Here is a 128428-nt window from a genome sequence, read left to right on the forward strand (position 1 = left end):
GTGTGCTCAATCAAAGAGATTTATAATTCTCAATTTTACTATTAACCAATGTTAAAGTAACCGAAAAGCTCTTAGAGCTCAGCAAGAGAGCTCTTTACACCTTTACTGGCCTAATAACCGGACACTGCCCGAGCAGATATCACTTGAAAAATATTGGCCAGATTCAGAATGATATCTGTCGTTTCTGTAACATGGAACGTGAAACCTCGGAACATCGGCTTTGCAGTTGTGATGCATTGTACAAGGGTAGATTTAAATTTCTAAATAGTGGCTTTATGCAATCAGGAGATATTTGGACTGCAAATCCTGGAAAGGTAGTGGGTTTTATTAACTCAATTATACCGGACTTGGAAAATACGAGTCTTAGGTTGTTTACTTGACAAATGGTGGAAGATGCGAAGATGCGAATAGTTAATAGTAATCAGGGATATACCACAAAAGTTCAACTCAATGGACGCAGTGGTTCTACGCCCCAACAAAAAAAAATCCTGGGCGGAAACCGAACCAACCATCGGTTTCTAATTTATCCCTTAGCCGACGATTCTCTAATCGCTCCATGACCTTAGAGGCATAAGAGGTCAGTGAAATTGGCCGGAACTTTGTGACATCCGAGGATGAAATGTTGTTCTTGAGGATGGGTACAAACAGGGGGCTCATAGCGTATCTCGGCTCGATAGCACATGAACGAGTGCAAAAGAAGGCCAAACTAAATCTTCTTCGTCCCGAGCTGCGATACCAATGACGTCAATTGTTTACTATGAAAATTGATGTTTACATACGTGGCGTGTGCAAGCCGAACAAAAAGGTGTAATTGAATAAATCATTCCCTACTGTCATATCGTACCTTGCAGACGTGTTCACTTCATTTTCTTAAGAGGTTATGCGACCAGAAGTTGCTCAGGAAATCGTTTGTTCCGTTTGATAGATTTTTATAGTTATAGTTAAGAATAATAAACCCTTTAGTAGCAAGCGGATCTCAAACTGAACCCAGAAACCAGGAAAATAGACCTCAAGATGCTTCCAGAGTTCAAGGCGGTGTTGGAGGACGTTTTTCAAGCATTTCAGTTTTCTGGCCGATAGGTCAAGTTTTACATGGATCAGAAAACTACAGCTCCTGGTCTTTCGCAGTCAAAATGATTCTGATCAAGAAACGAACGTGGTATGAAGTGAAGGACCGACAAAACGATGATCCGGAGGTGAGCAATGAAATATCCGAACAAGCGCTGGCCACGATTTGTTTGAGCGTTGATCCCAAAATCTATGGGCTAGTGTGAAGCGCCAAAACAGAAAAAAAAAGCTTGGAACAATCTGCGTAATACGTATGAGCACAGTGGTTCCACTAGGAAGATTGGTTTGTTGAGGAAGCTGACTGGGAACATCTTATAAAATCACTATGACTAACGCACTGTGTGTTCCAGATTTAGCGATGAATTTGCTATCAGTGAGCAAGATATGCAAGAGCGGGTATCAGGTCACATTCGACAAGGAATCATGTTAAGTAATAAGCCCGACCAAGAAGGTATGTAGTAGCTTATTGGCAACATATAGTTGGTCTTTATAAGCTGAAGTTGGTGAAAGATCATGCAATGCATGTTGCAGAAAAGCAAAGAGCAGTTTCCAACTGTGGCATCGACGTCTAGGCCACCTTTCGGCGAGCGTCATCAAGCATCTCAGTCTAGACTGAGACATATCGACTGGGTTGAAATTTGAGGGTCAACCAGATATCCTGAAATGTGTTCCGTGCAATCAAGGCAAGCACCATCGACAACCGTTCAAGACAAAGGGCCACCGGGCAGAACAATAACTCGAGCTGATTCATTATGACCTCTGTGGACCAATGGAGACAGCTTCGTTAGGAGGCAGTCGTCATACTCTAACGTTCATCGATGACGCCAGCAGGAAAGCATCCGTCTATTTCTTGAAATTTAAGACGGATGTGTTAGAAGCGTTAGAAGATTTCAAGTCGTATGCTGAGAATCAGACGAGACACGAATCAGAAAAGACAATCGCGTGATGCAACGGTACTTGGATCAAGCTGGAATCTACGAAACCTAAGCAAAATGGGCTGGCAGAGCGGATGAACAGAACATTGGTAGAGCATGCAAAGAGCATGTTGTTCGACGCCCGGCTGGATAAACGATTCTGGGCAGAGGCAGTAGCCACTGCTTCGTATGTCATCAACCGTTCTCCGACGAAGGGATTACTAGTTACTCCCGAAGAAACATTCACTTTCCATGAGGTGGTTACGTTTGAGAACAGTGATCAATAGAAGGACGCAATGATGCATGAATATGAAGCGCTGATAAAGAATCAGACCTGGGTGATCACCGATTTGCCTGTGGAAAGGAAAGCACTACGATGCAAGTGGATTTATAAGACGAAGTCGAATCACAATAGATACATCGAAAGGTACAACGCCCGTCTGGTGATCAAGGGCTATTCCCAAGTCGAAGGCATCAATTATGAAGAAACTTATTCCCTAGTGGTTCGCTATGCAACCATCCGCTACTTGATGTCGTTAGTTGCTGGCTGATAAAAGTGACTGCGTTCTTGCAGGGTGAGCTGGGCGAAGAAGTTATCTATATGGAGCAACCGGAAGGATTTGTCAACCCTGCCGACCCAAGGAAGGTCTGCAAATGGAAGAAAGCACTATATGGGTTTGCTTTGTTTACCCGATTTTTAATTTAACAAAAGTTCATCACGGGGCACTATATGGGCTGAAGCAAGCCAGCAGAGTGTGGAATCAAAAACTGACTGGCACGCTCGAAATTGGACACGTGCGTCTACCGTCTATCGTCTAAGGCATAGAAAACGGACAAATATTGATTGTGGCAGTATATGTCGATGATCTCCTGATATTTTCGAATTACCAGCACTGGGTGGACGATCTCAAAAGACAATTTACATCGAAGTTTCTGATGAAAGATCTCGGATTGGCTAATAAAGTTCATGGAATCCGGGTGACCCACAACACAAGCAAGATTCTGTTTGTTTGGACCAGGAACATTATATTCTTCTGGTGCTACTAGAGCAGTTCGACGTAGAAGGCTGCGACCAAATGGCAACCCTGACAGACCATAATCAAAAGTTAAGGTCACTCCTGACCGAATCCAAGATTGAAAGTGCTCGCGTTTTTGGGGCACACCACTCGATACGGAAGCAACGCAAAACTGTCATTTTTATTATTTCACGCATGCTGCGACGCAGCAAAGCTAAATCAACAAAAATGACAGTTGTGCGCCGCCTCTGAATCGAGTGGTGTGCCCCCGAAAACGCGAGCACTTTCAATCTTGGATTCCGTCAGGAGTGACCTTAACGAAGCAAATGAGTCTAGGCACTGACGAAGAAAGGAAAGAAATGCACATAGTTCTGTTTCGCGAGCTGGTCGGAGGACTCCAGTTCTTGGCGCAAGGATATTAGCTTTGCCGTCAATGCAGTTCAACTCTAACGTGAAATCTGTGCTGTTATACGCTACAACAGATGCCTGCGGTATATAATTCGGGCCTGGTTGCCTCACAACTGGATCCCTAACAACGAGCTCCATCGTCGTTGTCACCAGAGGCCGATAGCAACAGAGATTCGGGATCGGAAGTGGGGCTGGGTCGGCCACACTCTACGTAGGGGTGGAAACGAAATCTGTAAACAAGCATTAGACTGGAACCCAGCGGCGAAGCCTCAATAAACAACAGGTTAAAGCGATAGCCGGGCAACGCTCAGGATGGAGATCTTTCAAGTTGGCCCTTTGCGCCATCGGAGGTGTACAGGATCCATAAGTAAGTAAGTCAATGCAGTTAGCCAGTATTGTAGTGATCCGGGTAATCCGCACTGGACGACTGCGAAACGTATTTTGCGGTACCTAAAAAGGACGAAGGAGATGAATCTTATCTATAGCAAGCAGGCAGATAAACGTTTTATCGGCTTCAGTGATGCGGATTAGGGCAACGACATCGAAACACGGCGTTCTATCATTGGATATGTTTTATGAAATCAGGTGGACCGGTTTCGTGGAATTGTCGACGACAGTCTACTGTAGTCTGTAGCCCCAAGATGAATACACCACTAGGTGTTCCAATCTGCCAAATTCACGATTCAGCCATCTTGGATTTTAGTATGGCAGAGCCAGCCGGTTTGTTTTCGTTTTGCACTGAAAATGAATTTTTCACACCCGCCTTCTTCTCTTCCACAAACTTAAAAGATTGGAGCACATCTTGTGTAGCCCTGTCGACGATGGAAGCCGAATACATGGCGGTATCGGCTGCAGCACAAGAGGCAATCTGGTGGCGAGGAATACGATAGGAGCTTTCTGGAGTAGCCGACAACCAGAGCGCGATCCATCTTGCTCGAAAAGTTGGATATTCACCACGAATTAAGCACATAGACATCCGTCACCATTTTGTACGCGAAAAGATTGATGAAAACGTAATCAGTTTGTTGCATGTTGAAAGTTGTCATCAAGTTGCCGACTGACCTACAAATGCGGTAGCCATCCATAAGTTCAAAAACAATAGTCGTACACTTGAAATTGGAAGGATTCTCGGTTAAGGAGAGATATTGACACAGTAACCATCGAATTCCCGGTATAATATCATAATATTTATGCAAGCAGAATATATTACGCATTGCAAGAAAAAAATGGAATTCTGGAAAACTCAAAGCACCTCCAATGAATATTTTCCTGGCTAGTGATCAAAGACAGCTATGCTTAATTTGCGATGTTTTGTTTATGTTTATAATTTTGGCATGCAAGCAGAATATAAATATAATTGAATGAATTATTCCCTACTGTCATATCGAACTTTGCAGACTTCATTTCATTCTCTAAGACGAATAAATTTTAAACAAACGTTAATTCTGTTTTAATATTTTTAGATGAGAAACATTTTTTTGTGATCGAAAATGATCAATCGATCATAAAATGAAAGAAAAGCTTTTATATCATTACTAGCGAAAGAAACCCAGCTTTGCCCGGGTGTTGCAAATGTCACAATGTACTATTTGCAGCACCGCACTCTAGATCAATTTGCGTTTGTTTTGTTTTCCTCATAAGCTGACCCAAAACTGTATTCTAATGTTTTGCCTTTCTCGTATACTAAGTATACGGTAAAGGCTATATGATCGCTCCAAAAACAAACTTTTTATAGAAGGCCCGGAGACCCATAGTGTTATATACCAATCGACTCAGTTCGACGAATCGAGGTGATGTCTGTGTGTGTGTGTGTGTGTGTGTGTGTATGTGTGTGTGTGTGTGTGTGTGTGTGTGTGTGTGTGTGTGTGTGTGTGTGTGTGTGTGTGTGTGTGTGTGTGTGTGCGCAAAACTACTCAACGAAATGTCACTCATTTTTCGGGCACTTATCCTCAACCGATTTGCTGGCAACAAGTTGCATTCGACGCAGAATCCTGTCCCATTGTTTCCTATTTGAAATTGGCCAGATCGGACTATGGGATCGAGAGTTATGGCCAAAATACAAATTCATTTGAAAAAATCGCGTAAAAAATGTCACTCATTTTTCGGGCACTTATCCTCAACCGATTTGCTCGCAAACAAGTTGCATTCGACGCAGTATCCTGTCCCATTGTTTCCTGTTCAAAATGGACCAGATCGGACTATGGGATCGAAAGTTATGGCCAAAATACAAATTCATTTGAAAAATCGCGTAAAAATGTCACTCATTTTTCGGGCACTTATCGTTAACTGATTTGCTCGCGACAGGTTGCATTCGACGCATGATCCTGTTCCATTGTTTCCTATTTGAAATTGGCCAGATCGGACTATGGGATCGAAAGTTATGGCCAAAATACAAAATCATACGAAAAAATCGTGTAAAAAATGTCACTCATTTTTCGGGCACTTATCCTCAACCGATTTGCTCGCAACAAGTTGCATTCAACGCAGAATCCTGTCCCATTATTTCCTATTTGAAATTGGCCCGATCGGACTATGGGATCAAAATTTATGGCCAAAACACAAAATCATACGAAAAAATCGTGTAAAAATGTCACTCATTTTCGGGCACTTATCCTCAACTGATTTGCTCGCAACAAGTTGCATTCGACGCAGAATCCTGTCTCTTTGTTTCCTATTTGGAATTGGCCAGATCGGACTATGGGATCGAAAGTTATGGCCAAAATACAAATTCATACGAAAAATCGCGTAAAAATGTCACTCATTTTCGGACACTTATCCTCAACCGATTTGCTCGCAACAAATTGCATTCGACGCAAAATTCTTTCCTATTATTTCCTATTGAAAATTGGACAGGTCGGACTATGGGATTGGAAGTTATGACCAAAATACCTTTTTTCATAAAATCACAAAAATGTCACCTATTTTTCGGACACCTAACCATAATCGATTCACACGAAACAAGTTGCATTCGACGCAGAATCGTGTCCCATTGTTTCCTATTGAAAATTGGCCGGATCGGACTATGGGCTCAGAAGTTATGGCTGAAACACCATTTTTGCCTTTTTATACGAAAAGGCTGTATGTTCGCTCCAAAACCAAACTTTTACAGAAGGCCTGGAGACCCATAGTGTTATATACCAATCGATTCAGCTCGACGAACTGAGATGATGTCTCTGTCTCTCCCACTTCATACGGGAGTTTGGCAGAAAGACGGTCATGAGATTTATATCATAACAAATATTGCCCTCCGCTCGCGTGATGGGAATGACATTTTCGTTTTCTTTTTGTGTAGTCGGAGCTTCAGTTCAACTAACATCCAAAAGTGATATCCTTAAAATATATGACTGGGTGAAATAAAACAGGGTTATGTACGTCAAAAGGATTGGAAAAGGAAACAAAAATGTCGAAATTCTTATTAGCATATTGTAGATCAAGCTGAAAACCGAACCTAGGTCCCGCGAAATCGCATTTTCTCGCATTTCCGGATGTTGCAACTGCATCGCGAGTAGTGTGCAACTGTGCCATAGTCGGGCACCACTCGCGATGCAGTTGCGACATCCGGAAATGGGACAAAACATGATTTTCGGTTTTCAACTGGATCTACAATATCTTTGCCATAAATAATCTGATTTTCATAGAACGGACAAAGAAATTTGTCTTTTTTACTCCTAGCCACTAGCTCATCTTTCTTCAAGCACACACATTTTACGAAGGTCGAGAAAGGCACCATCACCGCTAGGTGGATTAATCTGGGTTTTTTTTTACATTTCACCATCAAATCTACCAACTTTTTGTATATACAAACCTTGCGGATCCCAAAACGAATCGATCAGGGAAAAAATCGATCAACCCGTTCGCGGGTTAAATTGTCAGGAAAGGAATCTCAACTCATTTTTATTATATAGAAGATATCGTGTTTTCGTCTCATACAATATGGAGACGCGTGGTACATCATTGACACAACGTTGTCAGATGTTTCATCCAAATCAGGAAAATTTAAGTTTTACTCCCCATTTGTTATTCCAACACATCCTTCTTGTATTTTGCACCCGTTGGCAATTAATTAAAAAGCATTTAGCAGTGATTAGAAAGAAAAATTCGCAATGGTTGATCAGATTTTGTATCCGTTATGCTCGCTGGCGGTGTATTAATTTAATGTGCAAACAATGTTTTTTAGCACGACTCGGTATTTATGTTTTCTTTTTTATTATAACAAACCCGAATGAATAAATCGGATGAGCTTCGATAAATGTAGATGCTCTTCAATGCCTGAAACGCAGAAACCCAAACCCTTCCTATAGCATGTTCATATATTCCAGCGATTTCAAATGAAGTCTATTGTTTTCTAATGTTACGCCTGCTTGCTGTATTACGTCACTATTATATTGCTGTATCAGTTAGCTACCTTTGTTTTTGTTCATTTTGCAATTTCTGTGGACGAGAGGAATGATGAAGAAATTATATAGAAATAGCAGTAAAATGATCAAAAGAAAAAAATTAAATTAATTAGAATTCGATTTCAAAAACAAAATTCAAGCGTAGATAAGCAAGCATAAAGTTTTTGAATTTTCAGCATCAGTTTTCGATACGCAAATAGTTAAAAATTAAACAAATCCGTATATTTTCGCCATTATTTTTAGCTTAAGACAAATATCAAATGATATTAGTTACTGGGAGCGTTTTTAGACCAGATACAAATCACGCCGCAGACGAATACATTTCCAAAATAACGCCATCTCGAGAAAAAAAAGAACGCAACTTTTCATACATATAGTTAAAAAGAAGGAAGATTAGTCTATTTAAGTTAAGTGATTATTACTGAAGCAACACGACTCAACTTTTATCTGTGCCAAATCAATAGGAATATGGTGAAAGCGAAAGATGAGGAACAATAGACGAAGCTGGAATACGTGCTTGGTTCGAGGATTCACTGCGGCGTGGTCGAATGCAACAAAACACTATTTTTTTTAAATCAAAAACCTCTCTACAGCACGAAAAGGCACGATGCGGGAGCGATAATATTTTCGGTAGGTTATGTTTAATCTTAGTAATCGACATTTAACCGTTTCACTCTGAAGAGCTCCAGCTGCGAAGAAATGCGTATAAATATAAATAAACAAAGCTTTAAATTTAAATTTAGGTACTGATATGCAAATGAATTATGACACAAACACAAAAATGAAGGGTGAAAGTCGCAGGAGATAATTCGTACGAATGATAAATTTTTGTATAGAATTGAAAAATTAAAACGTATGAGTGAAGTATGTAAACTCATCTCTTATAAGTAAGTCCATTTTTTGAATCATTTCCCGCAGTGATTCCATCGTTTTACTACAGAAAAACTGAAAATTAAGAGCTTGAAATTGAATCTTTCCGTTTGTAATTTGAAGTCATCAATAGAAAAAAAATAGAAACAAAGAGAGGAACGCTCTCACACGGTGAAAGTCCCGTCAGAACGCTCAATGAGTTGGTGAATCATTGTGCCGCTTCGAAGGCTTACGGCCGACCAATACGGTAAAGAATTGCAAGTATCGAACAGCTAAACTAACAATACTTTTACCTGATGTTAAGGTTTCGACTTTGAACAAGAAAGCCACGCTTATAATGCGCTTATGCTGCTGCACTTTGTTGAATTCCACTCGACGACCTGTAACCACCTCATCCAAGACATTAGGAAATACTGACCTGTATAGATCCCGTCATTCCACAGATCCTAAGTTTCTGAGCGCAGCTCTTGGTCTTGCTTTTCTTCGAACGAACATAAATACATATAACGGGTGAGGCACAATTATCTATTGTTATACAAAGGATCATATCTCGAGCTCCATTTCACAAACTTTGTTGAGATAAATCGCCTAGCTCACACTTTCTACTGTTGACTCTCTAACTAGCATAAATCTTAACTAGCGCATCTCCAAACATCTCTCTCACAGAATACACTCATACTCACGGGTCACAATACCACATTCACACATACACGCATTCAAGCGCAATCAATACATTATTTGAACTTGAATGAATGATTACCATAGAAAACATTACCACAAAAGAACTAATGGAAAACTTAAATTGTGATTACTTCTACTATTAAAAAAAAATATAAAAAGAAGGTAAATCTTAGAAAAAATATCCGGATCTGGCGAGAAGATAAACAAATTTGTAAAAAGTAAACTTAATACACGACGAGTATAAGAGGAAAACAGAATCATTGCTATACACAGGATTTTGTTTTTACACGATTTTTTTTCGCTCGTATTTTTGATCGTGTGACTTCAATTTGCCACCAAACTCTTCGCAACATGTATCAAAAAATCCAGAATAAATCAAAGAAAAATCACATGATAATTAATATGCGTTAAACATTTAGGATGAGTGGAAAATTGAGAAAATGTAAATCGCGTAAAAACAAAATCCAGTGTATACCAATTGCCTTGCACTGATATAAATTTACGAAAATTACTTAAAACATGAGATGAAAAATCCCAAAAAAAAATAACAAAGAGAAAAAAGAATGAACGAACGCAGCTGTATAAACCCATACACAGTAAAACACACATACACATACCAATAAACAAATCAACACTGTAAAATATGCATACATAAACACGCGACACAGTACTAAACTGCTACACGACAGTGTGTGTTATTGGGTGCGGACACAAAATAAAGGCAGAATATAGGATTTAAACGGGTTTTTTCCTTCAAATTTCTTGTCGGTAATGAGTTTTTTTTTTCGACACCGTCAGTAAATGCGTCATCAAGCACCTGCTACATCAATCATTGGATTCATAATCATAATCCACATCAACAACACAACACACCGCTCACGAACAGGGACGAATATTTTGATTTTTTTTAAAGAAGATTAGAAGATTAGAAGATTTTTTAATTGAAGATTGTTGGAACGAACAATGCAAGTCGAGAAAAGCCCGCTTGACGTGCACGGCCCGAGCGAGGTCATCATGCGTGCGTTTGATCAAAAGATGGCACAAAATTACAACTTGTGCAAAAAATATTCCCAAAATTCAAATTTGTGTTTCAATTTATCCACAAATAATTATTTTTTTACCTTCGTTAAAATCAAAATTTTGAATTAAGGGATCATCTAATAGTTACGTAACGCTTAGAGGGGGAGGGGTTGCCCGAAGTGTGACAATCCACACAATTTTTTTGGATGCTTCATACAAAAAGTGTCACACAGGGGGGAGGGGGTTGAAAATGACCAATTTTTGCGTTACGTAATTAGTGGATCCTCCCTAACGAGTAAAATTGAGCTTGAGCTTGAGCTTGATTGACTGCACGTAGTTGCTACTCCATTATGACCAGATCAGTTGTTCTTGCACAGGGAACCAACAGATGTTTGCTTGGGACTAGCACACATCTTCAATGTACAAGTACTGGTGATCTCATTTGTTAGGTCGTACTGGCGCCTGCCACGTCAGAATGCAAGTCAATGTAGGGAAGGGGGAGGAAATGATGATGCAATCACTCGCCCACTGCAAGCCGAATATACCTCTGCACTTGCCACGAGTTCATGCGGAATTTGTTGGAATTTCTGGGTTAGGTTGGAGAGGCAGAGGTCCGTCTTGGTTAACGAGCTGCCAATGTGATAGATAGGAGAAGGTAACTGATGGAATTTCTAAGTGGATGTAGAAAACGGGCTCTATTGTTCATTTTCAATTCTAACAGATTACTGTTAGAATACTCAAGTTGAAGGTATAGGAATAGTAATGGAAGCGGTATGGAAGTCCATTTCCAGTTCTAGCGATTGCTAGAACATGAGAAATAGAGATAAAGATACAAAGTAGGAGAATGGAACGACCCTGGGATTGAACCCACGACCTCCTGCGTATGAGGCAGAAGCAGTAGCCATATGACTACCAAGCCCGCTATCTTCCATAACGAGTAAAATTGAAAACAATTATTCGTAAAATTTTAATCTTGGGGTTTCGATCACAGATACGACAACATCCAGATGCGAATGCGTTTAAAATATTAGCTCCACCAAACAACTTTTTAAAAAGTGGTTGGATTCTTATATAGGGGGAACGACGGCTTTGGCAGGTTTTGTTCTATATTGGCAGGGGGTTTTTATGACTGATTATGCTCAAATTTGGCCTAAACATTCTTTGCATATTAAAGAATATTGTGGCCAAATTTCATAAAATTTGGTCGACAAAAACCCCCCCTGCCAATAATAGAACAAAACCAACCAAAGCCGTCTTTCCCCCTAGTAATATTTACCTAAGCATTCAATGCGGTTTCATAGCCACTCTTCTACAGCATTGCAAAAACAAAATTATAACTGGGGTAGTTTTCGCAGATTTTTCTAATACTTTGAGAAAAGACTGCCACTTCAAGCACATTTCTGCTCGTCTGGACAACTCGAATACCTAGTTGCTTCCTGTTGCTTGTCCGAGCACAGGCAGCCACGGTTTGGTCTTGTTTACATTACTGGTTAGTCGTGGTGCAGGTCAGGCTCACTCTTTCTAGCGGAACGGCAGGTTTGTTTTCCTAGGAGACGCCTCTGAAATGCATAGCTTCGCCGAAATGCATCAAGGAGCTAGACTTTACTAAGGTGGCGCAGATCAGCGCTGCGTGCAACTAGTTCTCTCTTTTACTCTCCCTTCGATCTAATGCAATGCAAATAGTGACGTGACTATTTGCGTTGCATAAGAACAGCGGGAGAGTGAAAGAGATAACTAGTGGCACGCAGCGCTGATCTGCGCCACCTTAGTAAAGTCTAGCTCATTGGAAATGCATAGCTTCGCAGACCCTGTCTGTCCTCGCCGACAAATACATTTAGCTAATTTTACCAGAACGGTGAGACTATTACACTTGTGAACAGAACTTTTATGAATGAAGCAATCGAAGTGAGAACAGATGATTCAGCATCAAACATTTCTCTGAAGAAGGTAGCTTCATGAGAAGACAGTTTCAAGGGCCTAAACTGAACACTCAAGAAAATCGACACATACTTTATGGCAAAAATCCATGTATTTTGAACTATGCATATCATGCGTCGGCACATATACATATACATACATACACATATTAATTGCATACAAATTCACACATGACCCACATGGATAGTATGTATGAACGCTCATGTAATGCATGCGGGCGCATGAAATATATGTGTTGAAAATATGGAATGCATTTGGCAACCCCCATTGCAAAAATCCATGTGTAAACTCATGAATATAATGCGGAGTTTTTTGTGAGTGAAGAATGCTTTCTTGCTCCATGTGCCACTATCGAATTAAATAGTTCGAGAGCGAAACTAACCACACGCTGATGCCGAGAATATTTAACTTGCTTCACGCATTATACGCATTTCTGTTATATAGGGACACGGCAGGTATTTTCGTCCTTCGTCGTATGGGTCAAAACCTATGAAAGCAACGTCCATTTGCTGGAACTACACTTTAGCATAATGTGACCAGATATATTTTGTGCCAGCGCGGGACAATTTTTTTTAAATCCTTGTTTTTATTCAAAAAGTCAAAACTTTAAAATTTGATAGGGTAAAATGCCCAATAGTGGACCCCCTAGTAGCGAAATTTTGCTCTTCCTGGCATAAGGAGTGGAAATTGTCAAAATATTAACTTTGCGTGATATCTAACATCAAGCTCTGCATCTCCTTTTCACGATACATACATAAAACACCCAAATACTCGACGTTATTCTTTGAAATTAACATTCTAAAGTTGGACTAAATTTTCCCTATAGTAGACCCCCCGGGGGTCCATAATAGGAAATTGCTTTCCTATAGTCGACACTTCATTTGATTTTCATGTTTCGTTTCGGGACGTTCTTCTTCCCTATTATAGACCCCCCAAAATATTCCTATAATGGACACTCTCGTGTTTATTTTTTATAGAATTGTAAAAAATCAACTAATTTTACTTTCCAGAGCATTTTCAATGCATGTAATCAAATCATAGGACTGTAAGGTAGGTTCTCCCGATGGAATTTCATAGCAAAATATTTCCATTGTGCTTTAATAATGAAAAAATGGCTGGAGGGTCCACTACTGGTTGGGGGTCCACTATTGGGCACTTTACCCTAAATCCCTCTGGGACTCGCTTGGCTCTGGATCAATCACACAATCCCATCTCTGTTGTGAATGAATATGTTCAACTTTTTACAACGGTGCGAGTTCCTGTTAATTAAACTTATTTGTATTGGTTACATGATTCATTCAACTAACATTCAAAGTGATCGTATTATTCGTTTTATGCAATTAGGCAGAGCAATCGAATTAGCTTAAAATGCCTACATTATACTCAGGTTTTTTTATTATTCCCCGCAAATTGACAGACGATTCATCATAAATTTTTCCATAAGCTTCAAACAAAAAAAAGATCCGAGCTACTTAAAATTCGTCGAACTTGCTCAGATTTCATGTGAAGTTTTTACTGAAATAATAACAACATACGAACAAGATGTGAGTTGATATTGTTGAGCTAGGGATCCTACATTCAGAGATCTTGAGCCAATCGAGCATTGAGAACTGTCAGAATATAAGTCAAAGGAGCATTGTTATTTTTGCCTTTCTCGTACAACGAGATTTTTCGCATAGCCTGATTTATTAGAACATATTTTTAAATTTTGTGAAGCGTTTCGTCATCGGGTTCGATGTTTTCTTCCAGGAGAAAAAAAAAATGATCGATTTTTGTTAAGTATGATAGGCGTTCCGTTACAAAGAGCAAACAATTTTCTTCCCTGGAGAAGACATCGAACCTGGTACCGAAACGTTGGACAAAATTTAAAATTTTTCTAGTACATGAGACTGTATAGCCGTTAAATCTCGAAAATTTATTATTTCTGTGAATTTTGAAATGATTTCAGTTCTTCACTTTAAAAGCAGTGTTATTGTTGCAGATTGAGTAAAATATTCCTCAATAGCACGTTCAAACCTTCCATTTTACTTATTACAGCTCTTTTAGTAGGTATTCAATTAAACATTCCAAACTTTCCTCGTTCTCGTGTCCATGAGGATTTGACTACAATCCCTAGAATACACCAAAGCAGGCTTGTCAAAATTCCTCAAACTCGCTAGAGTTTAGGACGAAATGTTTTAAGTGCGTGTTTTAAGTGAGTGCTTGTGCTGCCGCTCGGCGTTGCACTACCACATTTATAGTTTTGTGGGAGACGGAAAGATACAATTGACTTTGATGACAATATGAGAAACTCTTGGAGAAACCTCTTTTATGCTTCCAAATTATATTTCTTACATCTTAAATAAAATTAGCTAAACAAAGCCAAACAAATTTGTTTAAACCAAATGCGAGAGTGGCCGTGGCGTTGGGTGAAAGACCACTGGAGTCTTTGGCCTCTGGAGCGATGCTTGACGAAAATCGAAAACCATTAATCAATATAATAAATTTTCAAAATCTTATAAGTTCTTGAAGAACGTTTACTAAATTACTTCTATTTTAAAATATTTCTTTATTTCGCGGGACATTATTTTGAAAAAAGTGAAACGCGGGACATTTCGCGGGACTCATTTCAGCGCGGGACAAATGGCGAAAATGCGGGACTGTCCCGCGAAATGCGGGACGTCTGGTCACCTTACTTTAGCACAACGTTTCTCCTGAGCTTACGATTCGGTACGGATGAGTTCGGCAAAAAATGTCTCTTTTATTGGTTTTCGAGACTATGACGAAAAGACGAAAATGCCTGCCGTAACCCTACGCCTTTCCTTTTGTGTGTACGCGAATGAATGTGGGAAAATATGTAATACGGGCTCTTTCTTTCTCCTTTATGAGGGTTCGTATTTTGACGGCTTCGTGCGATACTGGCACAATTTAAAAAAAATCATTTATGACTTTTTGATAGCAAAGCCTGAAAAATGGTACAAAGTTGCACTTGACGAAGACCCAGGTTGAGATTCGAAAAATATCAAAACTTATGCTAATTTCGAAATTTGACGATTTTCAAAAAGTTTATATATATCTATGAACTTGCGGATTCTTTAAGGTTTTTCAGCTGAAAAATACCAAACTAATCCATTTGTTACAACACATGCAGAAAGATTTGTGAAATTCGAAGTAATCATCAAAATATGGTTAAGAAAACAATTTTGAAATATCGTCATTCCTGAATATTTGCATATTTCTAGTTGCAGGAAACTCACTCGCATCTGAAACAATTCCCATCTCAATCTCGACATACTGCCTTCCTGAACGGTGCCTCGACACTTCCTCGGCTTCCTCGGCCAAACTAAGAACATCTCACTCTCAATGTATAAATGAAAACGAATGATTAAATTTGTAGGTATTTGTTTTTTCTTTGTTCGTGTGCAACTAGCAGCGCGTCATCGAATAAACATCACTGCGGCAGAGTCTATTATATATAGAGTTACGCAAAGAGTGAAGCCAAATCTACCTATTGAACTGTCAAACCGTCTACCTATCGAGCAAAGTAAACAAATGCTTGTTGGTAAGACGGAAGTATTGTTATCGCCTAATGATTATTATGGCAAATTAAAACGCATGAATTGAAATGTATTAGATTTGTTCTAGAAACAGCTTCAAAAAACTTCAATACACCCCCCAATAAAGTAGCAACAAGAAACTCACGTGTTTGCACTCTGTGGGTGACTTGGTTATCGAATTAAAAAGCTTTAGCATTGACCACTCCCGTGAAGTCACTTTAAGGGTTGAACAAAAATGAAAGTTGTAAACAGAATAACAAGAAGATCATTCAGAATAAGTGTAAGAAGATCCTCTTTGCGCAACTCTATATAATAGACTCTGCACTGCGGGTTAGTTTTTGAAAGAATTTTCCAAGGCCTGCTTATGAAGGAAGCTTGTACCCTCAAACGCCTCAAACCATCATGCCAGAAGTTTTCGAAAAAATTTGTTGCGACTGAGGATCAGTGTTTCCACATGTACAGATTTATCTGGAAAGGTATTTTTTGACAAATTTTGGTACAGATTCTGTACGGTACAGATTACAGATTTTCTCCAATAAGTACAGATTGGTACAGATTTTCTACAAACCAAGCCTTACAAATGAATATTTTGTTTCAGATTTCTTCGAATAGTTGCTTTTGCTAAAATGCTAAAAAATTAATTTGCACGAAATAAAAAATTTATGAACACGGATTTCTTTAAAAAACATATATTTTTGAAATTTCCGGATAATTGAGTTTGATTTACATAATACTTAAGATGACTCGGAGAGGCACTACATAGGGATCCTATTATACACACCGTGTTATTATTCCTATCTTTCGTCTCTTTCTAGCATTGTCACCTCGTAATTTTGAAGCGGTTTATTTCGGTTTTTGATGTAACTGTAAATGTATCAGCATATAGATTGCGCTTAGACACACGTCAGTGATGCTTTTTCAAAATCATATTTGTTGTAGAAAAATATTAAGCCTTCAATTATGAAAATGATGACCATTTGATGATTGTTCATGCTTCCCGTATTACGTTAACTAATTTTAACCTTCCCCATTTCATGTAGAGGTATTTGCTCCAAATAATAATAATTATTATTTTCGTTATTAAGGAGACTTGCAGCCTTCAGCTGGCTCATCTCTGAAACAGTGCTCCAAATAAGAAAATAAACATATAAATCATCCATTGTTAAATGTTGTGAAAGAAAAACATTGAGAGCCAAGTTGACCAAAAATATTGTTATCTACGCGTTTATAGGAAATCAATTCAATAATAATTTGGGTTGCATTCAAGGTTGCATTGCATATTTGCCTTATAATTTTTCGATATTTAATCACAAATTTTCCATACTGTCTGAAACAGATTATGGTACAGATTTTTGAAGATTTCGGTACAGATGGAAAAGATTTTTGAGCCCCTGCTGCAGATAAGAATGTGGCAACACTGCTGAGGATGTCTTTGACTCCCTTCAGCAGGGTTGCCATTATGCCAGATATATCTGGCACTGCCAGACTTTTTGGCAGCAAAAAGAGAAAAAGAGAAACCATCCAAAATGCCAGACTTTTCAAATTTCAGACAGATTTTTTTAAAATTATGATCTGCATGAACATGTTCAAACATTTCTAACGAGTCATTCGGTTATTATTTTCATATTCATTCAATAACTGAAATCTGACTCGCTTCCAAAAACTCATTTTTGAATCAATTTTATCTTTTATAAATGAAGTGAAAGATCTGGATTGCAGTTTGGTCATGTTGGTTTCCAGAAATCGGTTTCGAAGTCTTTCAAGGCTAATTTTTGGCATAATTTCTTGAGCTTCGAGTTCTGGAAATGCTTAAAACATTCTGTAACAATGATCTCAATAAATGTAACCATTGTCTAATTCCATGACTTATCACATTTCCTGGTTATTCGTCAATTTGGCATCCTTCTGGAAGAACCGAAACATCATTAAACTTCTTTCGATGGACCTTATAGGGATTCGGGGCATACGTGTAAGTGAACAGTTCATAAAACTCATCCGTCTCTGAATAGCGAATGATTGACGTGGTCCATTCTCATTAATCTGAGTGGCCACCAAAATTCCTCCGGAAAATTCGGAACCTCCGTAAAAGTGGTCAATTCACGATACTCATAGCGCAATTTTGTTCAAATCTTTTCAATTTCATATTCTGAGTAACAAATGCTTGTCTTAACCCCTTTTCATGGACTTGTTACGCTCCGGAAAATCAAAATCCTCTGCTACATATTATGGACATTCTTAAAAATTATGATGGCACTTTTAAAAAATAATCAATTATTAACTATGCTTATCAAAATTCTTTTTGGAATACCAAATACGAGTACCATAGACCATTTTTCATTTGAGCTCCGTTTGTTTGTTAATCGATCAATTTAAAAATGGTTTGAGTGTTATTTAGTGTCATTTAGTGTTACTTAGAAAATCAAAATAAAAGCGAATCCCGTTATTTTGAATGAAGTCAAGTTTCACCAATAAGGAAACTGTTCCAATCTCCATCTCACTGAACATATATTAATCTCATCGCGAAACAAAGAATTACGGCACCAATTTTGTCGCTTCTTTCTATAAACATGCGTGGTAACTGCTGAAAAAAATCACAAATATGATAAACAAATCAAAGAATGGAAAGGCATTCTTTTGTTATTAATGGGATGAAGATCGAAGCCATGAGATGAAGTCCAGTAGACGTTCCCCTAATTATTTATATTCTTTTTATAATTTTCAGATAGCCAATCTAAAATCTAACAATCAATTCAATCTGAATTGTTTAAAATTGTATGATTTCTAAGAATCTCATTTTTACATGTATTGAATTGTTTAAACGAATACCTTAGGCGGAAAAAGATATTCTTTTTAAGAATAAATTTTGATGAACATAGAGCAAAAGCAAAAAGAAGGGCAAAACAGAACTTTCTAATATTGGTAAAAATAATTAGAATAGATCACATTTATAGTTAAAATTTCTTAATTGAAAAATAAATAAAAATTAATATCAGAAATTTAAAAAGCTTAAAAAAAGACTTAAAAAAATGATAAAGACGAATTTCTTCGCCAGATTTTGCCAGATTTTTAAATTGTAGCATGCCAGACTTTTCCCAAAAAGTAGTGGCAACCCTGCCCTTCAGTTGATAAGCGGTTGATCGAGTGCGTCGTCACAAACTGTTCTTTAATCAGATTCCAGTAGCTTGGGTTGCACCGGCGTCGTGACGAAGCTGCTGAATTATCAAATAAAATATTTTCTTCATATCTGCTGTCTGCTCAATTCTTCAGACAGAACTGGAACTTCTCAATTTCTACCCCCTTCACGTTCTTTATAGAGACACAAAAGATGAAAGCCAATTTGTATTGCATGACAGGAAATGAAAAGGTGCATCATCTGCTTTATTATTGTATCACTTACAAACCGGTGATTTAATAAATAAGACTATTTTATCCACTAGACATTGATCTTTACTCACATCTTTTTGAATATTTATAAATTTTGATGTCAAAACAAAGCACCAATTCCTTTCATGGGTACCTATTGGTGTCAAAGACAAGTTTAGTAATTTCCATTTAATTTCACTACGTTTCGTAGTGTAGAATTAAATGAAAAGTATTAAACTCGTCTTAGACAGTTGAAAACATTCCACTAAAAGAGCTTAAATTTGTTTTCTTAAAATTTCGCTGCTAAAAAGGATTTCAGCGGCACCAACAATGTGTGAACTACATAGTTCCGGTTTAGGAACAAAGTCATCCCGTTTTCTGTTAAGGACCCGCAACATCGAGAAGCGCAGTTTCATGGCATGCATGGTAAAAACTCTTACAGTCTCCACTTTTGTACGGATATATTCGGGAAACTGTTCGGGATTCATCCTTAATCCCATTTAATCCCGACTCTATCGTCCACGACTATGACCTAATCGCCTGGTTGCAGCGCCTCGAACCATTTCGTTCGCCGAGTTATTGTCGTGAAAAAGAGTGTTTGGGTGTAAGTTAGCGGGCGTGAATTCACGATTCCTTCAGCCTCCAATGTACATAACTGTCTCCATAACATCATAAATCGCTAAAAAGAAGTAAACTGCATCGCTACCTTGACGAAATGTACCATGCGTTCCCATGGGCCTCCCACATAGGGCCAGAACTGAGTGTGTGTGCTTTGATAAACGTGGATGTGCAGTTCTCGTTGATTTTCTAAATTAATTGGCAATTAGTTTCAACAAAATTGGTACCGTTGTCAAGCGTCTTCTTGTCGAGCAACACACCAGACATTACGCAGGAGATCGTCATTAGGCTATGTACCAACTCCAGGTGTTTTGCACGGATTGCGTGGCAGGTAAGGAGGAAAATGATGGGTACAGCCTTGATCAGAAAGGGCCCCAAATACTTATTTTTTTATCGGGATCTCAGCAACTTCAACTTTTATCGAGAGTTGCTTCAACTTTTAGCCGAGCCCCAGCAAATTAAGCTGTCAAAATAGCTAAAAATCAGCAAATAGTATATCGAAACCCAGCTAACAAACCTCATTTATGACGGGATATCAGTTTTTATTTTGCTGAACACACAGCTGTGCGGATTTTGCCGAGCTGCAGAAATAAAAACTGGGTGTGCATATAGTCAACGCCCACGATGGAAGATTGTCTGAAGAACGGTGTTAGGTGCTACCTAGGCCACTCTCCATACATGGTGGCGCCGGACTGGCATTCTTAGTTATGCGATGCAGACATTCTAGTCTAACCTTTCGTGTCAACACTCAAAGCTTACGTGTATGAAACGTCGTAGCTCGGCACAAACTTATTCACCATTTTCGTGTAGAAACTGTCAGTAACAAGGCTGTATAAGAAGATATGTTATACAGCTTTCTCTGTGAAGTATTTCTAGATTTTCTGCTTGCAAAAGAGACGTGTGCTGCGCCAATTCGGTCTTTCTGTTCATCTAGGACTGTCAACAATCGATCTCTCAAAGGTGGTCGAATACCACCGGAGACTTGAAATTGTGTAGCTCGCTATTGCTTATACTTTCAACGGTGAAAATATGCTGCCGCTTGACTGAATCTTCATTGGTGGAACTTTTCCCGTACACAAACATTCCTTATCTTTTTTGGCGGCTACTGGGTTGCTGCAATAGCCTGTCTTCAGACTTATAAGCATCCTGAAACATTCAATAACAATGATCTGCCACGTTCAGCGTTGGAGTAGCTCAGCGGTTCTCAACCTGGGGTACATGTACCCAGGTCCCAGGGGGTACCTCGAACAAAAGGGTATAATGGCGGATGTATCACAATTATTATTCAAAATTATTGACAAAGTTTTGACAATTGGGTCTTTTTTTATTTCGAAACTTTGTCTTGTACAGAGTATGTATGGCGATCAGTAAATTGAAGCCAATTGAATCCTGCCGTTCACAACCAGCACAGTGTATGAAGGGCTGCGGGAAAAGAGACCAACAGAATAAAACGTCGAATGAACAAATTTTCAACATCTTCTACTTGATCGAAACAAAATAATGAATGATATGTTAAAAATATGCTTCTGAACTAAAATATAGAGTCTGAAGGTTCTGAAGTCACAATTTGAAGGCATAAAGGCTTTTTTTCGAAAAAGTCAGTTGCTAGTACAACAACGAGGATTATTAGCCTCCTTCTACGCTTCTCAAAAGCCTCCCTGCAAGCTGCTCGGATACCTCCTTTTAAGAGACCTCTTCTCAAAAGGCTCGAAACTCTCCTTTTCAGAGACTTGGACGCCTATTTTCGAGGATCTCGCACCCCTTTTTTTTCAAGAGGCTCGGAATCCTCCTTTTAAGAGGCTTGGAAGCTTCCTTTCAAGTGTCTCGAAACTCTCTTTTCAAGAGGACCAGAAGCCTCCATTCAAAAGGTCCGGAAGCCTCCTTTCAAGGGACTAGGAAGCCTCCTTTCAAGAGGCCAGGAAGCCTCCTTTCAAGAAGCCAGGAAGCCTCCTTTCAAGAGACCCGGAAGCCTCATTTCAAGAGACCAGGAAGCCTCATTTCAAGAGACCCGGAAGCCTTCTTTCAAGAGGCCCGGAAGCCTCCCTTCAAGATGCCCGGAAGCCTCCTTTCAAGAGGCCCGGACTACCGTAATCTGAAAAAGTGACGTATGCGCCAAATTACAACATACTAGTTTTCCATTTTTCTGTTAAAGAGCACGATGAGTACTACTCGTTAACACCATTTTCGGAAAATGATTAAAACGTCACTTTTTCAGATTACGGCAGCGGAAGCCTCCTTTTAAGAGGCCCGGAAGCCTACTTTCAAGAGGCCCGGAAGCCTCCTTTCAAGAGGACTAGAAACCTCCTTTCAAGAGGCCCGGAAGTCTCCTTTCAAGAGGCCTGAAAGCATCCTTTCGAGAGACCCGGAAACCACCTTTCCAGAGGACCTTGTTCGACCAATTGAAACTTATTGTAGGGGCTTATAAAGATTTTTATGCAGTACATTGCTAACCTGAGGGCAGCAGGCCTTCACTCATAATGCCTAGAAAAAAAGAGGAAGAAACATTTCAATTATTTGCATATTGACATCAGACTTTACGTTTCTCTAATAGTTTATTCACCCCTATTCTCATTTACGATCGACCGAAAATTTCGAACAAATCGTTCTAAGCGTACCCCAATCCCCTTCAAACGAATGGCTAGCGTAAACCAAAATGCCGATCACATTTGAGAGTACTTTCGAACGTGATTAAGAATACGGGTGTTTACCTTTTCCGTTTTTCATATTGACCAAAATGCATACACATCAACACCTAAGAGTTTCATCCATAGGATTGATATTGAAAACTGCGCACATAGCAGTTTCAATCACATGCAACCTCATAACACATTACATCAGACTCATATACTCCAATTCATATATACATCGTTATTGATAGGTTCTAGTGAAATAAAACTTAAACCCAATCGTCTGATTGCCAACAGAGTGACGGACATGGTGGAGAGAGCGAACATTTCTAAACAAAAGTGATACAAACTCAAAAATATATTCACAAATTTCACTACACTCTCAGCGATCGTAAGCAAATCACACATACACACAAACGAATACAGACAACACGCGTAAACCAATTGCAAAACGAAACGAATCAACTATCAAATGCACGATTGCAGTTTATCTAGCGTTTTTTAATTAAAACATACCGAAACCAACAAACAACCAACTGGGAGCTGCATTCTTGCAGTTCCTTGAAATCAAATCTTAGTCTTCGTTAAACCTCGATTTAAAAGAAAAACACAGACAAGTAAACATGAGACAAAAGGTTACGTAGTTGTAATAAAAGAGAAGAATACATTTTTCAAAATACGTTTACGAATATAGCTATTTTTAATCTTTGCACTTTTGACGGGAGGAGCGTTACCAGAAATCGAAAGCGATGTTGTTACGGAACATTGCATTCACTTGTACAAAAGAAAAAGACCCTAACACACCCACACTCACATACACGATGCCGTGATTGCATGATTGAATGCTGTAGGTAAAAAATACATTCAATTCTTAGACCAACTAACCAGAAAATATTAAATTCATTTTTCTATCCATTAGATTAAACGAAAAAGGTGTGACCACTCAAAATCAAATATCTCTTGTTTCCTCATACGTTGAACGTTACTCCAATGTTATATTCCCATGGAACCAAAGAAGCGCAGATGAACAAGTTAAGGTTAAAAAAACATTTCAAAATAAAAAAAAACATCATAAATTCGAAATAATTAAAAAAAATCAAAACAATGTTTCGTAACATTATGTATTTAAAACAACCGAAACACATCCATATGAAATAGTAAAACAAAGAAGTCTCATTGAAAAAAAGAAACATTTTTTCTCCTTTCATTAAAAGTCGGTACGTGATGTGACATGAGTCTTATTTCGCGCAAACAGAAAAAAAAAGGAAACAAACTTCACATGTGGCCACCCGACATACACGCAATGGACACATCATAGTCGACCAGTGTTCGATTCGTGTCGTTCCCCATAAGTTGGGGCCACCTGTCGAAGCATGAAAACCGAAATGTGAGAGAACGATGCTATCATTAATAGAAGAAGAGAGGGGGAAGAGAGTCTAAAAATTGAATCACGCGATAACGAGAGAACGAATCAATGCCGCTGCTTATGAGATGATGAGATCCAAAACGAAACAGATGAAGAGAAAAATAGAAAATAATAAAAAAAATGATTATAATTAAAAAGGACAAAGAAATAAAATCTTTATTGTTGCCACATTTAAGCTAAATTTAAACATTAAAAGTAAATGAGAAAAAAAAACATTTGTAAATATAAAAAAATAATTTTTATCTAAAAAAAATTGTGGTTTAACTCAATCCGAAATTTACACTACAAAACCCGAAAAAAACATCTTCTTCTTCTTCTTCTTCATTGGCATTACATCCCCCACTGAGACATTGTCGCCTCGCAGCTTAGTGTTCATTAAGCATTTCCACAGTTACTAACTGCGAGGTTTCTAAGCCAAGTTTTTTGCATTTCCAATCCGAAAACAGTCTAGACCGGCACCGGGAATCGAACCCAGTCACCCTCAGCATGGTCTTTGTAGCCGCGCATCTTACCGCACGGTTAAGGAGGACCCCAAGATCACCTGATAGTATTGGTGCCTTATAAAAATATTTTGACCATAACCTAACCCACAGTCCAATTTTCAAGAGGATACAATGGAAAATGGTTTCCTAACGAATGCAACCTGCTGAGAGCGACTCACTCGGGCTTATTCTACGAGTGGAGTGACGTGAGATCGCTCGAATGACGTGAGTAGAGTCGTATATCCCCATTTGAATAACATGGTCACCTCACGTGAGAATCACTAAAATCGACTCACCTCACGTCACTCCACTCGTAGAATAAATTATACGAGTTATCAACATTACACGTAATACCCCCACAGAGTGAAGGACCGCCTCATTGCGTGGTGTCCTTGTCACCCTAACAATCGGCTATCAACGCGCTTTCCTTAGCAACCGACTTAGGAACTTGTGATAATTTGTTCGTAAAATTAAATCGGATACCAATCCATATAATATTCTTTTGAAGGGGGGGGGGGGTCCCGTGGCGTAGTTGGCTACACGTTCGCCTTACAAGCAAATGGTCATGGGTTCGATTGCCAGCCCCTCCACCAAAACCTCGTCAGTCATAGAATGCGCAGCCTATGCGGTGGCGTATTGGGGAGCGCCCTAACCGTTACGACTGTCTGATAATGACTGACAAACTGTTCATCTCGGAGGCATTCCTCCAAACGTACCCGAATAAATGGCAACCGAACAATGCAACGATCATTGGATTCACGTACACCTGGGTGGGAAGTTATCAAGCCGGCTTCGTTGACGGCCGCTCGACAACGGACCACTTCTTTACTGTACGGCAAATCATTCAAAAATGCCGTGAATACCAGGTCCCAACGCACCATCTGTTCGTTGATTTCAAGACGGCATACGACAGTATAGACCGCGTAGAGCTATGGAAAATTATGGACGAGAACTGCTTCCCTAGAAAGCTTACCAGACTGATCAAAGCAACGGTGGATGGTATGCAAAACTGTGTGAAGATTTCTGGCGAACATTCCAGTTCGTTTGAATCGCGCCGGGGACTAACCCAAATAACCAAAAGTTCCTTCAGAGTACGTTTTTCGCTTAATCAGCTTTACTGAGCTGCTTGAGCTGAAAACGTACTCCTAAAGGAACTTTTGATTACTTGGGAAGACAAGAAGGTAATGGACTTTCGTGCCTGTTGTTCAACGTACGCTCCCGGGACGCACTAATGCCGCAAGTTCTGAGGAAGCCCCTAATCCTTCAACTCAGTCGTGTCATTCCTGCCAGCGACCAGCAGACGTCCCGGTCCTGTGCTTGGGTCAGGAAATGGGGTCTTCCGAACTCTTTATGTCGGCAAGTACTCTCAGTCAATGAATTCTTCTCTGCCTGATAGTGTTCCGATTTGCAGTGCTTCATCCGCTCCTCGCCACATGCAGTCCGACATATCCATCTACTACCAGAACGTTGGAGGAATTAACGGCCTTCCCAACTAACAATTTTGGTGCTAAAAGCTTCAACTTCTAGTCATAGGCTGTATAACATTCGAAAAAAAGCAGCCAATGCTGAATAAAAGAAAAGCCTCCGCCAATAATCCCTTAAACTTCAACTCGACCATTACCGACATATCTATCAGCTAGTCAGTTTGTGCCAAATATATTTCATCTTTTATCGTTTATGCAGCTTTCATATAGTCATAAAACAGCTCTGTCTGAATTAGCAATCCAGCTAATCGGTTAAGAGCTCATGTATGCAGTTGTGTTGCTTGTGAAATGAACCAACGAAGTTTTAGGCAACTTCTGTATCTTCGAAGATTGCACAACGTTTAAATGAACCTTTTACTGCTTCTTTTAATAGCTTATCAGTATGGAACGTCAAAACCGCAATGTTTACATTCGATTTTTGTTGCTGGAGCGGTGTATGGGCTATTGATTTCTGTAATGCAGCTTCAAAGGTATTCAGGTAAAGCAACTGACAAAGCGCTGTCATTGATGGTACAAGAATCTTGAAATGAGTACCATACCAATTATTGTCTTCATTAAAGATAGTCTTGGAATAATTTTCTTGTTCTCTTGTACCATGCTACAAATACCACAGGTGTGTCCTTAGTATTAGAAGCAATATTTCTGTTGACGGTTACTGTTAAAGGATTAGCAGCGGATGCTACTGTATGCAAGTCGAGAAAATGTTGATAGATGTTTCAATAATAGTTGAAATAATGCTGAAAGTATAATATTCAAGCTTATGTGCTAAAAGCAGCACGTAGGACTCTTTCTAACGTTAGGTAGAAATTCGAGTTTTTCGATTATAATCATCAAAATGTATTTTGTGGAAGAAAGAGAGAGATAGTCATAAATGACGCTATTTTCTTTTCAAATATTGACTTCGTAGACTTCTTTACGTAGTAAATTCAACATTCATACAAATGACCTAGTGTATTTTGACTACTAGGTCATAATGATTTTAGTAGAGCTGTCTTGATCAACTTCACCCCAAACCAGATTACTCAAAAATGTGTGATAATTTAATTTATTTTAATAAATGCGAATGCATATCAGAAAACTAAAGTTGTTGATTATTGCAACGTATAGCAGTACATGTTTTAAAAATATTTGTTTCGATTTAAAATGTAAACACACATTGTTATTGCATGTTTTGTCTTAAAAATGATCATCTTCCCCCAGTTGACGGTGTTTCAGTTTTCACAAAAAACATTAAATAAACACCAAAATTTATATTAAAAAAATATATTTAATCAAATTGAATTCAGTGGCTGTATAAAACTTATTCAAAAAAATCTGAATAAGCGCCATTGAAGCGAATTATATTACTGAATGGATTACTAAAGATTGAGAAAAATGGTATAACATGCTGTAAAGTAGTTGTGCAGGCATGTCAAAAACAGCTGAATAGATTCGCCAGATTTGCAGGTTTAAGAATTTAATAGAAGTTCTTGATCATATGTATAGTACACATATTCAGCTTGAAGCCGTATAGACGAGTTGAAATAACATTAACATTGTCTTTGTTAGTTGGGTTCTGAACGAATATCGACTAGCTGTTTTCGATCAGAACTACGACGTCATAGTGTTTACTGAAACCTGGGGTGACATTGCGCATCTCGAATCGAATCACTCGATTCGTAAGTTTTTGGATTCGTTTCGAAAAAAATGCGGCATTATGTATTTCGTTCGACTTCATTCATTCGCAGTACAAGATTTCGAATGGTGCTGTACTAGCTCAATCGAGTATGTTCTGTCAAACGAAATGTAAACAGAGAGAATAAGAGATAGCTGTCTCCGTGTTTAGTATGCCGCCCGCTGGAGAGACAACCTTCAGCGCATGGCGAATGTGAGTAAACAGAGAGAATAAGAGTAATTTCATCTGCGTGTAGCATGTTGCCTGTTGGAAAGGCATCCTTCAGGGCATGAACTGGCGTTAATTTATAAACAAGCAAATTGTGCTCAATGACTTTTAAAAAGCAATATTATTTATTGAGCAGTTGCAATTGATTAAAACATTATGACGATACGACATGTTTTGTAAATTGAGATATTGCTACGACACAAATTATAAGTTTTATGTTTATTCGAGTTTATGCCACAGATCAAATTTTAAGCTAAATAATGCAAGACAAAATTTTCAAAACGACTTATCCGCTTTTGTAAACAAAGATTCAAACGACGATTTGACGAATCTCTCACGCAAACCAACACCATCAACAGGTAGCGGAATCCCTCACCTACCTATTGACGGTGTTGGTTTGCGTGGGAGAGCTATCAGATTCGTCAAATCGTCGTTTGAATCTTTGTTTACAAAAGCAGATAAGTCGTTTTGAAAATTTTGCCTTGAATTTAAAGCTAAAGAAGGGTTCGATAATAAATTACTTTAATGTTTCCATGTGTTTTAGTTAAATGCAATTGGGTCATCTCATGCGCGTTTTTTTTTTGTTTAACTCAACTATTTTTACGTAGATTTTGGTATATACACGTTTTTACGCAGATTTTCCTCATAGATTTTCTAAGCGATTTATTGAAATCGTCAAGAAATACGTGAAAACTTCAAAAAACCGATTTTAGTTGAAGTCGTTTTTACGCGGATTTCGGGATAATTAGAGATTGCATATTGTCTGGAAACTATAAAAGTAGGTATACTAATGACATTCTTTTCCTCAAGAGACAATAATAAAACATTTATTCTCTTCCCGTAGACAAATAATAACAAATATGATTAAAAACTTTCAGCAAGAAATAACTCTCGAACAACATTCGAAAGCTATAAAGGTGACGAGTGTTTTTCGTTCGACTTGAGTCGTTTTTCAGTGTGCTATCGAGTTCCCATAATGCCAAAACATCTCGTTATTCTTTTACCTCCTCGAGCAAACTCGAACGATGAGTCGTTTTCGAGATCGAATCGAAACCCGTAATGCCAAACATGTTCGACTCGATAGAATTACGTTCGAATCGAGATGCACACTGCCAGCCCTGGCTTGATTCTCGAACTATTTCGAGCTACGGTTTTGGAGCCGGCTACGAAGTTTTTTGCTGTGATCGCAACACGGAGAATAGCAGGAAAACTACCGGAGATGGCGTACTTGTTGCAGTTAACTCCCGCTTGAAAGCAAAAATGGTTGAGGACGATTCTTGGAACACTGTTGAGCAAGTATGGGTTGTTATTCAGCTTGGTGACAGGCAACTATGCTGTGTACATCCCTCCGGATCGGACTCGCGACTTGGTTCTCATTGACATACACTGCCAATCTGTGTCTTCTGCTTCAGATATGGCCACGCCTTGTGATGAGGTTGTGATTTTGGGCGACTTCAACCTTACGAGCATTGCATGGACTCCTATTCACAGCGGCTTCTTCCGTCCGGATCTTGAAAGCTTTACGTTCCACGCAGGTGCCGTTAAACTTCTGGATAACTACAATATCGCAACGATATCTCAAATCAATGGCAAGGTTAACGAGAATAATCGCTCTCTGGATCTCTGCTTCGTGAGTGGTCGTACCACGGCACCTTCCATCTGTTTGGCTCCTGCACACTTAGTTAAGGATGTTGCTCATCACCGCCCTTTAGTGATTGCCGTCGAAGATAATGTTTTGCGTGATTTCTTCAACCCCCCCGCCGTGGTGTCGTACGATTTCCATAAGGCGGGCCATCGCAGTATTTCTGAAGTGCTATTAAATATGGATTGGGAACACATTCTCGATCCAGTGGACATTAATTCTGCTGCAGAAACTTTTTCACATCATGGTGTACATCATCGATGGGCATGTCCCAAAAAAGTCCGTTCGATCAGACTCTCGGATCCCGTGGATGACGAATGCTCTCCGGTCGCTGAAAAGGTGCAAGAAACTGCACTCAGACGTTACACGAAACACCGTACGTTGCCACCAAATTCCACTATGTCAGACTCAACAACGGGTATAAGCGGATCAGTTGTTATCATTTCCTACGCTACCAAAGAGGGATACAGCGAAGCCATCTCAAAGGCGATGTCTAAGCTTAAGACATCATCTAAGCCTGGTCCTGACGGTGTTCCATCGATGATTCTCAAAAAGAGTATTACCTGTCTGCTCGAACCCCTTCTCCTGTTATTCCAACTCTCTCTATCCAGCGGCACATTCCCATCTTGCTGGAAGACTGCAGATATCTTTCCGGTCTACAAAAAGGGGAGCAAGCGTGATGTGAACGCACCGGGGTATCACATCGCTTAGTGCAATATCAAAGCTTTTTGAACTGGTTGTCATGGACCCGCTGAATGCTCGCTGCAAACAATATCTTTGGTTTTACAGCTGGCCGTTCAACAACCATTAACTTGTTGTGCCTAACGTCGTACGTCACGGATAGCATGATTGTACGCACTCAAACGGACGTGATTTACACGGAAATTGTAGTCGCCAAGCTTGACAGTCTTGGAGTCCGTGGAAATCTTCTCGATTGGTTTCGATCATATCTGACAGGACGCCAGCTTGTGGTTGCTTTAGGCGATTGTCACTCAGATAGTTTCCGCGCTTCGTCTGGTATACCGCAGGTCAGCCACTTGGGACCATTAATTTTCCTGCTTTACTTCAACGATGTTCACCATGTAATCGATGGACCACGTTTATCCTTTGCGGACGATCTGAAGATATTTCTTCGCATCTGCTCAATAGCCGATTGCCAATCCCTCCAAAACCAGATCACTGTGTTTGCCAACTGGTGTACTCTGAACCGACTTGTGGTCAATCCGGCGAAATGTTCGGTATTTTCACGAAAGAAGGAGCCGATCCGGTTTAGTTACTCTCTTCTCGACACGACCATTAACTGAGTGCATTGCGTGAAAGATTTGTGAGTTTTTCTGAATTCGCAACTTACATTTACCCAGCACATGTCCTTTGTCGTGTTAAGGCCCTCCTTAGCCGTGCGGTAAGACGGGCGGATACAAAGAAAGACCATGCTGAGGGTGGCTGGGTTCGATTCTAGGCAATTTTCGAATTGGAAATTGTCTCGACTTCGGTCGACGTTGGAATACTGCTCGGCGGTCTGGTGTCCTTACTACAATGGATCGGAGCGCATCGAATCAATACAACACCACACACTGGTTCAAAAGCCCCCAAACGTGCGTTTTTAGTTTTCGACCTAAAACTATATTTTAGAGTCATGATGTCATCAGAAGAGTTGAAGGATATTTCTTGGGCTTTATTATGATAAGAAAACATCAATGATCTATCCACCTTAAAGGGTGGTGTGAAATAAAAAAATTACGTAGATGTACAAAAGCAGTGGTTGTCCTTTGCAATGCTATAAAGAATGTGAATTGGAACATTTTTTCTAAAGACACCATATTGGAATAACGGTTTTGTAACGAGTTAGAGCACGTTTTGTATGAATGACCCCCAAAAATCATATTTTGAGCATAGCTTTTTTGAAAATGATTTTAGCAGTATGGTTTGTTCTAGAAAGTTGTGCATAATGACAAAAAACATGTTTGTCTAGAAGACTACTTCGATCTATCTTGAAACCTGTCAAAGTTATTGAGGAATCTTTAGAAAAAATAGTCAATTTTCACATCAAAACACCATGAGAAGCGGCAAGAGGCGGCAAGCCAAACAGCAACCATCTGAAAGATTTGGTTTTAAGCTACCGAATGCACAATGTTTTGTTTTATTCCGCCGTGTTCTATTATTTTGAATCAACTTAAAATTGCCCTTAATGTACACCGCCCTTTAAGGTGGATAGATCATTGATGTTTTCTTATCAAATCAAAAGAATCAAAAGAAAGCCCAAGAAATATCCTTCAACTCTTCTGAAGACATCATGACTCTAAAATGTAGTTTTCAGGTCTAAAAAAACTAAAAAAACGCACGTTTTGGGGGGCTTTTGAATTAGTGTGCGCCGCTTTGTTCGTTTTGCAATGCGCAAACTACCATGGAGAGATCCATTTCGCCTCCCTAGTTACGAGGACCACTGCCAGCTGATCGACCTTCTTCCGTAGCGTATCCGTAGGGACTTACACTACCCGCCAAAAGTATGGAAGCGCAAAAATAAGTATTGCAACACCTGCTTTGAATATTGCAACACTCCGAAAAGTTTAGCATCACTCCGGAACTAACATATTCGTGAAGATTTATCGTCGGATCCTTTACATTTAGAATGGTGGAACCTGCTACAAAATTTATCACGGCGATAAGTGCATTGCGAAAGAGGACAATTTAGCTCTTTGGAGTGCCCTGGCCACCAGGTAGACCGCGGATTATCCGGATTCTGAACCACGTGTGAAGTCACCGCTTAATACATCTATTCATTCTAGCGACATGCCAAATGTTCATCATCTTTCGTAATCGTAATATGACAAAAAAATCAATGCTGATTGACCTTTGGCGTCCTCCCAGTGGTCCTCCGGGAATTTCGGAACATCCGGTAAAGTGGTTAAATTTTGAAATTCGTCACAGAAAGCTGCGACTTTTTCAAAGCCGATTGTGGCAGAATTATCAGAGCAAAATCAATGCAAACATCACTCATTGACCCCAGATGGCCTCCCAGTGGTCCTCCGCAAATTCCGGAAAATCCGATGAAGTGGTCAATTTTAAAAATTCGCTCCAGGAAGCTGCGACTTTTTCTAAACGGTTTGAGGGAGCATTGCCAGAGAAAAATCAATGCAAGCATCACTAATTGATCCCAAGTGGCCTCGTATTGTTCCTCCGGAAGATCCGGGACATCCGGTGAAGTGGCCAATTCTTGAATCTCGTCCTAAAAAGCTGCGACTTTTTCTAAGCCGATTGTGGTAAAATTGTAGGAATTCCTCCGGAAGTCCTTCTAGGAATTCTTGCGGAAGACTTTCCAGGAATTCCTTCAGAAGACCTTCCAGGAATTCCTTCGGAAGACCTCCCAGGAATTCCAGGAATTCCTTCGGAAGTTCCTCCAGGAATTCCTTCGGAAGTTCCTCCAGGAATTCCTTCGGAAGTTCCACCAGGAATTCCTTCGAAAGTTCCTCCAGGAATTCCTTCGGAAGTTCCCCCAGGAATTACTTCGGAAGTTTCTCCAGGAATTCCTTCGGAAGTTCCTCCAGGAATTCCTTCGGAAGTTCCTCCAGGAATTCCTTCGGAAGTTCCTCCAGGAATTCCTTCGGAAGTTCCTCCAGGAATTCCTTCGGAAGTTCCTCCAGGAATTCCTTCGGAAGTTCCTCCAGGAATTCCTTCGGAAATTCCTCCAGGAATTCCTTCGGAAGCTCCTCCCGAAATTCTTTCGAAAGTTCCTCCAGGAATTCCTTCGGAAGATCCTCCAGGAATTCTTTCGGAAGATCCTCCAGGAATTCCTTCGGAAGATCCTCCGGGAATTCCTTCGGAAGATCCTCCAGGAATTCCTTCGAAAGATCCTCCAGGAATTCCTTCGGAAGATCCTCCAGGAATTCCTTCGGAAGTTCCTCCATGAATTCCTCCGGAAGTTCCTCCATGAATTCCTCCGGAAGTTCCTCCAGGAATTCCTCCGGAAGTTCCTCCAGGAATTCCTTCGGAAGTTCCTCCAGGAATTCCTTCGGAAGATCCTCCAGGAATTCCTTCGGAAGTTCCTCCAGGAATTCCTTCGGAAGTTCCTCCAGGAATTCCTTCGGAAGTTCCTCCAGGAATTCCTTCGAAGTTCCTCCAGGAATTCCTTCGAAGTTCCTCCAGGAATTCCTTCGGAAGTTCCTCCAGGAATTCCTTCGAAGTTCCTCCAGGAATTCCTTGGAAGTTCCTCCAGGAATTCCTTCGGAAGTTCCTCCAGGAATTCCTTCGGAAGTTCCTCCAGGAATTCCTTCGGAAGTTCCTCCAGGAATTCCTTCGGAAGTTCCTCCAGGAATTCCTTCGGAATTTCCTCCAGGAATTCCTTCGGAAGTTCCTACAGGAATTCCTTCGGAAGTTCCCCCAGGAACTCCAGGAATTCATTCGGAAGTTCTCCCAGGAATTCCTTCGGAAGTTCCTCCAGAAATTCCTCAGGAAGCTCCTCCAGAAATTCATTCGGAAGTTCCTCCAGAAATTCTTTCCAGGAATTTTTCTGGAAGATCCTGCTTCCGAAAGTTTCTCCAGGAATTCCTCAAGAAGTTTCTCTAGGAATTCCTCAAGAAGTTCCTCTAGGAATTCCTCAAGAAGTTCCTCTAGGAATTCTTCCAGAAGTCCCTCCGAATTCCTCTGGAAAATTCCTTAAGAAGTTCCTCCATGAACCACTCAAGAATTTCCTCCAGGAATACCTCCGGGAGCTTTTCAGGAAGTGTACCGGAAGTTTCTCCAGGAATTCCTCCAAATGTTTTTCCGTCCGTTCTTCCAAGAAATCCCCTTGAAATTTTTTGCAGGAATTCCTCCGAAATTCCACTGGAGTCCGAAAATTCCACTAGGACCTACTCCAGAAATCCCCAAAATCTCTACATAAATTACTTTGAGAACTATACAGAAATTTCCTCTGAATTCGTTTCTAAATACACATGGAATTCTTTTAAGCCCACCTATCTCCGATCTCCAATATTTTTTCCTGAAATTTCGCATTCCGCCAGAAAACCGTTTGGAATTTTTTTAGAAGTTCTTTCAGGAATTCCCCACAAATCACCCAGAAAACCGTTCATGATTTATTTTCAGGAAATACTCTTGCAATATTATAAAGAAGTTAACCTGAAAATACTCCCAGAAATGCTCCCACTTTTTCTTCCACAAGGAGGGGCTTGTATTCCACAAGGAATTCTGCCAAAAAATGACCAGGAATTTCTGCGGAAATTACGTGGAGAATTGTTCCAGATATCCCTTTATAGATTCGTTTCGAAATTCCCCCAAAAATTTCTCAAGGTATTCTCAAGAAAATCCAGGAATAGCTCCGGGAAATTCTCCTTCCAGAAAGATTTTACGATAGAATTTTTATGCGAATATCTGAAGGAGTTCCTAAAAGAATTCATAACGAAATTCCTGAAGCATTTTTTTAACAACGTTCTTAAGAAATTCTCGAAGATATTCCTGATTTGAATCTGAAACAAAATTGTTTGAAATAATTTTGGGTGATTCCGATTTATAAACTTTATCGGAAATGAGATTATATTCTGCATCATTAGAAGTGGAAAAATGTCATATGAACATGGTGGAAAATATGTATTTCTGACAGGAGTCTGACGAAACTGGAAAACTGAACTTGACTTTACTGTTAATGCTCTTTTGGAAAAAAGTTCGAAATCCATAATCCTACTGCCTACAATAGCCATCGGCGTTGTAAAAATATTTGGACGTGATAAATTTTCATACAATTCATTTTGATGGTGGCGGCGCACAGGTCTATTCCTGAGGACCACTCAGTGAAATTTTGCTTTCATATTGCTACATCTAACTTACGAGGAGGATTACTAAGACGAATTTAAAAAAATGGACCACTTCACCGAATGTTCCAGAACTTCTAGAGGACCATCCGAGGAAAACGACTGGTTGTTAGATTGAATTAGCTCTGACATTTTTACAACAAGCGATTTTCAGAATGTTGCAGCTTTCTGAGTTGAATTACAGAAATTTACCACTTCTCCGGATATTCCAAAGCTCCCGGAGGATTACTAGGTGGTCATCAGGCGTCAATGGTAGATGCTCGCATTGATTTAACTCTGGCATTACTATTACAGTCAAACCTCTATGAGTTGATGTTCTATGACTCGATATCGACTCATGGAGGCAAAATATGCCATATTGAAAAAAAATATTCTGGCTTACTGTGATGGTCCCTTCAAACAGATTTTCAATGATTCTCTATTCCACGTCTCGATATTTAAACGAGTCTTCATTATCGACTCATTGAGGTTTGCCTGTACAAACGGTATAGGAAAAATCGCAGTTTTCTGGAATGCATTATAAAACCATTAAATATGACCACTTCACTGGATTATCCACTGGTCAATGAGTGGTGCTTGCATTGATTTTGCTCTCACAATGCTACCACAGACGTATTAGAAAAACTCGCAGCTTGCTGGGACGTAATTTAAAAATTGACCACTTTACCGGATGTTCCGGATCTTCCAGAAGAACACTGGGAGACCACTTAAGGTCAATTAGTGATGCTTGCTCTGATTTTTCTCTGACTATGCTTCCACAAACCGTTTAGAAAAAATCGCAGCTTTCTGGGACGAATTTAAATAATTGACCACTTTGCCGGATGTTCCGGATCTTCCGAAGGAATACTGGCAGACAACCTGGGGTCAATTAGTGATGCTTGCATTGATTTTTCTCCGAAAATGCTTCCAAAAACCGTTTAGAAAAAATCGCAGCTTTCTGGTACGAATTTAAATAATTGACCACTTTACCGGATGTTTCCGGATCTTCCGGAGGAATACTGGGAGACCACCTGGGATCAATTAGTTATGCTTTCATTGATTTTTCCCTGACAATGCTTTCACAAACGTTTAGAAAAAATCTCAACGTTTTGGAACGAATTTAAATAATTGACCACTTTACCGGATATTCTGGATCTTCCGGAGGAATATAATACTGGGAGACCACCTGGGGTCAATTAGTGATGCTTTCATTGATTTTTCTCTCATAATGCCTCCGCAAACCGTTTAGAAAAAATCGCAGCTTTCTGGGACGAATATTAATAATTGACCACTTTACCGGATGTTCCGGAACTCCCGGAGAATCAGTGGGAGGCTACCACTATCTGGTCAAGCAAACGTCAGTCAGCATTGATTTTCCTGTTATATTGCGATTACGAAAGATGATGAAAACCGCCTCTCACTGGAATGAATGCATTTTTTAAATTGTGACTTCACACGTGTTCCAGAATCCGGAGCATCCGGATGTCCACCCGGTGGCCAAGGCACCCAGGGAGCTAAATTGACGTCCGGCCTAATGCACTTGTCGTCGTGAACAATTTTGTTGAAGGTCCCATTATTCTAAATGGAAAAGATCCGATGGGAATATGGGAGTGATGCTAAACATTTTTGGGGGTGTTGCAATATTCAAAGTAGGTGTTGCAATATTTATTTTTGCGCTTCCATACTTTTGGCGGGTAGTGTAAGCAGAGCACTGACCGTCGCTGATATTATACAAGGAAGGATCGATTGTCCCGACATTCTGCAACACATTAACATTAACGTGCAGCATTGGCCATTGTGGAATATCATAATGTTGAGACTTCTTCTTCTCCTTCGCAACGCACTGAACGGGCTACAGAGAGTTTTTAATAGGGTGGCATCAGTATTTGACTACCACTTGATATGCACTTCGCCGTAGTTTTGTAAATGTTTTTCGTCGTAGTAGCTGACGCGCATATGTTAGATAAGTGTATTTAAGTCCCATGACAATATTATTTTTCGTTGTGATTTTACTATTTTGTTAATCAGTTATTATTGTAGTGACAATACTAGTTTTAAATCATCATTAGGATTACGAACAATCTGTTGATGTACACCATAAATAAACAAATGAACAAATAAACATTGCGCTAGAAGGTGTCATGCGGAGAACCGGGTGTAACAGCCGGGGTTCGATTTTCAACAGATCCAGCCAATTTATTTGCTTCGCGGATTACATGGACATTGTCGGCCGAACATTTACAAAGGGGGCAGAACTGTACACCCGCCTGAAACGTGAAGCAACAAAAGTTGGACTGGTGGCTGATAACAATGTTAGTCGTGAAATACGAAGGCGCATCATGCTTAGGACCATCTTTGGCGGCGTACAAGAAAACGGTGTGACGTCGAAGAATGAACCACGAGCTAGCCAAGCTCTACGGCGAACCCATTATCCAGAAGGTATCTAAAGCCGGAAGGGTACGATGGGCAGGGCATGTTGCAAGAATGCGGGACAGCAACCCTGCAAAGATGGTGTTCGCTTCCGATCCGGCAGGTACTAGAAAGCGTGGAGCACAGCGAGCGAGGTGGGCAGAACAGGTACAAAACGACTTGGCGAGCGTGGGACGCATTCGAGGATGGAGAGATGCGACCTCGAACCGTGTATTGGGGCGTCAAATTGTTGATTCAGTGTTATCTGTTTAGATGTAAACTAAATAAATGAATGTGTGGTGCCCATTTCAATCTGTTTGGATCGCAAGACTGAAATCCGTCCAACTAAAATTTGTGCGCTACGCTCTATGGTTTCTCCCATGGAATAACCCAGAAATTCTTCCTTCATATGCCGACGGGGTCGACTGCTAGGCCTCGATACCCTCAAAAACAGGCGCGTTATGGCGTAGGCGAATTTCCCCGCCAATGTTTTGAATGGAGGCATCGGCAGTCCTGTAATACTGAGTCAACTCGGAATCCATACGCTCTAGCACGGACTCTCCGCTCTAGGAATTTCCTTTACCTAGACTTTCGTTCCTTCAAATATGGGATACGAATTTTACTCACTATACGACTTCGACGGCATCACATCATCTACATTCAGCAACCGAATTCAACATGAAATACTGGATCGAGATCAAGGATCTTGAATGTCACTGGCCTCCTCTTTGATGTTGTTATATAAGTAGTTTTGTATCCAGTTTTAGATTATACCTAATAACCTTATTTGTAACGTTTCCTATTTTGTCACCCCAAAATTCACCAGGGGGGGATAAAATCGGGATATTACTGTATTTGTACTTAAAATTGATTATATTTGCAGTCTAATGAAACTATAAAGATGTGCCAAAAATTGATTTTTGTTGTTGAAACGATTCGATGTAGGTTAGAAAATGCAAAATTTGATGGTGTTCTACAGATACCATTGGCGGGAGATGGTTAGGATATTCAACACATTATGCCAAATGGCCCTAACACTCGTTATGCCAATTGGCATTATGTGAAATGTCATTATGCCATATGTGCCTTCCCCTTTTAAGGACGAATCACATTGCGCATTTAAGGGTTAAGATTTAAGCACATAACATATGTATATAGGAATGTGGTCCCTCCATGATTTTTAAACGCTAGCGCGCCTAGTGGTGGAAGACAAGCTTTACTGAACAACGTGCATTAGACAGAGAAGCTTCACATGCTTTGCTGGTTCTTTCTTTCGCCTTGCATATACAAGAGTACCGTTCGTCGATTATTGATACACAAAGACCCTACTTTGAAACTTGCAGTTTGTTCTATGATGCCTATTGCCTTTCCGTTTGTGTTTCAAGGTTAAAATTAAGGTTTAACGGCTTAGAAAGATGATAATTAGTGAATGGTATCCTTTTAACGGCGATTCTCCTCCACATTAGAAAACTTTTTTTCGCTGATGCGAGATTGGGATTTAGCAGAACATCATTTCAGAGGCAGACCCAGAGACAGATGATCTAATGTTTGTGAATACCTAAAGGCTTTCGGATCCAAATAAATAAAACAATTCACAACATTTGAAGATGTATGGAAACCAAGCTATCACACTCACATAGCTTTGAATTCTCTTTATCTGAAACATTACAACAATTCAAACGTTATTGACTGACAAATGTGTTTTGTGTTCGGTTTGTGAATATGGTCTGCATTTGTTTCCAGTTCGGCATTAATTTTCCATAGTTTCTCTTAAATTCCACCATTAAATTGCTATCGCACGTCTCACTAAGGTCAATTGTCAATGATAAATTATTTAATCTATTTTAACTGCAAAACATTCGCATTACACAAAACACGGAAATTTCAAAATTCAAGGTTCATTGTGCATGTGCTTTACCATCAAAAATCTATTAGCTTCCACAGGAATGTTTGTCTATTTCCGTGCCACCTTTCTGCCTTCGTGTTGTGCACCCACTAGACCAATTTGGATCTTTACCCCAGAATCCCTCTCTCCCTGTGGCCTTTATCACGAAAAAAAAAACTTTCTTGTTATGTGTGCATATTGGTTAGATGCGCAGTTACTGTTTCAACGCTTCCATTTTATGTTGGGTACATATGCTTGGGGGATTGGGGAAAGACTTCAAAGCTTCAAGGTTGCAAATATTTTTATGTTTTTTTCATCTAATATATTGAATCCACATTTTTACGAAGGACCTATTAATACTAATAGCTTATTGAATTAAAGCTAAATAATCACTTCATGATATACCATTTTGGTTAATTGGTAATTAATTAGTAATTAGATATATTTACACGATACTTGCAATATTTAATTGATTTCCTCGTTTCTCTCGATCGGATCGGTGCCAAAGTCGATGCTAATCCGCTGGTGTTTTTGGACTGGGTACGATTAGATCGGTATATTTGGTGTACGGAATTTAGGTAATATGCTTATCACTATGCCCTTGAAGCTTATTGGTGGGTGATGGAAATAAGCATTTGTAATAGTATGAAGATTTTCTAAAAACTAAACTATAGGATAGTCGACATTTTGCAGAAAATTTAAAGAAAAGTATTTTTTCGGATGGCAGGATCAGAGAGAAGAATCCGGTGTGCGAACTGTTATTTAGTCGATTCTCACGATTCAATTTGTACTAAACATAATAAAATAAATAATGAAAAACTATGCTTTTTTACGTAATTTTGAATCCGAACGGGTATCAACTAACTGAGGTCAGAAGAGAGGAGATTTGCAAACAAAAAAAACGGAAATTAATAACAAAATAGTATACAATTGAAATCTGAAGGATTTGAGTTTGGGTTGTTGCGCAAAGTGCACCATGCGAAATAAGCCCAAAATCAGGATGACGAAGCAGTTGGCGGTGGAAACCTACTTGTTCTAGTTGTCGAAGAAGATGATGAAGGCGAGGATGATGATGAGGATGTTGATGACGTCGATGTCGATGGTGCTTTCCTTGTTGTAGTGTTGTCATCGCTATGATTTGCTGAACAATACTCTGTTGTATTTTGGATGAACTTGATGCACCGGTGCTACTATTGCGACTCGTTCGAAACGGGCCGGTCGATGAACTGGAGGAGAATCCTTCATTTTCATTCCTGAATTTCGACGTAGGAGTCCCGGTCGCCGACCCTACCGCTGACGCCGATGACTTTTGTGTTGGGCATGCTGCGCTTGTACTTGAACTAGTAGAAGATGATGATGACGGCGACGGCGGCGGGATGAGGCGGTCTCACTAGCACCAGCGACACCTGTAGAAGCACCTGTGCTCGGTGACGCCGTGCATCGTTTGTTACTATACGTGGATTTTCTGCGCTTTCGCGCTGAGCTCGTCCATGCTCTTTCGCGCCTGATCCGTTATGTCGTCCAGAGACTTTTCGTGTGGTTTAGAAGATCGTTGGTGCTTGTAGCTGCGGAATTGGCCAGTTCTTTTACCTGCGATGATGATAGAGAAATGTTCATAAAATTGCCACGACAGTGAACAGGTTCAGCTAGTTCAGAGGCGCAATACTACCGACTAGTCTAATCTAACAAAGATTCCCTACACGATAATCAATGAAACCTTCAAGACGTACCTCCGAGTTCAGCTTCCCTATCACCCATTCCAGACCCTGGCGACCCTTGCCGGCATTGGTGCTAATGTTCTTCGTCAGCACATCCTCCATGTATCGGTTGAGGGGCACCCCTTCGACCTGTACGGTGGCTTCCTGCTTCAGCAGTGTTTTGCTCGGATCCGTCGGATGCGGCACATAGCGGAGCGTTTCGTACATCGACACGAAGCTGCCAAAGGTGAGGTTGATCGTCTTGAGTGTCATCTGCTTCTTGGCCGGATCCACCGTGGAGTGTTCACTGGCGTAGCATACGTTCGGCGAACCGATCAACTGTGGGTGGAAGAGAAACAGAACATACATAGGTCGTTAGCTTGGCTGCTTTTGTGTGTCAAAGGTAAGCGCAAGGACGGCAGTAAAAATAAAGCAATCCGCTCTGACGGAAATTGCGATGACGCGGGAAGACGGACTGTGAAGAAATTACACGAGCGCAACGTTCTATGTGTGTAGGTAAGTCACATGCAACTTGTGTTCTTAGGATGCAGCGTATTATACACTAGCTGGTGGAAGTGAAACTATAGCGAATAAAAATATTCGCACATGTGAAAAGGGGATCACGTTGAGTCATACGTGCCGCGAAATGAAGCTGATAGGGAGCTATCTAGCCAGACAGAAGAGATGATAACGTTAGCAAAACTGATATTCAATAAAACAGATTGTTTAACACTGCATCATAATAAACGAATAAACAATATAATACAAACTAGAATCTTATTTCATCAAGTTTATTTTTTCTTGTTTCCAAAATTCAAAATTCATTTCCATTTTGAAATGAACGATTTCTATATTGATTTTATTATACTTAATAAAGGAACTTCCGTGACTTACAGCACACTTCTGAAGCGACAATGCTTCGCAATCATACTAAGTAAATAGTGGCAATAATTTATATGGCTCCCCGTAAAACGTTTGGAAATACCTCAATCGATCAATCAAAAACTTGATAGGGTTGACAAAAAGTGTGAATCGTATTTGAAATGGAATAAATTCAGTCTGCCATATGTCTTATCTAGATAAATGCACCTAATCCGGTAGCCGATAACGGTGAGCAAGCGCCCAAATTTTTCTACAAACGAATACAATTTGGCCTATAAAAACCTCGCAAAGAGGTTTCTTGCCAGTCATAATTTATATATTACAGTTGAAGTTCAGTGACCAAAGTTTGAAAGCGTGCACCACTTTTACGGCATCCGTTATTATATAATCGAACATCTGTAGCTGCTTTACGGTACGTACGAATGTCACATCCACCTACAACGAAAAACGAGAAAAATATTCACAACGAGGTGACGAACAGCTGACGCACATTCGTTGGAAAGCTGGGGTAGAATAAAGTAAAAATTAGCAAAGAGTCGATACATCGCCGTTTAGACCAATTTGTATATGTACAAGTAATCAAAAAAGAAGCCTTTTCATATATGAAACAGAAAGTGTGCAATATGCATACTATCTAACTACGACGTAATGCTCGCGACTTATTTTAAACCATCTGTCGGTAAAAATAAATGTTTACGTGCTAGTGGGCTAGGGCATCTGACCAGCAAGTAAGTATGTAATCCGTTCATTCCATTGAGGGCTTCGCAATTCAAACAGCATATGCTACCCAACCGTATATAGGTATATGCCCAATATTCTCAATCAAACGAACTGAGTGCAGTCAATTAGCATATATTCAGCATTTGTTGTCAGTGACGTCCGGTCAAATATAGGTTCATACCGGCCAGGCAATGTGATCCAAGTCAAGTGTGATAAATTTATTTACTGGCAGGCAAGCAGTCGCGAACTCACACGAGCCGATGCTCTTCAGCTAAACTGATAGTGTGACGAGACTAATTCTTCGAGCGCCTAGGAAACATCCATAAATTATTTACACATACACTTTAGAGGGGAAGAGGGTGTAACGATTCATACACGATTTTTAAATGCTTCATACAAAAAGTTTGATGTACGGGGAGGGAGGGTTGAATATAATACATTTTTGCGTTACGTAGTTAATGGATACATATTTCGTTACGTACCTGTAGAGTGACGAGTGAAATTGTTTTTTTATGGCGATTTTTCTGTTTCTATTTTAAAATTTTATTGGTGCCACCGTCGCGACGGAATGAAGTACATGTTTGAATACAAGAATGAACACCTATGTTGTCCTTATGATCATGACCTTTCCGTAACAAAATTTAGTGCACTATAAACAATTTTCCGGCATACCGGGGCGTAATGAGAATTAGGGTCACTTATACTCATATGGACGCAGACTATAAGCTTCATCAAGTTATCTATATAGCCTATTCTTTTTTACACGGGGGATGCGTTCCGTGTAAAAAAAGTTTTATAATTTCTCGACAAATCATGCAAAATGGAGCAACTTTACAAAAAAAATTGTAGGGAATTTTTTTTTCACGGCCGTATAAAAAAAATCCGTGTAAAAACAGAATCGGGTGTACAGTGAAACCTAGCTGAGTGAACATGGGCATCAAGATTTTTTTTTTACTTTATCACATTAGCAGTCAGAATAGCCTATCAGATATAAATCTTGCAGTTAATTGCAATGTATCATACTACTGTAATGCCACTATATATAGGAAAGTTGTTTACCATAGAAACTCTAACTAGGTAATATCTTTTCTGCTCATGCTCAAGTCTATTATCTATGCACTTATCTGCAAAATTGCGAAAATCCTGTCATGGGATTAGACAGTGACCAGCGTGACACAACAACTCTGATAGAGTGCGGGGCTTCTTTTGACATGCTGGGTTACTTTGTACACTTGAGTTTTTCAATATTTTGATAGGTAGGGTTGGGCGGAGCAAGATGGTTCACGGGGTAAGATGGGTCAGTGCCGTTTTTGAGCATCGTATACATTTTAATGTGGAGATTATGAATTTGTAGGAGGAATAATTTGGTTCTACTTTATTGTCACTCGATTTTTGATGATAAAATTTCATTTTGGTAGAGTATGGCAAGGTAAAATATTTTTCAGCTTTGTTTCTTATGCGCAGGGCTGGTAGCGATGAATGCCGTTCAAAATAGTGACTTTAGTGACCAGTGATGACGAAAAAGTGACCAAATAGTGACTTTCAATTCCAGAAAAAGTGACCAAATAGTAACTTTTATATAAAATTTTGAAACGGGTATAGAGCTACAAGTTGCATTAGCATTGCTTCGGTATAATTCGTAGATTACAAACTGGTGTTTTATTCATGAAATCCTTATCTAGAATGCAGTCAGAAATCATGAAAATGTAAAAACAACAAAAGCATGAGAATTACTGCGACTGGCCACGCCTCTTCATCAAAAGGAAGGAGAGGATGGAAGCAATAGGCCAGTTACTGCGACATTTTCATAAATACCACGGAGTTGGATATTAAGGATGATATTCGTTGGATCAGTTAGAAGAAGTGTGATCATGGTACCTCATATTAAGTAACACACCACGAGAAGGTATCTACCCGGCGTCATGGAAACGGGTAGTTAGTTACATGTTGTGTAAAATGATATAATTGATTCCTTGACGGAGAACTATTTGGAACCACAAAGCTTACAGATCTTTGGTAGGACCATTTCACCTATCATAAGACGAGTTTATACAATCCCATTGAATTGTATCTTGACAGATACGTATTTCGACCTCAAAAGTAAGGCCGTCTTCAGTGTCTCGTACTTGACTCGACTTGACCATTTGTTTGAAACATATAAAGTAATTAAAATAATAAATACTTTTTTAAAATACGATTTTACCTAATATTAAAGTATGGTTTAATAACAAATTGAAATGAAGTTTCTGAGATTTTGAGCTCGACGTGGCATTCTGAGGAAAATGTTGAAAATTAAATAAAAACATGGTTTCTTATTAGACATCCAGAAATTCTAATAAGCTTTAATTGCTAAATGGCAGACTTTATTATTAAAGTTGATTAAAAATTGGTGGCCAAACAATCTCGAGTTAAAAAAAATCTTTAAAATCTAATTAGTTTCATGTTTTATTTTACATTTTAAAAATTCGGCCAATTCATACACCTTCACACTAGTTTTTGGGTTTCTATGCTTAATTGTTAATATACAGAAACTTTTTTATAAAAATGTGATATTTCTAAAATAATTTTAATGAAAAAGTTTTGAATTTAGTGGCTTGTGCCAGAATTACTACTGATATAACCTGCATAATTTTTTTTTCTCGAGACTTGTCTCGAATGGTCGCAAGGCGGATTTAACAATCATAAACGGATTCAACAACCATTTAACAATCATAATGTACTTTCTGTCATTGACGCCCTTATCGTTCATTACTCTCCCTGACGTTGAAAAACATCAAATATCATTGTCATGTGATGAAACTGAGGTAGGTTGTTAACGGTTGAGGTAGGTTGGTAGGTTGTTCAATTCTGTATGTACTCTTTATTTGAGGTTTGTTTTTGGCATTTAACAAAACCCATTCGTGAAGAAAAAGATCATAGTTGACATGAATCGGAAATAACCTCAAGGTTTTCACAACACACTTGGAACTTCTTTGGTGCATATTCCCCAAATTTAATATGTAGCCACAGACAAACAGACATAACACTCGTAAAATTTACATCGTTCACTGATTTACTGGCCAATCGATCACTCGTGGCGCGCTCATAGGATTTGCTCGATTGTGACGTTTGTTCACTACCGCCATCTGGTTCGTGATTTGCTAAACTAACTGAAATCAACAGATGACGCTAGTGTTTGCACGACGATGATTTTGACGAGTAAATGTTCAATGTGTTATGCCTGTTTGTCTGTGATATAGCTATCAGATTCACATTTGATTGGTTGAAGTACAAATGGTTTTTATTTTGAACTTTTTTACAACAGGCAATGTAAAAATAGTGACTTTAGTGACTTTTGGATGGAAATAGTGACTTTTTAGTGACTAGACTTAAAATAGTGACCAAGTCACTAAAAAGTGACTCGCTACCAGGTGTATGCGTAACACACTTTCTATAAAACGCGCGCTGCCGTTTAAGATTTGTCACGCCGCTGATATATAATTTTTCACGCCGATTAAAATTGGCAACAGTACACAGGATTGCAGAAGTCCAAATATTCAATGGAATTTCCGTAGAACTTTCCGATTGATATCATGCTGAAATTTCAGAGATTTTTTTTGTGAAAATGCTAATGATTTCCTTGAAAATCCCATACAATTGTTTGTTGAAACTTCGAAAAACGTAAAAACTAAGAAGAAAAAAACCAGTGGGAATTCCGAGGAATTTCTCGTTGAAACTTTAAGAACCCCCGGTTAAAAAAATGTAAAAAAAAATTACACCATGCATGCCTGTTGGCAAATGCAAACTGTCGACATACGCGCCCAATCTTGCACTAATTTATTTACTCTCCGACGAACAATGCACCGAGCAATACATATACCCAGATCTCGAGACTATTTTGTGTCCTATCACGAACATGTCCAGTATTGCGCTAATTTATTTACTCACCGCACAATGCACGAACCAGGATCTCGCGACTCGCACTTCTGTCGTTCGGCCGAACCCTTTGGCCCAAAATGCCGTTTGGTCGAAATGGACAACCGGCCAAATATGTCGTTCAGTTGAATTGATCATTTTGTCGGGAAAGTCGTTTGTCCGAATGGTTGTTTGGCAGAAAAAAACATTTTCGGGCCAAATGACTCATTCTGCCAAAACACCATTTCTACCAAACTGGATTTTCGGCCAAATGATCTATTCGGTCAAACGACATGTTCGACCAAAAGACCTTTTTGACCAAACTGAATTTTCAGCCAAGACCAGTTTATAGGCCAAACAATTATTTGGTCCAGATTACCAGTTTGGCCGAATGTTTTTTTTCGGTTGTATATCGACAACCTTCTGGCCGAAAACGTCGTTTAGCCGAAATGGATATAAGGCCGAAATGTCGTTCGGCCGAACTGCTCATTGGGTTAATAGTTTCTTTTGCAATTCGATTCGTTTGGCCAAATAGGTAAATTTGCCGAAAATGCTGACCATTCCATTCGAACGGCATTTTCGGCGAGATTACTTATTCGGTCAAACGCCCATTTCGACCTTAGGCCAAAAGAAAATTTAGGTTAAACTGTCTTCGGTCTAATAACCGTTCCGCCTAACTGGCCGCCTCATTTTGGCCAAATGGCTTCTTGTCGCTGAGTCTGGCGCTAAGTGCTCGGCGCGCAAAGCCAAATGTGGAGATCAAATTTTGGGATTTATGCACAATACCGAGAGTTATCCGTAAAAATAAAAAAAAAACCTGATTGACCCACCTAGCGATTAGATATGTACACTAAAAAAATGAGTGAGAATTTCTTAGCGTGTTTTTTGTATATAAATCGTATTTTGGCCATAACATGATCCGATAGTCCGATTTGGCCAATTTTCAATAGGAAACAATGGGACAGGATTCCCCGTCGAATAAGTGTCTAAAAGATGAGTGACTCAGTATGAGTTTTATTTTGCCCACATACATACACACACGTACACATATACACACAGACAAATATTATCTCAATTCGTCGAGCTGAGTCGATTGATAAATAACACTATGGGTTTCCGGACCTTCTATCACAAAATCGTCTTGGAAGTGAATATATAGCCTTTTCGTTACACCTTGGTGTACGAGAAAATCAAAACGTAGAAATTCTGAAGAATTTTAGTACAAACTTCAGAAATTTTACGTGAAAACTCCGAAAAAATTTCCATATAAATTAAAAAAAAAAATCGCTTGCAAGTTCTGTATAATTTTCTATGGGAATTCTGAACCATTTTTCGTTGAAATCCAAAGAACTTTTCGTTGCAATCCTGCGGAAACTTTGAAAAAAAAATCGTTTAAATTTCGGAGAATTTCTCTAAAAAATTCAAAAAGAATGCCGAGAAAAGTAAAAACATCAGATTTTTTTCGGCGGTATTTAAAATGTACTCTCTTTAGTGACTTGAATGTGCCCGGAAAAAAATCAGAAAAATATCTTCAAGAAATAAACGCAAAAAAATCCACGCCGATTTACGTCGCCGCCACCGCCAACCAAAATTACGACAAACGCCGCTGCTGACGATTTTCGGACCGGCGCACACCTCTATTTCTAACATGATCTTCCAAATAGATCAAGATGGGTCAGCACATACTGATGGGCATAGTTCGTATTCAAAACATGTTTTCCATTGCTGGTTGCATTAATTTAATATTACTTTTGAGCATAATTAGTGTTCAGAAAGAAAGGGAGTGAATTCATGCCCAACATCGATAGCGCGAAATGTTCGCGCTCCTCGATTGCAAATATCATCATCATCATCATCATCATCATTGTCTTCTCGTCCGAAGAAGACGTTTTTGTACAATTTTATTAATTTGTCAATAAAATGTATATTTTTCTCTTTAAGAAAGAAATACACGGACGGAAAGAAATTGCAGCCATTTTTGAATGTAGTGCCATTTCTTCATTCAAAGTTTAAAAATCCTTTTTTATTCAATAAAATTATTGGCAATAAAGCTATCTATCTGTGTGTAATTTAATATTGTGAATGAAAATAATATTAATTGCAGAATTTAAAGGTGACCCTTCTTGCCCCGCTGTTTGACCCATCTTGCCACGGCATTTCTCGTTTGACTATTTATGTATTATGTAATTGTTATGAAATAAATAAATAAATAGTGAGCATTTATATTTGATTATATTGTTCCATGTGAGATCTGACATATTTTGATGCGTAGTATTTTTGGCAAACAAATACGCCGAATACCGTGATCAGAAAATCATGGGAAATATACATTTTCAAACAGCTGTATCTCAGGCGTCTTTTGACCGATTTTTATAACTCTTTCTTGGGTGTCTTCTTCTTCTTCTTATTGGCATTACATCCCCACACTGGGACAGAGCCGCCTCGCAGCTTAGTGTTCATTAAGCACTTCCACACTTATTAACTGCGAGGTTTCTAAGCCAGGTTACCATTTTTGCATTCGTATATCATGAGGCTAACACGATGATACTTATGCCCAGGGAAGTCAATCCGAAAATTGCCTAGACCGGCACCGGGAATCGAACCCAGCCAACCTCAGTATGGTCTTGGATGTCTTACCCATATGCATATCATCTAGTTTTACCGTATTGGTGAGTTATGTTACTAGGGATGCTCACTTTTTCCCTAGAGGGGTGTGAGTAAGGATGTTTTTATCAAAATACAGTTCATTTCGATGTACATGAGTACTGTGCATCATTTTCTGGTTAAAAAAAATTAAAACACTAGTTTAGTATTGGCAATACTATGAGTGAACAATATGTTTTTTCTGAATATCTCTAGCGACTCTCAAGTGGCCTCTATACTGACAAAAGACGATAAGCAAATCTACGAAAACTCATGCCAATGGAAACCCGTCATGTCCAAGCTAGTTCATACAGCTCACACGAATGATTTGTAAGTGGGTTATACCCAAATCAGATGTTCTAAGTTCTCCATAATGTTCTGGAGTTTGAATCAAATGGTTTACCAAGTCAACCGGACTCGATACGAATCTGACGACAGCAACTAGTCTTGTCCATACAGGTTCCTTGTGCCTCCGCGCGTGCTTTACACACTCAGTTTTTATATCTGCAGCTCGGAAAAAATCCGCAAAGTCGTGCGCCAGCAAAATAAAAAACTGATTTTCTGGCAAAAATAGCGTTTGTTAGCTGATTTTGATACGGTTGATCAAAGCGACGATGGATCGGGTGATGTGCGTAGTTCGAGTTTCAGGGGCATTCTCGAGTCCCTTCGAAACCCGCAGAGGGTTACGGCAAGGTGATGGTCTTTCGTGTTTGCTATTCAACATCGCTTTGGAAGGGGTAATACGAAGAGCAGGGATTAACACGAGTGGTACAATTTTCAATAAGTCCGTCCAGCTATTTGGTTTCGCCGACGACATAGATATTATGGCACGTAACTTTATCCACTCTCCTCGTAAACGTCCGCCTCCACGAGATACTTTAGAAGTTCATGGATGTCTGATCGAGGAAGTTTATGAATATTCTTTTCTTGGACTTGTTTTGGACTCGACGATGAAGTGGACTGCACATATTAATATGCTTAAAAGCAAGTTAAGCTCCATTTGTGGAATATTCCGGAGGATTGTTACCTTTATACCCAGGAAGTGGATGATAAGGCTATACCATACTTCTGTATCTGGTTACTTGTTGGGGCTCATCTCGTCGATCTTCAATGAAAGAACTTCAAGTAATTCAATATAGGTGTTTGAAGATAATCAATGGTAGACCATCGCTATTCCCAACAATCGCACTTTATAGAGAAGCTGCTGATTCAATTTTGCCGATAAAGGCACTTCAGGCTTTTCAAATCCTGGTACAAATACGCAAAATTCTAACCGATCCCTCAACGCACCATAACACAAATATCCAAAGAACTGTTTACAACAGAGAATCAAGATACGAAGGAAGCCTCACTTTAGCAAGATTCAATACTGAGTTTAATCGCAGAAAATTTGCCTATACCGGGAGCAAGCTGTTTAATGAACTTCCTGTTAACTGTAAAACGGCTTCAAGCCTCAACATGTTCAAAAAATCGTTAAGAAAACATTTGAAAGAGAGCATCCATGTTTACCTCCTATAATATCGCGACCGCACTTTCCATCCACTTTTCAACATTCACCGCTTTTTCTAATTTGTATCTCCGCCAGCCACCACCCATCACCACCCATCATGCATCGCCACCCACCATCACACATTGCCACCTACCGCCATCCATCGCCCCCTGCCACCCATATCAACCAATCACCACGCACTGCAAATTACCACCATTCGTCGCAGCTTTCCATTACCATCAAACTGAATTTAAATTGTGTTATATCTAATGTAGCAAAACTATGAAGTACCTTCTTTAAAGAGAAAAAATTCTCACTGGAGGTACCAAATATTGTATGTATGATTGAAAAGATGAGGAGGTTTTATGCCTCTGGGAGAAGGTGCTTGAAAGGAACTCCACTCCCAGGGGCTTTTCCCTGCTCCTGAAATAAAGAAATTAAATTAAATTGTAAATTGTACTCTTTGTGGTCCTTAGGGTCTGTCTCATTTTTGGCATCGATATCCTATTGGAATTGCTGGGTAGCACCAGCCAATTTCTAACGTATTTTCAAGCAATCTTCTGGAATCGATCACAAAATTCCTATAGTTTTAGGAACCGAGGTCAATTTTTGTGCAATGGCCATGGTTTCGGATATATTCCGGGGAGTACTGGGGTTACCTCCCTCCCGGAAAAATGGTCACTGGCAGATCGTCAAACTTCCTGATTTTGCAAAACAAGTACACTGGAGTAAATTTCGGCGATTTTAGATCGAATTGACCACTCTCCGGGTACTTCCAGAGCCTGGTTCCCTTGGAGAAGTTCCTCCAGGAATTCCTCCGGAAGTTCTTCCAGGAGTTGCTGAAGGAACTTCCGGAGGAATTCATGGAGAAACTTCCGGAGGAATTCCTGGAGGAACTTCCGGAGGAATTCCTGGAGGAACTTCCGGAGGAATTCCTGGAGGAACTTCTGGAGGAATTCCTGGAGGCACTTATGGAGGAATATCTGTAGGAATGTCCAAAGGAATTAGTCTTTTGAAAAAACTCGTGAAGGAACTTCTTTCCCAAGGGAACCAGGCCCTGGAAGTACCAGGAGGGTGGCCAATTCGATCGAAAGTCCTAGAAATGTACTCCATTGTATTTGTTTTGCAAAATCATGAAGTTTGACATGTCGCAAGATTCAAGATTGAACGGATATTGGCCACTTCCCCAAGGGAACCAGGCCCTGGAAGTACCCAGAGAGTGGTCAATTCGATCTAAAATTTACGAAATTTACTCCAGTGTACTTGTTTTGCAAAATCATGAAGTTTGATATGTCGCACGATGGATTTCGAAGCCGATCTGCCAGTGACCATTTTTTCCGGGAGGTAGATAACCCCAGTACTCCCCGAAATATATCCGGAACCATGGCCATTGCACAAAAATTGACCTCGGTTCCTAAAACTATAGGAATTTTGTGGTCGATTCCAGAAGATTGCTTGAAAATCCGTTAGAAATTGACTGAATTTTGAGTTTTGTCGTAAAATGGGGGTTGGGGACGTACGTGTTAAAGCCTTACTCCATAGATTTCTTGGATGACCCGGAACATATACTGTGAACGCATTCTATGCTAAGCTGGCGCAGGCTTCACAAAACTGCTCACACTCGCTAGAGTAAAATAAAATCATCATCAGCAAAATGCTCGATTTGAATTTGTATAAAAGGCCTTTGGTTACGCGAGTAGATCCTAAGACTTTACTCTAGAGATTTCTTGGATGACTAAGTCCTCACTCCAGGGATTTTTTGCATGACTTGAAGCATATACTGTGAACACCTTCAATTCTGAGAAGCGCAAACAGCATTTAGTATATTTGAAACTGCTTGAATGGCCTTTGGTTACGCATGTATTCACTTAGGCCTTACTTCAAGAATTTCTTGTATAACCATGAACAAAAGCTGTAAACTTTAAGAGCGGAGAGAAAGTAGATGAGTTTCTGTTTCCAAAACTGTCAAAATTATCCAAATCGATTGAAAATTGTCGAAGTTATGAAAATATCAATTTATGGGAACAAGGGTACCCTACCGACCATCTACGTGTGTTTTTTGTTGGCCGCATAAGGGTTAAGCCAAACTAAAATCTAGGTATTCGATGCATTTCCGCACAAATATTCATTAGATTTAAATCCAGTGCACGTGTAGATTGAGGTTAGGGTAACGCTACTGGTTTTTAATAATCTATATTTTAGCATAGTATTAAAGAAAAGACCCAACATAGATGGCTAATAGCCTATTCAGATTACGCCATTTATGATTATAAATATCATGATAAAGAGTAATTTGATGCCAATCATCATACATTCAATTTTCTTTCTTATATTTGACACGATAATTATCTTAATAAATGGCGTAATCTGAATAGGTTTTAAGAAAAAAATCTGCGATATGCCAGAGCTAGAGTTTAGGATGGCAATCTTGCCCCACTTCTCCCTACATAGTGTCTTTAAACCTAACAAATGATTAAGAACGAAAATGCCAAATTGTTGTCAGTTTGCCCTGCTTTACTGCTATGCATCTGGCCGGTTAACCATCAAAGATCGTCTCATTATTACTGTCGTTACCATTGTGTATAGACAATCAAGAAATGAATGATAAAGCACCTATGAATCATTTCTTCCCGATTTTCAGACACGACTGATACAAGCAAATACTGATAACAATTACCGTTAGAGATAAGAGACAGAATTTTCCACCAGAAATAAAATGAATACTCACTAAGATCTAAAAATCACGTTGCTGATATATTTTAGGCTAACTGGTTTTATCATTTTAAAATCACACCAGATAAGATTAAACATTGAACAATTTATTTTTCTATGCGTAACTGAAAGTGTACTAAATAAATTGAATGTTTGGAACACAAAATTAACGACAAACTTATTTCGCATAGCGTCCAAATTGACTCCTTTGTTGCCCTAATCTTCACTGACTGTGGCTTGTACGCTTGTACCTAACGTCGAGTTCATTGGAATTATTTCTTTAGTCTAATAATACTTTGATGTTGGCCAAGATAACAAAATAAAGAAACAAAAGTACAATTTATGGCGGGTAAAATAGGTAATCATTGAAAAATTAAATGAACATTACAACTCAACTTCCGCAAACACAAAATTATATATTTGAGGTTTGCTACCTTTTAAACCACGCCCGATTTACATATAGGGTTAAGACTATCCTCGTTAATTATTTACGGTTCAGAACACGTCTACGGAACATATAACAGAGCAAAAGTGGGCCGGGCAACGCACACGATATACGCTTAATTGCTTACCTTCTGGGCCCACTGTGGAAAGTACCATTTGGAACTGACGAGGCGATGCGTGTGGAGGACACCGTCGACAACCCGTCGCTCGACCACATCGGTGCCGATCACTGCCGTATTGATTGGATTCGGGTACTTGCGCCAGGCTGCCTGGGCCACGGTTTCCCATGGGTGGCTGAAAAGAGATAGAAAAAAGAAGGTGATAATAGTACAATAAGTGGGTGGAATCAGAAGGAATAGAAATGCACCTTAGGAGAGTGTTTTAAGACTGAATCATAGACGGTGGCTTATTGATGGTTAGAACCATTTATAACAGGACGTGGATATCGGAAATGTGGAATTTGAAAACCGACTGGGAAGACATTGTACACCAATTAAGTAAGATTCTATGGGAGCGGAGAAGCCTAACATTTCTAACTATCCATGAAAACACGTAGGTACATAATTAGCTTAGTGCCATGCAATCATTAATGTTTTCCCCGTAAAAAGGGAGTCGGTTTTAAAAAAATATATATATATAGTTTTGATCAATCTCATTTATTTAGACTACCTCCTTTTTCTTCAATGGTTCTATATTGCAAATGTAACTGACCTGCTTTCAATTTCGTGTCAGCTTTTTAACAGTTATAATAATTAGCTATTCTTTTTTGTCATTGCATGTAGGTTTTCCACCGCAAAACAAGCTAGATCGTACTAATGATCATAATTACTGAAACAACATAAATTAATATCAGTCCTGTTCAACTAGCAGATTGAAGTTACTCAAAGTTTCTCACATCCTGTTCATTCTTTTTTGCCAACAAACGAGATGGGAGATGGGAATATCTTCGAGCGACTTCAACCTTATTCAGGACTATCATGTAAATAAAAACAAGTTTCAAAAAAAAACCTTTGGGATCAAATCACTTCCGGACTGCAGCGCAGATATGAATTCGTAGTGGTAGTGACCGTCAATCCCTCTTCCATTACACACGGTCAAAAGACCTTCAATATTTTCTGTTTAACAACACAAACTACCACCCACCCCCGTGTCCATATCTCACCCTCAACCCAGAAAGATATCACTGCACTACACAGCTGTTCCTCGCGCTCACATGCCTGTTTGAATGACGTTCGCAGCACGATCGTGCTCAAAACCCCCCGAGAAACAAAGACATTCCGCACCAACACAAACCCCCCAAAAGCATTCATTCATCGGTCTCGTGAAACTCTTGGGCACAATTTCATAATCATTGTCTGACTGCCTACAACTGAGAAGTCCAAAGGTCATGTCGTCACTGTTACTAAGCGGTTGAGACTTGTGCGAACCTGAGGCCAATCCGGAATTCTACCTCCGTTAGGTAAAAAATTGCAGAATAATATCCTGCCTGAATGATTGCCCTTTACATAATCGTTTTCGTTTTGTGATATGCACTACCACCACAATGGCCACACTCCCCTATGTCAGCTTCTTTCGCCGGAACTTCCACTTACTTGAATACGTGTTCTGAGGTCCAGATTTTCATTTTGATTCGCTGAAAAATGCCTTCGAAACCTGTGGGGAAACGGAACAACACCAAGTTCGGTCCAGATGTTAGAATCCAGAAGATTTAATCGATGAAGAAAAAAGCTGATTGCAGAAGTTTTTGCAATCAGCTACGGTAAACTATTCCTGCAAAATTTTCGATACATACACTAGCGCAATAGATAAAATTCTTCCCTGCGCTCACTGCACAAAACCACTCGCGACAAAATCCAACCCAGAACGGAACGGAAAAAAACCTTTCGCGGAACGAAAAACTCGAATCTCCGACCGTCTCACTGCAGCATTTATGACAAAGTGAGCGAATGGCCGTCGTCGTCCGTCGGTCGTGCGCTCGCCCATCCGTCACTGCTTCGAAAAAGACTATACCAAACTGACAAGTCTGCTGCTGTCAAGTGGCCCTTCAGAAACGAAAATCTCGCGCATGACATTTGAAGAAGACCAAATTCGCATTTATTTCGACCAAGATAATACACTGAAATAAATGTTGGGGTACACTGCCAAAAATATCTGTATTGTCTGATTTTGCCAAAATTGCACGCGGCGAACCCTTCAGGAAAGGTACCGCCGCGCTTTCTGCACCCCGTTTACTTGATTCTTATGGGTGAATAGCATTGCGGTGTATCGTTTGGCGCGGCCGTACCTTTCGACAGACATTCGCCGCGTGAAGTTTTGTGCAAGTACCCATTTGGGAACATTACAAACGCCGCGCAGTGTATCACATCCAGAGAATCTGACAATATAAGATATATGTGTCGCCGTTATAAATTTTTGCAATAGCTCCACCCTAATATAATCGATATACAACCACACATAAATTAAATAATTGCTAATTCGAGACCACACATAAAGTTTATTTGGATATAGATTTTATTAGTAGTTCGCATGGAGAATGGTTATGTGTGCGCTGATATACATCATATTATGCATCTCGAGATAAAATAGAATACTGCGGCTTCCTGCTGGTTACTTCTCAGGTAATCGCAGCGGTCACTAAACACAACAGAGTCAATGAAAATCTCACCCACCATATGCACTTGCCATGATAAACACTCTCCACGTACTCAGTGACTCCGGTTGCCTCTCACTAATACAATCGAACACTGCTGTCATTTCGCGAAAAGCATGTGGTTTTGTTTTGAGCGGGAAAATTCTGCCTATCTTTTAACACTGCGGCTATCTTGACGTTTACCTTCGCAGTCGAGCCTGCGAGTGTAAGACTGCCGCAGCATTCTAGAAAAAGATATGCGCGACAATAAGTTAAATCTATGCATTTCTGCCAATAAATATGTGTGGATTTTTAGTAGTGTCCCGCATAATGAAAAACGACATACCATATATTCAAAATTACATATGCGTTATAAGATATATTGTCACTATTCACTTCATTGTTAGCATACAATTTTAAGCTGAATTCACCATACCAGCTCTACATCAACACTTACTGTTAATACATAACATGCTGTCGATGTGTAATTATATAGTTCTGCAATTGTACATCTACCAACTGATGTATGGTACATCGAAAATTTTGTTCGAAAAAACGACCTGATTTAAATGTTAATTATACTTAACCGCCTATTACTCATATGGTCGTTTGGCCGTTTACCATCTGAGCTGCTGTTGAAATAGTATATGGGACTGTCCATTTATAGTTAACTACTATTAGTGAGACCATCGCTACAATCACACTTATTCTCTTCAATTATAACAGATGTGGTCTACGTATGGTCCATGATTATGCGGGATAGTTTTAACCATGATATTCTATTCAAAATTACTATTTCTAAATGTTGTCATGATAAATGATTATTTTGACAAAATAACATCACTGTTGTTAATTTTACCACGCGCATGTTCAAAATAAGCGACAGTTTGTTTATTAATAATGCGCGAAATAATGAATCTCATATTCTAAATATCCTGGAAACACTAACTAGGTTTGTGCTAAATCAATGGTAAGTATTTATAAAGTGATGAAAACTATATTGTTTTCATTTTGGACTTGATTACAGATTGAGCTTCCCGAAAACAAATTTGCTTCTCATCGATGACGATGTCGCTGTTTTCAACAGAGAATTGACAATCCCGACCAATTTGCCAAGGTTGAGAAGGACATAAGCATCACCAAAATCTGACCCTGCCTGCGTTAGTTCCTGGTGGCGGTACTTTGCCGGTGAAGTTGCCGTTACTTCTTCCAGAAATTAAGTGAAAAACGTTTTTGCTTCCGGATTATGCCGTATTTTTTTGGAATCTTCGGATCGGAACAAAAAAAACTTGTGTCATTCCCCTCCGATCAATAAAATGCAAGTTGTGACTAAAAAACTGAATGCAAATAAACTAATTATTATGTGGCTGAATTCAAACATTATTTCGTATATACCATCCCAAATTAGTTCAAACGACTTCAAGTTATTTTTATTGTAAACAATTAACCATGTCTCTTTTAAAAATGAGTTATAGTTGAAATAAATATGAAGCATGGTAATTTTCCCTGCTGTAATTGCTTTTGAGGCCATGGTAAAAACAAAAACTTATTTAAGTTGATACAAACGTGGCATGTAGTCTGCACAAATCTAGTGGCGTTGTGTATTTAATTTAACCCTACAAAATGGTAATTTTAACTGTAAAGCTGCTCTCAGTGTAGGGTCATTATATAGCATTCACACCACAGAGAACAGACGTTGAAGCTCCACTCGCCATGTTGTGATAACTTTTTACCTGAGACGAGACCTGCAAAGACGCTGCTTCTTTTCTCTTGTTTTGACACTTGTTCTTCTTTTCATCACAGTTGACCATCGAGTTTCAACTGTTTACTTGACTGTTTCACCTAAGCCCCAGGTGGACCCTTCTGAGCACAATAAAAGTGTATCCAATTCACGAAATAGTTAATTCATTTTCATAAGGATTTTTATACCGGGAACAAAACTCAGCTTTATTACTGATTATTAACAAGCTGAACGGAAGGTTTGGAATACTCGTTAAGTAAAAAAGTCTTGGTAAAACAAAAATGATGTGGAATATTTTATTTGGGATACCAATACTTTCACTCAAAAAGCTGCTGGTTGCACCTGACAGTTCGTGACAGCAGTTGACTGGCAGCAGCTGAAGTTACATTTTTTCCTCTTTGCAGGTCTCGTCTCAGCTTTTTACTGTTCATTTTAAAATTACCACTGTGCGCTAGTGTTGTTATGCATGCAAGAGCATGCCAGCGCCATCGTGTTGTCAAAATCAGATTGTGAGTTGCAATGTCGACGTCGATGGCGTTGAGGTTCGGTTTGTTTTTTACACATGTTTTGCAAGAAATTTTGTTCGAGCCTCCATGTCTGTTCTCTGTGTTCACACGTCATTGCATTCACACTTAAATCGAGAACTTCAGCTCGGTAATATTTTTTACTGAGGTTATTCGGTAAAAGGAAATTTTAACTGAGAGCTCAGTTAATTTAAATTAATTTACTGACTTCTGTAATATATTTCACCGATGTCTCAGTAGTTTAAAATAAAATACTGGGTTTCGGTAGTATAAATTACCGATCAACTCAGTTGCAAGAAAATGTTTTGCACTTGTCAAAAACAAACCGATGACTCAGTAAAAATCATTGAACTTTACTGAGCACCCAGTAGAATGAGTACCGAGCTCTCAGTTTAAGACCGCACGTGCCGTTTGATGAGACGCCATATTTTTTCTCACAAATCAGACATTTAGAAGTAAAGAATTAATCTACGGTAAGTCAACATAAATAATTACTGCTAATATGGGCCAGGTGATTTTGGCATGTTAGTTTGATATTACAATTGTATTAATTAATTTCCAGGAAAATCATCAGGCTTTGCCGTATCCATGGCCGTAACCTCGACCGTAGCCGCTATTTTTTGCTAGATTCAAAAGTTCGAAGCAATAATTATTTGAACTACACTTATTATGTATTTTTATTTTTATGAAACCAAATAATAAACATTATGAAAAAATATTCTAAGCATAATTGTTTTTTTCTCTTCATCACATATCTGATTACTATTAAATCGGTTCTTTTATTACCGGTGCCTGCACTATTTTTTGCAGAATCCCTCAGAATTTCGTACCGAGTGCTCAGTAGTGCGTTACCGATCAACTCGGTTATAATGGATCAATCAAGGTAACTCATTTTGCACTCACCGCATCAAAACAACGGCGGCACTGTATACGCATATTTCTATTCATGTGTGTTTGACAGAACATGTCTACGGTGGCGCAATCTGCTCATTTCATAGCGACTGTTTTTGCTTATTGATTGGTCCATTGACATTTTGCTAGCGGGGATGTAAAACCGAGACCTCGGTAAATGTTTGAACTATTCTACTGAGTCACCGAGTCGGTAGGCACCGAAAGCTCAGCTGTTGAGAAATCGGTAATTTGACAACCGGGCTCGGTAATCAGAATGAAGTGCACTGAGCTTATTTCCCATCTAAATAATATGTGCAACGCACATATATTTTTGCAATCAAGCTTTGCAAATAATTTTTATTGGTCTTGCACATAAAACTTGAAATTTAGGAACTGATTGATTTTATGTGCAGCGCACCCGTAAAATAAATGCACATACAATAGGATTTCATTGGCTTCCCATTATATTTTAAATGCAGCTGCAAATGTTATTCGTGTGGCCTGCTTCATAAACCAAATGGAATATTTCTAGTTTTGTTCGAATCATAAAATCTAATTTGAATAAAACCAACATAATATATTTTTATTTGATATTGTTTATTGTCTCATAGAAAACGCATTATGATTGCGATGCTCAAAGTTATTTGCTATGCAAACCGTTTTCAGATATTGGCAATAGCAACAGTTCCAAACAGTAACAAAAGTTGCTTGCCTTCGTCGACAGGTTTAATTTGCAAATAGACATTTTCGATCCGCACCCGCGCCTCGCAACGCGTTTTGTATTTGCCACCTTGAGAAGTTTGATGGTCCGTAAGCTTGGGTTGAGCTCCTGCTTACGTAGTTTGTGTATGCGCCACTCATGGCTCACCTGTTCACAACACCTGCAAAATAATATAATTTAGAAACAAAATGAACGCCATCAACTATTATTGCTATAAAATACATAATCAATCACCACCTGCAAAGTTACTACGGAAGTTATGGCGAAAAACGGTAATGAATAATTCCCCGCTATTGATGACGAAACAACTCTTTTCCGCCGCCGGCGACTGTTGTCGATCTGCTGGTGAAAATTTCTGGCACACACCCGCACACTCGCTGGCACAGCGGAAATTTTTCCGCGTTTACGATGCGTCGCGGCTCTTCGTTCATGCACACATCAATGGCAGGAAATCGTACGGATCTGGAAAAGAAAATTTATGAGAAGGAATTCTGTTTAACAAATTGATTTTACTTACATTATTTAGTAGCGAGAAGAATATTCCAGCGTACAGCCAACAGTCCACCATGTTGTAAAGAAAGAAAGTATTGTATTTATTGTTCGCTCTTGAATTTTATATGCTAGTATTAATAGTTCTTAACTATGGATCATTGCACATAAAATTCATTGTTAGGTCCAGTAGAATATAAATAAATTACTTTTATTGCGCTTTTTGCACTTTATAAGAGTTCTGCGAGATTTTTTTTCTCACAGTTATCTTTTTCTCACACTCAATACACTCAAAAAACTTTGATTTTCCGTGTATAATATTTGTGTGTGAGTGCTCAATCTGAAAACAAAAAGACGTCAAATCTTGGCGGGAATCGATTTAGTGTACACGCTTACATGTGACTAACGAGTAATGGATTATATTTGGGTAAATTTCAGTAACAAAAATCGATCAACCCGAAATGAGAGTGAGTGTGAGAAAAAGAAGCGGGCAAATCACAATCTACACATAACTCTTCAAATTGGTGAAATCGGCAATATATTGTATATGATTAAGTATTAAATATCGTTGATGATTAATAAATTATGAATGCTGCACATAAATTCGCAATGAAGTCAGTCGAATCTATTTTATGTGATTCGCGCATATAAAATATAATGGTAGTTTGATCTCAGTGTGTGAATTGTGAAGATTTCAATTAAAGATGCATGGCCTTTCTGAAAGAGTTATCAAAAGATTCCTTCCGAAGAGTGAGAGCCAAATACTACCCAAGTAACCATAAGCATTACAAAATAGCATGAACACAGCATTATATACGTCTCTAATGCAGTCTTTTAAAGCTGACTAGCTCTGAGTGCTATTATAATGCTCATTTGATGCTGCAAAAGGCGAAATAGCGTGCCAATAAGATGCTGTATAATGAAAGCACGCATATAGCCCTTCTAATGCTGTTGTAGTGCAATGATAATCCTGTCACATTTCACAGCCCGTTTTTAGCACTGCTGATGCTTTTGAAAAGTAGATCTTTGGGAGATCTGGTTCTGGTTCCCATGGCTATTTTTAGATTGAATTATATAAAAAAGTGAGTTGATGAATTATTGATGCAAATGATTAATCAAAATAAAAACTGTAAGCTTTTTTATTATTCTTCATACTTAATAATATCCTTAAATGTCGCTTATGAACTAACAGATTATAACTTCTCCGGGTCTCGAACTGACGTTGTCTCCTTGATCATCGTGGGTGTGCTCCTTTACTGCCAGGGCCATACGGGATATATAAGTATCCAATGAAATGTGACCAATTTAACTAAGTTCATTTGACTTCAATCTCGATTCAGCTGTGTTGCCAGTATGTTACGCTCAACAAATAAATTCTTATCAGAAATGTTATAGCATGAACTCTTTATATTCGTACGGTAATAGAAACCTCTTCCCTCAGTTTTGATACGTATATTGATACACTGCACCTACAAGGATCTTATGAAAAAGCTTTAATTACATCGTGCGTAATTATTGTAAATTATTTTAATATTGATAAATAAAAATGATAATTTCAAATTTGTATCTACAGTGAAACTGGCAACTTTGTAATAAACACCGATAGGTGAAATGTCAAATGTATTTTTTAAACCAAACAAACGATCTTGATTCCACATCGAATTTAAAACTCTTCCGATAAGTTTCTAAATGTTTGTAGTTTTTCAATAAACTTCGCGTGATCGGTAAGTTATTCAATATGAAATAAAACATTTGTGGTGAGAATATGTTTTTTATTATAGGTGCCCTGATAGGTTTCATGGACGTTCAATTGTTCCTTCGCGGCGAGCATTTCGGAGGTTCGTTGAAAATGGATAAGAAACTGGATTGTTGAGAAGTTATTATGATCTGGGAGCTATGATGGTTGTGAGCCCAGTGAAGTGTTCGGTTGGTGTTTTTCATTAAAAGAAAGTGTCCTACCATTCAAATGGGCACGAAAGTGCTGATTGGCTACCGGAGTAAAACAGCGGAATAACTCCAATTGTGTAAGCTTCAACTAAACATTAGAATAGGTATTTGAAACGTTGAAAATATGTTTTGCTCTTCTACAGACAATGACATGGGTGAACAGGCCATGATAAAAGATTGTCCAGCTGCGCAGCGCATCAAGGAAATGGAATCCAGACCACACCGGGTACAACGTATTCTGGCGATCATCATATGAATAGTTTCGTATGGACGAATCCTGCTTAAAATTAGTATATGAGTTATAAAATAATGAGACCGTCTGTTCTACCAATCGACCACATCAGGAGCCGACGTTGGTTCCTATGCAACTGGAAGGGAGGACCTAAAGAGTCTATCGAAGAAGTGAGAACCATCGACATGACTTGAAGACATGAGTATTTAAGATAAATTATGTGTACCTTATTCAATAAATCAAATTTTAATAACTCCGGGAATGGATAAATATATGTTTTTACTTCTTCATACAATGAATGGTCAGTACTAAACCCAAAGTTGTACGACAGAAATAACCTATATCCATAAATGCTTCTTTGTACTTTTATATGTGCTTTTTAATTGCCTTCTATAATGAGCAAAAAATGCATTACAAAAACTAGGTGGATTGATTTAGGTTTATATAAAATATTAAAAAAATTTGTCCAATGGCTGTCGTGTATGACTTGAACTAGTTTTTAAATATCTATAAATAGATTGGATGCTAGCATTCCTGAAGCTGATTTAGAGCAAATATGCATTAAAATTGCTCGGTGTTTCAATGCATTAAACCAAGCATTGAATGAGCATTGTAGACAAATATAATGCTAATAATAATGCCACATTTGTTTATGCTTCAAAGCATTAGCAATGCTTATATATGACTTGTATGCTTGAAGAATGCTATTATTTAGCTTTTAAGCAGTTGAAATGCCATTAAAGGGCCATTAGCAGGCTGTGGCATAATGCTTACGGTTACTTGGGTACGTATCATATATCTGTATCGTTCCAGATATTTTGAAAGCATTTCTTCCTGTAGCTTTGAATGGTAATTTGGGGGATTTTTCTGCTATTTTCAGAAAATCAATTAAGAGATTCCAGAAAGGCAAAATCTTGAACTTCACAGGCGTCTTACTACCCAACAAACAAGTTAAGTTGGATAAGCTAGTTTTTTAGCTGAACAAGCCAAATTGTGGCGAAATAGGCTCTTTATCAGATTCCAATGCTTGTTGGGTAAGCTCATATGTCTTTCTAATCGCATAAAGTTTTTCTGGAATCTGACGACAGTTCGTCACTCACACTCAACCTCCCGTGAAATGTGGTTCTGAGACGAACCGACAATGCGCCTTTCCAATCACAGGCAAAATCAGAATTTTGAAAGAAAATTTCTTTTGTCTACTCTGACATCAACGTCAGATGATTTGCCATCCATGGAGAAATAACTTCTGCAGCGTCACCAAGCAACTATGATTTGCACTTTGAAGTATGTTCGTCTCGGCTCAACCTCCTCTAGTGTATCTGAAAAAAAACGATTTGTTGTCAATAATTATTTCCAATTAGAAACAGAAATAAAATCTGAATTTTGAAAGAAAATATCACTCATTGGCGTAAATAAGGGGGGGCTTAGCCCTCCCTAGAAAAAAATTAGCCCCCCCCCCTAGGATTTGATAAGTTAGTTAGCAGTGATATCAGTTTTCAACATATAGCATAATGAATTACCGAAAAAGTTTGAAGACTAAAGAGTTATCTCTCATATTTACACACACTTAACTCATTTCACAGTATTCGGTAAATTTTACCGAAATCTCAACAGCAGAACTGTTCGGTAATTATTTTACAATTTTTTTGTAATTTTTTCCATTGTTCAACTGTCAAAATCACCGAAAATCATTAAAATTATTTACCGAACAGTTCTGCTATTGACATTTCGGTAAAATTTTACCGAATTCGGCGATTTATTTTAAGTGTGTACTTAATGAAATGAGTGGAAGAAAAATTAGCTTGTTTCTGAGTTCTGAGAAAGATTTCCATCAGCATCTGAGAAGGATTCTCATCAGGATCCGAGCAAAATTCTCACTCCAATCTCTAAAGAATTCTTTTCGGATTTATCGAAGTATTCCAATCGTAATCCAGAAGAATTCCTACTGGATTCTTTCCAGTATTGTTAAGTAATACCCTTGGGAGGATTTGCTTTAGAATCTCTCGTTGATTTGCTCCGGAATATCTTCAGATTCGTTTTAAGATTGGTTTAGGAATTCCTTGACAAATCAGAATCCTTCGGCGATTTGCTTCGTAATCCTTTGAAGATTTAATTCGGAGTCTCTCGGCGTTTTGCAAATGATCTGCGTTGGGATCTCTAGACGATAAGGAATCCGGCTGACGATTAGCTTCAGAATCCCGCGAAGAATTGCTTCAGAATCATTCGACGTTTCGTTTCGGAATACATCGACGGTTTGCTTCAGAATTTCTCAAGATTTTGTTCAGAGTCCCTTAACGATTTTTTTTAATCATTCGACGATTTGCTTCGAAATCCTTTGATGATTTGCATCGGAATCCCTCAACGATTTGCTTCAACATCCTTGGAGGATTCCCTTCGGGATCGCTGGAGGATTCTTTTCGAAATAACTAAAGGATTAATTCGGAGTCGCTCGACGATTTGCTTCGAAGTCCTTCGACGGATTGCTTCGGAATCCTTCGACGATATGCGTCTTCATCCCTGGAACATTGCTCATGAAATACCTGGAACCATCATATTGGAATTCCTGGAAAGTTTTCGACGAAATCCCTGGAATATTCCCCTTCAAATTCCTGAAATATTCCCGTCGAAATTCCTGGAGGGTGAAGGATCCCTGGTACATTCTCGTCGGAATCCTTGAAATTTTTCCGTTGGAATTCCTGAAACATTCCCTCCGAAATCTCTGGTGGATTCCCTTCATGATCCCTGGAGGCTCCCATCGGTATTCTTGAAGGATTCATGTCGAAATATTTAGAGATTCCCGTCGGTGTCCCTGGAACATTCCAGTCAGGTTCACTAAAGGATTCTCATCAGAATACTTGGAAGATTCTCGGCGGAATCCATGGAAAGTTGCACTATTTTTTTTTCATTTGAGATAGATAGAATATTTATGAAGTATGCAAATATATCCGCTGCCTGACGCTAGTCGAGCGCAATTAAACATAGACTGTGAGTTGTTGCTCACACGTGCACACTGAATGGGTGTGATGGATCCGCAATTACCTTAGGTGGTTGGACTGCATTTGTCACATTTGTCACATTTGTCACTGATAACTTGATGAGATGTTAAAATGTTCGAGAATTTTCAAAAAGAGGGTCAATTTCGAGAAAAAATATAAAGGGGCTATAGCCCCCCCTAGGCATCGGAGGTAGTTACGCCAATGATATCACTTGACTGCTACTGACGCCAAATTTTCTGCAGCGTTGCTCTCCGACGAGCATTTGTGATTCTGATACTGACGGAAACTTCCCTCAGTACCGCGGGAATGCAACCGACGCCATTGTTTGCTATCAACCCTTTCTTTTCATAAAATGCTGGTCCTGAAAAGAGTTGATTTTCAATCCACAATGCGTCTTTCGAATCACTCACAGCAATCAAACGTTAATCCGAACTTTGCGTTAAAAATTCACTGCTGCTGCTAACCAACGGCCAATCGATGATTTTCCGCTAAGACGCCACTGATATTCCGAAACCACAATCGACGCCTAAGAAGAACATTTTTTTCTTTCACAAAGCGCTTTTCTAATCACTGCACAGTTAACTCATTTCACCGTATTCGGTAAATTTTACCGAAATCTCAACAGCAGAACTGTTCGGTAATTATTTTACAGATTTTTTGTAATATTTTCCATTGTTCAACTGTCAAAATCACCGAAAATCAGTAAACTTATTTACCGAACAGTTCTGCTGTTGAGATTTCGGTAAAATTTTACCGAATTCGGCGATTTATTTTAAGTGTGTGATAGAAGCGAAACGATAGTCTGAGCATTACGTGGATATTTCTCTTGAGTACTGCTACTTTCGGCGACGGCCAGCGCATTCTAATCCATTGTATTTAATAGTATGGGAAAATCTTAAAGAGTTCGTCGATCGATCGAATCGATCGAAAATCTCGAAAATCGGTACTTTAGTGAAGGTCTCAAATTTGAATACAGTCGCCTAACGAATACCCTAACTAACGAATTCGGTTTTTTAGTTGGGTCAACTGACAGCCATTTGAACACGTGTATTTCGACTTGAACATCGCAAATGATGTCCAGTGACGCCCAATCCCGTTTTCCGTGTTTAAATTGAATTTTGACGTGCGGTTGCTTTTTAGTTGGGCCATTGCCCAACCAGCGGAGGCCCAACTAAAAAGTGACTCAAGTATTGAGATCCAAACCAGGAAATCCCGACTGTATGCAGAATTACCTCCCTATCTTCGCAAAGAACGTAATCCTACGTCAAAAATTAGCCCTCCCCCTAGAATTTTTCGTTAGTTACGCCAATGCTTTCTGTCCTGTCCAGCAGATCTCCTGCAGCGCTACGACGTCGAAGTTGCCTATAGCGACTTGCAGTTCCATGTTCCAAGCTTCCAATCGTGATCCTCTACTCGTCGCCTAGGTCGTTGCCGATTGTATCGAGTCGTATTATCTTCTATGTCGTTCGTAATGGTTGTTTTCAAAGGTGGCTTATTGGGCCTGCGCAAACCTCCCGTTTCGTCGGAGGGCTGTTTCGCGTCCCACCTAACACCAGGACTTGAGCTTGTGTGCTTTGAGCGGCACACGGTCGCTTTGGTGGAGCCTACTTGCGGATACATGCAGCTTTTTATAGAAATTTAGCAGAGCCCACTGTCAAACCCCATCACATTCTAGGCAGGCACCACAACTCGCAGATGGCCTGGGGAAGGGATCATCAAGCCCTTGGACATATTGTCGGCGTAGCACCAAGTTAGAATTCGGAAGTCGGGACTTCCGAACCGAACTTTCTTCCGAAGTTTTATTTGTCAAACTAATTGATGCGTTGCTTAGCGCATCTTTAGGTGAATCCAGCGCACTACTTCCGAAGTTGGGAAAGTGGCCTGTATCTGGAGAAAAATCCAACTTCGGTATAAAAAGCGGTATAAATTTATTCCGGATACACAATAGTCCCTGCTGCCCGCTACCGACTCCGGTAAAATAAAGTAGCTGTGTTACTTAACTAATAGGAAACATGTTATTACAAAACTGCAAAAAATGAAAATCATTCTGAAGAACCAATTTGTTTTCTAGACAATATATTGGCTAGACAAAATCATAAATATAATAGCCCTGTTTGTCTGTCCGGTGACTAGACAACTAGACGCAACATGCGGGGAAATTCTCACAAAAAATAAAATATTCGGCACTTCAATTCTTTTTTACTATCAGATGCAGAAAACAAAACCAGTGACAACCTTAGACAACCAGACACATCATTTGATGAAAAAAAATCACAGACAACGGACGTTGAAAATTTTTACTTGAAAAAAAAAACACTTACCACGGGCGCTACTGCGTCCACAAATAAACTAGTTATACATAATTCTATATAAATATCTATAAGGGTCTGTTCAAATATTACGTAACGCAATAGGGGGTGGGGGGTTGTTTTATTTTTGTTACGATTTGTTACGCAAAATACAGTAGCCGTTCGATAACTGCAAAATGTTTACTTTGCAGTTAACGAATGCCGTTCGATAACTGCAACGCATTCTAGACGTCAAACGGTTGTCAATCGACGTCAGGTGCAATAAAAGTGCATCTAAATGTGCAGCGCAATGCAGCTGTCATTGAGTCTGACATCAGTTTGAAGTTTAGCGGTCCGATAACTGCAAAACTGTTGCAACTATCGAATTGCAGTTAAAAAGCATTGCAGTTAAATGACTTGCAGTTATCGAACGTCTACTGTATAGGGGGTGGAGGTCCTTCAATAAATTGTTACGCGTAACAATGAGAAAAAAATATTTAAATTTTTCAAAAAATAGTTATTGTCTTCAAAATAGCATAAAATACACCAAAAATAATAATTTATTGTATCGTGGTTCAAATTCTATCAAAAACAAGATTTTTTCAAAAAAATGTATTTGTTACGCGTTACGCATGGGGGTGGGGGTAGTTCTAAATTTGGTTACAGATTGTTACGAGGGGGTGGGGGGTTCCTAAAAACAACGTTTTCCGCGTTACGTAATATTTGAACAGACCCTAAATTCGTCGGAAATAACATCTGTCGATCCTACCGACGAGAACCGTTTAGTCGGGAGGATTTTTCATGGGAAAATGATTCTGAAGGACTGAAATAGGTCATTGCGCGCGGCAAACCTAACCTCACTATTTTGACAGGTGCTGGTCCTGTTGTTTACGTCTCGGACTTAGATTTTTTTTGATCCAAATTAAATTTGCATATTTCACGATGTTGAAGACATTCCGTACATTCCGCATTCAAATATTGGTAATTATCGATAAGTTTAGGTAATTAACGATCAGAAAATCCAAAGAATGATAGAAATATCTCAAAATTAAAATAAAGTCGTCTGTAAACAACAGGACCAGTACCTGTCAAAAGTCGTGTGTGACGTCATTGTGCAATGGAGTATAGGGTTTTTTTTGTTCTTTTTCTTTTTCACCTTTTTATTCCGTATAGATGCTGTACTAGAATAATAATGTTTATGTTGTTATCTTTTTGTGTGTTCACTTCCACCATCTATTTATCTTATCAGTAGAACAGAAACTAAAATTGATAACGAGCCCTGTCGGAGCCATCGCCATCGACGTCATGCGGCTTCGGAACCTGCTGTTTCGCACGCTTATCGGAGCCACTTGCTTGTTTGTGTTCAACGAGTTTATTATCTATTATCTGGTACTGATTCAGGTATGTCGAGTGGTTCTGCTTGTAGCAGCTTGTATGGGAGCGACAATAAATTAGTAATCATAAAAATCAAAATACTTCTAGTGTCAATGGCCTGGGAAATCACGGTCCGTAGATGGCCAAGAACCGGTTAAGGTGATGCTGCTGGCGGATACCCACCTTTTGGGACCGATTCATGGGCACTGGTTCGACAAGCTCCGCCGGGAGTGGCAAATGCATCGAGTTTTCCAGTCGGCCATGACCTTGTTCCGCCCGGAAGCTGTTTTCATCCTGGGAGATATATTCGATGAAGGTAATAATGATGAACAAATTGGAGTTTACTCAAGAATAAGCCACTTACCGTCCAGTATTAATTCAAGTTCGTGTGTAAGTATTGCATAGTTTAGTGAATTTGGTTGAAGATTCATTTCGATCGTTTCATAGATGAGCATTAAACTATAAATTCTTTTGAAGAATCGAATAGCGAGATAATAGCCCTAGAAACCAGTTAGTTACCTAGACCACACGAGAATGGAAAACTCAATTTTTCCTAAAAGTACATCTTATCGTCAGATACGACAAGAGTTTGTATCCTTGCTTTGAACCTATTTTTGATTTGTATTTCTTTACCCAAATAACTCACAGCATTCTTTAGATTGAGAAATAATAAATAATTAATTTTAATTGTAGCTACTTCTTAGACATATTAAGTCACTCTTTTCTGGTGGAGCAATTAATAAATTCAGATGTCTGTTCATTGGGCTAGGTGTACATCCCGATGTAGTTTTTGCCTTGCTCAATTCAAACTGGAAACAACCTCAGTGGATTTTGATTTTTTTTTTAAATTTTTGTAAAATATAGGCAACTGGGTAAACCAGAAGGAATTCGACTTGTACGTCGATCGCTTCAGAAAACTGTTCCACACACCCCGAGGCACAGGATTGTACAGCATCGTGGGAAACCATGACATCGGATTCCACTACGCCACCCATCCGTATTTGGTACATCGGTTCGAAAAGACGTTCAACAACACCGGCGTAACGTTGACCAGCATCCGCGGAGTGAATTTCGTGCTGATCAATTCGATCGCCATGGAGGGCGACGGGTGCCAGCTGTGCGAAACGGCCGAGAAGGAAATTCGGCACGTGTCGGCCATTTTCAAGTGTGGCCGTGGCGTTGGCCAATGCAGTGGAGTGCCCAAGCTGGAGGAGTACAGCCGGCCCATAGTGATGCAGCACTTTCCAACGTATCGCGATTCGGACAAGGATTGCAAGGAACACGATGCCCCACAGGTGGAACCATTCCGGGAGCGATGGGAGGTAATTTCGAAAGAATCGACCGATTTGATCGGTGAATTGTTGAACCCTCGGTTGGCTTTCAGTGGCCATTCGCACCATTATTGCTTCGTGGAGAGAAACCGGTTGGGCATTGAAGAGTACACGCTGCCATCGTTCAGCTGGCGAAACAAAAATGATCCCAGCTTTATATTGGTAAGAAGGCATTCTGTTTTCTATGGTTTATTTGATGAAGATAAATTCTTTATCTTTAGGCGAAAATATCTCAAACTGGTCACGCAGTATCTCGCTGCATGATGCCTGTGGAAACAACGGTTATCAAACTGTACCTAGTCGGAGGTATTCTACTGGTGCTGAGCTCGATCTTCCGATTGGTTAAGTATCTCTGTCATTTAAGTGTATTGTTCAATGCTCGAAAAAAGCACTACAAACTAGCCAAGTAATGATATTATTTTCATACGCTACCATGGGAAATGTTTTATATTGTAAGTGCAAAGTGTGTTATAGATAGTGATATTCAATAGAGTCTCAGAATATAGCGGCAGGCCATTTTATTTATTTTAAAACATATAAGTTTACGTAAATAAGTTATAAAATTAATTGTATACATAGATGCATTAGCTATTAAAGTTTTTGATGTGTGCTGACAAATTACATCAAATGTATCACAACTATTTTAGATAATGAAAGAATATCCAAAATGATAATCGTCTAACGAACGATTTCTTCACCATCGCCTAAACACCAAACCAGGTTAAAGGACAAGCCTCATGAAATCAAAAACTAAAATTTAATGTACTCAATTAACTCCATGTTATTCGGCAACTAGGCTACACGAAAATATTTTTTTGTTGAATATCTTGGCTGTGCATATGCACAGCACATGTTTCGAAATGGACAAATTGATATGAAATTTGCTAAAAAGAATCCACATGTCTTGGATAAAACTCGAACCCACAACCTAAACTCTCTAGATAGATCCGGATTTTGGTCTCCGTGTATTTTAAATGGGGTCGGGCCGGGCTTATGTAAAAATACATTGAAAAAAAAGTCTGCGGTACAAATTCCCGAGGTGTGAGGGTGCCTTAAAGAATTTCAATAAGGGGTCGTTCAACAATGATGTCACAGGTTTTAGGGGGGGAGGGGGTCTAAGATTTTGTGACAGTGCATATACTAGGTATACCAAAAAGCGAGACAGAGGGGGGAGGGGGGGTCTAGAAATCTCAAAAATTAGTGGACGTCATACTTGAATCACCCCTAAAGAACTTCAGTTAACCATTTTTAACCCCCAAAAAGTGGCGTCGCGTTACCTAACTTTTTACTCGTGCACTGATTTAAAAAATGAAAATTATGATAGATTTACAGCCCAAATTGTAAATAATATTATCACAATTTTTTATTCTTATCAAAATTCAGTTATTCTATGTATTCTTGCAGACCAATTCCTTAAATTTAAGTCCATTGCACAGGTAGATTGAGGTTAGGAAAACGCCACTGCTCCCACCCACCACCACGTAACGTTATTCGTATGGAAGGTTTCTAAAATTTGTATGGGCCGTAACGCTCTGATTGACCCCCTCCTACCACCTGAACCGTTAGGTAATTTGTGAGTAGACCCTGTCCCTAACCCTAACCGAAGCATAAACAATAGCTCATAAACTTATTAAGAACTCGTGGAAACAAAAATTCACAGTTTGTCTTATAAAATAACCAAAAGTTAGCCGAACTCGTTGAATCCGCACTGTAAAATATTTTGCTTGGCACATTCTAGTACTACACAGATCTGAAACCGCCTCCTGTCCGCCCAAATAACGGCTAGTCGAAACAGTTATAGGTTAATCTACCTAACAGTGTTTTAATATAATATAATTTTTGCAATGATAAACACAAAAATTAAAACAATTTTTAGTCAAAAGATCAAATTGTAGACAGTTAATTTACGCTTGATAAAAAAAATAAACGAAGGTGAAATGTGAAGAGTCAAGTGTGTTTCGATTTTTTGAATACCAATCAGTTAATTTATACGTATTTTGAATTAAATGGTAAAATTTGCTGGAATGAAAAGTGTACAAGAAAGGAAACTGATTACCAGATAGCGTTGGGGTCGTTCAAAAATGATGTCACAGGTTGTAGGGGGGGAGGGGGTCTAAGATTTTGTGACAGTACATAGGTATACAAAAAAGCGTGACAGAGGGGGGGGAGGGGGTCTAGAAATCCCAAAAAGTAGTGGACGTCATATTTGAATCGCCCCTATGAATGATTAATGGTTATGATATTATAACCTTTCGGAACCAAAAAGTTATAAGGAATGTAAGAATGTTATTAAATTTTTACTTTCATCGTCGCAGATTCAGATTCGAGTTCAGAAAACCAGACGCAATTCTTGATCCTATTGTTATTATTTATACGATTTGGATATTCCAAGTAAGTATTTGGATTGCTCAGATACGGAGCTTTCTTGTATTTTTATAATATCAATTTCTAGCATTTCTAGTTATTTCGAGGAAGCATTAGCGGGGATACCTTACGTGCAAGGTGAAAAAGGTCAATACCGGCTTTTGTCAATAAAGGGTGAGTACGTAAGAATTCCTTGATTCAATAATTTCTTATACCTGGATCTGGATAAGGTCTGAGTGTAATCGAACAAACGATTATATCTGGGATCAAATTATCTATTCGATAAAAATGAATCTGCCGCCACAAGCGAAACTGTTCCATTACTTGATTGTAAGTTTATATGAATTGAATACGTAGGTATTTCACCTTCAACAGGGCGGCCGGCTTCTATGTCTCGTGGTACTGGAGTAGACTATATACGAGACATCAATGCCGGCTTTTGAAGCCGTAATATGCGTCTGTAAATTTACACTTTAATGATTGAGTTTAATGTAATTCTCCAGTCTAATCATTTTTTGAAGAAATGAATCAATCGTAGGAATCGGTGAAACAGAGACGTTATTGATCATGTCAAATCTGAACCCTCATTCCACGACAAGCAAACCAAATGTTTTATTCATAGCTCTTCGATAAAGCTCATTACTTTGTTTTGTTGAAAATCATTTGTCCCATTCTTTGTCAATCCTTACTAGAACCTCCTTTAGGTTATGGGCTCGTCAATGAAATAAGGATCTGGTATCCCACAGCTGACTGGATCAATTTATGAAAATTGGAAGTTCCGAGTCAAGCTTTATCTGGATGCCGCATCCAGCTCCGCCGCGGAGCTCTTCTCAGTGTTGAAAGAATAAATTCCGGCTGTAACTGTTGAAGCTAGGCCAAAATGGGATAAGCTGGACAGAAAGGCAAAGTCGCTGTTGGTGGGTTCATTTCCGACGAAGTAGTCCGTGAGAAAGAATCAGCTTGAAGCATGTGGAAGGCCCTGGAAGATACATTCGCGAAACGTTCTGTGACCAGTCAAATTCTTTTGAGAAAGCAGCTTGCAAGATTGCGAATGAAGGAAGGATCATCTATGCGCAGCCATTTCGTGATGTTTGATGACATAGTCCGGCAACTGAAGTTTTCATTTGACTTAGTTTCACAGCTATTTCCAACACTACCAGATAGCTATGATCCTTTGGTAACAGTGCTCGAGAACTTGTACGAAAACATGTTGACCCTGGAAACATTGAAGCAGCGACTGCTAGCTGAGGAGTCGAAGGTTGACGACATAGACAAACCGAAATGATGAGATGAAGGAAAAGGAAGCGTTGGCGATTGAGCTGACTCCATAACTGTTCTATGGAAATCTGCTGGTCGTGGCATACCGAAAGCGAATAGAAGAGTTCATTAAAGCGACGAGTCGGGCTATGTGATGTTTTGACGCTAGGCAACGCAGTAGGTCTAAGTTACGTGTTTGTTTGATGTATACCAGCGGAAAATATAAATGTCACGCGTTGACTGTTCAGAATTGTACGATTTTGAAAACGCTTCCAGTATGTCGCAGAACGCTCTCCTCATCACTTGTAAAATCTGAAGCTGTCTCTTCTATTCTCCTTCATTATGGCATCGGCCGAAGAGGGTTGATCGTCTGGATTTCGCAAGCGATGATAAAGTAGCAGCTTTTGTTGGAGGAAAGAACAAGAATAAATAGTCAACACGCGAGTTTACTGTTAGATTATTATTATTTATTCAGACTAAGGCCGAAGTGGCCTGTGCGGTATATTAGAGTCTTCTCCATTCGGCCCGGTCCATGGCACTGTCCGACATTTTGGCTACATTCATTTTCGATAGTAATAGCGATAGTAATAGTAATAGCAAACACGAAAGACCATCACCGATTGTATCATATTGCCGTATCCCTTTGCGCGTTTCGAACGGACCCGAGAATGCCCCCGACGAAACTCGAACTACGCACATTACCCGATCCATCGTCGCTTTGATCAACCGTGTCAGTTCATCCGGAAATCCGTATTCGTGAATTAGCTGCCATAGCTGGTTCTGATCGATTGTATCATATGCGGCTTTGAAGTCGATGAATAGATGGTCGGGGTTCAGCCAAATCGCACCAAGCGCCAACAAAAAATTACCCATTTTTCTGCTCAAACTTTCGTTTAGCATTAGCATTGAGCAATTCGGACAAATTCGTAGGTGGTACGAAACAAGCCAAGACTATTGTATGAGAGTAGCATCACTTTCATCCGTTACCACAGATATTGATTTGGGACTAATCACTATCTCTTCGATGGAAGCATTGCACTTTCCAATAGTCGAGATCTGTCCTGGCCACGTCCTTGCGAATGCTGAGGAAGGGGAAGGATGGTTAGTTGGACACCTACTTAAGAAAGATGCAGAGAACTCTACGACCTCTCATAAGGTGCCACGGGAGGTTTCGGTATTATGTGGAAGGTTATAACAGTAGGAATCGTTTTGGTAGAACGTGAAACACAGAAAGAATCAAGGTCTTCGAAAAATAAAATAAGTGCAAAAAGTAAAAAAGTTTTTGAAAATCCGGAGATCCAAGACCAACTATAAACAAAGGAGTACGCCGCCGTATGAAGGAAGAGATCATTGGCTCGGAAGCTTCCCATTCCGCAAATCTTTGGGCAAACCAGATTTCGGGAAATTGGAGGATTCCTACAGAAAGTGAAGAGACGAACAGTCATGCGGCGGATATCTGCGTTTGAAATGCGAACGAACATCTGATGAAACAAACAGCCCTCTTATCGGAACCATCTCAAACTAGACGACCCGATGTTCCCCATTACCGCACTGCTTCAATATCGGATGTAGTCCAGGGCATATTCGGCAACAATTCATCTATTCAAGTAAGATCCATCCAATTTATTCTCTAGAATTCATTATCTCCGCTAATCGGAGATAATAATTGCTTTTCGATTATTATTCTTCATATTTCTTGCTCTTTTTGTGTATAAGCGCTGTTAACTGGAGGTTCAGCTCCCTTGCGAGAAAGCTGTCCCATAACCAGCTAATAACGGTGGCATATGAGTCAATTCCCCGTATCCATCGAATCCTACTTTAGCAATATTTCACATTTTTTCTCTCTACCCAACTATGTGTATCGAAATTGAACAACAGTCGATCGCGTTTGAATCACAAACATGTGCTTCTGCCTGTCGTATTTAGGCGGGTTTGCTTCTGCTACGACAATAGAGGCTTGTTTGCAGCCGTTTGATCATTTATTCATCCACTTAGAATTCATTTGTTGATCAAAATCATTATCATATCAGGGGGGAAGGGGAGTTTAATTTCTTTGTGCTCTTTTTTCGTTTCAGAGAGCGAGCAAAGGCGCTTAAACCTAGGCTATTAGCCAGGGCAAGGCTAATACCTTCGCCCCATCCGAGGAAAATCATCGGCAAGGATAATGGAGTGACATAAATTTCTTAGCAAAGTCACTCCCAACGTATTTCCACAAATTTTCTATCATTTGCTTATAATGATACTCCTAAACCACATACCCTACCCACCATCCAATTCCTTGACATCTATGAGGGCGTCGGTGAGTCGCTGGCCTCTCGTTAAGTAGATGTCATATCATCATTTCCTTCCCTTTCCTAGTAACGGAGAAGATGGGCGTGGCCGGCAATGATAGCTTTCATGTTTTATCATTTTGGACCCCCAATTGGATTTCCATTGAATCCCAAATGGAAATCCATAAGCAATTGGGGTAAGAAAGGTAAAGAATATACATGACAACTATCAGTATGCAATCTACGAAATACTCCGTTACAACGCAACGCAACGCAACGTGAAACACAGAAAGAATCAAGATAGAAATACAAAGTAGGAAAGGGACGAGCCTGGAATTGAACCCACGACCTCCTGATTATAAGGCAGAGGCGGTAGCCACTAGACCACCGAGCTCGTCTTTTCTGCTCAAACTTTGGTTTAGCAGATTTAATTAGTCGCAAATCGCATCGGATATCCCTCAACCCTATAACCTGCCGTAATCTGAAAAAATGACGTATGCGCCAAATTACAACATACCAGTTTTCCATTTTTCTGTTAAAGAGCACGATGAGTATTACTCGGTAACACCATTTTCGGAAAATGGTTAAAACGTCACTTTTTCAGATTACGGCAGTAACTGAGGATATCCTACTGCAAATGTACGCTTAATTTTGTATGAAACTATTTCCGTTGTCTTTGAACGAACAAAATATCACAAGCCAGTCGAAAAGCCGCTTGGTGCGGTTTGGCTGAACCCCGACCAGATGATGTGTGGGCACGTTGTATTCGCAGCATTTCTGCAGTACTTGTCGAATGGCGAACACCTGGTCCGTGGTGGAGCGTTTGTCCATAAAACCCGCCTGGTACTGCCTTGCCGAACTCTATTGCAATTAGTGCTAGTCGACGGCATAAAATGTGGGAGAGTACCTTGTAGGCGGCGTTCAACAATGAGATTGCGCGGTAGTTGCTACAATCCAGCTTATCGCCTCTTTTGTAGATGTAGAACACCTTTCATACACTCCTGCGGCAAAACTTCCTCCTCCCAAATCTTGGTAATGACCCAGTGCAGCGCTCTAGCCACCGTGTTTAAATAGCTCTCCTTGTAGTTGGTCAACCCCAGGGGCTTTGTTGTTCTTCAGCCGGCCAATCTCCTCCTGGATTTCCTGAAGATCCGGAGCCGGTAAAATTATGTCTTGCGCGCGTTCTCCCAAGTCCATCACCATGCCGCCATCTTCGTCTGCCACATCGCCATTCAGGTGTTCTTCATAGTGCTGCCGCCACCTTTGGACCACCTCACGTTCGTTTGTAAGAAGGTTCTCGTTTATGTCCTCACACATATCAGGCTGTGGCACGTGGCCCATACGTGGACGGTTCAACTTCTCATAAAACTTTCGTGTGTTATTAGCGCGGTACAGTTGCTCCGTCTCTTCGCGGTATCGAACTTCCTGCTGGCGCTTTTCCTCCGGAAAATCGAGTTTTGTCTGTTCCACGCCCGTTTATATCGTGCCTCATTCGCCCTCGTGCGCTGTCGCAGCAATCTCGCCCATGCTGCATTCTTCTCTTCCACTAACTAACCACATTCGCCGTAACACCAGTCGTTTCTCTGATCCGGGGGCACCGTGCCAAGTGCAGCGGTTGTGGTGCTACCAATGGCGGATCGAATATCTCTCCAGCCATCTTCAAGAGACGCTGCGCCTAGCTGCTCTTTCGTTGGGAGTGCCAGCTGCTGCGCGTATCCTTGGGTTAGTCTACCGTCTTGTAGCCGCCCAATGTTAAGCCGCAGCGTCTGACTTCGATGCGTGTTGTACACTGTCGAGAGTTTTGAGCGCAGGCATACTGCAACGAGGTAGTGGTCGGATTCAATATTTGCACTGCGGTAAGTGCGGACGTTCGTGATGTCGGAGAAGAATTTACCGTCGATTAGAAAGTTTGTCGATTTGGTTTTCCGTTTCTTGGTTAGGTGATCTCCATGTGGGCTTGTGGATATTTTTGCGGGGAAAGAAGGTGCTTCGGACTACCATTCCGCGGGAGGCTGCGAAGTTCATGCATCGTTGGCCGTTATCATTCGATACGGTGTGCAGAAAGACTATCCGGTCCGATGACCGGTCTATACATTTCCTCCCTTCCTACCTGTGCGTTCATGTCGCCGATGATGATTTTGACGTCCCACAGTGGGCATCCATCGTATGTCTGCTCCAGCTGTGCGTAGAACGCTTCGTTCTCGTCGTCGGGTCTTCCTTCGTGTGTGCAGTGCACGTTGATGATGCTATAGTTGAAGAAACGGCCTTTTATCCTCAGCTTGCACATCCTTGCGTTGATTGGCTGCCAGCCAATCACACGTTGGCGCATCTTACCCAGCACTATGAAGCCGATTCCCAGTTCATTGGTGGTGCCACAGCTTTGGTAAAAGGTAGCCGCTCGATGCCCGCTTTTCCACACTTTCTGTTCTGTCCTGCAAATCTCCTGCAGCGACACGACGTCGAAGTTGCGGGATGTAATCCATCGTAGATCAACCTGTCGCAACCTGCGAAACCTAGCGACTTGCAGTTTCATGTTCCAAGCTTCGAATCGTGATCCTTTTTTCGTCGCCTAGGTCTATGCCGATTATATAGAGTCGTATTATCTCTTATACTGCTCGTAATTATTGGTTTTCCAGGCGGCTTATTGGGCCTGCGCAAACCTCCTGTCTCGTCAAAGGGCCGTCGTGTCAGGTCTGTTTTGTGTACCACCTGACACCAGGACTTGGGCTTGTGCGTTTTGAGCGGCATACGGTCGCTTTGTTGGGGCCTACTTGCGGATACATGCAGCTTTTTATAGGAATTTAACAGGGCCCACTGTCAAACCCCACCACATCCTAGGCAAGCCCCACAACTCGCAGATGGCCTGAGGAGGGATCGTCAAGCCCTTGGACATAGTCCCTGCTGCCCGCTGGTAGATGCCATCGGTGTAAGAAGTCAGGCCATATGAAGAAGGACTGCTCATGGAACAAATCGGATGCAAAGGCTCATTCTGTTGTTGGAAATCGAAAAGCAGTTGCTTTCATGGGAAGATCCGAAGCGAAGGCATCAAGGGGTGGAAGCATCTTCTGTTGTGTGTGTGTTTGTTTGTTTATTAGAGAGACTTCGGATGTAGTGACCACCTCGGTAATAAAGAAAATTATCTGTAGTCATAACAAAATCTGAAAAATCCGTTTGTGGTCGAAGTCCTTAAAGAAGGTATATCTTTGATCGGCAAAACAGTCGGAGAGCTTATAGGAGTGTCAAACAAGAATGTGGAATTCCGTATGAAGGACGTAACATTTGAGTTGAGGGAAATTTGCTTTCTGTCAAAAAACTTTCTCAAACTGGAATTTATATCCTGTTCACTGGCAGAGGAGGAATCGAGCGAGTGGTATTCAAGCTTCAATGATCAAATGTCTTAGGTGTGGCTTACTTAAAAGGTAATTTGTATGAATTAGAGCTGGAAGTAGACTATGTTGGTCAAGCTAACATCAGCACGATGGATGCAAGCTGGTTGCGGCATCGTCGCTTGGTACCAGGGACGGGGATGGTTGACATTTCTTTTTACCATACATTCTTCCATGCATGGGGGGGGGAGGATGATGTGATCTATGTAATTCTCTACGTTGATGATCTGTTAATCATTACAGAGAAAATCAATGTCATACAATTCCATTTAATTCCACCACCTCGTATTACTTTTACATATACGTATTTCGACCTCAACTGTAAGCTCGTCTTCAGTGTCTCGTACTTGACTTGAATAAACAAAATCGGTTCACGGGCAACTGGGATCTTGAGCTACAAAGTTGACCATTTTGTATAAAAAACGTCAAGTAGGCACTTTATTATGCCTACCAGTGTATTTATGATTAGCCTGCGCCAGCGCAGAGGTATCAAAATCGAACCGAAATTAAGCTTGATATTTGGGCTTATTCTACGAGTCGAGTGACGTGAGGTGAGTCGATTTTAGCAATTCTCACGTGAGGTGACCATGTTATTCAAATGGGGCTATATTCTCACGTCATTCGAGCAATTCCACTTCACCTCGCTCGTAGAATAAGCCCAATCGACTCGTTTTGTGGCCGCCAATTTTACCGTTTATAATTAAAAACAAAAGTCTGATAATGAAACATATTTGTTAATCAAAAAATAATTAGGAAATTTTGAATGTTTGGTTTGTTTTTCGCGTAAACAATCGACAAAAACAAAAATTTGGAAGTCCAAAACAACGTTTTTCTCAGGTGATGGAAAAGAAATATCCCAAGTGATTATCTACAGGATCTGTGTCATTTATTAAGGTATGTCAAAAATATACAAACATAATTCTAAATACTGATTTCAAGTTTACAAGCTTACAGATTTACATTTCAGATTGACAGCTGATACTCCTTCTAATGAATTTTAGGCGAATTCTGCTAAAATTATTCGTATCATCCTTAATACGCTATGCTCCTTATAAAAATAAAACTATTGAAAAACTATGTTTATGAGATACTAATGGGAATTGAAAATAAATGTTTTTTTTTCTATAGAATACCAAATAAAACTATTGAATTTCAAACAGAAAAGCGATTTAAAATAATCACGAGTTTTGAAACAACAATACTTTTTCAACCATAAGGAACTTTCATAAAAACACTTTGAAGTTTAAGTTAAAAAGCTAAAAGCTAAAAAAATAACAATATCGTATTGTTGAAACAACAATAGTTCTATCATCGCCAAATCATGCACAAATTTTGTTGAGTTCACGTTAGTTATTATTGTTTTTAAAATAGCGTTTCTGCGTGTTTGTATCGGAGGTGACGAAATCGAGGTGGTCGAAGAATTTGTGTACTAGGGCTCACTGGTGATTGCCGACGTACGGTACGTGGAGGAGGCGAATGAACCACGAATTGAATCAACTATTGGGAGAACCGTCCATCATTCACACCGCGAAAATCGGAAGACTGTGGTGGGCCGGGCACGTAGCCAGAATGTCGGACCGTAATCCGGTGAAAATGGTTCTTAACAACGATTCGACGGGAAGAAGAAGGCGAAGTGCACAGCGAGCAAGGTGAATCGATCAGGTGGAGGACAATTTGCTGACCCTCCGCAGACTGGTTGGCAACGTGCAGTCATAAAGCGAGCCGAATGGAGAAGACTTTCGACACTCCGCCCTTAGTGTGAGCAATTTTTTTTAATCTTGTGTGGCAAGTACAATGGATACATTAAGCCCAGGAGGGTGTTGAGAAAGTTTCCAACCCGAAAACATCCTTGACCGGACCGAGAATCGAAGGCGCCATCTACGGGTTGTAGAATTCAGACTTAACGTCACAAAAGAAAGAAAAACAAACAAGAGGCGAGATAGGCTCTGCGTGTGACCCAGTATTCTCTTATCTCGGCTCATTATTCCCACAGGAACTTATCATGTACTGAAGACCTACTTTACAGGGCACACCACCAAACAGCAGAAAAAGATGAACTCAATACCAAATACCAATACCAATACCAAATCTTTCAGGTGCATTTTTGAAATGTTCTATCGGGGGCTATTTTTCCATACAAATCGGCTATCATTTGAGATTTCTACGGAGTATGCACCAAAAATAGCATTAAAAAACCCTGATTAATCCACCTAGCGGTGTTGGTGCCTTTCTCGTGCAAAAAAAAAAAACTAAACATAATGAGTAAGTGCTTTTTAGCGTGTTTTGCGCATAGAAAATAGTATTTTGGTCATAACTTTTGATCCCATAGTCCAATTTGGCCAATTTTCAGTAGCAAACAATGGGACAGGATTCTCAGTCGAATGGAACTTGTGGCGAGTGATTTAGCCAATGCTAAGTTCAAAAAAGTGTGTCTACAAAATTTTGTACACATACACACATACACACACACACACATACATACATACACACAAACAGACATCACCTCAATTCGTCGAGCTGAGTCGATTGGTATATAACACTATGGGTCTCCGAGCCTTCTATCAAAAGTTTGGTTTTGGAGTGATCGTATAGCCTTTACGTATACTTAGTATACGATAAAGGCAAAAATTGTTCTAGATCCCCCGACCGAACATTTAGTTTACCCACGAGATGAAAGAGGAGATCATAATATTATACTTTTGCGTGGTGGGTGTTCCAGAGATACTTATTTTAGAAAAATAATATTTCCTCATAGAGACATTTTTATTTTATTTTGTAAAGTACACTTTAAGTTCATTGTCTAGCTGAATAGCATGCTATACAGGACTCTCACCGAACTTTTTGTGAACTTTGATGTCCACTTTAGAAGCTGAATAGCAATCTGTTAGAACTTGAAAATAACTTAATGTGATCTTGATAGTTCGGTTGACTACTTAAAAGGGAGCTGAATAGAATTCTATTCAGGATCCCTCTTGGAGCTGATTTAGCCAGAAATGTACTGTTATCCAAACTTATGGTTCGTTAGGTTCGCTAGCATTTCAAAATCATTTATGGACTACATTCCACAGCAAAGATGCCTATATTTATTTCAATTTTATTCTATTCAAACTAATCTTCAGATACATGAAGCAGAGTCTAGCAGCATAAAGCAGCAGTAACTTAAATGCAACTTAATTTGGTTTCATATGCGAAACCTAATTTCCTGACACACGTGTACTTTGGGTAGCTGCAGGTTGACCAACACTTTTTGCTTATTGTGGTTCATTGGCCTTTTTGCTCAAATCCAGTTTCATCACGCCGCATGTTAAATTTTACTCCATCGCCGTAAGCTGCTTGTTGTGCTGGTCCTGATTTTGATGGTGCGCTTTTCGCCCGAGGAGAAGTTGCAGTTGTGATTCTGGCCAGCGTATACTTTTTGTCGGTCGTCACCGACATCAGCTCAAACCAGATTTCCGAATGACCAACAAAAACAAATATTGATAAAAGTTTGCCTCTTGATTTTCGTTGCGAGTGATAGGACGTCCACCTACCTACGTTATCTTCGTGCTGCGTATTATGTGTATGTGGCTCTCAAATAAAATTTGCAGATGCATGACTCGGGGGATTCAGTTGTTGAGTGTCGGTCAGCTTGAACGCGCTGTGTTGAGAGTTTTGGTACCACTTTTTCCTTTTATTTTATGCTTTTTCGGTAGCTCGGAGTTATTTAAGTTAACTATTGCAGTTGTTGCAGCATATAGACCATCGTGAGTATATATTAAAGTTGTTCCAGTACAAAAAGTTGTCATTCATGAACAAAAAGCAGACAACAAATTTATCAATTATTATGTCTTTTACGCTTTTAACAAATGGAAGTGGGCAATACCGCGAACACTGAGCCAAATCTACAAAGTTGTTTTATAAGCTCGAAAGTTGCAACTTAAACATAGCGACCTTCACCCTTATGAGATAGTAATGTTTAATTTGTCTCCAATTGTTTATCTCAAATCACGCTTTTCGTCGAATCGGATGCAAAGCTGTTGATGGATTCGAGATGGACCTTTTTTTTCGTTTAAACATCAAATAGGGCAAAATAAGTCAATGAATTTATGAAATATACGTCATTATGTATATTAAAAGCCACTTTTCTATAAAAAATATGTAGGCTTGATGGTTCGATTGGGAATTATTGATTACTCTAAATGTATAGCAATGAATAAGATTAAAAAGTATAATTTTACTGAACGCATATGTAATAAGGTAATAAATACTATTCTTTGCTCGTAATTATTATACGAGTAAATATCAATTAAAGATGTCATACGCTCTCTTCATAAAGGTTTATCACAAAATCTTTATACTATTCCACATTTCTTAAAACATATGCGCAGAGCAGATAGACGAATCCGAACAACAAATCTTCAAAGCAATCTACCAGTCCGATAGCTCAATGCTTGGCACATTGGCCAAAACGGCATTGACCTACAATTTTCGCCAATCCAATAACAAACCATTCATTAGGAGCGCACTCAATGGTTCAGGCGATGAATGTTTTGAACGGCGTTTCCTTCCTCCAAGCAATCAACGTGTTTGATAGTGTGGGCCTGGGCTCTGTTTGACAATGTGGTGGTACTCTCAGACAGCTGTTTTAGGTCATTGGCGACTTTGGTAGCTCTGATGTGATTTGCGCTATGGTGGTGTTATTGGAAGAGTCATTGGACGATAAGAATGGTTGTATGAAATGCTGGTATGGGTGCGTTTTAGTGCTTGGAGCGGAACGATGACCAGCTAGCGAGTGATGTGCTTAACTGAGTTAGTCTACATTGGACGCTCAGCAGTCAACATTTGAACAGAATCAGTTTACATTAGACATCAAGTTATAATATACGGTTGTTGAAGTAGTTAGTATAAATACCGCGAATCAAAGGTGCGTAAATAACCATACTCGAATGGGTGGATGCAGAGTAACCGTAATAAGGACTTTTGGATTTCATAGCTACAGCAGCAACACATTAGTGGTTTCCTAACGTGATAGAACAGATGACAAAAACTAAACTAAGAGGTGTCGTATCAGAACAATCCTGATTTTTCCACTTAGCGGTGATTGTACCTTTGTCGGGCATATAAAAAATAGTATTTTGGCAATAGCTTTAAATCACAATTAATTGCCGATTTCCAAAAAGAAGCAATGGTATTGATTGCCAAAGACGATTTTCATCAATCATGGCAACACCATTATTGGGCGCAAATGATTTTTTTAAATTAAAATTTTAAGTATTAATAAGAGCCACAATTAAGGCCTCTAGTAATAACTATAACTATTAACTATACGTAGGTAAAGACATCGGCTACCTGTTAATGTCGTTGGTTTGCGTGGAAGTACTAACAGATTCGTCAAATCGTCGTTTGAATCTTTGTTTACAAAAGCAGATAAGTCGTTTTGAAAATTTGCTAGTGAAATGTTTATTAAAAGCATCTTATCCAAACGTCATGTATAGACTTTTCAATTCAGTTAGTACCCTACCTAATCCGGTGAACCATCGTGATCATCATATATAGTGTTTGGTAATAATAACACTGGGCGACAGTAAATTTGTTTTTGGGATGCTCATTTGCCGCATTTGTACTTAAAGATCTCAAAAAATGACTAGTGACTGGCGATAGTTGATTGATTGGGAACATTCCAAGATTATTTGGTCACAAAATAGAAGGTGTTCGTCGCTTTCTTGGCGTTGAAGTCACTTGCATGATTAGGAGTCCAAATATTAAGTTAGTTCTTTTTTTACACGGGTGGGTTTTAGTTGGTTACGACCTTTAGCGTAGATAGAACCATGAGTAAAAAAAATCACTTGTCATAAGACGAGTTTGTACAATCCCATTGAATTCCACCACTTAATTGTATCTTGACTTAGTCGTCTGAGTCGAGTCAAGTACGAGACACTGAAGATGGCCTTACTGTTGAGGTCGAAATACGTATCTGTCAAGATACAATTATGTGGTGGAATTCAATGGGATTGTACAAACTCGTCTTATGACAAGTGAAGACATTCCACTAAAAAGCTCAAAATAATTTTCTTCACAAAAAAAAATGTTGGGGTTGTATACAAGATATGACCGCTCGACGTAAACTACGTTAAACCAAATATAGTACACCACCCCATTCATTCACCCCAGTTCAATAATTGATAATATCTTAAAATTAGGCAATTACCAAGGATTGGTACGCGCTGTATAGGTGATGCATAATGTTGAAAAAACTAAAATTTTCAATAGTTTAGCGTTGATAATCAAAAGTTTCAATCCTACTGGTGGAGAGTTTGCGAATCGATTGATATATAAATCTACAAAATCCAGCGAAAGATAAAGGACCTATTAATGTTACAAATCTTACATGGTCCCCAATTTTGAAATTTTCATTTTACACCCTGTATCTGAGTCTTCCCCTTAGACGTAGTTAACGTCAAAAATGAAAGAAAATTCAGGTGGTATTTAAACCGTTAACCGGCAAATTAAAGAATACCAACCGTGTTAAAAAAATATTGGGTGTAATCATAATAAGCATACGAGTATATGGAGACGCATGGTACATGTGTGCATTGGTGTAACAACTTCCTATGGTTTGTTGGGCAAATTCCAACACATTACAAACATGCTTGTATTAGAATGACAACTTGTATCAAGGAAATCTTCAACCTAATTACATGTTGGAAAGTAAGGAAAGAGTATTTCCTGAAGGATTCTCACAATTATTTACCTTATTCTTTGGTTTATAGCCGTGGTTTATAGCATCTTAGCGCACGGATAAGGAAGGCCCCTCTAGTTTATAATCTTATTATTATTTATTCATACTAAGGCCGAAGTGGCCTGTGCGGTATATAAGAGTCTTCTCCATTCGGCTCGGTCCATGGCTACACGTCGCCAACCACGCAGTCTACGGAGGGTCCGCAAGTCATCTACCTCCTGATCGATCCACCTTGCCCGCTGCGCACCTCGCCTTCTTGTCGAGTCGGATCGTTGTCGAGAACCATTTTCACCGGGTTACTGTCCGACATTCTGGCTACGTGCCCGGCCCACCACAGTCGTCCGATTTTCGCGGTGTGAACGATGGATGGCTCTCCCAGCAGCTCATGCAACTCGTTGTTCATTCGCCTCCTCCACGTACCGTCCGCCATCTGCACCCCACCATAGATGATACGCAGAACTGTGCGTTGGTCCTCCACGAGCATCGTCCAGGTCTCGTGTGCGTAGAGGACTACCGGTCTAATGTGCGTTTTGTAGATTGTCTGTTTGGTACGGCGGCGAACTCTATTCGATCGGAGCGTCTTGCGGAGTCCAATGTACGTACGATTTCCAGCCACTATGCGTCTCCGAATTTCTCTGCTGGTATCATTTTCGGCAGTCACCAGTGAGCCCAAGTACACAAATTCTTCCACCACCTCGATTTCGTCACCACCGATGCAAACTCGAGGTGGATGGCTCACATTGTCTTCTCTTGAACCTCTTCCTATCATGTACTTCGTCTTCGACGTGTTGATGACTAGTCCGATCCGCTCGGCTTCCCTCTTCAGTCTAATGTAGGCTTCCTCCATTTTCTCAAAGTTACGTGCCATAATATCTATGTCGTCCGCGAAGCCAAATAGCTGGACGGACTTATTGAAAATTGTACCACTCGTGTTAATCCCTGCTCTTCGTATTACCCCTTCTAAAGCGATGTTGAATAGCAGACACGAAAGACCATCACCTTCCCATAACCCTCTGCGGGTTTCGAAGGAACTCGAGAATGTCCCTGAAACTCGAACTACGCACATCACCCGATCCGTCGTCGCTTTGATCAACCGTATCAGTTTATCCGGAAATCCGTTTTCGTGCATTAGCTGCCATAGCTGATCCCGATCGATTGTATTATATGCGGCTTTGAAGTCGATGAATAGATGATGTGTGGGCACATTGTATTCGCGGCATTTCAGCAGTACTTGGCAAATGGCGAACACCTGGTCCGTGGTGGAGCGTTCGCCCATAAAACCCGCCTGGTACTGCCCCACGAACTCCCTTACAATTGGTGTTAGTCGACGGCATAAAATTTGGGAGAGTACCTTGCAGGCGGCGTTCAGCAATGTGATTGCGCAGTAGCAGCTTATCGCCCTTTTTGTAGATGGGACACACGACACTTTCCATCCAATCCTGCGGCAAAACTTCCTCCTCCCAAATCTTGGTAATGACCCAGTGCTTGGTAATGACCCAGGTCTCGATCTTCCTGCTGGCGCTTTTTCCTCCGGAAAATCGAGTTTTGTCTGTTCCGCGCCCGTTTATATCGTACCTCGTTCGCCCTCGTGAGGTGTTGCAGCAATCTCACCCATGCTGCATTCTTCTCTTCTACTTACTGCTCACATTCGCCGTCATACCAGTCGTTTCTCTGATCCGGAGGCACCGTGCCATGTGCAGCGGTTGCGGTGCTACCAATGGCGGATCGAATATCTCTCCAGCCATCTTTAAGAGATGCTGCGCCTAGCTGCTCTTCCGTTGGGAGTGCCACTTCCAGCTGCTGCGCGTATTCTTGGGCTAGTCTACCGTCTTGTAGCCGCCCGTTAACCCGCCCGTCCGACTTCGACGCGTGTTGTACACCGTCGAGAGTTTGAGCGCAGGCATATTGCAACGAGGTAGTGGTCGGATTCAATATTCGCATTGCGGTAAGTGCGGACGTTCGTAATGTCGGAGAAGAATTTACCGTCGATTAGAACTTGATCGATTTGGTTTTTCTGCCTCGGGCTGAAAGTCTCCTTAATAAAGACAAAAAAAAATAAAAGATTTGGTTTTCCGTTTCTAGATTAGGTGATCTCCATGTGGCCTTTTGGATATTTTTGCGGGGGAAGAAGGTGCTTCGGACTACCATTCCGCGGGAGGCTGCGAAGTTTATGCATCGTTGGCCGTTGTCATTCAAAACGGTTTGCAGACTATTCGGTCCGATGACCGGTCTAAACATTTCCTCCCTTCCTACCTGTGCGTTCATGTCACCGATGACGATTTTGACGTCCCGCAGTGGACATCCATCGTATGTCTGCTCCAGCTGTGCGTAGAACGCTTCTTTCTCGTCGTCGGATCTCCCTTCGTGTGGGCAGTGCACGTTGATGATGCTATAGTTGAAGAAGCACATCCTCGCGTTGATTGGCTGCCACCCAATCACACGATGGCGCATCTTACCCAGCACTATGATGCCGGTTCCCAGTTCGTTGGTGGTGCCACAGCTTTGGTAGAAGGTAGCCGCTCGATGCCCGCTTTTCCACACTTTCTGTCCTGTCCAGCAAATCTCCTGCAGCGCCACGACGTCGAAGTTGCGGGGATGTAATTCATCGTAGATCATCCTGTCGCAACCTACGAAACCTAGCGACTTGCAGTTCCATGTTCCAAGCTTCCAATCGTGATCATTTATTCCTTTATTGTGCCCTCTGAGCGGCACACGGTTGCTTTGGTGGGTCCTACTTGCGGATACATGCAGCTTTTTATAAGAACTTAACAGGGCCCACTGTCAAACCCCACCACATCCTAGGCAAGCCCCACAACTCGCAGATGGCCTGGGGAGGGATCGTTAAGCCCTTGGACATAGTCCCTGTCGCCCACAGTTTATAATCTTAGAGATGCTTATTTTCTACTAGATCGGTAAGAGTAAGGATGCTGTCCTAAAAAAAATAGAAAATTTCGATAAACATAACGTACAATTGCTTTACAAAATTTTGCATAACCTTACTATTAAGGTCTGAGGGAAGCTCTCTCGTGGCAGAGCACTATTTTCGAATTAAAATGTCTATAACTCGAAATTTGGAAGGAATTTCGCTTATCCCAGCTGACAATCTTTTTGAAATTGATCAAGGAATGTTCCAAGATAATTTCGTAGACCTACCATTCCCCAATTAGACAATGAATTAGACTCTAAAAGCTTAACTATTGTACACCCAACCAACGAATAGCAGATTTTAATACAGTTCTGCATAAGAATCTTACAAAAACTGTATGATATTTTGACATATACAATTTCGGAAGATTTTAATACAATTGTTGTATTAAAATCTTAGGATTTGTATTATTTTAATACAATATCTACCTATAATACCAAGATTTTATATAATAATTGTCAGATTTGTTTTTTCAATTGCTAAACTGATTTTTTTTTGCTTCTCAGCACTCCAATACACTATGGGGATTTAGGCGGACTTTAATCGACAAATCCACTTTCACCAATAATTTTTTTTCGAAAGTAAACACACAAGATAAGAAAACCCCAAAATTTCCGGTCCCTACGAGGTATAGCTTTTGAGATATTCGTTATCAAAGTTGAGAAAGGGTAAAAAAACGCGGTTTTCTTCTCCAAAATCTTGCTGCACTTCATACCAGTTTTTGAAAGTTTTTTCTGATACGATACCGAGTTTTATATATAGCATTGTAAAGACAATTAAAAGAGCTTTCATATCGTACTAACGAAAATCGTAATATCATGACGGAAAAAAATTAAAAAAAATAAAATACGAGAAAACAATGAAACGTAGATGTATTTTTAACTTTACAAGTCAGCCTCCCCGCGGAGATATTTAGTTGGGGATCATATTTGGGATGTGTACTTCCAGATTCCCACGGAAATTCTTGCGCAAACTTGCGCCATTTTGATAAAACGCGATTTGAAAAAAAAAACGCTTGTGCTCCAAAACTTGTTTTTCCTTAGTGTGCATCATTGCAACACAAATTTCAATATTCTATTATAATAAACGTTCTTCCCTATTTGTTCTTGATATGTTGTGAATAGTTTGTATGGGGAGGCTTCATAGCGCAATGATTTGAGGCATAAAAAAAAGAATTTTGCAAAACCCAACTGACAAAAGTTTTGAAATTTTCCAACGATCATTTTGGTGTTATAAGAAGTATATGTAACCGCATAAAATTTAGAACGAAAGCCCTTTTATAGCGAATAAATTTAGAACGAAATAGCGTATTCACATTTGCAAACACATTATTACCAAATATATAAATTGAAATCAAATATAGGAAAGGGAGAGATAAGTAAGACAAATAAGACATGTTAGACAAATAAAACAAATAAGATAAATAAACCAAATAATTATTACCTGATATTCCTCCAGCTATAGGTCCAGGAATAATTCCGAATATTCCTCTGGGTATTCCTTTAGGAGTTTCTACAGATATTCCTCCAGGAATTCTTCCAGATATTCCTTCTGGTATTCCTCCAAGTACCCGTCCGCATATTCGTCTAAGATTCCACTGGATATTCCTCCAGGATTTCGTCCAAATATTCGTTCAGAAGTGCCTCTATATATTCCTTAAGGAATTCCTCCAAATATTCCTTCGGATATTCCACCAAGAATTCGTCCGCATATTCTTCTAAGAATTCCTTCGGATATTTCTCCAGAAGTTCCTCCGGATATTTCTTCAGGAATTCCTCCGGCTTATTTGTCTCATTTGTCTTATTCGTTTTATTTGTCTTGTTTGTCTTATTTATCTCATGGCTTTTGTATTTCACATCCTTGGTTATTTTGATCTCTTCAATTCGTGATTGGTCGGTGCTGCTTTTTTTTTCTCGCCGATCCACTGCACGAGTGATAATTTTCTTCCCCATTGCTGCCAGTCCCTTTTGTCCTCCGTTTACTGCGAATTCTCAAGTAGGGGCAGTAGGGGCAATATGAACATACGGGGCAGTATGAGCCACCCTCATTTTGAGCTTATTGACAAGTTTTATCATGTAAAAGTTATATGATATTTAAGAGGATGCTCCACATATGCATCAACGTGAAAACCGCATTAAAATTCAATTCACACATGAAAATACACTTGAAAATGTAAATTTTCGCTGCATAGGCAAAATTATTAAAAGATTTGAAGTTTATAAATAAGGTTTTGACACAAAACTGATTAAAATACAGGTCAAAAATACACCACAATCAAAAGATATATTAAAATTGAATATTGTGCACACATGTTTATATTGATACAAATCTGAATTTATCATAAAACTTTTTTTTCCCAAAACCAGTCTCTATGGGGCAATATGGGCATACCTGCATAGAACAAGATATCTGGCCTTAAAATGCGAACAAGTTCAAATTTCAGTAGTCAAATACAAGAATATTATCATATTATGTAAGATTCATTACAGAAAAATTACAACAGCGCATTACTGCGATTGAAACAGAAAAAATGATCATTGACCAATTGAAATGTGGCTGTTTAAACGGTGAAGAGTGACAAATCGTTTCAGTCCGCTGTTGTGCGGTTTTTTAATTTTATTTGGTATGGAATACTCACAACTGTTGTAGGAATGTCATATCCTTCCATATTACGATACTTTTTTCGCCAAAATAAAGGTTTTGGATGGGTGGCCCATACTGCCCCAAATGGTGGCTCATATTGCCCCGTATAGTCGGGAACACACATTGAAATCAATACATTTTCAAAAGTGCATTCCAACAATTTCCAAAGGCATTTTTCGTCATTCATCGACGTAATATGAAATGTAACATTCTCCAGTATAAGTCAACTACATTTAAACGATGTTTCTTTGAGTTTTTCGGCGCTTTTCGGAACGATTTCCTTAGGTGGCCAATATTGCCCCGATCACCCCTAATTGTAAACTGCAAATGATGAAATAATTTTGGGGACATTGACAGCTTCACTCTGGCGGGATAAATCGTGCGTTATCTCTCTCTCAAAGAGAGCTGCCACGTGCCACGCTATTTCTTCAAATGTGTCTAATGCAGATGTTCTAGGTTTCCCAAATTGTATTATGCAAGGCTTGTTCATAACAGAGTATAGTATCAATAATAGAATGAGGTATTATATTTGGCATAAAATTTGGGAGAGTACCTTGTAGGCGGCGTTCAGTAACGTGATTGCACGGTAGTTGCCTCAATCCAGCTTATCGCTACTCTTCCGTTGGGAGTGCCACTTCCAGCTGCTGCGCTTACCCAATGTTAAGCCGCGGCGTTCGTTTGTTGTGTTACGTTACGTAAATTTTTATTGTGCTCACATGTTTACATATACTTGTGAATTTCTTTTCGAAATACTTATATTCAAACTTTGAATCGTATCACGGGTACTATTTGTTGTTTTGTGATTAATCAAATCTATAATTTCGGTCACTGATCTATCTAATTGCGATGCGATATTTGTTATTCGCTGCCCTAGCTAAACGCTTGTATTAAACTCTATATTATTGATATTGATATTGATGGGCTACAGCTCTTCGATGAACCTACGCCGAATGGAGTATCCTTCTCCACTGGACTCGATCCTGGGCCAATCGCTTCCAGTCGCCCTGAACATTGAGCGTCTCAGGTCCTCTTCAACTGCAAATAGCCATCGTGTACGCGGCCTTCCACGAAGCCTGCGGCCTCTTCCGGGTTCTCTACTAAATATTATCTTCGCTTGACGTTCTTCCGGCATACGAACAACGTGACCAGCCCACCATAGTCTGCCGTGTTGTATAAGCTTAATAAAATCCAGTCCTTTATATACCTTATACAAATCGTGATTCATGCGACGCCGCCAGATACCGTTCTCTTGTTTACCGCCGAGTATTGTCCGCAGCACCTTACGCTCAAACACTCAAAAAGCTCTCCGATCAGCCTCCTTTAACGTCCATGTTTCATGGCCGTATAAAGCCACCGGAAGAATCAGAGTAGTATACAGCGCGAGTTTTGTTTTCGTTTGCAGACTACGGGACTTAAGCTGGTTACGAAGTCCGTAATAAGCCCTATTTGCAGCTGCAATACGCCTTTTCACCTCGCGGATAATATCATTATCGCACGTCACTAATGTTCCAAGATACACAAATTCTTCCACCACTTCAAATCTTTCACCATCCAACACCATTTCATTACCACCACCACTAATGAACCCACGTTGATTGCCAGCGACCATGTACTTCGTTTTGCTGGTATTGATCGTGAGTTCAATCCTCGCTGTCTCCCTCTTAAAAGGCACAAAAGCCTCTTCCATGGCACGGCGATCAATTCCGATAATATCGATATCGTCCGCAAAACCCAGCAGCATATGCGATCTTGTGATAATGGTACCGCTTCTTTGCACGCCAGCTCTCCTAATCGCTCCCTCGAGCGCTATATTGAACAGTAGGTTCGAGAGTGCATCACCCTGCTTTAATCCATCTAAGGTAACAAATGACGTCGATATTTCATCCGCAACCCTTACACTTGATTTCGATCCGTCCAACGTTATATGAATCAGCCGTATCAGTTTCGCCGGAAAACCATGTTCAAGCATAATTTGCCATAATTCATTCCGTTTCACTGAATCGTATGCCGCCTTGAAATCAATAAACAGATGATGTGTCTGCAAGTTGAATTAGACAATTAATTAGACTCTAAAGCCTAAATACTGAACTATTGTACACCCAACCAGCGAATGGCAGATTTTAATAAAGTTCTGCATAAGAACCTTACAAAAACTATATGATATTTTGGCATATACAATTTCGGAAGATTTTAATACAATTGTTGTATTAAAATCTTACAGATTTGTATTATTTTAATACAATATCTGTATGAAAAGCTTACAGAATTGTATTTGCCAAGATTTTATACAATAATTGTTTGATTTGTTTTTTAGTTGTACAACTGAATTTTTTGCTTCTCAGCACTCCAATGATTTGAGGCGTAAAAAAAGAATTTTGCAAAACTCAATTGACAAAAGTTTTAAAATTTTCCAACGATCATTTGGATGTATATGTTCAGATTTTATCACGTTCCGATTTTGTCACGCTCCTATTCTCTTCTCTCTTCTTCGTTGGCATTACATCCCCCACTGGGACATTGCCGCCTCGCAGCTTAGTGTTCCATTAAGCACTTCCACAGTTATTAACTACGAGGTTTCTAAGCCAAGTTACCATTTCTGCATTCGTATATCATGAGGCTAACACGATGATACTTGTATGCCCATTTCCAATCCGAAAATTGCCTAGACCGGCACCGGGAATCGAACCCAGCCACCCTCAGCATGGTCTTGCTTTGTAGCCGCGCGTCTTACCGCACGGCTAAGGAGGGCCCCTTCACGCTCCTATTACATGCTCCCCTATATGCTCCTATTCCGTCAACATAATTATTCCGTTTTTATCAACAAGAAAATTCAATAATTTTTTTAAAGAGATTTAGCTTTTAAAATAAAATAACTTGGATATTAGCTTTTGGCCAAATGTAGTATTTATAATATTTCAGGCACTAGCAATAAGGCAATAAGGCCCTAAATTACAAGAGAAGATTCTCATCTCGGAGTTCTCAATTAAAATAAAAGTGACAAGATGTGGGTTTGTTTACACTTTATTACTTTAGAACAAAGGATTACATCATTACATTGTTATCTGGTGTTCTAATATAATTTAATAATCGTTGAAATACTTTTTCGAGTTTTCTAGGCCGTCAAAACTGTTTTGGAGTACATATCCTTGATTGTATCAGGAAATATGTCTACAAACAGAATGTACTAAGCGGAGATATAAGTCCAAAAATATCTATGTGATCATAAGACAATAATTGATCGAGTTTTGAATAAACATAAACTATTTCAGGGTCTCCAAATCGTCCTGGTGTTCAGAACACTTGATATATACGATCAACCAAGCCCTGAACCATGTATTCATGCATCGTTGAATATATTAGCAGGTACATTGAGGATTTCCCTCATTACTTTTACACGCAACATTGAGCAACCTTGAGTTCAAAACAGTTCAAAACATGTGATCTACCCGATCAATCAAGTCCTGAACTATGTATCCTTGCATCGTTGAACATCCCAGCAGGTCTTTTGAACCAATAGGATTTCACTCATTATTTCTACAAGCTACTACAGGTCTTTTCGGTTCTCCAAAACGTTCTGGAGATCGGGACATGTGATTTACTCGATCAACCAAGTCTTGAACGATAGATCCGTGCATCATTGAACTTCATAACAGGTCCATTGAGCTGATGATTTTACTCATTATTTTTTACATTCTACTACAGGCCTTTTCGGTTCTCCAAAACGTCATTGATTTCAGAACGTGTGATCGAGAATTCCTTCGGATATTTATCCAGAAGTTCCTCCGGATATTTCTTCAGGAATTCCTCCGGATATTCCTGCAGAAACTCCTCCAGATATTCCTCCAGGAATTCCTCCGAATATTCCTCCAAAATATTCCTCCGGATATTCCTCTCATTTGTCTTATTTGACTTATTTTTCTTATTTGGCTTACTTGGATTATTTATCGTATTTGTCGTATATTTCTCAATTGTCTCATTTGTCTTATTCGTTTTATTTGTCTTTCTTATCTTTTTTGTCTTATTTATCTTTTTTGTCTTATTTGTCTTTTTTGTCTTATTCGTCTGATTTGTCTTATTTGTCATATTTGTATTATTTATCTTATTAGTCTTGTTTGTCTTACTTGTCTTATATGGCTTTTGTATTTCACATCCTTGGTTATTTGGATCTCTTCAATCCGTGATTGGTCGGTGTTGCTGTTTTTTTCTCGCCGATCCACTGCACTAGTGATAAACTGAAAATGATGAAATAATTTTGACGACATTGACAGCTTCACTCTGGCTGGTAAATCTTGCGTTTTCTCTCTCAAACAGAGCTGCCACGTGCTTTATTAACGAAAAACCCTTCCGTTTTTTCTTCAAATGTGTCTAAGGCAGATGTTCTAGGTTTCCCAAATTGTTTTATGCAAGGCTAGTTCATAACAGAGTATGGTATCATTAACAGAATGAGGTATTATTGAGTTGATTTCTCCTGCTCGGGATGTCCCTAACCCGAGCAAAGTTTGAAATCAAATTAAAATCAAAATTTGCTGTCATGATGTCAATTATTTGATTACTCCATTTCGTTTTGTACTATGGATTAGCGGTCAACACAGCATAAAAGGAAGCATATTTTTGCACTGTGGAAACATTGTTTAATTATTTCTCAGATTAAGGCCGGAGTGACCTGTGCAGTTAAGTAAGTCTTCTCCGTTCAACTCGGTCCATGGCTGCACGTCGCCAGCACGTCGTTTTGCGGGTACTATTTGTTGTTTTGTGATTCATCAAATCTATAATTCCGGTCACTGATATAATTAATTGCGATGTATTATTTGTTAATCACTGCCCTCGCTAAACGCTTGTATTAAACTCTATTCCAATTAAGGTTCGACCCTTACGTAGCTTAAATTTGATAGTAATGGAATCAACGTTCAACCTATTTCCATTGCAGACAGAATAAACCATGCGGCTCATAATCCTGGACACGGCCGACTACGTGGGCGAATGGTCGGCCAAGTACGTCATGAAGCGCATCAATGACTTCAAACCGGGCCCGGACCGGTTCTTCACGCTGGGCCTCCCAACTGGATCCACTCCGCTGGGCTTGTACCGCAATCTGATCAAATTCCACCAAGCGGGCAGAATTTCCTTCAAGTACGTGAAAACATTCAACATGGACGAGTACGTGGATTTGCCGCGGGACCATCCGGAGAGCTATCACTACTTCATGTGGCACAACTTCTTCAAACATATCGACATCGATCCGGTGAATGTGCACATTTTGGATGGAAATGCGCCGGATTTGGTGGCCGAGTGTAATGCATTCGAGGATAAGATCAAAACGGCCGGAGGAATCGAACTGTTCATCGGCGGAATCGGGCCGGATGGGCACATTGCTTTCAACGAGCCGGGGTCAAGTTTGGTGTCGCGAACGAGGGTGAAAACTCTGGCGCAAGATACACTAGAGGCCAACGCGCGGTTCTTTGGCAACGATATCAGCAAAGTTCCGAAGCAAGCGCTGACCGTCGGAGTGGGGACGGTGATGGACGCCCGGGAGGTGATGATTCTGATCATTGGTGCGCACAAGGCCTTTGCCTTGTATAAGGCGATTGAGGAAGGGGTTAATCACATGTGGACGGTCAGTGCCTTCCAGCAGCATCCGCATACGATTATGATATGCGATGAGGATGCCACGCTGGAACTTCGTGTTAAAACCGTGAAGTATTTCAAGGTAGGTGAAGGATTTTTTTATTTAGAAAATTGCTTAATTTACTGTTTGGTCGAGGTATTCTTCCATTATCTATCTATAAGGCGTATGTTAATGGATGGTGGTGGTGGTGCTGGTCAGTTTGATCGTATTCATTGCATACATAGCAATGAGTAGGAATGAGACGTAATGACGCTTTTCGATAACTATGAAAACATGTTTATAAATCATTGCAACCCTAGTGTCTGAAATGTTTAGTATTGTTCTTATAATATGTACATGAGCTAAACTGACGCTGCAAACATAACTGTCCCATATTGATATGAAATCCATATGAATATGGGACAGTTATGCTTGCTGCGGCAATAAGCCATACAATACACCCAGGTTTTTTTTTTGCACGGTTTGGTTTTGGTCGATTAAGACCTTTAGCGTTATTGAGATATTGAGTTAACCCTACGTAAAAATTCACAAAAAATCAAAGAAAATTCAGGGGGTATTTAAAATGCTATGAAAGTTCAGGTTAACCAGGGTTCCAAATGCGTAAAAAAACATGGGTGTAATTATTTGCTTCTTAGAATTACGATATTTTTATTTGGATATTCATTGATTTGATTGCATCAGATTTAGACGTTGCCGTAACTAAAAAATAAAGGACGAATTATATTCAAATAGAGCCGTTTGAACTTCGGATGCGATAATCAAGGACCGCTTCATGATGTTTGATATATGTGATAAGAGAATTAGCTTTGAAGAAAAAAGTTTAAATTTTGCGGAATCGATAAAACAATATTTGTTCACAAAATCATGTGCGATCAAATCATTTTGATTATGCTTCATATTTTATTTTGATAAATGGTAGTTTTTTACTTTTCATGCTGGTTTCGTGTTATGTAGGGAAATGAAGACTTTGGCAAATTTTAGTCTGTTATTGTACATAAGATTTCGAATCTCGGTCACAAATTCTACGAGATTGAAAAAAATGGTCAAAACAAAAACGTACCAACGCCTTCGTACCTTTTTCATTAAATATACATATTCTATGTTAATCACAATTTTTATAAAGGAATATTTAAAGACTAGTATAACCAAGGTATGATATGATAGGTATAAGGATATGCAATTTCAACTGTATATAGCTTCAAACTATTACTGCATTTAGATTACTTTATACGGTATTTGGTAATGGGATTAGACGTTATATCTACTAAACTACCTCCTAAACTTTCTTAATTTTGTCTCATCCGCACATACCCATACATAAATCGGACCATTTAATCGTATTCAGGCCCTGAGCAACGTTCACCACAAACTGATTGAGGAGGGCTCGGCAGACGTAAGACAGCTGTGCAAGTGAGGTTAACGAGCAAACTTTGGACCAACGAATCTACTTTCAAGCTTCCCCGTGACACGTATTCACTCCTTCTTTGAACTAGAAGCCCTTTTTTATTGACTTCCTTACCTTATCGTGACTATCTTTGACCTGTGCACGTTTTACCCTTATGCAAATTGTGCCTTGAAAGTTGAAAGGATGTGCAATTCGTTTGTTTGTACCCTGCGGAGACTGACCATCAGCAGCAGCACCACCACCACCACCACCACCGAGCCATCATTCGGTTTCGGATGACCAAAGCATCAAACGGTAAAATGTACAATTTTAGTCTATACTGCTGTACGGACTTGTTCTTATTTCCAATACACCCAAACGAGGCGATGTGCAGTGATGTCGCATTTTGACTATTTTTCGCCTCTAATATTATTTTAAACAATAAAATTATTTAAATCAGCTTTAAAAGAAGTATAAATTGCCATTTGGCCATATCTGGTACCTGCCCTCGAGCTGTTTATGGAAGTCTCATGCATATGTTGGTTATGGAAACACAACCTCATTAGGTCCACATGATGTTTGATTAGTTGAAAATTTGCCTAGAAGAATCCAAAAATTATTCAACCCATGAAGATGCTTGTGATATTGAAAACGCTACATGCAACATAAAAAAAGCATTGACGAAAATAGCGTCATAACATAATGCTTAGCTTAATTGTCGTCCATAATCGTCGGTCTTGGGAGATATTTCTCCAGTTTCTACAACGTTCAGGAATCTTCATGTCGTGCAGCTAGCATGTTCGTGGCCTCCATCCGATTTCTGCTATTGTTCACAATTTTTTTTGACACTCGAACTGGAGATTCGCACGATTCACAATGCTTTTCACTTTGTACGCTTGATACAGCTCGTGATTCAGGCGTTTGCACTAGGGATTGGGAACGCACAGTACAATATCCAGTGTAATCGCAATAAGCTTTCCTTCAAACCAACGAGAACCGAGTTTTGGTTCCGTTCAGTGTGGGGAAAAACTCAAACTATGAATTCAAATCAAGTGCAATTCATATCCCACCAGACACATGGCCTAGAGAATCGTTCATGTTTCGATTCGGGACTTGCATCATAGCAAGATTTTTAGGTGTTCTTCGCTGTTGAATGTATTGTATTCTTTGCTTAGAACAAAGGATAAAAAAATGCGCGTGTTAACATAAAATAAACCTTGTTTAGCAAATGAGAAATGAGATACGATGCGAGTCTGTCCGAAAAACTTATCACGTTCACGACGACATCCTTTCTGAACTCGTTGAAAACCCCCTGATTATTAAAAAAAGTGATGCCTGTTGTTGCCTATTGTCGCGTTTACTCCATTTCTCTCCAGGTGCGGAACAATGTTTGTCTAGGCTTGCTGTACTCGGGTGGCACTTAGGCCATGACGCGCCATGCTGAGAGATCTAGAGGATTGAGATCGGACATGGCTATACATATTCTTCGCCCAGAACTACAGATGTTCCTGCAACCTCATCTTGTTTAACCGATGTGTGGCCGGCAAAAAACACCCTTAACAGGCCGGCAGAGTATCTGGGTAACCACTAAACTAAAATGTTTATATGTTAGGCCATTTTTTAACAATCTCAACAATTTTGGACTCGTTCGATTCAAAATTTTCAATCAAGTTGTTATCAGGATGGACCGACCCGATCATTCTGATTTCCGGGAAATATGAATTTCCAGGGGCATGTCCTAATTAGATAATATTGATCGAAGATTTCGGTAGGTAATTAGCATTATGGGTTTCAATCTTGAAATTTCAATCACAGATTGATCTTTATTGTTTTGAGTCCATCAAAAGTGCAAACCTTCGATTGACCATTCCAGAACAGGTTCCCCGAGGGGTCGTACGTGGCCTTGAACGCTTTTCAATGGAACATTTTCAATATGGGTATCAAACTTCTTGAAATTATCCCAAGCGTATGTTCTTGATGATCCTGGGATCACCAAGTTGATTCTGGAGCAGTGTTGGCAGAATCATACTCAAATCTTACTCACCGAAGCCTCATGCGCGAGCTGACTCGCTTGTGATTCTGCATGGAGAGCATCGCGCATGAGTTTTTCACGCAGAATAGCGTCGTTTCGCTCATTCGCCGAAAAATGATTTTGCTCTAAAAAGTGTAAATACCCAATCGAATCGTATTTGATGTTTACGTATTGATTTGTTATCCATTGTTTTAAGCAAAGAAAGTTATTCCGATGAATTTAGCGAAGAATAACACGCAAAAATCAAGCAATGAACCAAAATCGCGAGTCAAATCTTGGGCGATTCTCTGAGCCATAAGTCGGGTGAGGTTTGCCTCGCGCTTATTTGAATCGTGGATGAGATTTGAGAATTTGAGTTCCTCCGGAAGTTCCTCCGGAAAATCCTCCAGGAGTTCCTCCGGAAGTTCCTCCTGTAGTTCCTCCGGAAGTTCGTCCAGGAGTTTCTCCGAAAGGTCCTCCAGGAGTTCCTCCGAAAGGTCCTCCAGGAGTTCCTCCGAAAGTTCCTCCAGGAATTCCTCCAAAAGTTCACCCAGAAGTTCCTCCATGAATTTCTCTGGAAGCTCCTCCAGGAATTCCTCCGGAAGGTCCTCCAGGCACTTATGGGCGAATGGGAAGTCTGTTATTTTTCTACGCTCCGCACAAATAAAATAATTCGTTTGAAAAAAATCTAGAGCTCTGTAACCAGATGCGCTTCCTCACTAGTCTAATCAGTTTCTTTGTTCTAATTTCAATATTTTATTTATAAAAACTCTCAGCTTTCTTTCACAAGTTTCTAGTGAATTTCTAGAATTGAATACTTTTCCAGTGTTCCAGAGTTTCTGGAGAATAACTTAGTGGCCTCCCGGGGTGGTTCTTGTAATGATGTTGCTCTAATTTTGATACAAAAATCGTTTTATTTTCATAGGACCACTTGATCGCAAATCGCTGTCTTTGCAATGATTTTGCTCTAACTATGCTACAATAAGCAATTTTTGAAGTCGTAGTTTTCTGGGATGGAATTCCAGAATTGTCCACTTTTTCGAATGTTCTGAAACTTCCGGAGGACCACTTATCACACGGATAAGCATATGCATTGATTTTGGTCTCACATTACGTCAACCAATCAATGAACAAACTTGTTCAACTGATCATTTCTCCGGACGTTCCAGCACTTCCGAAGAATCACTTAGTGGCCATCCGCAATAAATGAGTCCTTGTACTGATTTTGCTAGCTCTTGGCTACAACACTCAATTTCTAGAAAGTCGCTGCTTTCTAAGACAAATTTTCGGAGTCGGAAACTTCTTCGGATGATCCGGAACTTCCGGATGACCACTTACTGATCCTCCGGGATTAATGGGTGCTCCTTAAAAATGAGCACTGCTCCGGATGTCCTTCCCGAGGACCACTTAGGGGTCAATGAGTGACTGATTTTACACTCACATTGCTACAACAAACGAATTAGAAAAAGTCGGATTGTAGTCGGATTGTAAGAAGCAATCTGCTGAAGCAATTTCAAGAAGTTCGATACCCATATTGCTTAGGTTCTATTGAAAAATGTTTATTTTTATTTTATTTTTTTATTGTCTTTCAGCCCGGAAAAATGTTGATATATCTTGACCTTTCTGGGAACCTGTTCCGAATTTTTTGGGTGAAAAGTCCTCCACCCCTCCATGATCAAAACTTCTGTTACCCCTTGCAATCGATTTAATCGTCATTATTGTGGGTCTGACAGAGTTTTGTCATCCTACTATGAAAAATCATTTAGATATCGTGATACGTATATCGTTTATCGTGAAATAGGTACGTAAAAAGCGACTAGGTACCCCCGGGGGAAAATGGCCTCACTAATGAAATCACACATATAATCTGTTGTAGGACATTTATGAACGAATATTGCCATTATTCGCTCAAATTCAACGATTTGTGATTCTTTCGCCTCACCCGTAAGATTAAAACCCGTTAAGAAAAAATAAACAACCATGCGTTCACCATTATTTTACATGCAATTGAGCCAATTTAACCCCAATACGAGCGCTTGCCCTATGTCTATTTTTTTAAACATTTTTTTTAAATGCGTTAGAAAGTCATGAAAACCTTATTGTTTTGATTAGGAGATCATTGTGAAATGTAGCCTGGTTTTGTAAGATTTGCATATACACGTTGAAATGATTCGATTTTCTAGTTTTTATTGCTGAAAGCATCGAAAAAGCGTAAGGGGTGCATTTGGAGGGTCTCCCCTATTGTATTGCCTTCTGGAATGATCACCGGGTATAATTCCCCATTTCATGGTCCACCTGACACTCCCACGGTGATTGAAATGCCTTTTGCAACATTTGTGCGTGGGACAATCACTTCGTCATTTTACAACTGCCAATCTATTTAAATTGGCTTCTTTTACTCGCAGACTACTATGATATGGAATGAATTATTTATTACGTGCATGCACGGTGGTGCAAATATTGTCATATATACCACATATATATACGGTTGTTGGACATCTGACTGTACATAGTTTGTTAGGCAGAGCTCGTGAAATTCGATGAGTGACGCATGAAATCTCCACCGCCTTGAAGGAATCTACACCTCTGATTACCTCCAGTATTTTATTACCAACGTCCTATCATTACCAAATTGTTACACATATAAATTGAATAAGAGCAAAAATCCGCAATACCTCGTTTGGGTGTACCTAAATAGTAATGCAGGGTGTTGAAAATGACTCCAGCTATATTATAGGGCTTTGTGCCAACTACACCATACGGCAGAGACATTTTCAACATCTTTTAAATTCAATTTCATTGACTAGCATCCGAGCATCGAGCAACACCCTTCTGTGCACTGTATCGTTCACTTCGGCTTCGCACTCAACCACACTGCATTTGCTTTCTGTTAACATACACCGTACTGCTGTTCCGAAGACAAGCCAAAGGCGGGGGACGAGGATCAATAACCCACTACCTGGCATAACGGCACTAGTTCTGCTCCTGCTGGTTTACTGGTGTGGCAAAGGTAACCCGAATTCGTTGTTACTAAATTTACGATTGTTTGTTCCTAACTGTGGTGCTAGGTTCTGACCACCTTGCGGTGCGCTCACTGCATTTTCTTTCTTTGTGGTTTATGTCGTACGGTTTGGGTATCGTCCTTGCCAGATAGATTGAAATATTAGTCATTAGTAAGTTCTAAAATTTTAATTAATTTTAAATTAAGTAAACAACAATATTAAGTCAAATAAATAGAAAATCATTCATACATATTTAAAAAAGTAACAAAAGTTGCATATGAGCATCTGATTTGACCATATTACATAGAGAGGCAAAGTCATATTTTCCATTGTCTGGCATGGAAGTACCACCATATAAAACTATATTCAGTCGGGAAAAGTGCAACTTTATATTTTCTCTCCCAAATCCCACCGTCCCAAATTGAAACACGGAAACCGGTGTCGCTCCATTGATGTACCTTCAACTTGGCCCCGTTTCACAGGATTGTTACGTTTTGGCCGCAGCCAGCGGAAACCTTGATGATGCTACTCGGCCCAACTGATGATGTGAGTTCGAATCTATAGACCGAATTATGTATAAATCCATCGATGGGAAATGGTTGGGTGACATCCTTTCCGAATATCCTTCCATCCACCTAGTTCAAGACGCGTTTGACCTTTGCCACATCATCATTATAATCGCCCACCCCGATCCGAGAAAGGATTTTACGAACGGGACGCAACGGAAGCAAAACCTTAAGCAAGTGAAGTGTGAGTGATTTCCGGATGGACGAGGATGATCAAGAGTGTTGTATCCACGAGGGGTGAAGCGCTGCCGATGCTAATCAACCCGTTCATTCCGATGTAGTATTAATTAACGAGTATTCAACCGTCTGTTGGGAAACCCCCTCTTTTCTATCTGATCCATATCTCTGCAGAGCTTGTACGACGTCCATTCAAAGCTGATTGAAGGTACGTAGAAGAAAGGAAAGTGTTTCCTGCTGACGACCGGGCGATATGTGGCGGTGGTGACGGCTCCACCGTGTGCTGCCGAACGACCAAGCATCACCCTTTCAGGCAATTTTCATAGTCACTCGATTCCAAAGGGTAGAATTAACTTTTACGATAATTTGTGTTACTTTTTAGGTTTTGTAATTCCGTTCAGATCTGTCCCTTTATTCCTGTACAAAAAGATTAAAGCTGGTATATGTTTTCTTCTCTCCGGTAATAAAGAAGATTGTGTACTGAATTTTGATATCAGAGCATTTTATTAGGTAGAATAGGAAAGAAATGCTCAGATTGACGCGATTTATGCACGTTTCCTTATACACCCAGGTTTTTTTTTACACGGTTTGGTTTTAGTCGTTTAAGACCTTCAGCGTCAATGAATCAATGAGTTAACCCCACGAAAAAATTCACAAAAAATCAAAGAAAATTCGAGTGGTATTTGAAAAGCTGTGCGAGTTCGGGTCAACCAAGAAATTAATGAATTCCAACCGTGTAAAAAAAACCTGGCTGTATTTAGTTCATACAGCTGGGGAATTCCTGACAATGTTATTTCGCTGGAGAAGAAGAAGAAAAATAATAACGGCGAAAGATAAACTCTGTGTATCTTAAACAATTTATTCTTATTCCACTGGGTTGCATATTTATTTCGGAAATAATCGTAATGAGTTCCTGATTTAGTTCTGTCGCTAGGTTCTGACTAGATGAAGATGTTCATTGGGATAGGCTGTGGGATAATGAGAATTTATTGGCAATCTATTTCTTTTCTTTTGCTTTTCATAGAAAGGCAGACGAAAGCTTCATTGGCGTGCAGTTCTTTGAATAAAGAACCGAACTGTTATGTCGAGCGAATGTATTATGGTATTGAGCTGGAAGAAATAAATCTAGATTTGATAAGATAAGTTTTTCGAATAAGAATTAAGACAAAGCTGCTATTGAAAGTAAGTACATATCCAACTCGTGGCTGTCATCTGCCTTCGTTCGTACATTTCACTGTATATGTTGTAGAGATTGAGACCCCTTGAAGAGTACTTTTCCGGCGAATAACAGGTAGGTTTTCGTGAGAGCCGATCAACGACGGATCGAATGTTTACCTTGCGGCAAATCCTTGATGAATTCCGGAAGTATAACTGGCAGACACATCATCTGTTTATTTATTTCAAAGTAGCGTACGATTCAGTGAAACGAAAGAGCTTGCGTGCAAAGAAGCGCCACTATTATCACAAGATTGTATATGCTCCTGGGCTTTGCGGACGATATCGATATTATCGGGATTGATCGCCGTGTCGTAGAAGAGGCTTTTGTGCCTTTTGATAGGGAGACAGCGTCGATTGGACTCACGATCAATATGTATCAGAAAAATGAAGTATTTGATCGCTAACAATCAACGTGGCTTTATTAGTGCTGGTGGTAGTGAAGTGAAACATTTGAAGTTGTAGAAGAATTTGTGTACTTTGGAACTCTAGTGACATGCGATAATGATTTTACCCACGAGATGAAAAGTGATATTGCAACTACGAATGGGGATTATTACGGACTTCGTAACCAGCTTAAGTTTCGAACACAACATTTGCGCAGTATACTACTCTTATTCTTCCGGAGGCTTTATACGGCTATGAAGCATGGATGTTAAAGGAGGCTGATCGGAGAGCTTTCGGAGTATTCGATCGTAAGTAAGCGAGTACGCATGAAAGTCTGTTCGTGCTTTTGGAAGTCCATATGGAATAAATAAGTAAAATTGAACAATTCGGAACATATCACGGGACTAGTGCATTGCAAGTTTAATGATAGTTTGTTACAAGAAGATGCTGTAAAAAATATTTATACTATAGTATAGGTCCTATAGGCCCTGTATGACTAGGACGAGGACTATCCCACATCAAACGCAAATTTAAGGTTCTCCCAAACACACGCGACGCTACTATCGTGAAGAAGCGATTCAATTGCTTGATGACTGCGATTCTGTCGCCGCGTTGGTATGGAAACGTAAATGGAACATTGCTTGCCGCGGCCTTATGATAGAATCCCGGCGAATAGCTGTTACCTAAGCATTCATTTATTACAATATTTTACGTAGCATGGGCAGCGTTTTAAAGTGGAACACATGCCATAAGACGAGTTAATATTTTTCCATTCAATTCCACTACTTGATTGTAACTTTAGGATATGTAATTCGATCTCAATAGCAGTACTAGTATGGACCCTCCTTAGCCGTGCGGTAAGCCGCGTGGCTACAAAGCAAGACCATGCTGAGGGTGGCTGGGTTCGATTCCGGTGCCGGTCTTAGACAACTTTCGGTTTAGAAATTGTTTCGACTTTCCTGGGCATAAAAGTATCATCGTGTTAGCCTCATGATTACGAATGCATAAATGGTAACTTGGCTTAGAAACCTCGCAGTTAATAACTGTGGAAGTGCTTAATGAACACTTAGCTGCCAGGCGGCTCTGTCCCAGTGTGGGGATGTAACTCCAATAAAAAGAAGAAGAGGAAGCAGTACTAGTAGTTTTCGTGATCGTTTCGCAAAAACAGTTGCATTTGATTTTCAAGAGACCAAATGAAAATGTAGCGAGCTCCCGGTTACCTGTCACATTATAAGCAGTCATCATGGGAATGTTGCTTTGTTTTGAAATCTGAATTTCTAAATAGTTTTAATAAATCTGTGCAAATATCGACTACTAGTCGATAAAATGATTATATTGTTCCTGATATTCGAGTTAGAAGTAACATTATTTAAAAAGAAACAGCTTGTCAACAATAATTTGGTGCGCTTTCGTGAAATAAAAATCCGTGAAAATTTTGCGCTATTCCTTTTATTGTTTATGTTTTCTATGAAAGCGGAAGAGAGTAAACTGAAAATATCTCTCAATAAAATTCATTCTCAATGAAAAACTGCTCAATAGTAAGGTCGTCGTTATTATCTCGTATTTGAATCACTCCAATTCAACAGAAATTCGTATGTTTTAAATATGGATATCCAGCTTTCCATTTTTGCCATAATGGCGGATGCCATAAAGTTTTTGACATTAACTGCACAGACAAACAGACGTAACAGCTTGAACATTTTTCTGAAAAATCCATCGTTCAACTCCTCTACCACCATCTTGCGAGCATGTTCCACGAAACAATGTTTCGTATGACACTGTCACCAGAAGGCGCTAGAGTGAAATGTCAAACCCGAAGGATTACGACGCTAGCGCCTCTAGTTGTGAAACGCACAATCAATCAAATTCAAATTGATCGTTAAAGTCATGGTCGATGGTAATTTCTCTAGTGCTACGTCTGTTTGTCTGTGTTAACTGTTTCCCGATACTGTACTGAAATTTTCGTCTAAGCATGCGATGATATTGTTCGTTACCAGTGGTACCCCAAAGTTTGTTATTTTTTTGTCAACAATAAAACTTGTATATAGGAAAACATGTCTTCAGTTTTTTCATATTTTCTAATACAGTGTTGACCTGATTTTGTCACTCCCCGATTTTGTCTATCCCCGATTTTATCACGTCTCGATTTTATCACGTTTTCGACCCGATTTTGTCACCCCAAAAAATTTTGTCATTCTTTTTAATTTCGTAAATAATACCAAAAACAACATTGATTATCATGAAATAACTTTACCGCCTGTAGTTTATTACGAACGACTTCTGGGTACCTGGGAAATATTTTGTAAGCAATTTTGACAAGAAATAACGGGTACCGTTCACGCATTTGGCCTTTCCAAGGCATAAAATGATTCATATTTGTGGAATGAAATATAAAATTGGAAATATTTTTTTTCCCATTTTGCCACATACCCTGTTTTATCACCCCAAAATTCACCAGGGGGGTGATAAAATCGGGATATTACTGTATTTATTTTATTGCAGATAATTCAATATTTATTACGATAATCGGATAATCAATAATTATTACGAAGTTCATACAGTTATACAGTGGACAATCGCTGGCTGATCGATATGTCTAGGACGAGTAACAGATTGTTCACATCATAAATTTAGTTTGACGTTGCCAATGATGAAAATGAGAGTGAAGATCAGATAGCAGCAGTCCCTAAAGTGCTACGATTAGCCAGTCTTTACTGAAGCTCAATTTGGTCCAAAATCCGGACTCCAATAACTTTTCATCGTGATCTAAATGATTCGCATTCTACTCCTTCCAACTATGTCCAAGGACCCATAGATGGAGCATGGACTACTGAAGCCTGATTTTTTCTCCATCGGTTCAGTTTCACATCTTATCATATTTTTCTTTCTTTGAGTTATTTTATTAATTGTTTACACGATACAGTTCTTTTATTAATTGATACCACGAATATAATAAAATATAATAAAAATAACATCTAAAATAGCTCTGTAATCCGATAGAAGGTACTGTTTCCTTTGGTTAGCCGCTTCAGAGGGAACGCCACGATCCTACCAGACAAATTGTAATTGTAATTGTTTTAGTGACAGAAAGTTGGCTGTTGAGTCTACAGCTTCTCTGGTAAGCAGGGATGGATTGAAATAAAAGATATTTTAGTTACTAGATTAAGATTGTCGCTGTCATCGCTGTCCGGAACATCTTTTGCTGGCGAGGATAGGGGATCTAAATATCAATGAAGGAAAAATACGATTTGACAGTTTAGTACCACACATGTTTCGGACAGCAGAACAAAATGAACCGAAGCGACAATCTTTATCTAGTAACTAAAATATCTTTTATTGAAATAGACGAAAACCGTGAAATAATCATACATTTGAAAATATTTACAAAATTTTTGATTAGACAACCATAACGTTCGGCATATGTTTTGTTTTTAACGCAATATAAGAACGATGTTTTAGAATACAGAGGGTCAGATATAGTATTGTAATTGTAATTTATCAGCCTTCACCCTGGCCAACTGCGTCCGCCCATCTACACTTAAGTTAGGTGAAGACCTACCAAGCCTTAACCGTTATCATGCGCTAGACCGTATAGTACACCGGCTTCCAACACAAGCAGGCGCTGGTTTTAATCCCCACAAGTATCGGATACATTAAAAGAAAAGAGAGTTGATAGGAAAAGGGAAATGTAGTTGAGAAGATTTACGTTTGTTGAAACGAGACAATGATTTTAAGATTAGTATAGTAACTCCACGTAGATGGATAACGATTATCTCTTAGATCCATGTATTCAACTCCATGCCTCTCTGTCAATTGTAACTCCATGTTAGATGTTCCTGTTCTTCAATAGCCGGTCGTCTGAAACAAAAAAAGGGGGGGGGGGCGGGGGTGGTCTCCTCCATCATTGGCCCCCAAAGCATTAGTGATTGTTCTATAGACCGTTTTTACGATATTAATTGGAGAATATATGCATTGTATAAAGGTAGGTATGGGGCCCTCCTTGACCGTGCGGTAAGACGCGCGGCTACAAAGCAAGACCAAGCTGAGGGTGGCTGGGTTCGATTCCCGGTGCCGGTCTAGGCAATTTTCGGATTGGAAATTGTCTCGACTTCCCTGGGCATAAAAGTATCATCGTGCTAGCCTCATGATATACGAATGCAAAAATGGTAACCTGGCTTAGAAACCTCGCAGTTAATAACTGTAGAAGTGCTTAATGAACACTAAAAGCTGCGAGGCGGCTCTGTCCCAAAGTGGGGATGTAATGCCAATAAGAAGAAGAAGAAGAAAGGTAGGTATTTTTAACCGATTATTTTCACTACTATTAGAATATTTGATTCTTAAGCCCAGGTCTACCCGTTTCGAATCTCAAGTGTGCTATACCACATTGCTACATTGCTCCTATTTATTTAATGAATAAAACAATAAAGATTTGAATCTTACAACTAGACAAAACAATATAATTAGATATTTTAACAAATTTAAAAAATCAATATTAAAACACTATGTTAAGTTAACTGAACTTAACTGTCCCAAAACTGTCACCACCACATCGCACCGTCGCCCAAAGCACGGCCGCTCCATGCCACCACAGGCGATGTCTCTGCCACCGCCCCGACGACATGGGGCAACTGTGCTTCACATGACAATGCAGCAATGCACCGAATTGAGGACCACCTACACCACACTATACAACGCAGAGCTTACACCCTCTCCTGCGTCGCGCCATGTTGCAAACAAGCTCCCTATCATTTGCTGCCTAAGAATATAAATAATCAAACTTAATTAAAATAACCACACCAAACCTAACACTCCTAATCGATCCCGGATCAGCCAGTTGACACGGGTCAAAAATAAGTTCCATGCGTGCCCCCCCACAATGTTATAAGTGCTGATCATATATGATACCGAAAGATCGTGACTAAAATAGAGGGAGATAGACGTTGTTACCGCTTATCAGTTTATCACCACCAGGGGAAAATAAATCAAATCAATTTTGTTTATCAGAATTATATCCTTACTGCCCCGAAATTGCTATTACTTAGTATAGTAACTCACTGAATCGGGGAATAAATGAATGTAATGCAGAGTTTAAACCCTCTCTTGCGCTAAGTAATACTGAAAACAAACTTTCTAACAATACGATGCGTAGAAACTGCATGGTAAAATTATTAGTTAATTTCGTTAAACCCTAACTACCCTACATTACACTGGCCCGCTAGGTGTCAACCGGTGGCACTTGGTCTTAGCATTCGTTTTCTTTTTAAATTCCATAACAATTGATCATGCTTACCCCCATGTTAGTAATATGTAGAACGAATGCTTGACTATTACTATACTAAGTATAGTAAAAGACCGGAAGTAATAATTGGGCCAGCCACCACCAATCCAGAGGGTCAGATATAGTATTGCAAACAAAACAGCTAATTAGTAGTTCTGAGATATTATAAATTATTGAATCAAGTTGATCAAAAGCCCTCTATAAAATGAAGATTTCTGTCTTTTTGAAGTTAATTAAGTTCTATAGCCGACGATCGACAGACAGTTAGGATGAGTGCATGTGAAAGATCAGCCCACCTTTCGTGATAACGTTCAACAACTAAATTTCCTGTCAATTGAAAAAAAAACATGTTAAAAAAATCCAGTTTTTCTGAATTTCCTTGAAAACGTATCGATGTTTATGCGAGAGTTTGGTCGTAGTATCCATCGCGATCGGTTATGTTTTGTGTTTGGTGAAGTTTTTTAGTTCATTTTCAGCTGGTTTTGGCTGATTTTTCGATTAATTTGATTAAGTGAAAGTGGACAAATTATACACATTTCAATAGTTTCATCATTCACAAAGGAAGATCTCGCATCTGTGCTGTAGTTTAGCCATTCTCGCGGTAGTGCATCTTGTTCGGTCGTAGTATGTGATCAGTTCCCAGCTGGTTGGTGGTGCCGAAGTTGCAGTTGCAGCCACTCAATACCCGTTTTCCCGTACTTGCTGAACCTTCATCAATTTGGTGAGATCAATCCATTATTCTACTTTAATGTTACATCCAGCGGACTGTTAGATTTTCATGCGGTTCTGTGTTGGAGCCTGCCGGGGTCTATGTGGGAGTTGGGCATGTGAGGAATTTCTTGCGAGATTGTAGGTCTGATACAAGATTTATACAAGAGTCTAGAAATTTCGCATGTGCCTGTTTTTCATATGGATTTTGGTGGGTTCTTGTTAGGAATTGTAAGGGGGAGGTCTGAAGGACGTTGGTTGGGTGTATTTTTTGGTGCTGTCCAATGAGCGGATCGAGGTGGCTCGAGGCTCGAGGTTGCTTTTGGCCTTCCCCCTTTTTTTGACGTAAACTACGTCTAAGGGGAAGACTCAGATACAGGGTGTAAATCCAAAATTTCCAAATTCGAGACCGTCACGAAATTAGGATAGATTTCAAACGCTAATAGCGTCTTTATCTTTCGATGGATTTTCGAGATTTTCTTATCAATAGATTCGGAAACTCTCCAGCAATTTGCCAATTCTATTGATACTATTGATTATCAACGATAAACTATTGAAAATGTTATTTCTTTCCAAATCGGGTGAAAAATTCAATTCCGTTCATAAATCCCCAACACGGACATCAGATTGCAGTAAGGTACGGGCCTTTTGATCCACTGCTTCGTTTTCCCTGTGTATATAAAGCCCCGTGTTTCGCGTGCGCGCGTCATTTTCATTCTGGATGTCACGGAGAACGGACCAGGGCAGCGGTGTGGTGGTGCGGATGAAATTTTTTCGGTCGGTGGTGGTGGCGGTCGTGGAAGCAGAAGCACATCATTTTCATCCGTGTCCCATCTTCGGCGGAACTGGCAATCGACGGCGTTCGTTGAGCCGAATCATCGGATGGCGGTCGCGCAGCCCAGTGGCTGCACATAAGTGGCAATTAATCGGTTCTTTTCAGGACCATCATTATATTTGGGAGGAAGGTTAAGTTGAAATAATTTTCATAAAGTGCAACCGTTAGGAACTGGAAAATTCTTCGGTGAAATTTTCTAGCGTAATTCGGAGTTGTATGATTTTAGTGATTGAGAATGTTGATATTAGACGAACTTTCTAAATAGAACAAAGCATAATTGTTTGGCATCGGTAGCGGAATCATAGCATTAGTGCCAGTCCGAGCATAGGCTGTCATCGGAAGATTGCTACAGCAATTTATTCACTAACGTGGCGTTTGCAACGATTTGGATGTTGTCGGCACAACATGAAATTTTCCCGCGAGACTAATTTTGTATTTTTCCTGTTGATTGAAGAAGAAATCGGTTCCGAGATGAACTTTATTCAAAGCGCAATGCTAACGTCGGTAGTTGAATCCCAAGCAAGTATCGGAAGGAGACCATGCAAAAAATTGATTCGCATTATGACTGAAAACATTGTATGGCGTCAGTATTGATGTTTGCTACAGATTTTTTGACGTAAACTTCGTCTAATGGGAAGACTCAGATACAGGGTTTAAAACGGAAATTTCCAAATTCGAGACTGTCACAAAAATTAGGATAGATTTCAAACGCTAATAGCGTCTTTAACTTATTTTCGACATTTGCTTATCAATCGATTCGGAAACCCTTCAGCAATTTGCCAATTCTATTGATACTATTGATTATCATTAATGCTTAATATTTTCTACAACAAATATGATTTTGAAAAAGTATCACCGGCGCGTGCTTACTCGCAATCTACATGATGATACATTTACAGTTACATCAAACAACTGAAAACCGAAATACGCCACTCCAAAATTACGAGGTGAAAATTTGGTCAACAAAAACCCCCTCGACCCCCCCCCGAATAGTAGGAGCTCCGCCGATGCCGAAGGTGGTACCACGGTCTACTCTCCGCGACATCTCGAACTTAATAGCTCGCGCGCGCGGAAGAGCTCCTTTCTTGTAATCAATAAAGTTGAACCTGTAGCCACGCCCCTTTGGTGAGTGTGTGACGGTTACACAATATTTGCAGTCATATCGGACAACAAAGAGGCGGGACTAATGAGCCATCTTTATTGATTATAAGAAAACTGCTCTCCCGCGCGCGCGTTGCCCATTCGAGTTCGAGACAGCAGCACGTACGGACGTGTTTATTGTTCGCGCATTTTGACAACTACGTCTAAGGGAAGCCTCGGATACAGGGTGCAAAATGAAAATTTCCAAATTGGGGACCGTCACGAAATCATGTAAGATTTCAAACGGTAATGGCGACTTTATCTTTCGACGGATTTTCGAGATTTTGTTATTAATAGATTTGGAAACTTTTCACCAATTTGCTAATTGTATTAAAACTATTCATTATCAACGGCAAACTATTGAAAATGTTATTTCTTTCCAAACCGGGTGCAAAATTCAAAAATAATCAATCCCGTTCATAAATCCCCAACACGGACATCAGATTGCAGTAAGGTACGGGCCTTTTGATCCACTGCTTCGTTTTTTCTGTGTATAAAAAGCCCCGTGTTTCGCGTGCGCGCGTCATTTTCATTCTGGATTTCATGGAAAGCGGACCAAGGCGTCCAGAAGCGGTCCTAGCGACAACGGCTGTGGTGGTGCGGATGAAGAGCAGTACGTCTTTACATCCGTGTTACAAGCAGCATTTTTGGATCTGGCAATTAACGGCGTGCGTAGAGCCGAATCATCAGATGGCTGTCGTGCAGTCCAGTAGTTGTTGTTGGTGAGGCACATAATTGGGAATGAATCGGATCTTTTCAGAACCACCATTATGTTTGGGAGGAAGGTTAAGTTGAAATAATTTGTCTATAGTGCAAACGCTCTTCAGTGAAATATTCTAGCGTGATTCTGAGCTCAATTATATGATGTTTATCTAGTACTTAACTACTCTTCTTGCTGTGGATTTAATTTTGAACAATGATTCAGTAATTGACAAGTGATTGAGAAAGCTGATATAAGACGAACTTTTTTCATAGAACAAAGCATAATTGTTTGGTATCGGTAGCGGAATCATAGCATTACTGCCGGTCCGAGCGCGCGTCAGAAGAAGAAGCTGCAAATATGTATTTGCATGGGCGGAAATAAAACCTTAAACAAGTAGCAGGCTACCTACTAGAATTATAATCTTGAGGGGAAATTTCACTTGACTGTTACTGCTATCCACGCGAATAATTATCGGCAGCGTCTTTTTATAACGCGCGCTTGTGATTCTGCTACCGATGGAAAACAATCTGCCATCACCAAGCAATTAAGTTTTACTTTGAACAAAATTCATCTCGCCTCAAGTTGTGACTTAAGAGCTACTTTCTCTGATGGTAGCCAATCATTAGTACTTCAGACAAGAAAATTTAATCTGAGCGCGAACGACCGCATGAACCACACCATCGATGAAATTTCCGGTAGCAGCTCCGCCGAAGCCGATGGTGGGACTACGATCTGCTTTTCGCGACATCTCGAACGAAATGGCTCGCGCGCGTGGAAGAGCTGGTTTCTTGTAATCAATAAAGTTAAACCTGTAGTCACGCCCCTTAAGTAAGTGTGTGACGGGTACACAATATTTGCAGTCATACCGGATAACAAAGAGGCGGGACTAATGGGCCATCTTTATTGATTATAAGAAAACTGCTCTACCCCGCACGCGTGGCATTTCATTCGAAATATCGCGGAGAGCGGTCCCAGCATCGGTAGAGATGTCGCAAATTAATCGATTACTTCGATTAATAGATTATTTGTTGTGATAATCGATAAATTTTTAAATCGATTACTTCCCAACGATTAATCGATTCAATAATCGACAAGAATCGAGAGTAATCGATTAATCGGGATTTTACGACAACTATTAGATTTCGATTACTTCAATTAATCGATTCATCGTTATGATAATCGATTAATTTTGATTCGATTACTACTCAACGATGAATCGATTCAATAATCGTCAAGAATCGAGAGTAATCGATTAGTTACTAATCGATTAATCGAGATTTTACGACATCTCTAAGCATCGGCGGAGTTGCTGAGCAAATTTTTTCCAAATACATATGGTATAATTGGAAAAATCGGTTCTTCTCATTCTATGCAAAGGAAGATTGAGGCGAGGCGAACTTTTTCAAAGTGCAAATTAACCGCTTGGAGACGCCATAAAGTTGCCTGGCGTCCGTAGCAGAACCACGAGCGCGCGTCGGAGGAGATGCTACAAATATGTATTCGCATGGATGGCTTCAGTGGCAGTCAAGTTTAATTCTTTCAAGATTCTTATTTGGTTTTGTTATTCCAGCCTATGGCGTGGGTCGTGTGGTCGTTAGTGATTCGAAATATGTATTATTGGGAATTAATCGATTCTTCTCATGGACACCATTTTAAACATAGGAAGATTGAGGCGAGACGAATTTGTTCAAAGTACGACGTCGTAGCCGAATTACGTTGCCGTTCGTAGCAGAATAACGAGCGCGTATTGTAGATAGCTGCTGCAAATATGTATTCTTGCACTGGCACTAGATTCTCATTTCACCAAACTGTTTTACGTAGTTTACGTCGGGCGGTCGTGTCTTGTACACAACCCTTATGATTTTTTGTCTACAAATGGACATGGGAGGGAAGGGAGTAGCTTCGGGCTGCTTCGAGCTGCTCATTGGACAGCATTATTGTAACTATATTTGGATGCCGCTCATTCATTTTCTTTAATAATATGTTAAGCAACAAACATCTCGTTATAGATCTTAACATTATCAATATCTGTTCCACTACTTTCCGACTTTGTATGTATTATAGGGTTACCGCTCCTGGAATTCATACCATGTACCCAAATAAATACCATTCGAGAACAAAGAATTGGTGCGCAGATTGGGTTATTTTTCATTTTTGTAATATTTTTTTGGCAGTGAGTACGCCGGATAAAAACGAAACACGACACAAATTGAGCCTGAATTGCCTGTTTTGCGAATGTTATTTGTTGTAAATTCTTGTCATCATATCACTTTTTTATTCCTTTCTATGTTTTATGAGTGAATACATCATCTAAATGGAGGATCGAAGTGTACCGCGTTTCAGTGATGATATGTTTTGTTTTTCTCGCGTCGAATTTTTCGCATAAACCGATTTATTTTTCATTTCTCATTATAATTTTGGCTTAGACCACCTTGTTCCGGGGAGGAATTTTAAAACAAATAATTTATAGATGACCTGTGTTACACCCCGCATTCCGTTTACCAAAACGAACCCTGCTACACTACCTACCCCATATATCCAACATCCCTGTGATTTCTCGTGGAAGTGCAGATGACTCGTCGGCTTCCATCAAAGCGTGCTCATGCTCATGCGAAAACGTATCGATGTTTATGTGATGCGATTTCTTCTAAATTAGCAGAATGTTGTTTTCGAAACTGGAAACCACTCTCCACACTACCGACTAGGAACTAGTGAGTGATGCTTATTCCATCATATTGCAGTATCGAGCAACAGAATTTGGAACTTCAGAGAGCTGCTAAATTCGTGCTGCACTCTAAAGACTAGCTTTTACCGACCTTTAACTTTCAGTGCAGCGTTCTTAAACATCTGGACAACTGTCTAAATTATATTTTGTTGTCTCATATTAATTGCAATTTATTTATATCTAATTTTGAATGCTCAACAAGATACGTTTCAATTTTAGTAATATTTTTGTTAATAGCAAATAACAAACTTTGGGATGTCATTAGAGACGAAGAAAATCAAAGCTTGCTCAGACAGAAATTCCAGTTCAGTGTCGGGAAACAGTTATTGTCAAAAAAATTATAGCTTCCGCCATTATGGCGAGCGTTGAAAGCTGGATAAATCCGGATCTTAATAATATACTACATACTGTGTACGATAAATGTAATTTTTCGCTTCTTGTCTTCGGCATTGGAAATGAGAGGAATAACTATGAATTATGATGATATGGAAATGCTAATATCATCTTCCAAACTTGGACGTACATGTTCATGATAGCATTAGAGGCGAAAGTATAGAATTGGTAGTTCCGTTAGGATACCATCACAAATATTGCCCTCCGCTCGCTTTCAAATCGACTTCTATAAAAACATTCTTCATGCCTGCCGTATCCTAACGGAACTATCAATTCTATACTTTCGCCTCTAATGCTATCATGAACATGTACGTCCAAGTTTGGAAGATGATATTAGCATTTCCATATCATTGTAAATCGTTTAACTTCACGTAGAAGTAACACACACGAAATCATTAATTTAGTATGAATTATGCTCTGCCAGTAGTCAGTGCTGAGACACTCACTCGACAGTGATGGAACACTTTACAACTTTCTCAACATTCAATTACATCCATAACGCCACAAAATCAATCAATTGTAGATAATAATACACCAATATCATCGTTAGGATAGATCCGCTATGTAATATCCAATGTTAAATATGTTTGATTAAAAGAAAATGCCACGACTTTAGATCGATGGAAAATAACCATAATATTATGGAACACTTTTTATCCAAGATGGTGACGAATGTAAACAATGCTGTTTTAATGCACGAGTTAGTTACAAATTTGACTACAGCAATTACAGCCGTCACAAAAATGTCGTCACAAAAAATGATAAAGAAGCGATTTATACAGGAAAGACTAAACTGTTCCATAACTGTGGAAAAATATTGTCATTGTCATTGTCATCACACTGATCAAATCATATTTCTTCAAATAAATAAAATTTAAAGCATTTAAATCAGTCAAAATTATATTATCTAATATTGCTGATAGAAACTTATGTACCATGGGAAATAGTGACTTTGATCGTGAAATTATTACTTTTTGGTAAAGGGGTCAGTTGTGGGTGTTCCATAATTGTGGGCTTTGTGGGCAAATGCATTGGATTGCCTATCTAGAGATTAGGAGGATCTTGGTAGGCCTTCCATATGTTTTTCAGTCTTGATTTTAAATGCTGACTGTATTAACGAGTGGCCACTAAATAGCGGGAATGGAAAGAATGGCTCGGGAAGAAGACTACAAAGAACTACAGTTCGATCTGATATACGTTTTATAAATAGTTGACCTTAGTCTTTAAACTTAGATTAAAGTAGTCTAATCTTGCAGGTATGACATGACCGCTGGACGGATGCCATTTCCGGATGCTGCTTCTTATCCTATTGATGAGTTGCTTCGTGTCTTTGGCCTTCCAATCACCTTTGTATACAATGGAGCTCAGTAGACGAAAAATCCTTTAACAGTTTTCGAAACATTTTTTCGCTTAATATTGTCCACCGTGTACTTTTCCTACGATCTTTGTTCACTTAGAAATACTGTAAAATGCGAGCCATAGTGCTTCCTGTTTTGACGGTATGTTTTATAACTGAACAAGTTGGAGTAAAAGTGTGTGGGGGACAATTTTCTGAATATTCTAAGGATTTTTTCATATGAGGTATTATTTCTCTGAAAGCATTAATTGTTTTACGGAAAATTTTTGCTTTTGCTGCTATGAATTGAATGGACCGGGGCTTCTCAATTAAGATCGCTGTATTTAATTGAGTTCTACGTAGGCTAAGTTCACATTCGGATCAAAAAGCTCAATGAATTGGATATTGAGATTTAAAGGTACTGCAGGCAAAGGACTGGCGGCATGACTGCATGCTGCATGTCACCTGCTTTGTTGTAGCTGTAGTGACTTTTTATATGCCTGCCATTGAATAGAAAAAATGAAAAAGTGCTGCAGTGTAAACCGGTCTGATGAATTGGCCTGAAATTGATCCAAAATAGGTAACAAATAACTGACTTTTTTTTCGTTTTGTCACAGAAAATCGGCTGGTTGTCGCAACTTATCAACTTTCGTTTGAAATGTTACTGACTGTAAACTGACTGTTACGGTCCTGTAAATCATAATCAATATCAAGAATTCTTGAACTAATAGTATGTTCCCGACTCAACTCCGTGCCCTAGATCACTTACGTATGCCTTAACCACATTCCTTTTATATCATTCTCAGAAATACCTAGCTAGTAAAATGGTTTTGGCAACGGCTGTTTCCTCGAATTACTTGAATTTCGAAATTTTGTTGGCAAGGACTTTGATACACAGCAATGGCATGGCAACATTAATGATTGCGAATTGAATTGTGGTTCTTTGGAGAATACAAAGTTTTTATGATTCTCGCAGTAACAACACCAGAAACCTGTAACAAGATGTCAATCTTCGATACGTTTCCTGATTGTAGATACCTTCTTCGACTGAATGGCTCTGCGCATGTTTTCACCATGAACCACGGACTGCTCGTTCAACATGTGGCTGCTCACTGTTTGACTCGTTCCTCTTCAAGAGCCACATGGAAAAGAACGAATATCTACCTCAATCCGTCAGCTGTTGATATGACTCGGTTTCTACACATCATCATCATCATCGCCATCATCATCTCTTCGCATTCAATGATGCTCGTGGGTTGTTCTCTGAGACTGGAAATTCGTTGCGCTGTATAGGTGGAAAATCTCACAGTACGGTAATGGTTTTCCCAAGAGAAACACTTCGGGAGAGTTTCCTTATCACTTGATAAACTTCCACATTCTGCCTAAACTGATTCAACAGTTCCTTTCGCGGTACGTCCTCGTTGTTTCTGTACGTGAGTAGACTAGCGAGGAAAGTAAGATCAACTCATTTTTAACATCTCAATCACATGTCAAGACGACTGCGCTTAGTGTATAATAAAAGCTCAAAATTTATGCGTATCATTGAATTATGATATTCTCGAAATAGGTATTCAAAACACGCCACCCGCTTCCTGATATTCGGTCTGGTCTATCTTACTGAGGCTCCATTGCTGGCAGGGCAAGTAGGGTGAAAGTCATCATAATTCAAGAAAGCTTCCCCCATTTTTTCCTCATCTACTGTTTTCATATGGTCTGTTTCGACTTTTGCTTCTCTTGAAGCTCAAATGTCGACAGCCTCGCATCAACGATGGCTGCATGAGAAAGTTGCCTTGAAATTGCGACCTTTGGTTCGGTTAGAGAGTGAGGGGTTATTGGTGGCGGATGGTGGTTATTTGTTTTCTCAATTTGTATATTTTGATTTCGCATACCAGGGCATGGGTTGCCGGAATGGAGGCATGGGGAACCGTGCACTGGAGTGGCTTTTGATTCCATATATTTGGAGTAAAATTTGTGAATGCTTAATATACAATCACTTTGCTGCGCGTCGGCATAAATACACGAAAAGACCTTTTCACTTCCTTATGTCTATTGTATAAATCACGCCAATTTGCTCGACTCAAAGGGGTATAAGTGACAAAAACTTTTGAAGTAAAATGTGTCAAATTTTTCAAAATATTTTTTTTCGTTTTTGGAAAAAAATTACTAATTTTCTGCGAATTTTCAAATTTTTTCGCAAATAGCGTATAAACTATAACAATTTATTGCCGCAAAGCTCTAAAACCCAAGCATTTTTTGCTGTAATCAACTCAAATTTGACCAATTTGAGTCAACTCGGGTTTTCAAGGCCACACCATTCAATACGGAAGCAACGGCCAACTGTCATTTCTAATATTCCAGCTTTGCTGCGTCGTAGCATGCGTGGAATAATGAAAATGACAGTTGTGCGTTGCTTCCGTATTGAGTGGTGTTCCCTTGGGAACGCAAGTACTTTGAAATTCGGATTCCGTGAGGATTGTCCTTGAAGCTTGTAATTGCTATGATGGGCAGCACGAGGACTGCCAGAACAAAGGCCTCGGCAAGCTTGGGTAAGCAACGGCCTGCCGTGTGAGGCTGGGTTTCACAACGACCTCTTTTATTGGTTAGATCGGCCTGGAGAACCTCTTTGGTCTCAAGATCGGCTGATGTGGAATGTACTAGGCAAATCAGACCTCGGATATGTCGAAAAATACTAATGGATTACACTATTTCGGTATATTGCACTATTCCATACAAAACTGTGTGGGTGTGTGTTAGGTGTAATGTTTCTTACAATTAATCTACCTGGCCGGCTGGCAACTGCTGGAACTGTGATGAGACTGGATCGCATATTCGAGGTCAGCGACGAGGAGGAGGGTAGGAGCTTCGGTTCGCTTGACACCGACCAACAACGATACGGCCTTTTCGTTATAGTTGTAGGTTAGGTCACTCTGAACTCGCCGCGACGATATAGCGGCCTCGGGCCAGCAAGACTGGTTTGACCACAGAGGAATCGGGATATGATGGATGGGACTCTGAGTCGACGCCGCTTGGGGTCGTAGCCTCAAAATGGTCACCTGTAGATAGGGCACCTAGGTGTCTGGCGTTTGTTCCGGTGAAGACTTTTGTCCAAAACCATACGGGTACTAATCACATAAGAGAACTTTCTTTTAAAACCTGACTACGATTTCGATTGCACTTTGCACCAACTCATAATCGAGCCACATACCTGATTCGAAATTTCGTATCTAACGAACTTGGTAATAAAAACATATTAATATTTCTCAATTCTGGTCTGGCTGAAGCTCTAATGGAAGTAGCCCGATTTCTCACCTACGCACTACCTTGTCCCTCATTAATACATTCTTCTCACTAGCTCCGATTCTTTTTCTCTTCCCCTTATAGTGATCCACGGAATCTAACTGTTCTACAATTCCATTTTCAGTTTTCTTGTAGTATACTGTGACAGTGTTATGATTTTAACCTAGGGGTATAATGTATTGGCATTTGCATTATTTAAATTTTTGAATTAATTATATATTACAACAACAAAAACATTTTAACGTAGGATAATCAAATTTTATTAATCTCACAGACCTACTGTTATAAACGGTAACAAGCTTCTGTAACTGTAAATGCCAATATTTTATACAGCTTCTGTAAGGTTCTTATGCAGAACTGTATTAAAATCCGCCATCCACTGGTTGGGTGAACAAATCTAGATTATTTTGAGAATAGATCGTATGTGCAAAAGAGAGGCTCTCTTTGCTCGCGCTCTCTTTCGTTAATAGACAGGCTAGTCAGTTTCAATTGAAACCTATGATTTATTAAGCGAAAATACCAAGGAAGTTGGTTAACAATGTTGAACGATATTTTTGCGTGAGTATCAGATATCATGAAAATTCTCATGCCAATAAACAAAATCTACATTCAATAACCGCCAAATACTTTATATTTCAAAACACAGTGGTTTTCTAACATATACGCAAAGCATGAACTTCAATTAAACTTCCCAGTTTCTTGATTGATTAATCAGGGATATAACCTAGAACTTCGTGATGAAACCGTGCTGTGGAAATTAATTGAAATTTCAAGATTAAACCGTTTCCGATTGAATGATCATATCAGACTAAAAAGGAGCATTTTCAAAATTTCACAAAGAAAGAATAAGAAATTAACTGGAGGATTTTTGTATGGATAAATGAGACGTGATTTTCTTATATTTTGTCACATTAAAAGTGGTAAAAAAGGAATTTGTTTTTGTGAAAACCGAACACTTTTTATTTTCCAGATTTTTTTATAACAAAACGAAAATCTGGGATCCAACTAATTTGCTTTCAGTTTCAGATTTGATATTTTTTCGACCATGGAACATTTCGTTGTATTGTGCATGTTGTCTCAATTATTGGAAGAACATTCCTTCTCAAATGTATCTCGGTTGTGTTTTAAAAATTAAAATTCCTTTTAATCCAATCTGTGGGATGTCATTCATTCATTCATTTATTTAGTTAACATCTAAACAGATAACACTGAATCAACAATTTGACGCCACAATGCACGGTTCGAGACCGCATCTCTCCATCCTCGGATATGCCCCACGCTCGCCAAGTCGTTTTGCACCTGGTCTGCCCATCTCGCTCGCTGCGCTCCACGCCGTCTCGTACCTGCCGGATCGGAAGCGAACACCATCTTTGCAGGGTTGCTGTCCGGCATTCTTGCAACATGTCCTGCCCATCGTACCCGTCCGGCTTTAGCTACCTTCTGGATACTGGGATGTCAGAACCAAGAAAAAAAGTGCAGTATGCTCTCTGCCTTGAAACTTGGTTTTGCGTGGTTACGACGACCGAAAAGTTTGGTTAGGAAGCGTCAACCAAAGGATGTGTCGATAGTTTCAACTTACGATTTTACGAATTTAATTCCAAGTATCTTTGATGTAGTCCTGAACATACATAAGCAATTATAATTACTTTTAAATAATTAGTAACAATTTGACATAACAAACATAAAGGTGAACGAACAACCATGCGTCTCCATGCTTGTATTGTAAATGGTGTATGGTAATGGTAAGGAAAGTTTTCGCTCATTCTACTATGATTTTTTGTCGAATCAATGGGGAAACGTTTTAACTAGACAAACTGTACATTTAGTTCTTCATCGAAAACTCAAAGGTGTAGCCCAAACGGATTGAACGCAAAGGTGACGATGAACTACGTAGCTGTATGTAATGTACAAGTTTTCGTCTTTTCTGTGCGATGAGACCAAAGCAAGCGTTTTTCAAGCCCAGGGTGAATTTGCTTTCGTTCACGCACAGAAGTGTATTGTAGAAACAACAATATTCCTGTTCAAATTCAACAATAAATATTGTTAACTCAGGGTTAATAATATTTATGTTTTGAATCAACCACGTTTTAAATTTATTTATACTTTGAATATAAAAGAATATCATTACAGCTGCGGTGGAATAATTTCCTCACTAGGAAGAATATATTCATAATACAAATAATCATTTTAAAGGCGTCCTTTGTAAGCAAACGGAACTGTTTTCATAAAGCGGTTGATATCAAAGATTCTGCTACAAATGGTGTAATGTTTATATATGATTATCTAGAAAATAATATTATTTTTACCTGTGGCTAGCCTTGTGGATATTTCACCATCAAAATTAAATATTTTTGAATCAATAAAAGACTTAGTGTTGAATTCAACAATATTGTTGAATTGTTGCGACTTACCGGTGAAAACATCGATTTTTATGCTCAAGTCAGTAAACACTTCAAAAAGCTGCTGAACACGTTCAGGTAAATCAACGAGCGCTTGATCGTAAGGATTCATAGCCAATGGTCGGCAACTGTTATTGTCGGCATAACAGGAGCGAATCGAACGACCATTCAGCTCGATCCTACATGGAGGGCAAATAAATAGCACTGCTGACTGATGTGATAAAACGATTCACAGCAGCCACAGCACAAGGTTTGAGATCGCAGATATCTTTACATTTTTCAAACTATTTCTTCTCCACTGTGCACTTATTCAACGATCGATACAGGCAACAAAAATAGAATAATTCTCCGAAATTTAATCATATACGCTAAAATCATTCTGGGAAAACATACTGAATTCTTTGAATTTTGATTAATCCAGGAGAAACTTCCGAAGGAATTTTTGAAGTTATTGCCAATTCCAGCTCTCGAGGATTTTTGGGAAAATTGCACTTTGAGCAGTGATGGCGAATGTTTTACATAATTTATTATTATTCTAATCGGTATTCCTATCTATTGAAAATTCCATCTCAAATTTCTTAAAGAATTTCATTGCCAAATCTACGAAAATCTTTCAGGCTTCCCTCTGGAAATTTCTTCGAGAATTTATTCTGAACTTTCTACAGGAATTCATTCAAATATCCAGAATTGTGTTCCACTTCAGGAATAATTTAGAAAATTTCTCCATTGATTCCTTTTGAGTTTCCTCCAGAGACACCTTCGGAAAATCCTCTCAAAATGCCTTCGTTAATTCATCCAGAAATTCCTTCGAAACGTCTGCCTAACAGTAGATTTCGGCACAGTAGAGGTTAAGAAACACAGAGTGCCTACCAAATAAAGAAAAGAATAAAAAACGTGAGTTCTCGAAAGAATATCTGGAGGATTTTCTGGAGATGTTCTTAAAGGAATTTAAAATTGTATTTCAGGATGTTTGTATATCCAAATGAATTCTCGATGGAATTTCCAAAGAACAGCCTGAATAGGCTTTCTAAAAGAATTTCTTAACGAGTTTTTGAATGAATTGTTGAATAATTTTCCTGAATAATTATTAATTATTCATTCGGAAATTCCTTCAGAAACTCCTGCAAGAATTCCTTCTGAAAAACTTTATGCCTTCAGCAATAATTTCAGAAATTTCTCAAAGATAACAACAAAACACGACATAAATTGAGCCTAAATGTTATTTTCGCCTCCGAAGTTATTTTCGGAGGATATTCTGGGAAAATCCATATATGAATTTCCGAAAGAGATCTTGGAGGAATGTACAATGAAGTTCTTGGAGAAATTTGAAGCATATCGGAAATGCCTTGAGGAGTTCCTTTGGAAATTCCGTTAAGAATTCTTGCTGGAAATTTCAGAGAAATTCACAGGGGAACAAAATTTTACTTTTTACTGGTCCTCAGAACCAATTGATGTGTCTTCAGTAGATTTTGGCTCGCTGAATTCGAATCTGTCCTCAGATATGCTCTAACACGTCCAAATTTTGAGATATAGCTAAATTAATTCCGCTAATTTGAAGAAACTGGTATTTTTCGAAGGACTTTCATGAAGCATATAAACATAAGTTTAGGTCAATCAATGCCCGAAACAGTATAGCACATCTGATCCAATGAATTTCCATCAGCTTTGCACGGCACAATTGTTTTCTATTCAGTTTTCCTTGAATTTAGGTTCAGTGAATTTAATTTAAAAACATTCCATGCAAGTCCGTTTCAAATACTTGCATGCAAACGCCATCAGCACCAGTTCGAAGCCACCAAAAATTCAACAACATGCGGCCAGAGGAACTGGGATATGAAAATGTTGAATGAAGTATAGAGATACTAGTCAGTTTGTAAATATATGTTTCATTCAACTTTTAATAAAATATACTTTTTCTTTCATTTTATGCTCAACATTTCTCCTCCTCCTAAAATATTATTCTGCTCGATTTCTGGTTGTTTTTTTCGATCGATCAACTTCCAATAACCACTCGTAATCCGTTATCATGTTGCAATTGTGTTGTGCTAGAATATAGTGCGAACATGATGATCCAGAAAGTTCCTTTCTTTTAATCAACAAGGAAACAGATCGGATTGCAATTTGAACAAATTCAAATCCTCTACTAGATCCCCTACCAGAGCATTCAAGCTACATCTCACATTGACTAATAAAATACATTCGGAAAATAAGTTGAAACTTAACATTTTGTAACTACATCGTGAATTTCCTCATTCATGCCGTTGTTTTTTTAAATTAGAGAAATATCAGAGTGCAGAATTGGCGGATCATTTAACCATATGCTCGGGTAACTGTAACATGTTGAACAGCACACAAGTGGAGCGGAGCCCAAGTGTTTTTTTTCTGTCGCATTACTTTGCGTCTTAGCACATAATAAAGCTTGATAAAACTAGTCAACTTTTTCTCGTTTCACTGTTATAAACTGACCATAGATAAAAGAAATTGCATTGGGATTAACATCCATGCAGCATTTTCAACTCGAATCGAATAAAGAGTCTCCCACGCACGAGTAGGTTGTTGACGTTTTCCGGTTTCTGTTGCGTAGTCGTC

General features: G+C 39.5%; 3 protein-coding genes and 2 long non-coding RNA genes across 15 annotated transcripts; 3 read left to right on the plus strand and 2 right to left on the minus strand.

Annotated features, from left to right (window-relative positions):
• Nucleotides 1-39164: 39164 nt before the first annotated feature.
• LOC134204182 (protein slowmo-like) lies at nucleotides 39165-55885 on the minus strand. The gene is given in 6 exon segments (XM_062679007.1): nucleotides 39165-40982; nucleotides 40985-41039; nucleotides 41180-41485; nucleotides 54059-54224; nucleotides 55523-55583; nucleotides 55723-55885. Coding segments are annotated over 5 exon segments (642 nt in total). The 5' UTR covers nucleotides 55555-55583; nucleotides 55723-55885; the 3' UTR covers nucleotides 39165-40899.
• Nucleotides 55886-60261: 4376 nt separating this feature from the next.
• On the minus strand, nucleotides 60262-61194 carry LOC134204180 (uncharacterized). Of its 2 annotated transcripts, none has more exons than XR_009977794.1 (3): nucleotides 60954-61194; nucleotides 60674-60898; nucleotides 60262-60596 (listed from the first exon to the last, which is right to left on the minus strand). It is a non-coding gene; the product is annotated as an uncharacterized LOC134204180 (long non-coding RNA). The 2 variants fall into 2 exon arrangements; XR_009977793.1 differs by having other exon boundaries at nucleotides 60659-60898.
• Nucleotides 61195-62505: 1311 nt separating this feature from the next.
• On the plus strand, nucleotides 62506-63359 carry LOC134204179 (uncharacterized). Its single transcript, XR_009977792.1, has 3 exons — nucleotides 62506-62649; nucleotides 62707-62949; nucleotides 63016-63359. It is a non-coding gene; the product is annotated as an uncharacterized LOC134204179 (long non-coding RNA).
• A 6224-nt stretch (nucleotides 63360-69583) lies between these two features.
• Nucleotides 69584-71721, plus strand: LOC134204181 (metallophosphoesterase 1 homolog). Its single transcript, XM_062679006.1, has 4 exons — nucleotides 69584-69789; nucleotides 69871-70078; nucleotides 70627-71255; nucleotides 71315-71721. Exons 1-4 carry the CDS (start codon nucleotides 69694-69696, stop codon nucleotides 71501-71503), a joined length of 1122 nt encoding a protein of 373 aa, XP_062534990.1. The 5' UTR covers nucleotides 69584-69693; the 3' UTR covers nucleotides 71504-71721.
• Nucleotides 71722-73335: 1614 nt separating this feature from the next.
• On the plus strand, nucleotides 73336-105908 carry LOC134204190 (glucosamine-6-phosphate isomerase-like). Of its 10 annotated transcripts, none has more exons than XR_009977797.1 (6): nucleotides 73336-73484; nucleotides 73546-73631; nucleotides 97585-98364; nucleotides 104486-104688; nucleotides 105163-105430; nucleotides 105598-105908. XR_009977797.1 is itself a non-coding variant. In XM_062679022.1 (5 exons), the coding sequence occupies exons 3-4, from the start codon at nucleotides 97597-97599 to the stop codon at nucleotides 105220-105222; spliced, it is 828 nt and encodes a 275-aa protein (XP_062535006.1). In that variant the 5' UTR covers nucleotides 73337-73484; nucleotides 73546-73631; nucleotides 97585-97596; the 3' UTR covers nucleotides 105223-105226; nucleotides 105320-105591. The 10 variants fall into 10 exon arrangements, 3 of the variants coding, with proteins under 3 accessions (XP_062535006.1, XP_062535007.1, XP_062535005.1); XR_009977798.1 differs by lacking the exon at nucleotides 105598-105908 and having other exon boundaries at nucleotides 105163-105226; nucleotides 105320-105591; XR_009977801.1 differs by lacking the exons at nucleotides 104486-104688; nucleotides 105163-105430 and adding an exon at nucleotides 99629-99982 and having other exon boundaries at nucleotides 73337-73484.
• Nucleotides 105909-128428: the final 22520 nt, after the last annotated feature.

This window comes from Armigeres subalbatus, unplaced genomic scaffold (genome assembly GCF_024139115.2).
Source record: "Armigeres subalbatus isolate Guangzhou_Male unplaced genomic scaffold, GZ_Asu_2 Contig435, whole genome shotgun sequence".
In the NCBI taxonomy this organism is placed as follows: domain Eukaryota; kingdom Metazoa; phylum Arthropoda; class Insecta; order Diptera; family Culicidae; genus Armigeres; species Armigeres subalbatus.

Excerpts from the sequence above, each read along its gene's own strand:
- LOC134204181 (XM_062679006.1), top strand. The coding sequence starts at position 69,694 with ATGCGGCTTCGGAACCTGCTGTTTCGCACGCTTATCGGAGCCACTTGC. Across the intron at positions 70,079-70,626 it reads GGGAGATATATTCGATGAAG|GCAACTGGGTAAACCAGAAG; the intron begins GTAATAATGATG and ends TGTAAAATATAG. Across the intron at positions 71,256-71,314 it reads ATGATCCCAGCTTTATATTG|GCGAAAATATCTCAAACTGG; the intron begins GTAAGAAGGCAT and ends CTTTATCTTTAG.
- LOC134204190 (XM_062679021.1), top strand. The coding sequence starts at position 97,597 with ATGCGGCTCATAATCCTGGACACGGCCGACTACGTGGGCGAATGGTCG. Across the intron at positions 98,365-105,162 it reads AAACCGTGAAGTATTTCAAG|GATTGTTACGTTTTGGCCGC; the intron begins GTAGGTGAAGGA and ends CCCGTTTCACAG.